The 144,179-nt window shown below is 38.7% G+C and overlaps 3 protein-coding genes and 1 pseudogene across 3 annotated transcripts in view; 1 reads left to right on the forward strand and 3 right to left on the reverse strand.

The window, feature by feature from the left end:
* The first annotated feature begins 18,636 nt into the window (after nucleotides 1-18,636).
* LOC131903394 (zinc finger protein 436-like) lies at nucleotides 18,637-37,219 on the forward strand (annotated as a pseudogene).
* A 5,686-nt stretch (nucleotides 37,220-42,905) lies between these two features.
* Nucleotides 42,906-75,823, reverse strand: LOC131894065 (oocyte zinc finger protein XlCOF6-like). The gene is given in 7 exon segments (XM_059244213.1): nucleotides 42,906-43,678; nucleotides 43,680-45,694; nucleotides 46,926-47,052; nucleotides 49,954-50,074; nucleotides 74,124-74,253; nucleotides 74,470-74,593; nucleotides 75,715-75,823. Coding segments are annotated over 4 exon segments (2,340 nt in total). The 5' UTR covers nucleotides 49,984-50,074; nucleotides 74,124-74,253; nucleotides 74,470-74,593; nucleotides 75,715-75,823; the 3' UTR covers nucleotides 42,906-43,510.
* A 26,007-nt stretch (nucleotides 75,824-101,830) lies between these two features.
* On the reverse strand, nucleotides 101,831-112,567 carry LOC131894073 (oocyte zinc finger protein XlCOF6-like). Its single transcript, XM_059244223.1, is given in 7 exon segments — nucleotides 101,831-102,868; nucleotides 102,870-104,709; nucleotides 105,120-105,176; nucleotides 105,609-105,735; nucleotides 105,947-105,990; nucleotides 108,619-108,675; nucleotides 112,304-112,567. Coding segments are annotated over 7 exon segments (2,289 nt in total). The 5' UTR covers nucleotides 112,350-112,567; the 3' UTR covers nucleotides 101,831-102,750.
* A 20,367-nt stretch (nucleotides 112,568-132,934) lies between these two features.
* Nucleotides 132,935-144,179, reverse strand: part of LOC131894087 (gastrula zinc finger protein XlCGF26.1-like) — a 22,158-nt gene continuing 10,913 nt past the window's right edge. The window contains exons 4-6 of the mRNA XM_059244247.1: nucleotides 139,928-140,046; nucleotides 137,615-137,741; nucleotides 132,935-136,348 (exon numbers count right to left, since the gene is read on the reverse strand). Coding sequence (XP_059100230.1) covers nucleotides 134,751-136,348; nucleotides 137,615-137,741; nucleotides 139,928-139,957 — 1,755 coding nt within the window. The 5' untranslated portion in view covers nucleotides 139,958-140,046 and the 3' untranslated portion in view covers nucleotides 132,935-134,750. The remainder of the gene's footprint in view (nucleotides 136,349-137,614; nucleotides 137,742-139,927; nucleotides 140,047-144,179) is intronic.

The following is a 144,179-nucleotide window of genomic DNA, read 5'->3' on the forward strand; positions in this document are numbered from 1 at the left end:
AATCCTAAGTGTGTAGAAAAAATTTAAGGATATTTGCTGTGAAGAAGATTGGTCATAATTAGGGTATGTAAGAGAAAAATCCAAATCTATCAACATACAAAAGAAAGAATATTAATGAATTGTCAAATGGTTTATTTGCCAGAAAGCTACATGATCACTATTAATGCATTTCATAAAATAGTTCCAAATGCATAAAGAAATCAATGACAGAATTGTAGGAAGCGAATAGACAGAAGCAAATGCAGGGAAGTTTCAACACCCTTCAATTAGTAATCTTGGAAATTAGACAGGACATTAATGAGTGAGAAAGATGACCATGAACAGTACGGAAAATCAACCACACCTAGGAGGCCTGCAGAGAACCATCTACACAAGAGCAGAAGTTGTCCGTACTTCTCAAACTTCAAACAGCATGCTCCAGTGTGGTCAAGTCAGAAGTCAGCCTGGCCTAGTGACATAAGCTTTTAATCCCAGCATTCAGAGGCTGGCACAGGTGGATGTCTAAGTTCAAGGCAAGCCTGGTCTACATAAATGGTTCCATAACTGACAGGGCTACACAGAGAAAGTATCTCAAAAGGACAAAGAACAATAAACAAGCAAAGAAACCAAAACCAAACCAAAAAAATTGTTTTTCTTTTAATTTAAGCCTAATTATTTATTGATTCCTTGGAAATTTCACATTATCCCACCAATCCCACTCACCTCCCGGTCCCTCCATATATACTGCTACCCCTGGAGTATGTTCCACCAAAAAATTAATTAAAAACTAAACAAAACAAACAAACCCCCATCCATCTGCTCCATCTTCTCAACACCCCTTCATTTATCCTAGTGGCAACAGGAATTGCAGTGTGTCACACAGTATACCCCTTTTGTCCAATCAGCTGCACCCACAGAATGTTCATTGCAATGAGTCATTGGCCTGGTTCAAGGCCTCTGGAACACCATCATCACCGGACCCTCATCAAAATTCCTCTCAGATAACCTGTTTTTGCCAACACATGGAGATCCTGTGGTTATTATTCTACATGACCAGTCTCTTCTTGTACTTCAGCAAATCATAGATGGGTCAGCTGTTAGGGTGGGACAATCAAAGACACAGGATATGGGTCTGGGTGGTAGTTCATATGGTTGCTCTGGGTTATTGGGATCACCCCCTAAGGTGAGGACCAGAGCCAGATCTCCTAGGCCCATAACATTGGGGCCAGCTCAGTGGTGAAGGGTATGTCCATCGCTCCTGAGTGCTGGGATCACCTCTCCCATGGTGGGGTAGCACCATCTCTCCTGCTATAGTGTCCAGCAAGGGACAGGGACAGCTATCCCAGGGCCAGTGAGGGACAGGCTGGCTTAGCATGGCCCTTGTGTAGCTCGAGTTTTCCTGCCTGGCCCACAGTCAGGACAAATCTCTCTCACCTGCCAGTCCCACAGCCTCAGACCCGACCAAGTAAACACAGAGACTTATATTGGTTACAAACTGTATGGCCGTGGCAGGCTTCTTGCTAACTGTTCTTACAGCTTAAATTAATCCATTTCCATTAATCTATACCTTGCCACATGGCTCGTGGCTTACCGGCATCTTCACATGCGGCTTGTCATGGTGGCGGCTGGCAGTGTTTCTCTGACTCAGCCTTCTACTTCCCAGCTTTATTCTCCTCCTTGTCCCGCCTACACTTCCTGCCTAGCCAATGGCCAATCAGTGTTTTATTTATTGACTAATCAGCAACACATGTGACATACAGAACATCCCACAGCACCCTTGGATTTCAACATGAATGGTTAGACCCCCTATGGTAACACCAGGCATGAAATCAGCCCAGACCCTGGCTACTGTTGCACCAGAGACCCAGACATGGCCTATGGCAGCACCCTGGGCCAGGCCCCATGTGGATTGGCATGGTCCCTGTGACAGCAAGGCCATTGGAAACCAACATGGCACCAGGTGGTGGCCCAGACTCCTGGCACCGGCATTGCCTTTGATTGTATCAGGAGCCACAGACATCAACACAGACCCTGTTTTCAGTAGGGAAACAGACCCAGACATGGCCCTCAGCATCAGCCCTATCCCAGATGACACCATGGCCCCAGTAGCAGCATGGCCCTCAGACACCAAATGGACATAGCATTCGGTCTTGACCCTAGGCATCCATTTGGCCATTGGTTGTACTGTGGGCCATAGACATCTGGGCATGGTAGGACCATGGATCCATACAAGATCGCAGGCAGCAGCCTAGGCTCAGATGTTACTATGGCCCCTGGTAGCAGCACAGGCCACACCTGATTTGTAAGGCTCCAGTGGCACTGTGGTAGTCAGACACCAACATGGCCCCAGGTATCTACATGGCCTTCAGTGGTATCTGGAGTCACTGATATCAACCAAGACCCTGGCTACAGTAGGGTCACAAACCCAGACATGACCCCTTGCAACAGCTTGCGCTGGGATGTCACCATGGCCCTGGGTGGCAGCACAGGCCAGGCCATCCAGATTAACATGGCCCTCAGAGACCAACATGGACTCAGGTGTTTGACCTGACTCCAGTCATCCATACAGGCTTCAGTGGTTACTGAAGCCATGGACATAAACACAGATCCTGGCTGCTGCAGGACCATGGACACAGACATGGCCCCTGGCAGCAGCCCAGGCCAGGATGTCAGCATGTCTCCCAGTGGCAGCACAGGCCACTCCAATCAACATGGTCCCAGTGGCAGCATGGCCCTTGGACAACAAAATGGTTACAGGTGGCAGTCCACACACCCTGGCCTTGGTGGCAACATGGGTCGTGGAAGTCAACATAGACCCTGGCTGTCACAGACCCACATATGGCCATACCCAGTGGCCCAGGTCCAAAACAATTCTTTACTCCTAGTAAATAGCTATGTTTAAAAGGTGTCTTCTCTCCAGGCAGTGGTGGTGGTGCATTCCTTTAATCCTTGCACTCAGGAGGCAGAGGCAGGCTGATCTATTCGAGTTCAAGGCCAGCATGGTCTATAGAGAGAAACCCTGCTCAACAAATGAGCAACAACAACAAAGAAATCTCCAAGGATATATGTGAATTCATTGTTAGATACTGAAGAATAATGAAGAAGTGTTGACTCCAAGATTACACAGAGAAACCCTGTTTTGAAAAACCAAAAACCCAAATGTCTTCTCCAAGAACCTGAAATGCTGAGAGCAACAGTAGACAGAAAACAGAAGAATACACGAAAGACATACGAACACTAATTCACTGCTGGCATGTTCTCATTCAAACATATGAAGAAATATAAAAGAATGTTTGTAAGATTGCAAATAACAAAATCCTACAGGCATTTTTCATGTAAATGGAGAAAATGTTCCTAAAATTTATAAAATTGTGCAAAACCATGAAAAGGTCAAGAATTTTCAGAGAAGGATCAAACCCAGAGTTAATTTTAAAATATATTAAAATTATAGCAATGCAAAAACATGGAAAATTGACATGAAGACAGAATACTTGGTTTATCGATGGGAAGATAATGCAAATGGAGTTTAATACTCTGCAAAAATATTAAGCAAATCTTATCAAAATTCTGTTGGCATTATTTTAGGAAGTGGAGAATTTAACTTTAGATTTAGAGAACATGAAGTAACTACAAAATGCTCCAAAACTCTAAGAGCAGGAAAACCCAAAGGCATCAATTGTTCTAACCAAACATTACATTAAAATTATGATGAAAACATTTAATATTGGGGCCAGGAGAGAGGGCTCAGCAGTTAAGACCATTGAATATTCATACAGAAGACCCAGGTTCATTTTCCAGCACTCACATGGTAGCTAACAACTGTCTATAACTCTAAGATCTGACACCCTCACGCATACATGCAGGCAGAAACACCAATGCATATAAATTAAATAAATTAAAAACAACATTTAATATTCATATGAAGATGCATGCCATCAGTGATGTAAATGAGAGAGGGAGAGCACACTTCATGCAAAGTCAATTAAAGTTGTATTTGTCTCTGAGTATTAATTCTTACATAGAGAATCTTCTAATTCCTACAATAGGAATATTCTGATATTATTCTCAGTGGAATTCTCTCGAAACATTTTCAATGAAATATAATTTTGCAAGACCAATTTCATGTCCTGTTTCTACTATCACTTGAACCCTACCCCCACCCCTTCCTCATTCCTGCTAACACACCTGGATCCTTTGCTACTGTCTCCTCTCTCTTCACCATCAAGGGCTCTTTGTTCTGCTTCACAGGTGAGCAGGACTCACTGAGCAATCGGAGACCGGAACATGGGAAAGAGATTCTTCAGAAAGCAGAAAATAAGTTCAAGTCATTAAAGAAAGAAATTGAAGGTTTCAGAAGATGGAAATATGTCCAATGCATGGATTGATTGGAATAATATAGGAAACATGACCATCCTAACAAAAACAAACAACAGATTCAAATCCCAAAATAATTCTTCATGTATTTCTTTTTGCTTCTGGTGTTTGAAGACAGAGTGTCTCTTTGTAGCCCTGGCTATCCTGGAACTCACTTTGTAGATCAAGCTGGCCTTGAACTCAGAGATCAGCCTGCCTTTGCTTCCAGAGTACTGGAATTATAGGCATGCACCACCACTGCCAGACATCTTAACAGATCTTAAAGGGACAATTTTCAGCTTCATATGGAAACACAAGAACCCAGGATAGCCAAAAACAAACCTGAATAATAACAGAACTGTGGGATCTTGCCCTACAAAGCTACAGCAATAAAAACAGCACAGTATTGGGAAAAACAGACACACTGATCAACTGCATAGTTATTGGGCTAAAAATCAGTTAAAGAATGAAATATTGTTGGGCTCCCTGCTCCAAGATTTTAGCCTCAAATCAGATGGTTTCATTGATATAACATACAGAGAGACAGAATGAAGTACTTTGGAGATTGTGGAAGACAGAACAGATCTGTGCTATAAAATTGTGTAAGTGACACATATTCTCCCAACTGTGCTGCATCAGTGAATGACAACTGAGCTCATGGTTGGACCCTTATGATTCAATGTCTGGGAAAAATATATTTTGCTACACAAAAATGTAATGATTTATTAGAAAAAAAACGTCACAAAAGACTGCTTTTCCTTTCACTGTATAGAATGCCTTTTCCAAAACCCCAAATCCCATGGTGCTGTAATTCAAGCTGAATCCTTGCTTTTATCAGGGAGGGCAGGTGTTCTAATCCATTCATTGCCCAGAAGTCCCATATCTCAACTTCTCAGCCTCTGCTTGCACAAATTCTGTGGTTTGGGCTCACATGTTACACACATGCAAACCAGAAAGAACTAGTAAAAGAGTGAAATTCCAGGTCTGATATAGGGTGTCCACAATCAGCTCAGGATCTTCAGGAATGGTTTCATGCAATTGAGCCCTGCTTAGGGATTATTTTGAACACAACTTAGTCTATAGAGAACTTATTATTATAAACACTCTTTAGAAGACAAAAAAGTTTATTTATCCCTAAGTTGAGAAAAACTTCATTTAGTTATTTTTTCTTTTGGTATTTTCACCTTAAAGGGACATCATGAACTTCATTAATTTTTAAAATATAGCATTTTCTATTTTCCCTTTTATTAAAAATAGATACTTTTCTCAGGCAATATTTCCTGATTACAGTTTCTCCTCCCTCTACTCCTTCCAGTTCCTCTCCACCTTTCATCCCATCCAGATCAGATTCCTTTCTGTCTCTCATTAGAAAAGAATGGGCTTATAAAAGGCAATAACAAAACTGTAGATGTAACCAACCTTCTTATTTAGTAAGAAACACAGAACCAATGCAAAGAAGAAAGCCAAGAGGTCAGAGCTAAGAGCTAAAACCTTACCCTTCCTCCTGCAGTGGTCCTACCTCTCTGAACCAGAACTACCCCTGTGTTAAAGTCTTTATATAGAGATCCTGTTCTGCCTTCTCATTGGTTGTAAACCCAACCACATGACCGCCTCATCACGGCCTGTCTGTACAGGCCTCCAGGTTTTCCATGCTTGGTATTGAGATTAAAGGCATGTGTATCCAATAATGGCTGTATCCCTGAACACACAGAGACTTACCCAGCTCTGCCTACCAAGTGCTGGGATTACAAGTGTATGCCACCACTGCCCTGCTTTCCTATGGCTTGCTAATAGCTCTGACCCCCGGGCAACTTTATTTATTAACATACAAATAACATTTTAATACAAATAAAATATCACCATATTTCCTCTTTTCTATTTTAATAAAAAGGAAAAAAAGAAAAAGCTTATAACTAACATAAGGAAAACTATATACAAAAGTATAATAACTATATACAATATATACAAGTAATAAATACCTAAATAATGTCTATTTCATTTGTATTTGACAAATTCCGAGAAAATAATTCTATTATCCATTCTATTGTATCTAATTCACTTTCTATCCCAATTAATCTTCAACTATAACTAACTAATCTTCAACTCCCTCAGAGACCCAAGAAGGAAATAATATTAGCTAACAAAAAAATAAAAACAAGAAGTATATGCAAGCAACTTACAAAAAATTGTGAGTTGACAGAAACAGCCAGCTGCCTGGACAATCATCTGAGGCTTCTCCGAAGTGTTGGGGCATCATCTTCAGCCTATAGGCTTAGCGTATTTGACAGACTCATTTGTGAAGTAGAATGTACACAAGGTCAACAGTTCAACCTCACATTGGATGAGAGCAGTCTATATACCAGAAACACCTGAATTCCACTAGTGTCATGTCATGATTCAGGATTTTAAATTCTGGAAATTGTTGATGTTTTTTTAATTCAGCTGTCCATTCTTCTTGGCTATGTGTGTATGTGGCTTCATTTCAGCATCCCATTCTTCTCCACATCCCTCTATTAAATGCCATTCTTCTGTTGAGAGATATGAGCTTAATTACTCTTCAAGAATAACTGTTTCAGCTACCTCCCCATTGCACATCAGAAGCCATTGGCCCACTGCCTGTTAAGCTGCCTTTGAAGAAAAGGGCACTGTACCTTTCCCGGATTGCAAAAGCCACTTCAGGGATGGTGCTATATTGTCCTGGCCTCAGAAGATGCCTTTTGATAAAGCCATAACCACACTTGTTTTGATAAGAATCAGTAGTCCTTTGTTTCATGTCCTGTCTGTCCTGTTTGTCAGCAGGTGATTTAAGGATACTTTGTTGTCCAGTGGCTAACTTTTGCCACAATGAAAGTTAACTCCAATTGCAGTTTTTCAGTGCCCATATTTTCTCTGAAGTAGATTGGTACTGCCAGGAGCCGACATGTCTCATAGTCATAACATAAAAGAAAAATTTTCTAAGTTATTAAAACATTTTAAATGCCATATTCTGTAGATCTCTGAAGGGTTTGAAGATAACCTGTCTATCTAAAATATATCTACTCAATCTTGAAAACATACCTAATATAACTACAAGTTCTAGTATAATGTCTAACTACTAACTTTCATTTCTTTATATCCTAATAGTTGGTAATAACAACATTCAAGGATCAGAAAATTGCATTACATTGTTAAATAAACGGTACAATTAGAAATATACATATAGCATTTTCTAACAATATCAATTTTAATATATATAATTTGTATACAATATAAAACAATCCAATCCAATGTAAAGTATTTACATTTTTCTTTTCTTTTTTTTTTTTTAAATAAGAACCTTAAATCTAATCTCCTTTGCTTAGCCCTTTTCCTATCCCTTGACAACAACTTGTAACCAACCCCCCTAATCAATGAAAATTATCCCAGACCCAAAACCCATTAAAAAGACCAAAAAAAAAAAAAAAACCACCCGCCCCACACCACCTCTTTGGGAATGTGGGCGTCGTAGTCTTGAAATTGCTTCCTGCTAGGTATGGGCGAAGGTATCTTTATCCTGAAAGAAAAATTTTAGGTTAATTGTCAAATTCTAGGAAAGGTAACTATATCCTTCGTTATCCAGTCTGTGTATAATGCCAAAGTTCAGGGTTTATCTCAAATCCTTATTCAAGTAGTCTTTGAAACTGGATCATCTCAGCTAGCTCTCGTAAAATTGCTCTGAGCACTTTGTAGTTCAAAGCTGATCTGTAGATGATGTTTGTCAGCTTAGTGATGTTATTATTGTCCACGTGGAATTGTTGTTGTTGTGGGGCCCCATCTTCTTCCTGGAGACTTCAGTTGATGTTAGGCCTGGCCGTGATTTCCTGCAAAAAACTGATAAGAGACTCGAACACAAAGACTATATATGCGGCTTTTTAGAATTAGTTAGTACTCTGTATGACCATTTATATCTTAACAAAGTTTTTAAAATGTATATATATCTATATATATTCATCTTGTAAATTTTGATATAAAATTCATACTTTAAGAAAAGTTTAAAGAATCAGAATAGAATCAAAGAGTTGAGATTAGTAATAGAATAGTCCCTTAATTAATTTGGCTTTTCTCCTGTCCCATAGCAGAAGATGGCTCTTTTCTTCTGGCATGATACAGGGAGTTTGCATTTTCCTTTTAACAACATGCTTGAGTTTAAAGAAGGAGAGAGCCATTCTCCAACTCCAAAGTCAGCTTTAAATTTTAATTGAACTGGGACTATTAGAAGTTAAATAGTGTTAAATCTTTAAAGAAAAACAGAAACAAACATTTAAGAAGACATAAAATTTTTTAGATAACATACCCATACGCCATTTCACTCTGTTCCTTAGGATAGACAATTTGTCCCTTTTCTTCAGCTGTCTCATTTGTCCAGTGTTCTTCAAATTCCTTAACCTTCATTCTCCTAAAAGACAAAAACAAAAACCTTTCCCCAAGGTTTTTTGGGGATGTTCCTTTTTGACAAGTTATTATCTGATTAAATGAAAAGGCATGTGTTACTGGTGTAAGTTAGTTTAAATTGGACGTTTATGATAGTTGATGAACTATCACCTCCTCTAATTAAGAGATCTCTCTTGTTCAAATCGAACCTTTATCAATTTTGATGGTACCCACAGCTTATCTTCTCCTGTAGAAATAAAAGCAAAAGCTCTTCCCCAATGTAACACATATCCTGGTTTCCATTCTGAGGTCAGCACATCCTTAAAGTATATAGGTTGATTTGATTCTGTAGTTTTTTCTATTATCCAATGTCTCTCTGCAGCTGTTGTTCCTTTCTCATTGGCACTGAGAAAATTCAAAGTTAATAGAGCATTATGTAGTCTATTTTGGGGTTTTTTTGTTACTCCTTTTTGTTTATTTAGCATATCCTTTAGAGTTCTGTTTGATCTTTCTATAACTGCTTGACCTGTAGGATTATGTGGTATACCTGTAATATGGTTTATATTATAATAAGCAAAAAACTGTTTCATTTTAACAGAGACATATGATGGAGCATTATCAGTTTTGATTTGTGCAGGTATACCCATAATGGCCATAACTTCTAGCAAATGAGTGATTACAGAATCAGCTATTTCAGAACTCAAAGCAGTTGCCCATTGAAATCCTGAATAAGTATTGATAGTGTGGTGTACATATTTCAGTTTTCCAAATTTTGCAAAGTGAAACAGGTCCATCTGCCAGATTTCATTCCTCTGAGTACCCTTTGGGTTACATCCTACTGGTAATGGCGTTTGATTGTAGAAGGAACAAGTAGGACATTTCTTTACTATTTCTTTGGCTTGTTGCCAGGTTATGGAAAAATCCTTTTTTAAACCTTTACTATTGACATGATGTTTTTTATGACATTCTGAGGCCTCCAGCACATTTCCTATCAATAATTTATCAATCTCATCATTGCCTTGTGCTAGAGGGCCTGACAGACCAGTATGGGATCTGATGTGAGTTATATATAAAGGATGACTCCTTTTTCTGATTGTATCTTGTAATTGAATAAATAGTGAAGTTAATTCTGAAGTATCATGGATAAATTCTGCAGTCTCAATATGTAATACTACTCTTTCAGCATACTAAGAGTCAGTTACTACATTGAGAGGTTCTGAAAAATCCATTAATACCAACAGAATAGCATACAATTCTGATTTTTGAACTGAATTATAAGGACTTTGAACCACTTTACTTAAATTTTCTGATTTGTAACCTGCCTTTCCTTGTTTGTTGGCATCTGTATAAAATGTACGAACTCCAGATATGGGTTTTTTCTTCACAATTCGAGACAAGATCCAATCAGCTCTCTTTATAAGATCAATTCTATTGCTTTTGGGATATTTGCTGTTAATTTTTCCCAAAAAATTACTACAAGCTTTTTGCCAAGCTTCATTTTCTATCCATAATTTTTCAATGTCCTCCTTAGTTAAAGGTACGACAATTTCTGCTGGGTCTATTCCTGCTAATTGATGAAGTCTCAATTTTCCTTTCCAAATCAAGTCAGAGATTTTTTTCCACATAAGTTTTTAATTTTTTATTTGGTTTATTTGGTAAAAATATCCATTCCAATATAATATCTTCCCTTTGCATTAATATTCCTATTGGAGAATGCCTAGAAGGTAAAATAACCAAAATGCAATCCAGCTTTGGATCAATACGATCTACGTGCCCTTCATGTACTTTCTTTTCTACCAAGGCCAATTCTTTCTCAGCTTCAGGTGATAATTCTCTTGGACTATTCAAGTCCTTGTCACCTTCTAAGGTTTTAAACAAATTATTTAGTTCATCATTTTTTACCCCAACAATAGTTCTTAGATGAGAAATGTCTCCAAATAATCTTTGAAAGTCATTAAGAGTCTGTAGTCGATCTCTCCTAATTTGCACCTTTTGAGGTCTAATTTTTTGAAGTTCTATTTTATATCCTAAATAATTAATAGAATCTCCTCTTTGTATCTTTTCAGGAGCAATTTGTAATCCCCAGCAAGGCAAAATTTTCTTTACTTCTTCACACATTCTTTCTAAAGTATCTGCATTTGAGTCAGCTAATAAAATATCATCCATGCTGGGCGGTGGTGGCGCACGCCTTTAATCCCAGCACTTGGGAGGCAGAGACAGGCAGATCTCTGTGAGTTCGAGGCCAGCCTGGGCTACCAAGTGAGTTCCAGGAAAAGGCGCAAAGCTACACAGAGAAACCCTGTCTCAAAAAACCAAAAAAAATTATATATATATACATATATGTATATATGTATATGTATATATCATCCATATAATGATAAATTATAGATTTAGGAAATTTTTTACATACTACTTCTAATGGCTGTTGTACAAAATATTGGCACAAAGTTGGGCTATTCAACATTCCCTGTGGGAGAACCCTCCATTGAAATCTTTTTTTTTTAAGATTTATTTATTTATTATGTTTACAGTGTTCTGTTTGCATGTATCCCTGCATGCCAGAAGAGGGAGCCAGATCTCACTACAGATGGTTGTGAGCCACCATATGGGTGCTGGGATTGAACTCAGGACCTCTGGAAGAACAGCCAGTGTTCTTAACCTCTGAGCCATCTCTCCAGCCCCCATTGAAATCTTTTAACCAGTTGAGAATTATTATAAGTAGGCACTGTGAAAGCAAATCTTTCTCTGTCTTTTTCTTGTAAAGGTATGCTGTGGGATGTTCTGTATGGCAAATATGTTGCTGATTGGTCAATAAATAAAACACTGATTGGCCATTGCCTAGGCAGGAAGTATAGGCGGGACAAGGAGGAGAATAAAGCTGGGAAGTGGAAGGCTGAGTCAGAGAGACACTGCCAGCCACCACGATGACAAACAGCATGTGAAGATGCCGGTAAGCCACAAGCTATGTGGCAAGGTATAAATTTATAGAAATGGATTAATTTAAGCTGTAAGAACAGTTAGCAAGAAGCCTGCCACGGCCATACAGTTTGTAACCAATATAAGTCTCTGTGTTTACTTGGTTGGGTCTGAGCGGCTGTGGGACTGGCAGGTGAGAGAGATTTGTCCTGACTGTGGGCCAGGAAGGAAAACTCTAGCTACAAGGGTATTGAAAAGAAACAGTCTTTTAAATCAATAACTATGAGAGGCCATCCTTTTGGTAACAGAGTAGGCAAAGGAATTCCCAATTGTAGAGAGTCCATTGGCTGAATTACTTTGTTAATTGCTCTAAGGTCTGTTACCATTCTCCATTTACCAGATTTCTTTTTAATAACAAATACAGGAGAATTCCAAGGGCTGGTTGGTTCTTCAATATGATGAGCATTTCACTGTTCTTCTACCAGCTCTTCTAAAGCCTGGAGTTTCTCTGTTGTTAAAGGCTATTGCTGAACCCATACAGGCTTGTCTGTTGACCATTTTAAAGGTAGAGCTGTTGGTGTTTTTGGAAAATTATCAGTTGTTGTGCCCTGTTCTTGTATGACATGGATGGCGGTGACCACTCATTAGAATAATATCTTTTAATATTTCTCTCAGACACATGTAATAATTTATGATTTGTTTCTGAGATTGGAGGGATATTAATCTGAGTATTCCATTGTTGTAACAAGTCTCGACCCCACAGGTTCATAGCTATGTTAGCCATATATGGTTTTAATTTTCCTTTCTGTCCTTCTGGACCTATACATTCAAGCCATCTTGCACTTTGTTTCACTTGAGATAATGTCCCAATTCCTAACAGTTGTACGTTTACCTCCTGAAGAGGCCAAGTTGGATGCCAAAATTCTGGTGCAATTATGGTAATGTCTGCACCTGTGTCTACCAGACCCGACAACAAAACACCATTTATCTTTATTGTTAGTTTTGGTCTTTGTTCATTAATAGAAGTTTGCCAAAAATTTTCTTTATGTTTTTTCCTGAATTCCCTATTTTCTCTGTTTCATCATCTCGACCAACATGATTTATTCCAATACACATTTGGTTATTTAGTTGCTTTGAGTAGGGGTTTCCTCTACAACTGCAGGAAAGGTTTGAACTGGATTTACTGTGGGGGCCTGCCTGAGGCCCCTCTGGGAGTTTCCCAAAGCTCGAGGCAGAGGATTACCCTGTCTGTCCCTTGTTGATCTACATTCGTTGGTCCAGTGTTTTCCCTTACCACACCTTCTGCATACTCCAGAAGGAAGGGGCATTCTGTTGCCAGTGTTCCTTGAAGAAACATTATTTCTAGGAATGACCTGTTTACAATCCCTTTTCAAATGTCCTTGCTTTCCACATCCAAAACATCTAACATTTCTCAAACCTTTTGAAATTGCTTTTCCTACCCACATATCATCATTGTCATAAGCCTCAACAATAACTGTGTCTCTAATCCAATCTTCCAAACGTGTAGATCTTGCCTTTAATGGCCTGATTATTGTTTTGCATGCTGCATTCGCATTCTCAAAGGCCAAAGATTCAATTATTATCTGACTAGCCTCTGAATTTGGGACAATTTTCTATACTGCTGAAGTCAATCTTTATAAGGAATCTGTGAAAGATTCTTTTGGGCCCTGTATAACCTTTGTAAATGACTCAGATTTTTTCCTGGTTCTTCAACTCTGTCCCATGCATTCAAAGCTGCCGTTCGACATAGAACTAGGGTTTGGACATCATATGAACATTGTGTTTGTACTGAAGCATATTGGCCTTCTCCAATAAGCTGATCCTGGCAGACTTGTATTCCGCTATCCCTCCATTGTTTTTCTATATTTTTAGCCTCATTATTGAACCACATTTTCCACTGGAGATTTTGTCTGGGTTCAAGAACAGCCTGTGCCAATTCCCACCAGTACTTTGGTAGAATCCAATTACAAGTTGACCAGGTGTTTAACATTTGCTTTACATATGGGGAGTGCATGCCATAAGATGCTATTGCCTCCTTAAATCTTCGTAAGTCTAACATTTTAACTGGAACCCAAGTATTTTGTTCATTCTCTTCATCAGGTAGCTGCTGTATGGCTACCGGATAAATTAAGGGTGATTGTGTGAAAACTGGCTTTCTTTCTGTAACCTTATGATCCAATTTTGAAACAACTTCACTATTTATTTCTTCTGTCTGAATTTGAATTTCTCTAGAATTCATTTTTACCGGTTTAACAGGTTTTTCTAAGACTGTTATTCTGGCACTTAAATTGACTATCTTTTTAAATAGTAAAATGAGGATAAGAAAAGTAATAAACTGAATAATTCGATCAATATTAATCTTTTCATATAGTTGTTCCATTGTCAGAGTGCCTAAAATTTCAAACAAAGCCCAATTTTCTTCCAATGTACACATAAAGCCCATTTTTTTTAATGTAGAAAAAAATTCTCTTCTAAATAGATATGTTAATTGACTTACCAAGTCTGGGTAGAATAGTAGAATCCCAGGGAATTTCAAAACAGCCACCTGGTGTTCGAGGTGTGAATCCAGAGAGAGAGAGGAGAGAGAGAGAGAGAGAGAGAGAGAGAGAGAGAGAGAGAGAGAGAGAGAAAGAGAGAAAGCATAGCCGTGTCAAGTTTTGGCTTTACAGGCATGGGCCCTGTTGGCAGGGCAGGCCTGAGTTGTTTGTAGCAGTTGCAAGTAGCTCCAGCTGCAGGTCAGTCAGGCCTGGGCCCGAGCTAGGCAGCCGGGCGGCCCAGGCCGGAAACCAGACCTGCCGCCAAGCCAAGCCAAGCCAAGCGGTTTTTAATGGATTCTTGTCACGTTGGGCGCCAAATGTAGATGTAACCAACCTTCTTATTAAATAAGAAACACAGAACCAATGCAAAGAAGAAAGCCAAGAGGTCAGAGCTAAGAGCTAAAACCTTACCCTTCCTCCTGCAGTGGTCCTACCTCTCTGAACCAGAACTACCCCTGTGTTAAAGTCTTTATATAGTGTTCCTGTTCTGCCTTCTCATTGGTTGTAAACCCAACCACATGACCGCCTCGTCACAGCCTGTCTGTATAGGCCTCCAGGTTTTCCATGCTTGGTATTGAGATTAAAGGCATGTGTATCCAATAATGGCTGTATCCCTGAACATACAGAGACTTACCCAGCTCTGCCTACCAAGTGCTGGGATTACCAGTGTATGCCACCACTGCCCTGCTTTCCTATGGCTTGCTAATAGCTCTGACCCCCAGGCAACTTCATTTATTAACATACAAATAACATTTTAATACAAATAAAATATCACCATACAAAACTTAGCAAAATAAAATATAATAAGCTAAAACAAAACCACCACTTCAAAGTTGGATGTGTTAAATAAACCACAACAACAAAATAGCCCCAAGAGAAGGCACAAGAATTTGAGAGCCACTGGTTCACACACTCAGGAGTCCCATAAAAACACTAAACTGAAAGCTACAACATATGCATAGCAGATCTGGTGAAGATCTGTGTTGGACCTCTGCTTGCTGCTTCATTCTCTGTGAGTTCATATGGCCTTTGCTCAGTTTATTTAAAGATCTTGTTTTCCTGGTGTCCTCCATCCCTTCTGTCTCTTATATTCTTTCTACCTCCTCTTCTCTGAGGTTCCCTGGGATTTGAGAGGTGGGATTTGCAGGAGACAACCCATTTAGAGTTATGAGTTCCAAGATCTCTCTTCTATGCTTAAGGTATAGCTATTAGTCTCTGTATTTGTTCCCATATGCTGCAGGAGGAAGCTTCTCAGATGATGGCTGAATACAGTACAGATCTATCAGTACAGCAACATATCATTAGGAGTTATTTTGTTGTTGTTGTTGTTGTTGTTGTTTAGACTAGAACTGTTTTGGTTTTTACCATAGGTCTCTAGCTATGTGGACTCTGCTCGTTCTTGGTCATCTGAGCAGTGTCAGGTATGGATTCAGTTGTCTGAGTTTGGGCCCTAAGTCACTTCAGACATTGGTTGGTTTCTTCTACAAGCTTTGTGCCACTGTTGCTCCAGCACAGTTAGCAGGCAGAACAGATTGCCGATCAAAGGCTTTGTGGTTGGTTCAGTGTTCATATTTCTGTTCCAGTAGCCTGTAATGTACCTTAACCATAGCAAGAACACTAGAACACAGTGGTTCAGGTTCTATGAAGGCACCTGCTTGACCTCTCCATGTTCAATGTGTTGTGTGGATCTTATCTTCAGCATTGAGTCCTTTCTTGTTTGTGGAGAGCAACCTATTCTCTTGCTAATAGCCTAGATTGTTTGGGAATTTCCGTGGGACCCCTTTAGCCAACAATTCAGTGTAGTGTATATGATAGTTGTATGTCTAGTTTGGTGAGAAATGTGTAGACTGTTTTCCAAAGTGGCCTCTCTAGTTTACACTCTCACAAGCAGTGTATAATACTGTCACATTCATCATATTCATGTCAGAATTTGTTATTTATCCTGGTGATGGCCATTCTGACTGGGGTGAGTTGGAGTCTTAAAGGAGATTTACTGTGCATCTCCCTAATAGCTGGGCATATAGAACTTTTTGCCAACATGAATTGAGAAGTACCCGGCTAACTGCAAGGCCTAATCAGTAGACGTGAGTATACAAGCGCAGCTGATGCCTACTGACTTTAAACACTGCTAGCAACTATATTGGAAACTCTAAAATAAATGGGTAAATATCCTGATTTATAACATATACCAAAATTACACCAACATGAAATACTGGATAATTAAGCAGCATCAACAGTGAAGCAGCAATTAATGCACCTCATTCAAAAAAAGGCAGAGAAATAGATTGATTCATCACAGAATTATGTCAGAATTTCAAAGAATAATTGATACTGAAGCTACTTAAAGTATCCCTTGATGTAAAAATAAGGAAAGGCTTCCAGACTCTTTTTGAAGCTAGTGTTACCTGATTCCAAACCAGATAAAGACATGAAAATGAAATTACACACTGTTGTGGTCATTTTAATTATTAAGATTATTATTGTTGTTATTTGACGTTTACCTGGAATAGTTCTTATTATACACAGTCTCATCCCCAACTCCCTATAATCCTGTTCCATAGTTCCAACTAATCTCTCTCTGTGTCTCTCCCTCATGTTCACTTCTATTCATTTTGGTTTTGACCCACCAAGATTAACCAGGACCATATGTGAAAATGTGGGTTTGGGGTTTTATGTGTCAGAAGATTCCAGAGAGGAGACACAATTAAGACAGTGATTCTCCGTTCCTAAAATCTGTCCATAGTCACAGTTGAGAGATAAAGGATGGGGTCCTGTGAGCCTCTCCCCTTCCTAAACTGATTGTGGCTATGGCTGGTCTTGAGTGAGGCCAGTGCAGATGAATACATTTGCTCTGGGTTACTGATTACTATAGTTGTGTGGAGTCTGGAGATATTGGAAGGTTATGCCCATCCCCCTCTTCCCCTATTTCCTTCCCACCTCCTCTTCCTCAGTATTCCCAGAGCCATAGATGACATGCTGTAACTGACTTGTTTAGGGCTGTGGCCATACACATTGCTTATTTTCTGCATCTTGGACAGCCAAAAAGTTTCTACGTTCACCACTGAGTTTTCAAAAGGAATTTTCTATGCTTTATATAAAAGCACCTTTAGCATGCTTTCCAGGAGACAAACTTGTTTCTGTTAGTAAATCCACAATTTCACCATTTATCAGTGAAAGCAGGATGAATTCAGCACTAGGCTGTTAATGGACTGACTGACCACTGACTTCCTGAGATATCCATTTCCTTTCAAAATCCTGGGTTCTTCAAATGTCTTTCCCCAAGTCAATATTGCTAATAGTGTAATTCTGGATATTTGACCAGCAATAGTGGAGTTCTGTGAAGGATAAAGATGGCTTTTTAGTGTCAATTCATTTGCATAGTGGTGGAAATGATTATCCAGCTTCTCAGTAAAGCTCTCCAGTGTGAGTTACTGTTTTAAAAATTTAGAATATTTCATATAAGAATAGAACATGCAGTTGGGATTTCACTTTAACCTTTATTATTTTCTTTGACTGAGCCATCCAGCTCCTCTGCCTTGTTTCAAGCCTGATATTCTGTCTCCTACCTGATTGACCTTTTTGAGTTATTACTAGGCTTATTGCATTTTTCATTTCTTGTCTCATTTCAGTTTGGGATTTTTTGTTTTGTGTACTTAACTATTTAATGAATTCATTTTTCATAACCTTCATTGTCCTCATTTCCTACAGGCATTATTAGCTAGTGTTTTCTTGCCCACGAATCATTTTGTTCCTTTCCTGTTTGAGTTGATTCCCATGCTTTATATGCTTTTACCTCCTTGAACATGACTCATCTTTTTGAGTTCTGTGTATTGGATATCGTTTAAATTGCTCTCCTTAGGGGTTACAGATACGGCTTGTTATTTGAGGCAAATGCCTTTTATCTTAGTTTTAATTTAATTTATTGAGAATGGGTTATGTTGAGAAAGGAATTTGAGAATCAGAATTTAGGGTGTTGTCTTTTGCTGTGCGTTTTTAATCCAGGGAGACTGCTATTCCAAGAAAAGCTAGGTGGGATAACTTGTATCTCATGGGGTCAGAACACAGGGTTAGAAACCGGAGTGCAGCGTCCTCCTAGATGCAGTTCTGGTCTAGGCTGGCAGCGAGCATGTGGGGAGGCTGTGCAGAGCGGGTCCAGGGCAGCCTGAAAGCGGGAGCTGTGTGGAAGGCAGCCTGAGACCGAGTGGAAGGGACAGGTCCCCAATGGGGCAGGGACACCTGTCTGATCACTGGAGTTTAGGTGGGGCGCTGGAGAGGTTGTAAATTAAGAAAAAGAGCCCCGGAAGGCGGGTTTAGAGGAAACGCATAACTGGAAGCGGGGTGTATTGGGCGGGATCAGGAGGTGCCGCTCCAAAGAACTAGGCTGAAGTGCTACGAAATTTCACCATTCCCCATTTGACTCTGGGAGTACAGAGGTCCAGAAATGCATAAGAAAGACCCGGCCGGTTATTCGGGACCTGAAACTTCCCGGAGCCGCAGTCTCCGCGCGGGGCAGCCTGGGAAAGTCACCAGTCAGCAGCGCAGTGGCGGGAACCGCAGCCCGGCGGCCCTGGAACCTCCCAGGTCAGAGGAGCTGCGGGGCTGGGACACGGGAGGGGAGGGACCGGGGTGTGCTCGCCGAGGCTGCTCAGAAGGACACTGTCAGCTCCCGCTGACTTACCAGGGGGCAGTGACGGAGGCGACGGCCAGGTGCGGTCATTTCCACTCACCGTAAGCTGGGTGCTTTCCTATGCGCCACGTGCGCCCCTCAAATGTGTTCGTCCATCACAGTTCTCTCTCTTGCTCCTTGCTTGCTCTCTTACCTGTTCTCTGTCTGTCTGTCTGTCTGCCTGCCTCTCTCATGTCCCCACTCCGAGATGGCCTTTCGCTCTTTTTCTTATCCTCCTCCCTAATAAACCTCTTGCACTAGGCCTGTTGCACGTGGCCTGCTCTCTTAGCGGCCCACCCTAGTCGGCTGCCAGAGGTACCCCGTTTTCCGCCGCTTTATTCTTACAGACACAGCTTTCCAAATCTGTTGATCTTTCAGATGTCGGTAAGTTGGAGATCCCAGGAAGTGGATCTTACAGTGATTTTTTTTTCTCTTTTTACTTATCTTACGGTCTCCAGACTGTCATAAAATAATTCTTAAAATAATCTAGTAGAGTATTTGCATCGTCTGTTGTTTGCAAACAGGGTCCTTTGCTATTGTGGCAGTTTCAAAGCTCCTGGAATAAAATTCATCCATGCTTTCTAATTCCCCATTTTTACAACTTCCTTCTTCGTGAGAATGGCCTTTGACCCTGAGACTAGGCATCCTCAGAGAGCTCTGTAGATAATAATTACATGAGGAACCTGTGCAGATATGATTAAACAGAAAATATATTTTATGGAGTGCCACACATATGATTCTAAATATTAAGCAAATGTTTTACTCCCGATTAATTTTCCATCTGAGATATATGCAGTCTAGGATATAAATACAGCATTTAGAAATGGGTCTTCATATGCTGTGTCATGTTACACCTTAGGTCCAGGCAAGCCAGTATGCATACTGTTAGAGTCTATCCATACCACACTATTTTAAAGTTAGTAAACTAACTTTAGATGAAAATAAAATTATAAAACATCTTTTGAATATTTTTGATCATTCACCTGTATCAGAAAAATGTTTCCTTGATTGAAGAAAAGAACTCTGCCCATGTACAAGTGTCCAAACTGTTGATTTTTATTTCAGGGTTTGTTGACACTCACTGCACTGACTGTGGACTTCTTATAGGAGGAGTGGGAATGCCTAGACCCTGCTCTCAGGGCAATTTGCAGAGATCTCCTGTTGTAGAACTGCAGTAGTCTGGATTCCGAGGATGAGAATAATCTTTTGCCAACTCCTTGCTCCTGCCCAGGGTTCCTGGGAAAACTACTCTGCATGTGTGTGAGCTGTGTGTGAATGAGTCTCACATCTCACAGAGTAAACAGAAACCCTTAGAGAAAGAAACATTTTTCTTGATATTTTCTCTCTCCTTCATGCTTATCTTCTTGTCAGGTGTTAGCGTATTTTCTTTTTGTTCCATGCAGAGTTCAGGGTGCTTTCTGAAGACTTTCTCCTATGCAGGCTCACATTACTCAGTCAGTCCTGCTCACCTGCACATGAGTACAAAGAGCCCTGGATGGAGAAGAGAGAGGAGACAATAGCAAAGGATCTGGGTGTGTTAGAGGAGTTTAGAAAGGGGTGAAGAGATGGGGAAGGGCTCAAGTGACAGTAGAACCAGAACATGAAGTTGGTTTTGCCACATTCTATTTCATTCTAATTGAGTCTCAAGAATTTCTCTGAGAATCATCTCAAGATTGTCATATTGTGGGCATTTGATGACTATATGTGGAAGTATTAATACTTAGAGGCAAATCCAGTTTTCTTTGACTTTTCATCAGTTATTCTGCCCCCCTTCTATTCACATTGCTGGTTGTGTTTTTATACCGATATAAAGTGGTTTCATTGCTATAATTTTAATATAGTGTTTTGTTAGAACCATTGAAGCGTCTTGGTTTGTCCTGCACACAGTTTGTGGAGCATCTCATTGTTCCTTAAGGTTCTGTGTCTTTTAGGGTTAATTTCTCTATTTTCTAAAGTAATGTCAGCAGGATTTTGATAAGATTTGCTTAATATCTTTGCCGAGTATTAAACTCTGTCTACATTGTCTTCCCTTTGATATCCTGTTGTGTGTCTTCAACACTCCACAGTTTGCATCACTACAGTTTTTATGTATTTTGAAATTACCTCTGGGTTTGAGCCTTCGCTCATATTTTTTTGAATTCTGTGGTTTCTCACAATTTTATAAATCTTAGGAAAATTATACATTTATACAAAAAAATGTCTGTCAGATCTTGGTACAAATTTTTTAGCATCTTTACAGAACATAAACATCCTTTTTTATGTCTTCACATATTTTCATGAGGACATGATATGCAAATTCGCATATCAAATGTAAAGCAAAGAGAGGCAGATCGAAAAGAGACTGCTGGTCCTTGGGTGGAACAGCCAGGTGATGAATGCTGCTACCCTCTGGTGATGCCAGGGAGTACTCACAAACTGTGTCCTTGGGGGTCTCTGTTCGTGCACCAGCTCTGAGGTATTCATTTTCCTTGTGGTCTGTTGTTTTCCAGGCTACGAGGACAAAGAGAACAGAAGCAGCTAGCAGGGTTCAGAAGGCTGTGAATATGATGGAAATAGCCTTCTGGGAGTCAGCTTCAGTGAGGCAGCTCAGCTCTATTTCAGAGTAAGCGAAATATATTTACATAAGATTGGGACAGCAGCTGGGGCATTACCTAGTTTGCATTTGGCAGTAAAGTCCTACCATATAGCTGAAGCACAATATTTATCATACGGACAGGATGGAGGAGCATTTGCAGGGAACCATGTCAAAGGTCACACTTAAGTTAGGCTTCCAGGCTCAGCAACAGCTTCCAAATAAGGTCAGGCAGAGATCAGGAAGCTTTGCTTGGGGAAGGGAGTCCTCCAGTTGGCGCCAAGCTAAGAAGCTGTCTGGACATGGTGGACTACAAACTTAAGCAGCAGAGCCCTCCAACAAGGCAGAATTTCTGGGGAGAGAGAGGAATGCTGGGAAGAAGAAAGGCAGATCTGTCAGCCAGCCATGGAGGAAGCAGGATGTACAGTATGGAGGAGAGGTAACAAGACGCATTTGAGAACATAGATTAATAGAAATGGATTCATTTAAGTTACAAGAGGTAGTGGGACAAGCCTAAGCTACGACCAAGCTTTCATAATACTCAGTCTCCATGTCATTATTTGGAGGCTGGAGATCCAACAAAAGTCTGACATGTCCTGTTACTATTGGTGCCCAACATGTGGCATGTATATCCGCATGGGGCCTGAAAAAGCTGAAAAGTGTTCCAAACGCAGAGTCAGATGTGGCTTCCTGGACACCACCATCTCTTGGGTTGGTCCAGGGCATACATATGTGTGGCTCCTTTAGGATGCCCTGCTGTGCAGCTGAGCTCTTGAATGGCTCAGTACTACTAGATTGAATGAAAGACTGGATAGAAACACCTGCTATAGCTCATGCCCAACAGCTTCCCAGAGCTGGGGCAGGTTAACGTGGCTTCCAGGCAATACCTGCTGGTGTAAGGCTCGGCTCACACTGACCCAGAGGTAGAAGAGCCAGCCACTAGTGCCATGTGCTAAGTGAAGCCGTGCCATTTAGGGTTTGGTTCACAATAAACCAGGTCCAGGCAGAGAAAACCTCTGAAATTACAGTATGCTTGCAATTGTGCTTATGTGCAGAAGGATGAAAAGAAAATGGGCAGAGCCAATCACAGGGGAAAAAAAGTAGTTTAAAAAATAATAAAGTAAAATCTTTAAAGGGAGAGTAAAGCAATATAAAAAGAATAAGCCACATAAGGATGGGAAACATTAACACAGAGTTTGGAACTTACATGGTGTTTTGTGAATTTTGAATTTATTGAATACTAATGAACAGAGAACCACAGCTGCTAAGAGAGATTGGGTTGTGGAAGGGACTGCTGAATGAAACCACTCCATATATTTTAAGGATGTCTGAACTTAAGAATGGAAGTCAGGAAATGCCTTGTGTTGGGGGAGAGGTTATACCTTTGTTTACACAGGAAACAAAAAGCTGTGGATTCCTTCAAAATTAATAAAGATCAGATTTGGCCAGGTGAGAACTCCTGAAAATCTTAGATACAAATATGAAGAAGAAAAAAAACAGGAAAAACTACAGGACAGGTGAAATGTATGGTTCTCCCTCTGCATGGGAACAGCTCTAAGACTGGATGAGACATGGTAAATTTTGTTGGCTCTAGAGTCCTGACCTTATTACATTCCATCCTTTCATATGACATGGATAGACATTTATATTACAGTTTGGTTATGCAATCCAGATGGACTTATAAAGCCTACAGACGCCTTTTACCTGCTCAAACATAGAACAGAGAATCACCTTTAGCTGATTTGTGCATACCACATATTCCATACTTATGTTAATGCAGATATGTATGTTACCTTTAAAAGTTTGGGTGTTTTCAGAACAAAATGACCAAACACCAATAAAGACAACTAGCCCAGCTGATCCAGGCTCTCAGAATGCCTGTGTTGCAGTTTCCTCAAAAATCTGCATCCAGGACAACCAACTTCAAAGAAGCTAGCAAAGATGATCTAGTCTAATAGACTGCTTCAGCCCAGCCAGGACTTCAGATATGATCTGCACTTAGCCATCACACAGGGACTGAACAGCAAATGATACAGTTAGCTCTCCCAGGAACTGGCCATTGTCTTAATTTTCTCAGAGTCTCCTAAAACTGCCATCACCCCCAGACAGCAGGAAGTAATTTTAAGAACAAGATGCCCACATTCTCAAGAGGTGGGGTAGGTAGTTTTTCGTGATTTGGTGGGTTGTGGATTTTTGGCATTGTTTAGGGTGTTTGTTTGCAAGTTGTTATTAGTCATAGTAAGGGAAGAAACTAAGCAAGAGAGGTTGGATTCAGGTATTTCTGAAAAGAAAAATGTGGGAATGATAGGATAAGATGGTAGATTATTGAATCTACTTTTAAACCAAAAAGAAACTACTAGTTTCAAATATTTTACATTGGTATGGATTTTGGTATACAAATTTAAGATTATTTTAGTTACAACATACAGTATATATGTTTCTACTCTTGTTTAAGGTATTGTACTTATGCAGCTCATTTAAAAATGTAAAGTTCTAGTCCTTGAGAGCGATTATTACAAACTGTTTAGAATAATTAAGAAATGAAGGTACGTAGTTAGTCATTGATAACAATCAAACTTGTAATCAAGTATGTTTTCAAGGTCAAATAGAGATGTATTTTAGATAGATTGTCTTCAAACACTTCAGTGACCTAGAGAATAAGACATTTAAGGTGTTTTAATAGCTTTTCACGACAGTGAGACATGTCTGCTCCTGGCAGCACCAACATACTTCAGAGAACCTCAATATAGAGTTCTCTTCCATTAGCAGCAAAGTTAGCCACTGGGCAATAAACTGCCATGCCTCAACTGCTGACAGTATGTCATCCAAATTTGGAAGCAGAGCACAAAAGAAGGCAACTACTGAATTTTGCCAAGACAAAGTAGGACAGTCCTTCACAGAAAAGTCTGTCAGATATCCTAGGCCTGTAGGCTGAAGATGGATGCCCCAAGGTTGCAGAGGAATTTTGGGTGACTATACAGGCAGCCATCTGTCTCTGCGATTTCTATAGTTTTGGAAGTTGTTTGCTCTGCACTTCCTGTTTACTCAGGTAATATTTTATTTTTCTTGGGTCTCTAATGAGGTTGAAGACTAGGTAGTTATATTGTTTGCTTTGTTACCAAATTCAGAAAAGAAACTTACAAAAGAGATATAAAGTTTATAAGGTAGAGAAACAAAAACATTAAAATGTTTTGAGTTCTAAAGGATATTTATGTTCTAAAAGGATATTTTTAGACTGTTAATACAAGTTACAATAGAAAGTATTTAGGGATAAAACTTTGGATTCATCAAGATAGGATAAATAATATTGTCTCCAAGTTTGCCAAATAGAAATGGACTGGAAATTTTTAATGTAATTCGTTCCTGGTAATTGTTATTATATATAGTTTTACTATGTTGGAGTTAAAAGTTTCCTTTTGATTTAGACAAAATGGGGGAATTGTAGGATATTTGTTTACACCACATGAATATATATGTCTATGTTTTGCCTCACCTTCCTAAGACACCTGATTTGTTTAATAAGAAGCTGAATGGCTAATAGCTTTGCAGGAGAGAATAAGTAGGATTTCTAGGGAGAGAGAGGAAAACTGGGAAGAAGAAAGAGAAATCACCGGTGAGACCGAGTTAGCAGGACATGTGGTATGGAGAAGAGGTAACGAGCCATTTGGCAGAATGTAAATTAATATAAATGGGTTAATTTAAGTTGTAAGTTCTAGTTGGTAACAAGCCTAAGCTAAAGCCAAGCTTAAGTCTCTGTCATTGTTTGGGGCCTGGCACTCCAAAGAAAGTCTGACAAGAAAGATTCAATACATGTGCCCTCTGAATTTTCATATTTGACACACTGAAAATTTTCTAAGTTCTTCTTGATCTTTGTAACCACTGATGTACTGTGTAGTATTAGTATGGAGGAAGTGGACACCCTTGTCTCTTCTGATTAGAGTAGAATGATGGCAACTCCCTTCACTTTGTGTGATGTTAGGCTTAGGGTTCTGGCTATCATCTTCATTATGCTGAAGTATGTCCCTTCTGTTCTCACATTCCTCAGAGCTTTTATAGTGGCCAATTGTGATACTTTGGCACAGGTCTTTCATGGATATATCAACATGGCTGTGCGCCTTCTCTCATTGATTGTACATCTTTTTTTGCCTTAAATTGGTTGGTTTGTGGGTGTTGAAACATTCTTCCATTCCTGACATGAAATCAACTTGTGATCTGTTTCTTTATCCATTAGAGAGAATCTATCAATATACATCCTTGTAACTGATCTGTGATTTTTTTCTTTTGCAAATATTTTTTTACCCTCATCTGCTTTTTGTATGAAGGTAAAGCCAGCTTTCTGTGATCACTGTCTAGCATTCCCTTTTCTCTCAGTTATTGGCAATATTCTCTGTGGAAGATAAGTATAGATTTGTCTAAGGTAATGAGTTCAGCACTGAAACTTTCCAGTCCTGAGGTCATGCTAGAGGAAACTCTTGACTGCATCTGTCTCAGCATTTCCTTATTGAGGGTTGCTTTGTTCACTTGTTTCTAGGAAATTATTTTCTTCTTGAATTTCTCACCTATTGCTTCATTGTAGATGACAGAGCTAAAACTGATTTTCTTTTTATCATCTGAATATTCTTGATGATATTATTAGTATCCTTATTCATTTAGTTATCCTTCTTCTGGCTTAGCTCATTGAGTACCTCTTGAAATCTTAGAATGATAAATACCCATATTTGATTCTGAGAGATTTTGGTACTTTATTTATCTAGATTCTTTGAACAGTTTTTTTTACTGTTATTTAAATTTCATGGTCACATGGAATGATAGTAGTATTAAATGACATGTGCTGTCCCATTGTCACTCTGAAGTACTTGAGCAGAGCATGGAAAGAAACTATCCATATGTCTATTGAATGTTAAGAAAGCTACTTGATGTAAGGTAACATCAATCTAATATATATAAGTTACTATGTATATACTGATGCCATGGTCACGAAAATGTTCAGTAGTAGTATCCCAACATTCAGAATGAGTCCTTAATTTTGATACATGCATGAACATATTCATGTACATATGTGTATATGCCAAGAGACCCATGTCACACATTTTTATTTTCATGTGTAACTACAAAGTTGATTACCAGAGAGGAAATCCATAGCAGCCAACACTGAGGGGTCTCACTCTAGTCATATATATTATAAACTGGGAGCCTGACAACTGCCTGGAAGGATACCAAAACACAAGCTGTATGCATGTTCAGGGAGATGTTTTCAAAGATGATAGGATTTTGAAGGATCTGACATAATCAGTGAATAATTCCAAGGGAATACCCTGAAATAATTTACCTTATCCATATGAACAATCTCTTCACTTCAGCAGCCATCAGGTGGTTTCTGCCATGCATCCTCCTTGATGATTCTGCCTTGACATTGCCTAAGACAGTGGTTCTTAGCCTGTGGGCCGAGACCCCTTTGGGAGGGTCACAGGGTCACCTAAGAACATTGGAAAATACATTTCTGATGATCTTCAAAATTGAGGCACTGTTCCTCTATCCATGTCCAGGGGGGTTCACCCATATGCATTCATATGAACTTCAAATGATCAGTATTCTCACACAAAGGTGTGCGTGCAACTTAGAAAATGAGTCTACATTGAAGGAGGAGAAAATCAGAAAGATACATTTACCTCAGTGAATAATATAAAGTTTCTTGGATGATGATGATAAGAATGTCTGTAACTAGATCTGATGATAAGTTTATCAGTTTGGAAAAAAAAACACATGATTTTGTCAGATAGATGTGTCTGTTTTCCAAGACAGTATGGCACACATGGTAATACATGTACTTTATCTGCCAGGTAGTATGAAATGAAATGTGATCAAAGAGTCAGATATTGTATTCCAGTATGGTGGATAAAGAAACTCCATTTTGTGCTAAGCATCCATTTTTCACTCACTAGCCACTTTTCTAGTTACCAATAATCCTAACCCAGTGCCATACAATCAACCAATAATGTACAGCCATGACTATCTACTTGTTATGATGTGACTCACTGCTATTTTTAAAAAAATTCTGTAACTTGCTTATGTAGATACCCAAAGGTTGTTTTGAGTTGCATTAACCACTTAAGTTGGAAAAACAAAACAGTTTCTGCTTACTTGCCTAGACATTGAAGGTCATCTTGTGGTTTTTCCCTTAAAAAGCTCTTCCTCATACCTTTCCTGCACAGCAATTTCAATTTGGGTCAGAGATTCTTCATCTTGCTAGCAGGTAATTAATAGATCTTTTAAGTATAATTTAATTGAGTCCATGCTCTTTTCCCAGGGATCATATACTCCATAACACTAGGTGTTTTGTTCTAACCTACAACTGCTGATAGCAATGTGCAATGCTGAAAAATTTTAGAGCCCCTGAAACATTTTCTCAGGAAGTGACTGATCTGGAATTGTGACTGTGTGTTCATATTGGAGACAATTTTCTATGTTTGTTAGGAGAAAATACCATCTTCCCCTGCCTTCTTATCAGTATGGAAGCCATCCTTATGCTGATCTGTGAGCTTGTGAGGATATCATTTAAAACGTCACTCTTGGATTTTGATGTCATATGAAGAACTGGTGCCAAACTGTTTGTTTATGATGCACTCCTGTTCCAAGGCTACATCATGAGATTTGGGCTCTTCCTCCTATAAACTTCATTTCATGAGGGCAACTATTTTCACCCAACTTTCATTACAAAACCATTGGCAATTCTCCAATACCCAGTATTTTCTCTATTCCTACCTCCACTGAAATATCTTGTTTGCATCCCAAGGTCTTTTATATAGATAGTTTGAACATCACATGTTGACATTAAGTAGCACTTCCCATAATGTTTATATTAGGTCATGTGTGTAGAAAGCCTAAGTATTTCACTTTCTTAGCTACAATTCATACATTCTTTATGTACTTTTCTGACCTGCATAGCTTTCAACTCCATGAAATCCCTTCATCATTTTTCCTGGTTATTTTCTGTGCTCTGGAATCTTTCAAAGTGTATTTGCTTGTTCATAAATATGTATTTATCATGTTTTCCTTTAGCACTTTTAGCATTTCAGGTTTTCCAGGAAGTTCCTTTTGATCTATCTTGTGTTTTTGTTTTTGTGTGGGGTGAGAGATATGGATTTAATATCACTTTTCTCTACATGGATAATCATTTTCCCAACTGAATTTTCAAAGTGCCCTCTTCCTGGGTTTGTTTTTCATATATTTGGCATATTTTACCTTTCTGCTTTGTGTTTTTTTCTGGGTTCTCTCTTTTGTTCTATAGTCTGCATGTTTTTATATGTAGGACCATACTATCCTTGTCCTTGTGCCTGTGCTATGATATATGATCAGGTCTTCTGATGCCCCCAGTAATACTATTTATTAAGGATAATTTTATATTTGTGGTTTTTTGTGTCTATGTGAGTACTTCCATAATCTCCTTTTGTGGAAAATATCACTATTTGCTTATGAGATTGTATCAATTGTGCTGGTTGCTATTAATAATATAACCATGTGCAGGATAGACAACTTGTCACAAGTCATTAGAGAGGAGGGAACCTCAGTTGAGAAAATGTCTTTATAAATGTGTGTGTAGTGTGTTTTCTTAATTAGATATTGATCAGGGAGTGCCCATCCTATTAGGGTTTGATGGGCTGGTGTTCCTGGATTTTATAAGAAAGTAGGCTGAGCAAGGTATGGGGAACAAGCCAGTAATCAGCACTTCTACATGACTGCTGCCAGGTTCCTGCCTTGTTTGTGTTCTTGTCCTGACTTCGTCCAATGATCAAGGTAGTATGGAAGTGTGGGCCAAAATAACTCCTCCGCAACTTGGTTTTTGGTCATGGCATTTTACCGCCACAGTCGAAACCCAAAGACAACGCATATACACCATTTCATTTGTCAGTCAGTGTTCACAGAAGTCCATTTCTTTGTGTACTATTACTTTTCTTTTTTTCCAGAGCGCCTTAAAAATGTCTTCATAGAAGTGAATTCATCATTAGTTAGCATTATTCCTAGATAATTTGGAAGCAACATGAATGTGTTAAATTTCTGAATGACTTTTCAAGTTCTCATCGTTAATAAATAATTTAGTGATTTAGTGTATTAGTTTTGTATTTTCAGTAGTACATGAAGCACTCAGCAAATTTAAGATCTTCCCATGGTGTCTCTGGTGAGTTTTTTGTGTGATCACGTCATCATTGAAAAGGAATTTGGTGCATTTCCTATCTGTTTCTCCTTAATTGTTTCTTATTCAAATTGGTCTGGCTCACTCTTATGCCTCTGGATTCTGTAAGACTGGAGAGCAATGTATCTTCCTCTCCTTTTAGTTGTCCTGATGATGCTGTTCCTTTTTTCTAGCACATGGACCCTTTACTGTGTTGAGCTGTGTTCCATTTCTTCCGGTTTCCTTTAGAAGTTTATTATAAACTGTGTTGACATTTGTCTCATGACATTTCCATTTCTGTGAGGATTTTCATACCATGGGGCTTTTATTCATTTCAGGATTTTTTTTAATGTTCTAATGGATAAAGTTAGGGGTAGTAATTTTACTTCCTTCGGGTTAGAAATGGTTTACTGGTTTAGTGTTTTGGACATAGTCTGGTACCCCCCTGGTTTCCTCTATTTATTATTTGTGTAAAGTGACTTATTTAGTGTGTAATAGTGGCTAATTTCTCTCTGGTGTTTCTATGTATACTTTGCCTCTAATTACGATCTGCAGTCATAATTAGAGTGAATAACCTTTGTTATAAAATAACAAATAAGCTTCTTCATGTACCCTTCCTTGATGAATTTTAAAAGTCCATGTTTCTGAGTGTGATGATAAGGTTCATAGTCATTTTCTTTCCCCACTTTAAATACATCCTTCCTTGCTCTCCTGTCTGTAGGAATGTTGACAAGATTTCTGGTATTATTTTGCTTTTATTCTACCTTTTTATATGGTTTGGCATTGTCCATAACAGAGTTGTATTAATTTTAGCTTTGTATTTTTGACACCTAATGAGAAATTTTAACAAGAATTCCAGTCTTTTTTCCTGAGACAGAGACACAGATAAGAGCAATAAGAAGAATGAATTCTTCTCTGATAAATGCTATATCATGTCTACATTTCTTTTAATTTTTATTGTTGAAACCATTCAAGAAATTAATTCTCTACCTCGGGCAATGTTATTGAAAGTGTTGATGTTCCATTATTTATCATTTTCTTCCTTCTATGATATTCAAGTTTAAGTCTTTAAATCTTTCAGCTACATAGCAGACACTTCTCCCATTATATGTTCATTTGATTTCATACTGTGAGGACATGAATTTCCATTGACTTAAGACTTGAAGTTCTGAAACAGAATGTATTATAAATGATGCTGAAAGAAATATATCGATGGCTATTTTCTTCATAGGATGTACTTTTATCCTCTTATTTTAGTAAGGAAGGAAGGTGTCATGTGCCACATAGATTGCATTTCTGGAATGGTCATGTTTTCAGAAACAGGCTTATGAATGTGGACATGCAAATACATGGACCTTTTCACTGACATCACTGAGCAATTTATAGAAGAGACTGTTGAAACCTAAGAATAAATATTTCAACATGTTTGGTTTGCTCTTGCTATAACATTGATGTGTCTGTGAGGAGATGAGGATAGCGATATTCTACTGTCTCTTTTTGCCATTTTATGTCACACATTGATGATAGGTGTATTACACCTGATATTTTATTTGTCTCAGAAAAAGTTCTTGTACAATGCTCAGTGGTAAGTTCTCAATAGATAGATGATTATTTTCTTTCTCTATTGCTTTATTTTTTCAGAATTGCATAAGCACTGATGTCTCCACATTTGTATTACAACATGTGGAATATAATAATAAGAATTTCCTAGAGAGTATTGACTTGATGCTGCATATAAGCCATTGGGTTTGAAGCATAAAAAAATATCCTTCTTAATGAATTTACTCTTTTCTGTTGGAGGAAGAAGGTTCCCTTCCCTATATTTTTCCTCTCCCTGAAGCTTTTTATTTCATAGGGAGAAATTCTGAAAAGTTGTAGTGGTGTTTCTATTTCTTTCTTTACAATAATATTTTATTTAAGTACACGAGTGTTCATCTGCATATTTTTGTGTACACTGGATGACACATTGTGCCCCTGGATGCTTGTGGTAGGCTTCAAACCCTTGTCATTGAAGTCAGGCACTGAAGTGAGCTGCCATGTGTAGAGAGAATTAAATTAGGTTTCTCTACAGGAAGGACAAGTTCCTTTTACCTCTGAGGCATTTCTCCAGGACCCAGGTTTATATTTCTGGTGCATACTTGTGAGAGACAGTATATAACTTGTGTATTCCAGCTTTTGAAAACTGAAGGAATAATTACAAAAGATACCCATGGAGCCTAAAATCCTGTTAGATGACTGAGCTCAAATGCTTAAAAAAAAAAAGAATTAAGCTGGTATTAGAAGTTTCAGATTTTCAGTTGAGTCAATTACATAAACAATAAGACATTCAAAATTCATGAAGAATTAGTTTGATTCTCACTCAATTTACTACATTTGTTTTGACAACAATATGTTTCTACTTTATTTGAATGCATTGTCACATATGATATTTATTTACACACATTTCTAATTATTTTGTAGTGAAACACCATATGGAATTCATGAAATTGTTATTATAATTATTGCTTGTGTTGACTTTTAGAAAAGTTTAAAAAACACTAATGTTCTCTAATTCTGCTTTTTCTATTTACTTCACAATTGTCAAAATATTCTCATGAAATTATATCATAATATATTTGATTCTGTTATTTGGAACATTAAATATAGGCAGTGAGATTACACTTCTTACCCTTTAAAGACAAAGGCTGTCTTTTAATTTACCCATGAATTCTGCATTCCATATTCTACCTCTTTGTTTTAGAAAGGGTACAGCATTTTATCTGTGTCTCATGATCAGAACTGAGCAGTTTAGAATAGAGTCAGATGAGACCCAGCTGTAGATAGGAATGATCTATTGTTCATATTTGAGCAAGCTTCATAGCTATAAGCTATAGAATTTTAAGCATAATTTTGCTCATCATAACTTTACTACCAGAGATGTGACACTGGGATCCTGTTTGATATTAACACATACTTCATAAAGGTACACTTCTAAATCTAGACCTCAAATGTGTATGTTATAGTCTCTAAAATTTTCCTGATTAGGAGCCTGTTATTACATCCTGTTTTCACAAAGAAATATGGTAAAAGCTACGACTATTTTAGAAAGTATCTTTTATTTAAATTAAATTTTATTTTAATTTTTTTATATGTCAGTATATTTTCCTAAACGTGTGTGTGTGTGTGTGTGTGTGTGTGTGTGTGTGTGTGTGTGATATGTCTCCTGCCTTTAAGGTCCAGAAGAACACATTGACTCTCATAGAACTGGGGTTAAAATCTGTTGTGTAGTGCCATGGGGGTGCTGGAAACCCAACTGTATTTTAAAGAATTTAGACATTACTGAATACAAATTGGAGACGAAAATTTCAAATTTAGTTAATTGTGGCAAATCCTCTATCTGCTGCTCAGGTATTAGAAAATGTGAGAAAATTCATGAATTTCTGTATGAATGTGAACAATGCTGTCATTATTATCTTATATTATAATAATAATAATAATATATAAATAATAAGTCATCTTATCCATTGTCTATGGAAGAGCAATAATGCTTAATTTCTGACCCATTTCAATACAAATTCTGGAAAACTTTGGCCATGCCTCATCTATATCACAAAAGTATCTCTTGTTCTTTGGGTCTCTTTTACTTGAGTAAGCATTTTGTTCACTATTACATGCTAAATTCATAATTTTCTATTACAGGGTCCATTAACATTCAGACATGTAGCTGTGGACCTGTCACATGAGGAATAGGAATGTCTAGACTATGCTCAGCACACGTTGTACATTGATGTGATGTTAGAAAATTATGGCAATCTGGTCTTTGTTGGTAAGAATGCTCTTGTTGATTTCCTGATTCATCCTTCATATTTACCGACTTTGTGCATATATAAACTCTCTGAGCAGTACAGAGAAGCCCAGAAATAAGGAGAATTCTGGTTACCAACAAAACTTTTTTCATGGTGCCTCTGTTTATATTTTTCTGTGTTCTATGGAGGAGTAAACATTGCTATATTCTCTGTGATCTCTCCAGCCATCCTATCTAATATTTAATAAAAACTTCAAAGTTCAATAAAATTAAATATAGAGAGCAAAAATACACATTTCAGTACACTTAGGAACTAGAATATTTTTATTTTACTATTGTATTAAACTATTCAGCTATCTCTGATTTTTAAGATAGAGTAAGAGCTGTTGGTTATAAAAAAAAAAGGTTGTGTTTGTTTATTTACTTTCTGACTTGTGGTCAGTATGTTTACTACTGGCACAGAATGATTTTAGATTTTGTACTTTGGAGACTCAATCAAGAATATAGGTTGAGGTCCAGGTCAACCTGGGTTACATAATGATTTCTTAACTGCACAGTACTGTGGGATGTTCTGTATGACAAATGTGTTGCTGATTGGTCAATAAATAAAACACTGATTGGCCATTGGCTAGGCAGGAAGTATAGGCAGGACAAGGAGGAGAATAAAGCTGGGAAGTGGAAGGCTGAGTCAGAGAGACACTGTCAGCCGCAGTGATGACAAACAGCATGTGAAGATGCCGGTAAGCCACGAGCCACGTGGCAAGGTATAGATTTATAGAAATGGATTAATTTAAGCTGTAAGAACAGTTAGCAAGAAGCCTGCCACGGCCATACAGTTTGTAACCAATATAAGTCTCTGTGTTTATTTGGTCGGGTCTGAGCGGCTGTGGGACAGGCAGGTGAGAGAGATTTGCCCTGACCATGGGCCAGGCAGGAAAACTCTACCTACAAATGGCGTCCAACGTGGTGGCAAGAGTTTCCACCTAAAACCTGAGAAAAGATTCTAAAATGGAGCTAAAAATAGTTCCTAATTGTCTCTCTCAAATGAGCGGCAGCTGCTGGTTTGAGCTACTGGTGGGTTCCTAGCGTGCGTGCTCGACCTGCAGTTTGACGGGAATGAGGCCTCTGCAAGTGGCACATTAAGCTGCGTGGTGGATTTAGACTTTGCTAGTACAAAAAAAAAAAAAAGAGGTTTCTGGGCTACACGCTGCTTGGATAAAAGCATAGAGACCCACGATAGCTCCCAGAGCTGGTGAACGCCATGTTGGGAAGCTGAGGTGGGCAGAGCCAGCAGCCACAGCTGCTGCAGTTTAAAGCAATAGATTTACAATAAGACAGATTCTGATGTAATAGTTTACAATGTATGTAAAATATACATAGGCTTGAAAGAGACAAAAAAGGTGATATATACAGTTATATAAACAAATACATAGTTTTAAAAAATAAAGTCTTTAAAGAGACAGTAAAATTAATATAAAAAATAAGCCACATGAAGATGAATATTACACAGAGAATCTGGATTGTGTTGTCTTTGGGATTTTTAACTGCAGAAAAACATTTGATTGTAAAAGATGTTGAGTTAAACCAATATGTATATTTTAAAGATACCTTGACTTCAAAATTTGGATCTAATGATGTGTTGCTTTGGAAAGGAGACTCTGCTTTTGTTCCCACAGAAAGTCAAAGGCTATGGATTTGTTCCAGATTAAGATACATCAGGTTTGACCAGCCAAGACCACCTGAAAGGTCTCCGATGACACCATGGCCCAGATGATCCAACATCCAGAATGGTTTCAAGGCAACTGGCTCAGACGATACAGCCTCATGGACTACTCCATGATCCTAAAATTTTCTTTGTGTCCCCATAAGATACAGCGCCCCCCTCCAGCAGGAAGTAGTAAGAGAAGCTACGCCCAAATTCCCAAATTATATGTAATTTTACTTTGTTAAGGTTAAAATCTTCCTTTTTGAAAGAAAAAGGGGGGGGGGAAGTGCTGTGGGATGTTCTGTATGACAAGTGGGACTGGCAGGTGAGAGAGATTTGCCCTGACCATGGGCAAGGCAAGAAAACTCTACCTAGAGCACAGTGTGGCTCTGTCAAAAACATAAAAAAGAAAGAGAAACATTTTTTTTTCCAGAAAAGATTTCTGTTCTGGAACTCAGTTTGTGGACCCGACTGGCCTTGAACTCACAGAGATCCACCTGCCTTTGCCTCCCCTTGTGCCACCACTGCCTGGGCAGAAACATTCTTCATATGATCCTTCAGAGAGCCCCTTTCTCAAAGTTCTTTACTGTTCTATCACCTATTTGTCCTTCCTTCTTCAGGATATATTGTTTAGATCAGAATGAGTAGGTTGTTATTGGTCCCTGTGCTTATAAGTAGATTGGAGGCACTTATAGTCATCCATTTAATGATTGTGAAACACAAAAGGACTCCATTGGGAGCTCTGTCCCAGAGAATTGCTAGTTTGCCAGTCTTAAAAAACTTAAGAAAACATCAGTTATTGACTTTCTTCCTCAAGCATTAATCCCTATTATCTCTAATGGCACTAATTTTCCAGAGAGCCATCACATATGTGGTAAATATGAGATGGTCATGGATCAAGGCACAAAGCATAAGCATGAGAATATCTAAGAGAAGGCTTATGAATGTAATGAGCTGGGCAAGATGATTCGTGAATCCTCCCAGTGTAACCCTTATGACACAACTGATACTGCAGAAAACTGCAACAAGTACAGCTTTTTTAACCACAGAGAAACCAGTGTTGAAACAGTAAACATAAAAAGACATAGAAGAAGGGACACTGGAGAAGAACCTTGCAAATACAAGGACTGTGTAAACTGTTTAAATTTGTATTCCATCATTAGCCAAAATCAAAGAATCCACACAGGAAAGAACGAATACAAAAATACAGAGTGTGATAAATCTTTTGACTCTAAACATAAAATCATGACCCAGAAAGACCATTTTAGAGCTCACCAGAAAATTCATAAAGGAATTAAACCTTTCAAATATAATGAATGTGACAAATCCTGTACTGGTGGCTCAGATCATAGAAAACATAAATTTCATATAATTGAGAAACCTTACAAATGTAGTGAATGTGACAAATCATTTACCCTGAAAAGCAGTATTAAATTCATTGGAGAATTCATACAGGAGAGAAACCTTACAAATGTAGTGAATGTGACAAATCTTTTACTAATAAATGCTATCTTATATCTCATCACAGAATTCATATGGGAGAGAAACCTTTTAAATAAAGTGAATGTGACAAGTCCTTTACCCGGAAAGGCAGTCTTATAACTCATCAGAGAATTCATATAGGAAAGAAACCTTACAAATGTGGTGAATGTGACAAATCCTTTAGAAGGGCCTCATCTCTTAGAACACATCACAGAATACATACAGGAGAGAAACCTTTCAAATGTAGTGAATGTGACAAATCTTTTACCCAGAAAGGCAGTCTTATAACTCATCAGGGAATTCATACAGGAGAGATACCTTACAAATGTAATGAATGTGAAAAATCATTTGCCAAGAAATGCCATCTTAGAAAACATCAGGGGATTCATACAGAAGAAAAACCTTACAAATGTGGTGAATGTAACACATCTTTTATGAGTGCCTCATCTCTTAGAACTCATCAAAAAATTCATACAGGAGAGAAACTTGTCCAATGTAGTGAATGTAACAAATCCTTTACTGGTGGCTCAGATCTTAGAAAACATCAGAAATGTCATACAGGTGAGAAACTTTACAAAGGTAGTGAATGTGACAAATCTTTTACCCTGAAAGGCAGTCAGTTTGTGCAAGATTTTTAGATCCCAACTTTTCTATCTTTATTCTGATGCTCTCGACCTTCCTCCTCAGGAGCCTGTCACTGAAGAATTACTTGCTGGTCCAGGCCAAAGGAATATGCTGGAAGCAACAGTGGAAAAATGGAAGAACCAGAACAAGAGAATGCACAAGAATTAACAGAAAACACTTATGGACCTGACTATGGCACTCTGATCATTTACCAATTCTCTCATGAAATTGAGACCATCAACATTTCATCATGGCTGAGAGAGGGGCCCCTGTTAAGCCTTTCCCTGGATGTCTATCGGCACTTTATAGTGGACATTAGAGCAGTGTCACATTATGACAGGTATGAAATTTAAGAGTTACACAAGATCCAGTAAGTAACCTCCTACCCCAGTAAAGGTAGTTAACTCTACTCATATTCAGAGTGTCCAACTCAAGGAAATGTCATGAAGAATTCTTTCATTTCTGCAACTTCCTTCTACATCATCCCTAAAGAAACTCTTAATTGAGTCAGGACACAGACAGCATCACAGGGTCACACCTCTCTCCTTTCTATAACAGTTTCCCTGAAGCTGCTCCATAGAGCTAACACCCTACTCATAACACCTTTTTATAACAGATGGGCAATTCTTCCACTTGCTTAATACATGTTGCTACTTTTGCTCTCTAACTACCCTGACATCATTTTTACAAGAAACAGAATGAAACTAGAGCTGCTGACCCACTATGCCTGCCACTCAGAGCTCCTGCTACATCTGGTCACTGAGCAGCACTCACCACAGTTGGCATGTATCTTGTGTTTCCCACTGATTAATCCTACAACCAATCTCCTTTATGGAAAATCATTACTTCACTCCATTAGTCATGAACAAAATTTTCAACAAATGTGCACCAAGATTCCCTCCCTGTCTAGTCATTGTCCACACTATCTGTACTCAAAAATTACAAATCCTGCAGAAAATGCAACAGAAAGAACTGAGACATACCATATCACTGGAAATTCAACTTATTGTAGTCACCATCCAACTCAGTCTGCAGCTTCTTACAAACCAAATGAGCAAAAACTTCACATAATATGCAACTATATCACACATTTGCTTCTGTATGAAAGGAATAGTAATGGTACATATTTGCATTAATGAATAATTACTCACTGACCAACATAGATATTAACAACCACAGGAAACAGAAAAATGCATGTATGACATGTGAACATTGAGAAATGGCTTGCAAGTTACCATTAAAACAGGGTACACAATCACTAAATTTTCTCTTCCTTAAAGACTGTAAACAATTTGCATCAAGAGCAATGGTCCATTTATGCAAAATGAACAAACTACTGCTAAAAAGGAATAAAAATTTGAAAAAGCTACAACAGTTCAAAAACCTTTAGAAGATAAATGAAAGATTCAAAGGAAACCATTGAGACATGTTGTGAAAACAGACAATAGGAATAGGCGATGGGACAAAAATACAGATAAGATTTATTACTTATAGAGATACTATGCAATTTTTATCAAAGCCCTGTTGGGAGTACATTAAGAAATGGGAAAATTGACAAAAAAGAAATAGAATCTAAAGGAACTACAGAAACAATCAAAACTAGGAGATTAGGAAACAAAGTGAGAGTCAGGAATATTCCTAGTTATATAGTATCCTAAAATAAAAGTAATGAAATTCTTTGATGTTATGTGAACACACAGGACAAATGTATGGTAAAATTAATAATTTAAAGTTTACAACTGTATTTTTCCTTGGTAGTATTTTTCACATACACTGTCAATAACATAAAATAGGATAATCTTGACATTATTTACAGTACAATATTCCAGAATAATTTCTAGAGAAACAATATGGCAAACCCAAATTGCACATCCCATTTGCACATTTTTTGTTTTTAAACCATTTATTAGATCATGTGTTTTAGCTTATGTGTATCAGTGCTTTGAAGCATGTATGTATGTGGGTCTGTTGTGGCTGGTGTCCGCTGAGGTCAGAAGGCATGTGATCTACTGTAATTGAAGTTAGGAATGGATATCAACAACTTTGCCAGTGATGGGGACTGCAACTATGCCCTGTTCAAGCACAGCAAGTGCTATTAGCTGCTGAGCTAACTCCTGTCCCCATTCCACTTCCAATGTCACTGGAACCTCTCACCATTCCTACTGCAATCCCTACAAAATACTTTATATATTTGTTATTGTCTATTTCCTCTCCACCTTCCAGGCCTCTTTATTCTGCTTCACAAGTCAGTCTTGCCAGTGAACCCAGACTGAGAAGATCCTCCAAAACGTCTTGGATTTCTATCACAGTTCGGTGCTCTGTAAATAAAGAGAAAACTAAATAGAGGATTTTTTTATACAAAAGATTCAACTATCATGCAAGGTCTTAGTACTGTTACTCCTTATGGAGCATTTTCAGAAACATAACATGGTTTTTACCACTCTTAATCACATATCAATCAAAACTCAAGGGTTAGAATCAATTGAATGGTTGGGATGACAATATTTTTACAATTTTGAGTTTCTCAATTAATCATTGAATAAAAATAAAAGAAACCTTACTTATGCCATAAGGAACATTATAAAGAACAAAAAAGTAACATGCAATGTTCTTTTCTCCTCCTCTGTGAGACACATTCACATAGAGCTCATAAACTCACACATAAACCGGAGGAGCAGTAGAGACTGCAAGAAAGCGATGTGAACTCACAGAAACCACAGTGAAGCAATTCTTCAAAGTCCAACATCTGTACAAAGTACAGTGAGGAGGGTCTAGGCATTTCCCTCTTCCCATAAAAAGAAATGTCATCAAATCCTGGAATTAAAGAGAGTATTTGAGCCAGCAGTGTTTATTCAGTGCTTTAATCTTAACATGAAGAAGGCTGAGAGACAGATCTCATGTAAGTCCAGGCTTGGTCAAAATGGTGACTTCTCAGGGCAATGGACTGTAATATTTACTCAATAAAACAAAGCCAAAACCAAACAACAGCAAAAAATTTAGTCATTCATCCATAGGAAACGTGCTTTTGTTGGGCCAACAAGATAAAAGACAGTAAGAGTCAATTTTTTAATACACTTGAGTCATCAAAATTACCTAAAAGCAGTCCAATTTTGTCCTAAGGTATAGTGCATTTTATAACTGTAAATATAGTACAGCCTGATATTCTCTCATGGCAAACATACTGTGCTTTTCCATACTGTAAGGTGTAACATAAAGAACCTAACATATGAGTGCAGCTTGAGAACAACCACAGGATCCTCTGGTGCTACTTGGCTTAGAGGGTGCCATTATGATAGAAAATGGGAGAGAGGGCCTGAGTTCATGTGGAGAGAAGCTATCTGAAGAGGCAAAGGTGATGATGTATGCGCTGATTTGACATCTGAGCATGGGCTTCTGCCACGGGCAATATCTGAGTTTGTGGCCATACCACAGCCAGGGCCTATGTTGATGTCTTTGGTTCCTGTTTGCACTGATGGCCATGCGGATGCCTGGGGTCTATCTGGGCTGTCACTTAGGTCCATGTTGGTGTCTTGGGCCCATCTTGCTGCTGGATCATGCTTATCTGAGTGGACTGAACTGGCACCCAGGGCAATGGTGTCTCATGGGCCCAGGTTGATGCTGAGGATCATGTCTGGGTCTTTTGTCCTACTGCAGCCAGGGCCTGTGTTGATGGCTATGGCCCGTGTTGCCACCAAAGGTCATACGAATGTCTGGGCCCTCAGTCACTACCTGTGGCCATGTTGGCATCCAAGGGCCTTGTAGCTGCTGGGGCCATTTTGATCTCAGAGGCCTATGCTGCCACCTGTGCTGTGATGTAATTAGGGCTGGAGCTGCTGCTGAGGGCAATGTCTGGCTCTTACCATGCTCTTCCACAAATCCTGTTGAATGTTCCAATTCCACAAGGGCCTCTGCTTCATTTGCAGTCATCCCTCTGATATAGTGATTGTTCCTGCATCACTGATTTGCATGTGACCCTCTCTGTCCATGTTCTTCTACACAGTTCCAGCTCTCAGGATACCTGGACCCATTTTATACAGCCTCATCACATGCTTGCTACCACCATAGACAAGAACTGTGTGTATAAATAGTTACAGAATGAAGAAATCAATAGTGAGAGATACAATGGGAGATGTCTTTTCATTGTGCACAAGTTTAAAAATTTACCATGATATTGGAAATCAGTACTGATTTAGGATAATGATTTCAAAGTCATGAGGCAGAGGGATCTCTATCCATTGAACACCTGAATTTGGAAACTCATCATCAGAGTCTGTCCAGCTGGTTGCAATCTCTAGATTGTTAAGAGACAGTCCAGAAAACTAACTTTCCACTGTCTTCGGTCTTGGGTCCAACACCCCTGATGCAGCAGTAACTGACAGAAATTATGTATGGTCATCTGAGTACAACAGTCTGAATTTATTCACTATTGTACCAACCATGAGCTCCTGTTTCAATAAACTCCAATACTGACAACACTAAAATATTCTCAAACAAAATTTCTCATGGGTTGAATATGACATTGTTTGTACTGAAATACAGTTTTAAAAAATGTGTAAATGTGTAATTATATGGATTTGTTAACTGAAATACCCTGAGTTATCTAAAGAACAAACTTTGAGTCTTCTTGGTTTTAGTATCAATATTCTAACATAATGCTTTGGAGTCAACTAGATACTTGTTCATCACTTCTCAGTATGTCAAATTGACTTTACAGCACACTTTTAGGGATAAAGTATAAATGAGCATGTGTACATTGTATTGTGTCCATAGATTATCCCATTAAAGCCTCATACTTCTTGGATGGACTTACACATATTAAGCTGAAGGTAAGTCCTTAGCAAATCTTTTTGAGTTTTGTTTCATATGAATATTCTGGGATTTCTATATTAGCATTGTGGAGAGGCTTTAAAAAATTGAAATTCATTTCTTGGGGCTTGTAGAGTGGGGTGATATGGTATAGAATGTATAGACACAAGCACACCTCAATTGTCTGTAGTATAGGCAGGCCCCTGGGTAGCACTGTTCTGAAAGTCACTGGAGTTGGCTAAATCATGGGATATTAGCATGAGTTCAAGCTATTCAGGAATACAACCCAGTTTGGATGAAGTCTGTCAGTAACAGTTTAATAGCTGTATTTTCATTTGACCTTTTACAGACTTCTCTCCCACTGCTCCTTGAATGCACGGGAGAAAGCAGCCTTCTATCTGAGACTTCCAAAGTCCCTACATTGTGTGAAGCCTTTATAACTTAACAAAGTACTGCTATGCACGCAACCCTGCAGCAGTGAGTACAAACTAACTTTCCTATTTTTGTAGACTCAAATAAGCCTTTTCTCCAATACAGTGGTTCCAACTTTCCAAATGCTGCAAGCCTTTAATACAGTTCCATTCACTTCTATATGGGTGTATCTGCAAGTGGACAGAACTGCCTAGACAATAGAAGCATCGTATCTCATTTTCTAAGACCAATGAAAATATATTTTCCTATCTCTTGGGCAACTCCTGTGAGCGGGTCTTTTAATCTCAAAAAAATCATGGCCCACAGGTTGAGAATTGCTACTGTATTATCATTTCCCTGTTTACAAAAAGTTTGGTGGAACAATTAGTGGGTTCAGCACATATTTATGAGAAACATTTCCTGGGGAGATACAACATGCATATGGATCTACTCACCCCAACTGGAAACTGAAAACAGAATCAATTCCAACTTTTTTGAATCAATGAGCTTTATTGGAATTGCTTACAGGAATATGGGGAAGCAGTTACTTACATGAGCATAAGGGAATCAAACATAGTTGCTATTATGACTTGAAACCAGAATGTGATACTGCTTATGAATAATAAACCCTACTATACACTGCACACCTGTCTGCAGGCATATCTAAAGAGCATCCTATATTGATGGCTAAAATCCTCTTCCAAGGGGCATGACTTCTCTTTTTTCAAGTTAAGATGACTGAATTCTGTCAGTTTCAGAGATTTCTTGAATCTGTTTTGAGCAGTGTATTCCCTGCTTTAATCAACTTCCCTCAGAATGTATCACTCCAGTCTCCAGGAAACTGTTAAACAGCATATACTTGAGGTTTCTGCCTTTTGTCTTCATTATGAAGTATTTGACATTGAACAGGTAAAAAGTTGACGAAAATTGTCCTACATTTTCATTTTCGCTCTGCATAAACTTATGATACCCCCATCTAAGGTTGATATTAGTAACACTCAGGTTTCATAGTGTGATCAAATATCCCAGAACATATTCTAAGAGGTAAACCAACAGAAAAGGATTTCTCACATTCACTACATTTTTAAACTTTCTCTAATGTATGTATTTTCTGATGTATTCTAAGAGATGAGCCCCAGGTAAAGAATTTGTCACATTCACTACACCTGTAAGGTTTCTCTCCTGTATGTATTCTCTGATGTATTCTAAGAGATGAGCCCCAGGTAAAGGATTTGTCACATTCACTACATTTGTAAAGTTTCTCTCCTGCGTGGATTCTCTGATGAGTTGTAAGACTGCCACTCCCTGTAAAGGATTTTTCACATTTAGTACATTTGTAAGGTTTCTCTCCTGTATGTATTCTCTGATGAGTTCTAAATGTCCCTTTTTTGGTAAATGATTTGTCACATTCAGTACATTTGTAAGGTTTCTCTCCTGTATGTATTCTCTGATGAGTTCTAAAAGTCCAATTCTGGGTAAAAGATTTGTCACATTGAGTACATTTGTAAGGTTTCTCTCCTGTATGTATTCTCTGATGAATTCTAAGACTGCTTTTTGTAGTAAAAAATTTGTCACATTCACTACATTTGTAAGGTTTTTCTCCTGTATGTGTTCTCTGATGATTTCTAAGTGCTGCTTTCTCAGTAAAGGATTTATCACATTCACTACATTTGTAAGGTTTCTCACCTTTATGTCTTTTCAGATGTATTCGAAGTTGTTGGCGACTTGCAAAGGATTTGTCACATTCACTACATTTGAAAGGTTTCTCTCCTGTGTGGATTCTCTGATGAGTTCTAAGATGGTCTTTTGTGATAAACGATTTGTGACATTCACTACATATGTAAGGTCTCTCTCCTGTGTGGATTCTCTGGTGACTTTTAAGCTGGTCTTTCGTAGTAAAAGATTTGTCACATTCACTACATTGGTAAGGTTTCTCTCCTGTGTGGATTCTCTGATGAGCTTGAAGATGGCCCTTCTCATTAAAAGATTTGTCACATTCACTACATTTGTAAGGTTTCTCTCCTGTATGTATTCTCTGATGAATTCTAAATGTCCCTTTTGTGGCAAAGGATTTGTCACATTCACTACATTTGAAAGGTTTCTCTCCTGTATGGGTTCTCTGATGAATTCTAAGACGGTCTTTTGTGGTAAAGGATTTGTCACATTCACTACATTGGTAAGGTTTCTCTCCTGTGTGTATTCTCCGATGAATTCTAAGATGGTGTTTTGTGGTAAAGGGTTTGTCACATTCACTACATTTGAAAGGTTTCTCTCCTGTGTGGATTCTCTGATGAATTGTAAATGTCACCTTCTCAGTAAAGGATTTGTCACATTGACTACATTTAAAAGGTTTCTCTCCTGTGTGGATTCTCTGATGAGTTCTAAGATTGTCTTTTGTGGTAAATGATTTGTCACATTCACTACATTTGAAAGGTTTCTCTCCTGTGTGGATTCTCTGATGAGTACTAAGATGGTCTTTTGTAGTAAAAGATTTGTCACATTCACTACATTTGAAAGGTTTCTCTCCTGTGTGGATTCTCTGGTGAGTTCTAAGATTGCCTTTTTTGGCAAAGGATTTGTCACATTCACTACATTTGAAAGGTTTCTCTCCAATATGGATCTTACAATGTCTTTTAAACTTTGATAAATGATAAAAGCACTTACCAGAGTCTGTACATTTGTAGAGTTTTTCTCTACAACGGATTTTGTAATGTACTTTGAGTTGTGAAAAATGCAGAAAGAATTTACTATAATTTGCACATTTATAGGACTTGTCTCTGGTATGGGCTCTCTGGTGTCTAATGAGGCTTGAGTGAGTCTTGAAGCATTTCCCACATTTCCTGCATTGGTGTGGTTTCTTCCTGCTATCAGTTTGTTTCAGTGTGATTTCTGTATTAGAGTCCAAAGATGCATCATACTCTGTATTTTTGTGTTCTTCCTTTACTGCATCAGTGCTTCGATTTTGGCTAATGATAGGACACAAATTTAAACAGTTTCCACAGTCTTTATATTTGCAAAGTTCTTCTCCAGCATTCCCACTTTTGTGTCTGTTGAGGTTTAAGGTTTCAACACAGGCACCTCTGTGGTTAAAAAAGCTGTACTTGTAATTTTCTGCAGTATCACTTGTGTTATAAGATCTACATTGGCAGAATTCATGAATCACTTTCCCAAACTCATTACATTTATAAGACTTCTCTTTGACATTTTCATGATCATGGATGAAGTGCTTTGTGTCTTGATGCAAGACCTTCCCATATTTACCACATATGCAATGGTTCTCTGAAAAATAGTGTATTAGGGATAACAGCAATTAATGCATGAGTAACAGATTCAATACCAGATGTTTTCTTAGGTTTACAATGATATATACACTAGTAACTTTCAGGCTCAGAGCTCTTAACAGGGGATTTTTCTGTTTCACAATGATTAAGTGGATGCTCGTAAGAATCTCCAATCTGATCTATATCAAACCACAGGGACCAATTACAGCCTACTCATTCTTTTGTTCCATTTATTATGTTTTTTCATTTATTTGATATCCCAACTGCAGTTTCCCCTCCCTCCTGTCATCCTGTCCCTCTCCCCACTTCCCCTCTGTCTCCTTATCAACTCCTCCTGTTTCTGTTCTGAAAGATGCAGGCTTCCCATGAGTGTCCACAATACATGGCATATTAAGTTGAGGTAGGACTAAGATCCTCCCTTTGTATTAATGCTGGGCGAAACAACCCACTCTGAGGAATAGCTTCCCAATAGCAACCCAAAGTGTTAGGGAAAGGCCTTGATCCCACTGCCAGGATTCCAACAAACAGACCAAACTAAACAACTGCCATACATACGTAGAGGACCTAGGCAGGTCCCAGGCATAGCCTTCTCATTCTTATTTAAACACTGCACCTCACAGTTGGTAAGACAAATAGGTGTTTGAGCAGTAAAGATCTTTGAGAGAGAAGCTCTGTGAAGGATCATATGAAGAATGTTTCCCTATTTCTTATGTTTTTAAGACAGGTGGCAGGAAACTCGCCATGTGCTCTTGCTTTAGCCCCCAATGCACAAATATTAAAATCATTCTGTGCCAATACTAAACATAGCAACCACATCTCAAAAATAAATAAACAAAAACAACATTCTCATAATGAACAGCTCTTTCTCTAAAACTTTTAGTGTTTAAAATCAGAAATAGGTGAAGAGTTCAATCCAGCAGGAAAATTAAAATATTCTAATTATTACGAGTATTGCAATATATTTCCTTTCTCTGAATATTCAATATTCTCTGAACATTGAAATAATTTTATGTTTTAGATAGGAGGACTGAAGAGATCACAGAGAATATAGCATTGGGTACTCTTTTAGAAGACACAGAAAAATGTAAATGAAACACCATTAAAAAGTTATGTTGGGAGCCAGAATTTCCCTCATTTCAAGGATTCTCTCGGATCAGAGAGTTTTCATATACACAAAGTAGGTAAACAAAAAGGATGAATAAAGAATTCTACAATAAGAGAATCCTTACCCACAAAGAGTAGATTGTTGTAATTCTCCAACATCACATCCATGTACAAAGCCTTCTGAGCACAATCTAGACATTCCCATTCCTCCTGCGAGATGTCCACAGCCACATCCCTGAATGATAACAGACCCTACAATGGAAAATTACATATTGACCATGCACTGATTGACAAATGATTTCTTTGTTAAAAGAGACCTAAAGAATTAGAGACATGTTTGTGATATATATATATATGAGGCATGGCAATTTTTAAAAGACAGGAGTTTTCTAGAAGAGCTGCATTGCTACTCCTTCAGAGACAATGTATAGCAGGACATAGTACATTGCTTACATCTGTTAAGTTTCTGTCCTCCATGAATAATCTGATGTTTCCTAAGACTTGAATAGCAGATTAAAGATTTGCCACAATCACTATATTTGAAAAATTTGTCTCCAGTTTGCAGTCTGTCATGTTGTAAAGTCCTTGAAAACATAGTTTGGTGCCCAGTACACTCATGGCACCAAAAAAAAAAAAAAAAAAAAAAAAAAAAAAAAAAACAACAGAATTTAATCTCAGATCCATGATATCCAATGCTCTCTGCTGAATCTTATAGGCAGGAGTCATATACAATACATACACATACTTTCAAGCTAATATATGGAAATATATAAAATAAAATTACAATTTAATTTTAGTAAAAGATACCTTTAAAAAAAATCCAGAGTCTTTATTTCCTATCTCTGTGAAAACAGGATGATATAATAATCTTGCAAACAGCAAACTTTTAGGGAATATAACATAGACATTTGAGGTCTAGATGCAGGAATGTACCTTTATGAAATAAATGTTGATATCAAACAGAATCTCAGTGTTACATCTCAGAGGGCAAAGTTATAATGACAAAAGTATGTTTCCAAATTATACAGCAGATGACCTTGCTTAAATATGTATACTAGCTCAATCCTGTCTGAAGCTGGGTTCACCTGACTCTATTCTAAAATTCCCAGTTGAGATCCTGAGGCCTAGGTACAATGCTGCACCCTTCCTAGAACAAAGAGGTAGAATACAGAATGCAGAATTCATGGATGAATTAAAAGTCAATATTTTCTTGAGAGTAAAGAGTGTAAAATCATTGAATATATACAATATTTTAGAAGATATTTTATGAGAAATATTTACAACCATGAAGTAAATAGAAACAGTAGAATTAGACAACATTAATGTTATCTAAATTTTTCTAAAAGTATTGATAACAATTCCATAAATTCCATATGGTGTTTCAATAAAGAATAATTAGAAATACATAAGTAAATAAATGCATATGTGACAATGCAGTCATATGAAATAAGCATTTTCTGTTATCAAAACAAATGTATTAAACAGAGTGAGAAATATTCTAACTCTTTATTAATTTTGAAGATATTATTGCTCATGCGATTGACTGAAAGAAATTTAAACCTCTTAATTTCAACTTTTTTTCTTCAGTATTTGAGCTCATTCATCTAACAGGATTTTAGTACAGATAAGTATCACTTACGATTACGCCTTCATTTTTCAAGAACTAGAATACATATGGTTATATACTGTCACAAGTGTGCACCAGAAATGTAAACCGGAAGACTGAAGGCATAGCTCAGAGGTAAAAGGCACTTGCTGTTCCTGCAGAGAAACCTAATTTACTTCTCTCTAAACACATAGCAACTAACTACAATGTCTGACTTCGGTGCCAAGGGTATGGCGTTAAACTCAGGGATCCAGGGACATAATACATCATGCAGTGTACATAAAAATATGCTGATGACATCTCATATACTTAAATATTGTGATGAAAGAAATAGAAACATTGGCACAACTCCTCAGAATTTTTCCCTGTGTAATACAAACCTTCAGGGAGAGTAAAAACAGGCTGGTGAAGACCTTCTCTCTCCAAAAGAAAAGAAGAGAGTAAAGTAATTAAGAGGGACATTTGTGTATGCTTGAAAATTGATGGCTTATATGCAGCACCAAGTCAGTACTCTCTAGAAAACTCTTACTAATATATTCCACATAATGCTATACAAAGGTCGAGACAGCAGTGCTTATGCCCCTTCTAAAAAATGAAATGAGATAAAGAAAGAATAAGAATTTTCTAAAGAGAGCTAACCAGTGTGCGCTGAGCAGAATGTCTCAGGAGACAAGTACATTTCAGGTGTCACCACACCTATCATCACTGTATGGCATAATATGATAAAAAGAGAAACCAGAATACAACAACCTTCATCTCTTCACAGACACATCAACTTTCTGGCAAAAGCAAGCCACATATAACTTCTATCATCTGTGTTCTCCAGGGTGTTAAAATATTTACTCTTACGGTCCAAGACAATGAGTTTCGTCTAATTCTACTTTTCTATAAATTTCTCAGTGATGTCAGTGAAAAGGTCCTTGTATTGGCATGTTTACATTCATAAGCCTGTTTCTGGAAAACTAACCATTCCAGAAATGCAACTATGTGGTACATGAGACCATTCTTCCTCAGTAATGTAAAAGGCTACAAGTCCATTCAAAGTAGAAAGTGGCCATCAATATATTTCTTGAGTGTCATCTACAATAGCTTGTGTCTTAGAAATTCAAGTCTTGCCATGTGATGGTGGTGCACACTTTTAATCCCAGCACTTGGGAGACAGAGGCATGCAGATCTCTGTGAGTTTGAGGTCAGCCTGGTATACAAAGTGAGTTCCAGGGCAGCCAGAGCTATTCCACCACAGAGAAAACCCTGTCTCCAAAAACCAAAAACCAAAAAAAAAAAAAAAAGAAAAAGAAATTCAACTCTTTAAGTACATGGAAATTCATGACCTCACAGTATAAAATTGAGTGAAAGTATTATGGGACAAGTCTCTGCTATATAATTGAAAGATTTTAAAAAACATAATCTTGAATATAAGAGAAGAAAAATACAGATAAATAAGGCAAAATAACACTTTCACTAACATTGCAAGCGGTAGAAATTAAATATTTAAATGGTTTCAATAATAAAAACAATTTTCAGAGAAAAATGGATATGACACTGACCTGGGGAGCATTAGCCACAGAAGCATTCATTGTTCTTGTTGTTCTTCTCTGAGTTTCTCTTGCAGAAACAAAGACTGGAATTCTTGTTGAAATTTCATATCAACTTGTCAAAAATGCAAATCTAAAAATAATACAACACTGTTATGTTCAATGCCAAGCCACATAAAAAGACCCTCCAAACCAAAATGATGCCAGAAATTTTGTCAACATTCCTCCAGACTAGAGAGCATGGAAAGATATATTTAGAGTGGTGAAAGAAAATCACTACGAACCTTATCATTGTACCCAGTAACATTGGCTCTTAAAATTCATGGAGAAGGAAGGATATTTGAAGGTCATAAAATAACAAAGGTCATCCACTCATGCTGCACCATAGATCATAATTGGAGGCAATATTTACATAAAAAAATCAGTGAGAAATTAGCAATGACAACCTAGAAAAAAAATATTAGAAAACAAAAAATAAAAAACAAGCTAAAAAAAAAAAAAAAGAAAAAGAAGAAAACAAATAGAACCAAGTCTGGTGGGCACAACTTAACTTCACCACTCTGGATAAAGAGGTAGGTGTAACTCTGTAATCTGTTGTTAGACTTGCCTACTTAGTGTGTTTCAGAGGAGCAACAGCTATTTATTAAAACCCTCATCCAAAAAATAATACACAACAAAAAATGATCTAATGGCCAAAAATGAAGATGAAGAAATGGTAATTAGAATCTTACCTTATTCTAATTTCTGGTGGCAATGAAAACAGGAGAAATCCCTTAGGAGACTTACAAAGAGGACAAATGTACTCATCATATCACCCTCGAAAGCTGAGGGATACAACCTTGTTTCAACATGTACAGATATATTGATTTAATACAGCAAATATCCAGACTCTGACAGAAGGAATATGATCATATTAATAAATCTATTAAAGGGCTATGGAGAAATTGAACATTTACTCATTGTCAATGTTTTTAAAAGTCTGGGGATAGGAGGAATATGCCTCAGCATAAAAGACAAAAAAAGCCATGAAAATAAAACTAACATTTTACTAAATGAAAAAAAAAAAAAAAAAAAGGATTCCAATCTCCTCAGGACAGGGACATAGGTGTCCACTCTGTCCACACTAACTCAGTACAGTGGATCCAATTCTACCCAGTGTAGAAGAATTTCTAAATGGTCTTATTAAATAAAAAACATGGAGACAAATATAGGGGTGAAAGCCTTAGATCAGGGAAAGCCACCAGACAACCTTACTTCACCAACTCTGCAGCTTCCAAATGCGAGTTACTTCCTGTCTATTCACATCTATATGCCTTGCTGTTCTACCATCTGATTTGCTCTCTCCGTTAAGCTACACCACTTCCTCTTCCTACACAGAAATGTCCCTTTCCTGCCTGTCTGTACAGACCTGCAGACCTCCATGGGTTAACTAGTTTTGGAATTTAAAGCATGTCCCACCACACCTGGCTCTGCTTCTGGTGTGGCCTTGAACACAGAGATCCTGCCTGCCAAGGACTACAGGCATGTAGTAACATTGCATGACTTCTGTGTTCTGGCTGGCTTTTTCCTGATCTCCAGGCAAGCTTTATTTATTAAAGGACAAATAAAATATCACCACATTTCAGCACAAATAAAATATCACCACAATCCAGAGCAAGATGGAAAGAGAAAAAAATTCTCAATTAAGAGGGTAAGTTATGGTGATATTTTATTTGTATTAAAATGTTATTTGTATGTTAATAAATAAAGTTGCCCAGGGGTCAGAGCTAATAGCAAGCCATAGGAAAGCAGGGCAGTGGTGGCATATGCTTGTAATCCCAGCACTTGGTAGGCAGAGCTGGGTAAGTCTCTGTATGTTCAGGGATACAGCCAGTATTGGATACACATGCCTTTAATCTCAGTACCAATCATGGAAAACATGGAGGCCTATACAGACAGGCCGTGACGAGGCGGTCATGTGGTTGGTTTTACAACCAATGAGAAGGCAGAACAGGAACTCTATAAAAAGACTTTAACACAGGGGTAGCTCTGGTTCGGAGAGGTAGGACCACCACAGGAGGAAGGGTAAGGTTTTAGCTCTTAGCTCTGACCTCTTGGCTTTCTTCTTTGCATTGGTTCTGTGTTTCTTATTTAATAAGAAGGTTGGTTACATCTACATTTGGCGCCCAACGTGACAAGAAATCCATTAAAAAACCGCTTGGCTTGGCTTGGCTTGGCAGCAGGTCCGGTTTCCGGCTTGGGCGGCCTGGCTCCCTAGCTCGGGCCCAGGCCTCACTGACCTGCAGCTGGAGCTTACTTGCAACTGCTACAAACAACTCAGGCCTGCCCTGCCGAACAGGGCCCATGCCTGTAAAGCCAAGGCTTGACTCGGCTCAAGCGGCTTCTCTCTCTCTCTCTCTCTCTCTCTCTCTCTCTCTCTCTCTCTCTCTCTCTCTCTCTCTCTCTCTCTCTCTCTCTCTCTCTCTCTAGATTCACATCTCGAACACCACGTGGCTGTTTTGAAATTTCCTCGGATTCTACTGTTCTACCCAGACTTGGTAAGTCAATTAACATATCTATTTAAAAGAGATTTTTTTCTACATTAAAAAAAATGGGCTTTATGTGTACATTGGAAGAAAATTGGGCTTTGTTTGAAATTTTTAGGCACTCTGACAATGGAACAACTATATGAAAAGATTAATATTGATCGAATTACTCAGTTTTCTACTTTTCTTATCCTTATTTTTACTATTTAAAAAGATAGTCAATTTAAGTGCCAGGATAACAGTCTTAGAAAAACTTGTTAAACTGGTAAAAATGAATTATAGAGAAATTCAAATTCAGACAGAAGAAATACAGTGAAGTTGTTTCAAAATTGGATCATAAGGTTACAGAAAGAAAGCCAGTTTTCACACAATCACCCTTAATTTATCCAGTAGCCATACAGCAGCTACCTGATGAAGAGAATGAACAAAATACTTGGGTTCCAGTTAAAATGTTAGACTTACGAAGATTTAAGGAGGCAATAGCATCTTATGGCATGCACTCCCCATATAAAAGAAATGAATGTTAAAACACCTGGTCAACTTGTAATAGGATTCTACCAAAGGACTCGCGGGATTTGGCACAGGCTGTTCTTGAACCCGGACAAAATCTCCAGTGGAAAATGTGGTTCAATAATGAGGCTAAAAATATAGAAAAACAATGGAGGGATAACGGAATACAAGTCTGCCAGGATCAGCTTATTGGAGAAGGCCAATATGCTTTAGTACAAACACAATGTTTATATGATGTCCAAACCCTAGTTCTATGTCAAAGGGCAGCTTTGAATGCACAGGACAGAGTTGAACAACCAGGAAAAAAAACTGAGTCATTTACAAAGGTTATACAGGGCCCAAAAGAATCTTTCACAGATTTCTTACAAAGATTGACTTCAGCAGTACAGAAAATTGTCCCAAATTCAGAGGATAGTCAGATAATAATTGAATCTTTGGCCTTTGAGAATGCAAATGCAGCATGCAAAAGAATAATCAGGCCGTTAAAGGCAAGATCTGCACCTTTGGAAGATTGGATTAGAGACACAGTTAATGTTGAGGCTTATGACAATGATGATATATGGGTAGGAAAAGCAATTTCAAAAGGTTTGAGAAATGTTAGATGTTTTGGATGTGGAAAGCAAGGACATTTGAAAATGGATTGTAAACAGGTCATTCCTAGAAATAATGTTTCTTCAAGGAACACTGGCAACAGAATGCCCCTTCCTTCTGGAGTATGCAGAAGGTGTGGTAAGGGAAAACACTGGACCAACGAATGTAGATCAACAAGGGACAGACAAGGTAATCCTCTGCCTCGAGCTTCGGGAAACTCCCAGAGGGGCCTCAGGCAGGCCCCCACAGTAAATCCAGTTCAAACCTTTCCTGCAGTTGTAGAGGAAACCCCTACTCAAAGCAACTAAATAACCAAATGTGTATTGGAATAAATCATGTTGGTTGAGATGATGAAACAGAGAAAATAGGAAATTCAGGAAAAAACATAAAGAAAATTTTTTGGCAAACTTCTATTAATGAACAAAGACCCAAACTAACAATAAAAATAAATGGTGTTTTGTTGTCTGGTCTGGTAGACACAGGTGCGGACATTACCATAATTGCATCAGAATTTTGGCATCCAACTTGGCCTCTTCAGGAGGTAAACGTACAACTGTTAGGAATTGAGACATTATCTCCAGTGAAACAAAGTGCAAGATGGCTTGAACGTATAGGTCCAGAAGGACAGAAAGGAAAATTAAAATCATATATGGCTAACATAGCTATGAACCTGTGGGGTCGAGACTTGTTACAACAATGGAATACTCAGATTAATATCCCTCCAGTCTCAAAAACAAATCATAAATTAGTACATGTTTCTGAGAGAAATATTAAAAGATATTATTCTAATGAATGGTCACCAGCCATCCATGTCACACAAGAACAGGGCACAACAACTGATAATCTTCGAAAAACACCAACAGCTCTACCTTTAAAATGGTCAACAGACAAGCCTGTATGGGTCCAGCAATGGCCTTTAACAACAGAGAAACTCCAGGCTTTAGAAGAGCTGGTAGAAGAACAGTTAAATGCTCAGCATATTGAAAAATCAACCAGCCCTTGGAATTCTCCTGTATTTGTTATTAAAAAGAAATCTGGTAAATAGAGAATGGTAACAGACCTTAGAGCAATTAACAAAGTAATTCAGGCAATGGGCTCTTTACAATCTGGAATTCCTTTGTCTACTCTGTTACCAAAAGGATGGCCTCTCATAGTTATTGATTTAAAAGACTGTTTCTTTTCAATACCCTTACAAGAAAAAGACAGAGAAAGATATGCTTTCACAGTGCCTATTTGTAATAATTCTCAACCGGTTAAAAGATTTCAATGGAGGGTCCTCCCACAGGGAATGTTGAATAGCCCAACTCTGTGCCAATATTTTGTACAACAGCCATTGGAATTGGTATGTAAAAAATTTCCTAAATCTATAATTTATCATTATATGGATGATATTTTATTAGCTGACTCAAATGCAGATACTTTAGAAAGAATGTTTTTAAGAAGTAAAGAAAATTTTGCCTTGCTGGGGATTACAAATTGCTCCTGAAAAGATACAAAGAGGAGATTCTATTAATTATTTAGGATATAAAATAGAACTTCAAAAAATTAGACCCCAAAAGGTGCAAATTAGGAGAGATCGACTACAGACTCTTAATGACTTTCAAAGATTATTTGGAGACATTTCTCATCTAAGAACTATTGTTGGGGTTAAAAATGATGAACTGAATAATTTGTTTAAAACCTTAGAAGGTGACAAGGACTTAAATAGTCCAAGAGAATTATCACCTGAAGCTGAGAAAGAATTGGCCTTGGTAGAAAAGAAAGTACATGAAGGGCACGTAGATCGTATTGATCCAAAGCTGGATTGCATTTTGGTTATTTTACCTTCTAGGCATTCTCCAATAGGAATATTAATGCAAAGGGAAGATATTATATTGGAATGGATATTTTTACCAAATAAACCAAATAAAAAATTAAAAACTTATGTGGAAAAAATCTCTGACTTGATTTGGAAAGGAAAATTGAGACTTCGTCAATTAGCAGGAATAGACCCAGCAGAAATTGTCGTACCTTTAACTAAGGAGGACATTGAAAAATTATGGATAGAAAATGAAGACTGGCAAAAAGCTTGCAGTAATTTTTTGGGAGAAATTAACAGCAAATATCCCAAAAGCAATAGAATTGATCTTATAAAGAGAGCTGATTGGATCTTACCTCGAATTGTGAAGAAAAAACCCATATCTGGAGTTCGTACATTTTATACAGATGCCAACAAACAAGGAAAGGCAGGTTACAAATCAGAAAATTTAAGTGGTTCAAAGTCCTTATAATTCAGTTCAAAAATCAGAATTGTATGCTATTCTGTTGGTATTAATGGATTTTTCAGAACCTCTCAATGTAGTAACTGACTCTCAGTATGCTGAAAGAGTAGTATCACATATTGAGACTGCAGAATTTATCCCTGATGCTTCAGAGTTAACTTCACTATTTATTCAATTACAAGATACAATCAGGAAAAGAAGTCATCCTTTATATATAACCCACATCCGATCCCATACTGGTCTGCCAGGCCCTCTAGCACAAGGCAATGATGAGATTGATAAATTATTGATAGGAAATGAGCTGGAGGCCTCAGAATTTCATAAAAAACAGCATGTCAATAGTAAAGGTTTAAAAAAGGATTTTTCCATAACCTGGCAACAAGCCAAAGAAATAGTAAAGAAATGTCCTACTTGTTCCTTCTACAATCAAACGCCATTACCAGCAGGATGTAACCCAAAGGGTACTCAGAGGAATGAAATCTGGCAGATGGACGTGTTTCACTGTGCAGAATTTGGAAAACTGTAATATGTATACCACACTATCGATACTTATTCAGGATTTCAATGGGCAACTGCTTTGAGTTCTGAAAAAGCTGATTCTGTAATCACTCATTTGCTAGAAGTTATAGCCATTATGGGTATACCTGCACAAATCAAAACTGATAATGCTCCATCATATGTCTCTGTTAAAATGAAACCGTTTTTTGCTTATTATAATATAAACCACATTATAGGTATACCACATAATCCTACAGGCCAAGCAGTTATAGAAAGATCAAACAGAACTCTAAAGGATATGCTAAATAAACAAAAAGGAGTAACAAAAACCCCCAGAAATAGACTACATAATGCTCTATTAACTTTGAATTTTCTCAGTGCCAATGAGAAAGGAACAACAGCTACAGAGAGACATTGGATAATAGAAAAAACTACAGAATTAAATCAACCTGTATACTTTAAGGATGTACTGACCTCAGAATGGAAACCAGGATATGTGTTACATTGGGGACGAGGTTTTCCTTTTATTGCTACAGGAGAAGATAAGTTGTGGGTACCATCAAAATTGATAAAGGTTCAATTTGAACAAGAGAGACCTCTTAATTAGAGGAGGTGATAGTTCATCAACTATCATAAACATCCAATTTAAACTAACTTACACCAGTAACACATGCCTTTTCATTTAATCAGATAATAACTTGTCAAAAAGGAACATCCCCAAAAAACCTTGGGGAAAGGTTTTTGTTTTTCTCTTTTAGGAGAATGAAGGTTAAGAAATTTGAAGAACACTGGACAAATGAGACAACTGAAGAAAAGGGACAAATCATCTATCCTAAGAAACAGAGTGAAATGGCATATGGGTATGTTATCTAAAAAATTTTATGTCTTCCTAAATGTTTGTTTCTGCTTTTCTTTAAAGATTTAACACTATTTAACTTCTAATAGTCCCATTTCAATTAAAATTTAAAGCTGACTTTGGAGTTGGAGAATGGCTCTCTCCTTCTTTAAACTCAAGCATGTTGTTAAAAGGAAAATGCAAACTCCCTGTATCATGCCAGAAGAAAAGAGCCATCTTCTGCTATGGGACAGGAGAAAAGCCAAATTAATTAAGGGACTATTTATTCTATTACTAATCTCAACTCTTTGATTCTATTCTGATTCTTTAAACTTTTCTTAAAGTATGAATTTTATATCAAAACTTACAAGATGAATATATATATATATATATATATATATATATATATATATATATACACACACACATTTTAAACTTTGTTAAGATATAAATGGTCATATAAAGTACTAACTAATTCTAAAAAGCCACATATATAGTCTTTGTGTTCGAGTCTCTTATCAGTTTTTTGCAGGAAATCATGGCCAGGCCTAACATCAACTGAAGTCTCCAGGAAGAAGATGGGGCCCCACAACAACAATTCCATGTGGATAATAATAATATCACTAAGCTGACTAACATCATCTACAGATCAGCTTTGAACTACAAAGTGCTCAGAGCAATTTTGAGAGAGCTAGCTGAGATAATCCAGTCTCAAAGACTACTTCAATAAGTATTTGAGATAAACCCTGAACTTTGGCATTATACACAGACTGGATAACGAAGGATATAGTTACCTAGAATTTGACAATTAACCTAAAATTTTTCTTTTCAGGATAAAGATACCTTCGCCCATATCCAGCAGGAAGCAATTTCAAGAATACGACGCCCACATTCCCAAAGAGGTGGTGTGGGGCAGGTGTTTTTTTTGGTCTTTTAATGGGTTTTGGGTCTGGGATAATTTTCATTGATTAGGGGGGTTGGTTACAAGTTGTTGTCAAGGGTGAGGAAAAGGGCTAAGCAAAGGAGATTAGATGTAAGGTTCTTATTTTTAAAAAAAAAGAGGCCGGGCGGTGGTGGCACACGCCTTTAATCCCAGCACTTGGGAGGCAGAGGCAGGCGGATCTCTGTGAGTTCGAGGCCAGCCTGGTCTACAAAGCGAGTTCTAGGAAAGGCGCAAATCTACACAGAGAAACCCTGTCTCGAAAAACCAAAAAAAAAAAAAAAAGAAAGAAAGAAAGAAAGGAAAAAAGGAAGAAAGAAAGAAAGAAAGAAAGGAAGAAAGAAAGAAAGAGAAAGAAAAGAAAAATGTAAATACTTTACATTGGATTGGATTGTTTTATATTGTATACAAATTACATATATTGAAATTGATATTGTTAGAAAATGCTATATGTATATTTCTAATTGTACCGTTCATTTAACAATGTAATGCAATTTTCTGATCCTTGAATGTTGTTATTACCAACTATTAGGATATAAAGAAATGAAAGTTAGTAGTTAGACATTATATTAGAACTTGTAGTTATATTAGGTATGTTTTTAAGATTGAGTAGATATATTTTAGATAGACAGGTTATCTTCAAACCCTTCAGAGATCTACAGAATATGGCATTTAGAATGTTTTAATAACTTAGAAAATTTTTCTTTTTTGTTATGACTATGAGACATGTCAGCTCCTGGCAGTACCAATCTACTTCAGAGAAAATATGGGCATTGAAAAAACTGCAATTGGAGTTAACTTTCATTGTGGCAAAAGTTAGCCACTGGACAACAAAGTATCCTCGAATCAACTGCTGACAAACAGGACAGACAGAACACGAAACAAAGGACTACTGATTCTTGCCAAAACAAGTGTGGTTATGGCTTTATCAAAAGGCATCTTCTGAGGCCAGGACAATATGGCACCATCCCTGAAGTGGCCTTCGCAATCTGGGAAAGGTACAAAGCTCACATCTCTCAACAGTAGAATGGCATTTAATAGAGGGATGTGGAGAAGAACGGGATGTTGAAATGAAGCCACATACACACATAGCCAAGAAGAATGGACAGCTGAATTCAAAAAACATCAACAATTTCCAGAATTTAAAATCCTGAATCATGACATGACACTAGTGGAATTCAGGTGTTTCTGGTATATAGACTGCTCTCACCCAATATGAGGTTGAACTGTTGACCTTGTGTACATCCTACTTCACAAATGAGTCTGTCAGATATGCTAAGCCTATAGGCTGAAGATGATGCCCCAACTGCAGAGAAACCTCAGATGATTGTCGAGGCCGCTGGCTGTTTCTGTCAACTCACAATTTTTTGGAAGTTGCTTGCATATACTTCCTGCTTTTATTTTTTTGTTAGCTAATATTATTTCCTTCTTGGGTCTCTGAGGGAGTTGAAGATTAGTTAGTTATAGTTGAAGATTAATTAGGATAGAAAGTGAATTAGATACAATAGAATAGATAATGGAATTATTTTCTCTGAATTTGTCAAATACAAATGAACTAGACATTGTTTAGGTATTTATTACTTGTATATATTGTATATAGTTATTGTACTTTTGTATATAGTTTTTCTTATGTTAGTTATAAGCTTTTTCTTTTTTCCTTTTTATTAAAATAGAAAAGGGGAAATATGGTGATATTTTATTTATATTAAAATGTTATTTGTATGTTAATAAATAAAGTTGCCCGGGGGTCAGAGCTATTAGCAAGCCATAGGAAAGCAGGGCAGTGGTGGCTTACGCTTGTAATCCCAGCACTTGGTAGGCAGAGCTGGGTAAGTCTCTGTATGTTCAGGGATACAGCCAGTATTGGATACACATGCCTTTAATCTCAATACCAATCATGGAAAACCTGTAGGTCTATACAGACAGGCTGTGACGAGGCGGTCATGTGGTTGGGTTTACAACCAATGAGAAGGCAGAACAGGAACTCTATATAAAGACTTTAACACAGGGGTAGCTCTGGTTAGGAGAGGTAGGACCACCACAGGAGGAAGGGTAAGGTTTTAGCTCTTAGCTCTGACCTCTTGGCTTTCTTCTTTGTATTGGTTCTGTGTTTCTTATTTAATAAGAAGGTTGGTTACATCTACAGTAAGTCACCACATGTCAGACAGCAACTTATTCCAAATTATAAGAAATATAATTCTCAAGCTGAGTGTGGTGGTGCATGCCTTTAATCCTATCACTTGGGGGTAAGGTCAGATGGATCTCTGTGAGTTTGAGGCCAGCCTGGTCTACAAAGTGAGTTCTAAGACAGGCAAAAAAAAAAAAAAGTGAAAGAAAGTAAACTTCATTCTCAACTTTGAAAATTATAAATATTCTACAAGAAAACTCAGTTCTATAATCTTTGAAATAAACCTTAAAGCTCATGCTCTAAATCAGTTGGTGTTTTACCTATCAGCGAGATGAGGGTGAGAAGACAGTTGACCACTAAGATGACCATAGTATCTAAGAAATATGAAAGATGCTCTGATTATAGCATTCCTGGAGCTAAAAGACTGTGCAAGGTAGTGGAGGAGAAGAGTCATCAATGATCTTACCCAGAAGAGGACACCAACGTCATACTGTCAAGTTGCCTGGCATGGTGTATCCATCCATGGATGTAACATGGGCCCATGAGATCTACCAGGAAAGATCAGCCACAGGCTGGTCATCATCCTTGTGGTGCCCAACTACATCTAATCTGTAACTAATGTCCTCCCCATTTAATTTCAGGGCTGTGAATGACTCCTGGTGTATTCTGTTCAGTAGGGAAATTTTTCTGTATAAATTCAGCAAACTGAATTAATCAAACTGAAGATAGCTAGTCAGAATCTATGTCAGTCTATGCTGTGGGATGTTCTGTATGGCAAATGTGTTGCTGATTAGTCAATAAATAAAACACTGATTGGCCATTGGCTAGGCAGGAAGTGTAGGTGGGACAAGGAGGAGAATAAAGCTGGGAAGTGGAAGGCTGAGTCAGAGAGACACTGCCAGCCGCCACGATGACAAACAGCATGTGAAGATGCCAGTAAGCCACAGGCCATGTGGCAAGGTATAGATTAATGGAAATGAATTAATTTAAGCTGTAAGAACAGTTAGCAAGAAGCCTGCCAAGGCCATACAGTTTGTAAGCAATATAAGTCTCGGTGTTTACTTGGTCGGGTCTGAGCGGCTGTGGGACTGACAGGTGAGAAAGATTTGCCCTGACCGTGGGCCAGGCAGGAAAACTCTAGCTACAAGTCTAGGTTGTTGAAATGTGGGTGAAGGTTTGGAGGCTCCCAGGAGGACAGAAGCATATAAAAAATTCTGTTTACTTGAACTTGAGGCTCAGACTTTATACAAGCATTGGCTGATCCTGTGTATGTCATCCTTGCACACACACAACATAAGAAAAGATGTTTCCTGGATCACAGCTGGGTGCCTGCTTCCCTTGGTTTCCTAAAACAGTGCCATAAGTGAAGACAGCTTTCTCTGTAATCAAATACTATCTGATTGAAAAAAAAAAAAACAAAAACCTGACCAACAGCCTACGACTGGGAAGATGACAGGCCATGGGAGGGAATCCACTCATGACATGACATTTTGCTTCATAGACAAATACTCAAACTGACTTTACCTGGTCCTGTTCACAATATAGTTTGTTACTGTTTTTCAGCCTATATCAGAGAACCTTTGTCTATAAGGGGCAACATTTATTTCAGGGACTCCTAACTGGACACATACAGAGAATGTATGACTTCTGACTGCACAGCCATAGAGGAAATCCATATGACCTGGTTCAAATCCCAGGGAACACAACAGAAGAGAGGACAGATTGTGTTAGCAGAATAGGGAGGTAATCTATGAAACACTCTCTACATTGAATACATGTCACAAAAAGTAGTCAGGCGAAAACCAACTTTATGTGGAAGCACAAAGAATCGAAGTATACAGAGCAGCCCCAGGTACACAGAGCAGAGTTTTAATTATCCCAGCAGTGAGTCCAGAAGACCTGCAGAGCCACACAACCACCAGAACATGGGAGTGTCAGAAGAGTAGATATACAGCTCTTTGAAAGAGAGCAGCAGATCAAGAAACAGAACAGCAGTGACCATGTGAAGGTCAACACAGTAACACAAAGATGTTGCATAATAGGCAGCCTTTTAAACTAAAGGTGTTGGGAAAAGGATCTATCCAGACACAAGATATGAATCGGGGTTGATTCTCCCCACTACCCAGTGAATCACTAACCTTCATCTATGCTGGAAGAGTAAACTGATAAAATAGATATGTGCAATTAAACATATACACAAAACATAAAATCAAAAGTATGAAGAAATAGCCTACAGAACACATAAATTTTATTAGTTAGCTTTTCATGGTATGAAAGGTTAATACCCAGAATACATCACAAATTAAAGAAATAAACAACAAAGAAATTATAGTCACTTTGTAGGGTGGAGGGTCAAAAGATCCTTGCACAGGGTTGGCTAAGACCAGAGGCAAACACATTATCTCCAATGGTGTTAGGAACTGAAACGTTGTCCCTCTGTTTGTCTCCATGTGAGTCTGAGCACATATGGATATGCCTACATACAAGCACATGGAACTGAATATAAGTGTTGCAGCATTAGGAAGGTTGGGAACCACTGCTCTGTTGGGAACCATTGCTCTAGAATCATTTCTAGAGAAACAGAATATGGCAAAAGCAATCTTATGTCTCATTTGCCTCTTCATTATTTAAAATTTTTTTTTTTAAAGATTCTGTGTCTTAGCTGATGGTTATCAGTGATCTGCAAGCATGTATGTTAGTGCTCTGTGTTTGTGGCTGGTGTAAATGGAAAAAGGCATCAGATCTCTGGAACTGAAGCTATAATACTTCCACTGGAGAAACCTTCCCCCTCAGAACTGTAAGACTTCCACTGTGAAAGTATTTCCACTCAGAGCTACATTTACACTTTTCTCCTCTGAGGATTTCACTTCCCACCATGAGATGTGAGGCTCATTCACACACAGCTCACATACTTGCAGAGTACTTTCCCCTGGAATCCTAAGGAGGAGCACTGGAGACTGGAAGAAAACTATTTTCACACACAAATATCAGACTGCTACAATTCTGACACATCCAATCTCTGTATAAAGCCAGCTGAGGGGTTCGAGCATTGCTCTCCTTCTGAGAGCAGACCACAGTCACAGCCCTGTCAACAAATCATGATATTAAAAACAAAAGGTGTGAGTGTTTGAGCCATCTGTCTTCCTGCACTGTTTTAATCCCAGCACTCAGAAGGCAGAGGCACGCAGATCCTTTGGAGTACCAGGTTGGTGTACATGGTGAGAGCCAGACATGGCAAAAGAATGATATACACATTCAACAAAATAAAGCCAAAACCAAACAACACCAGGCCAAACTGGTCATGTGATATGGGAAGAGTGCTTTTCATAAAACACGGACACAAAAAGAGAATTGGAGTCAATTTTCTCATACACCTGAGTGATAAGAATTATTTGTGAGATGCTTTCTAACTTTGTCCTAATCTACAGAGCATCTTACAACTGTAAAAGCAGTGTAGCCTATCTTCTGACAGCATGCATACATACATACTGCACTTTTCCTGACTCTTAATATACATATTAAGCACTACGTATATCAAAACACATTTCTGAATACTGTACTTACATCCTAGAATGCATAACTCTTAGGTGGAAAATTAACTGGAGAAAAGAGTTTGCTTAGTAAATATTAACCATAGCCTTAAAGCTTGCTAAAATATACTTTCTGATTCAATAAAATCTGCAGTGGCTCCTTATATAACTAATATCAAAAAAGCACTCTGGGAATGCTTAGAAGTCATAGGGAAAAGCCACTCTCTTGAATAGCCTATGGTAAAAACATGGGAGTTAGAAACAATGGATAAATTTAATTTCCAGAATAATCTACTGTAATTGACACAGTAGAAAAGAGGACCATGTTGCAGACAACACATAATGCAAATTCTCTACCAGATCATGCTTCTGTAAATATCTTGGCAATAAGATGAATTGAAAACAACAGAATAAGTTCACATGATCTAAAATTTACTGACAAGATTAAGAAACCCATAGCAGATATCAGACTCCATGTTCTGATAAGTCATATCTGCATGCAAAACACCAAGCTCAAATCCCAGCAGGGGTGTAAGGGATCATCACACCACTACCTGAGATGTTATAGGCAACTCTTGGCCTTGGCAGAGATAGAGTCAATTTTCTTCAGAGATATAGCTCATGCACATACAGCTAGGTTGCCATGGACTCAGTACTTTTTATAAAAAATGTGAATATACAGATGTGAGAAAGCATTATGAGAGTGGGTAATTAGAATTGAGGAACAGGGAGTGAATTTGATCAAACATGATATATACATGAATGAAAATCCCAAAACTCTAAAAACCAATACATATCACTGACTTGACATTCATTTCTTCCGTTTGGCCACTTCAAATACATATCCAGGCTTCACACTTACTCTCACATTAGCAGTGACACCTCCATGTTCTTTCCTGTCCTGTTATCTTGAATCCTTATATAATACCTCTAGATCATTTACTGTTTCTTTCCTAAGATTTATGCATTTTAATTTTATGTGTATGGATGTTTGCCTACAGGTAGGTCTGTGCACCTTGTGCATGAAGTGCCTGGAGCGCCATTAGAGGGCAACAGATATGTTGGGACCTAAGTTAAGTTACTATGCATCTACATGGACCTGAAAGTGGAAACTGGCAGAACAGTAAGTGCTCTTAACTGCTGAGCCACCTCTGCAGCACTTGGTTTATTATTCCTTAACTAGCTATAGTGGGAGAGCTGGCCCTGTGGTCTAAGAGTGAGAGAGCTGTCCCTGACCCCATCAGCTACAACACTAGGGAAAGCAGCTCTACACCTTGCCTGGGCAACACAATGGAGCCAATCTTTTTGGCCCAGGTGTGGGTGAGCCAGTGCCAAAGTAGTGAGAAAGGGAGAGTTGCCCCCATCACCCATCTGTCCTGTGGTGACATGGGTGGGGAAGAGTTGCCCTCCTTCCCACTCCCCCAACCCCACCTATCAATGCCTGAGCCAGGTATGAGAACTGGCCCAGAGGTCACAAGATCTGGAGAGCTATCCCTGACCCCCACCAGCTGCAATACTTGGGAGAGCAGGCTCTGCACCTCACCTGGGCAACACAATAGAGCCAATCCTGTTGTGCAGGTGTGTGTAAGCCAGCCCTGAAATTGTATGTGTGGGAAATTCGTTCCTACTCTCATATCATGTGGCAGTGCAGGTGGCTAAGAGATGCCCCCCTTACCACCTGCAGCAGACAAGAGGTGAACCTACCCTTTATTTACCAGCTGCACCACACAGGAGAAGGACTCTGCCCCTTACCTAGGCAGCACAGCAGAGCTGCCCAGTGGTTGGAAGTAAGGAAGACTCAGCCCCAATGTTATGGACAAAGGAAAACTGTCCCCATTACTAATCAGACATATGGTAGCATGGGCAGAGGAGAGATGCCCTTCTACCCATCAACGCTTGAGACCCGTGGAGGAGCTAGTCCTGGGGTCATAAGAGCAAGAAGGTTTTCCCTACCCTTCTCCAGCTGCAGGACTCAGAAGAGTGGCCCCTGTATCTCACCTGGGAAAAACAATAGAGCTGACCCAAATGTTGTAGGTATGGGAAAGTTGACTCTAAGGGGGTGAAAGCAAGAGAACCAGCCCCAAACTTGCTCACTGTTGCAAGAGATGAATTAGCCAAGGCAGTGCTGAAGAGGTTACCCTGGGGGTAAGGACAGGGGATAGCTAGGTGACCCAATCCTATAGCTGCCCAGGCCCAGAATCAAGGTTATAACTTGGCCCAACATAACATCCACCACATCAGTGATCTGCTGGAGCATGTGAAGAGACCTCATCAGACGACCCAAAGCTGCAGATCTCCACAACACAGGGCAACAACTAGATAGCCAAGAAAAATCCTAGTGAGGGCCCATCATCAATACTGTAGCAGAAACCAGAGACCTCCAACCAGATCAATGGTTCTTTGCAATGAACACTTGCAAGTAAAGATGTATGGACAAAGACATTTACTGAGTGACTCACTGTGTCACACTGCAGCTTCCATGATGACATTTTAAATTTTTCCTTCCCCCCACCCTTCTTTCTGTTAAATTTTATTATAGGAGTGCAGGGGCAGAAGGAAGATACAAAGGGACAAGGAAATGAATGGGATCAAGGTAAATAGAAAGTAAAAATAGATTTATGTATTTTAATTTCATTTGTATGGGTATTTTCCTTCAGGTACATGAAGTGCCTTGCAGTGGCCATAAGAGGGCACTAGATCCTTTGGAACCTGAGTTAAGTCACCATGCAAGTACATGGAACAGAACCTGGAAGCTGCAAGAGCAACAAGTGCTCAGAACTGCTGAGCCACCTCTGCAGGACTTGCTTTACTGTTCCTTACATAGCTATAGTGAAGACTTAAACCAATGAGCAGTGAGACAGAACTCATGGAGAACTGAGGGCACTTTCTTAGAGTGTCAGGGTGTCAGCTCATGAATAACAGTGACACAGAAGTGGGAAGACAAAGATACACTGAGAAGTTTTGTCAGCAATAGGCTCTGGTTGTAAAAGACATTTTGCTGTGGGATGTTCTGTATGGCAAATGTGTTGCTCTGACTGGTCAATAAATAAATCACTGATTGGCCATTGGCTAGGCAGGAAGTATAGGCGGGACAAGGAGGAGAATAAAGCTGGGAAGTGGATGGCTGAGTCAGAGAGACACTGCCAGCCACCACGATGACAAACAGCATGTGAAGATGCCGGTAAGCCACGAGCCATGTGGCAAGGTATAGATTGATGGAAATGGATTAATTTAAGCTGTAAGAACAGTTAGCAAGAAGCCTGCCACGGCCATACAGTTTGTAAGCAATATAAGTCTCTGTGTTTACTTGGTCGGGTCTGAGAGGCTATGGGACTGGCAGGTGAGAGAGATTTGTCCTGACTGTGGGCCAGGCAGGAAAACTCTAGCTACAAATGGCGTCCAATGTGGTGGCAAGAGTTTCCACCTAAAAACTGAGAAAAAAGATTCTAAAACGGAGCTAAAAATAGTTCCTAATTGTCTCTCTCAAATGAGCGGCAGCTGCCAGTCTGAGCTACTTGTGGGTTCCTAGCGTGCACGCTCGATCTGCTGTATGGCGGGAATGAGGCCTCTGCAAGTGGCACATTAAGCTGAGTGGTGGATTTAGACTTTGCTAGTATAAAACAAAAAAAAAGAGGTTTCTGGGCTACATGCTGCTTGGATAAAAGCATAGAGACCCACGATAGCTCCCAGAGCTGGCGGTAAACTTAACATCGCCATGTTGGGAAGCTGAGGTGGGCGGAGCCAGCAGCCACAGCTGCTGCAGTTTAAAGCAATAGATTCACAATAAGACAGATTCAGATGTAATAGTTTACAATGTGTGTAAAATATACGTAGGCTTGAAAGAGACAAAAAAGGTGATATATACAGTTATAGAAACAAATACATACTTTTAAAAAATAAAGTCTTTAAAGAGACAGTAAAATTAATATAAAAAATAAGCCACATGAAGATGAATATTACACAGAGAATCTGGATTGTGTTGTCTTTGGGATTCTTAACTGCAGAGAGATATTTGATTTTAAAGGAAGCTGAGTTAAACCAATATGCATATTTTAAAGATATCTTGACTTCAAAATTTGGATATAAGGATATGTTGCTTTGGAAAAGAGTCTCTTTTGTTCCCACAGAAAGTCAAAGGCTATGGATTTGTTCCAGATTAAGATACATCAGGTTTGACCAGCCAAGACCACCTGAAAGGTCTCCGATGACACCATGGCCCAGATGATCCAACATCCAGAATGGTTTCAAGGCAATTGGCTCAGACAATACAGCCTCATGGACTATTCCATGATCCTAAAATTTTCTTTGTGTCCCCATAAGATACAGCGCCCCCCTCCAGCAGGAAGTAGTAAGAGAAGCTACGCCCAAATTCCCAAATTATATGTAATTTTACTTTGTTAAGGTTAAAACCTTCCTTTTTGAAAAAAAAAAAAAAGGGGGAGGGAGTGCTGTGGGATGTTCTGTATAGCAAATGTACTGCTCTGACTGGTCAATAAATAAAACACTGATTGGCCATTGGCTAGGCAGGAAGTATAGGCGGGACAAGGAGGAGAATAAAGCTGGGAAGTGGAAGGCTGAGTCAGAGAGACACTGCCAGCCGCCACGATGACAAACAGCATGTGAAGATGCCGGTAAGCCACGAGCCATGTGGCAAGGTATAGATTAATGGAAATGGATTAATTTAAGCTGTAAGAACAGTTAGCAAGAAGCCTGCCACGGCCATACAGTTTGTAACCAGTATAAGTCTCTGTGTTTACTTGGTTGGGTCTGAGCAGCTGTGGGACTGGCAGGTGAGAGAGATTTATCCTGACTGTGGGCCAGGCAGGAAAACTCTAGCTACAACATTTGCCCATAATTATGTGGCTGAGAGTTTACAAGCTTAAGAACAGGTCAATCTGAAATAATATATACAAAGATACTAGAAAGGTTGTGTATTAATTAATGAAATAGAGACTAGATGACAATACAATGAGCCAATGCAACATACTTGGTTCTGTGAATTGACAAAAGTACGGATGAAGCATTTTTCACTGAATCCAAACTAAAAGTTGAATCCCCAAGTAATAGAAATAGAGTTGAAAAGAGGATATTGTAGTGTATATCAATGACAGAGTTACCTTATGAAGTACTGTGGAGGGTCACATGCAAAGAACTTGGAATTGAAGAAGAAAAGGTCAAGCACCTAGAAACAAGTGAACAATGCAACCTTCTAAGTTATAAAACTAGAAAAGGTATTAAGCAGTGTTGAGACAAAAACGGAAGAGTTTCCTCTAACAGCATTGTGAAGACTGGACAGATTCAACACAGAAGTCTCTTTTCTTTAGAAAAACCTTACAATATCAAAAGGATAATATTGTATAAAACAGGAGGCAAAAAGGAATGGTAGCTTTCCCTCAACACCTGAAGCAAGTGACCCAAAAAAATTTATGCAAAGGAAAATCACAGACAAGTTGTAAGAATGAACATGGACACTGAGATTGTCTCTAAATTACATGGAAATGATGCAAGCTGATATAATGCCAAGAATGCAAGACTGTTTCAACCCCTATGAATTAATCAATGTATGACACCAAATGTGTAAAGTGAGTAAGAGAAGAAATAGGATGATCTCAATAAATCCATGAAAAGCCTGTGGCTAAATATCATATTTATTCATTATAAAAGCTCAGAAGAATATGAGAACAAAAAGAATATACCGCCACATAATAAAGACAATGAGACAATCCTAAACCTAACAATACAAAAGGACAGCTGGAATCCTTTCACTCTAACCAGGACAGAAAAGGGTGACGTCTACACTCAAAACATTGCATCAGTGGGTGGGTACACAGTTCAAGGACACAGACAATATTAAACGTGATAATATAGGACAGTAATAAAGAAGGGGGTACTAGTAGATAAGAAATAGAATTCTGCAATTTAAAGGGAGAAATACCCATGAGAAACTGTTAAGATCTGATAGACCTCTTAAAAGTTACATAATACACATAAAACATCACTATTTTTTTTTTCAAAAAGAGGATTCTGAGAAGTCAGCAGACCACTCAGTGTATAAAAATATCTTGGACTCCCTGGTGGTAGCCTTCATAGTGTCAAAAACTGCTATGTAGGCAGGGGATGGGAGCAGGGTAATCAATGTGCATACGAAGATTTGGATACCGTGTGCTATAATCCCAATTAGCCAGGCAAGATATGCACATAGGTATCATAGTAGCAAGATTATTTTGTGGGTAACAGAAGGCCTTCTGGTTTGATCTGAAGCAGGCTCCCCAGAAAAATACACATGTATGGCACAGGCAATCTGGCCAAAACCTTGTGATGGTGAAGGTCACAGGCCCTAGGAGGTAAGCCACTGCTGACATTCTATCACATTTACAAATATTCAAACTGCCTTTCATTGACTCTAATAAGAACACAGACAGGTGCTACTTTCAGCCTAGGTCTAAGAAACTCTTTTTTCAATGAACAACGTTTTTTTCACAGACTCAACAAATACTGAACAACTGACTGCTTACTAAACAGGATAGGATGGGAATTTCATCTTTTCACATCTAAATTGCAGGGAACAGTACAGAAGAGGAGTTAAAAGATTTTAAGAGCTAGAGGATAAGGAGGTGACATATGAAAAACTCTCTTGCCATATGATATGACAATCAGAATAATCAACAAATTACGGCCTGGCTACCTGGCCTAAACCTGCCCAAAATCATGCATGAAATATGAGGACAACTGAGAAGAAAGCACATCTAGCCAGGAATGGGACAGAGGGTGACAAGGGGTAAAAATGAGTGAGTAAAACTGTGTAATTATTAAATATCAATATTTATTAATTATAAATATTGAACAGTAGAACTTAAGAGGCGATATCAATATCTATTTGAAGGTACAACTTTTCTTAACCATCATGGATACAACCAACCAATTAGAGAAGATGTACACTATCTGTTTTTGCTTCTATTTATTTAATTCAAACTGAACAGTAAACAATAAAAAAATAGTTTGTAAAAAAGGGGTAAAAACTAACCAAGCACAAGAAAGACAAATGAAATAGAAATTTGCATTCATGAAAGGATGACACTGGAAGATGGGAAAATGTGCATGCTCATGGAATAGAATGCATTATTGTGAAAATGATAGTGTTAAAAGATTCATATGATTAACTCAAAATTCATGACAATCAAGCTAACAATGATTTACTTTACAGGTACAGTCAGGAGATTCATACAAATTTACATTATTTACAAATTACAAAGACCCTAAGAGTGCAGAGCAAAACCAGACACACGGAGCAAAGCTTGAGTCATCCCAGCTGTGATTTCAGAAGACACTCAGACCCATGGGAACAACAGCACCATGGTGGTGGCAGAAGACCAGACGCCTAAAGCAATAAGAGCCACAGATCCAGAACCAATTCAACCTGCTGTGACCAACAGAATTTCACCAAAATGTCAAAAGCTTATGTTACAGAATAGAAAGTCTCGTCAACCAGTGCTGTAGGGAAAAGTAAATATCTACATATAAAGGAATAAAAATAGGTGAAAAGCAATGAATTGGTGAAATCTGACTGTGTGCAACTGAAAAATTGCATACAAAAGGAAATAGCTGAAAGAATATAGAAACTGCCTACAGAACAAAGAAATTTATTAGCAAATATTTCACAGTACAATACATAAATACAGATTTTACCAAGAAATTTAAAAAAAAAAATGCAAAGCAAATAACAGTATAATCAAGAAATAAACCAAAAAGGTGACAATGCACAAAAGCTTTAACATAGTCGAAATGTAAACAGCACATGCTCCACACGTTTACTGATGAAGAAAATGTTCTCTAATGTACATTGATATCTCTCTGCCCAGTCAGTATCCACACCCAAGGTGTTAAATAACAAATGCTGGAGACAATACAGACGGAAGGACACAGAGACAGTGTCAGTGGGAACCCAACTCACTGCAGTCACCAGAAAAGTCAATGTGCAGCTTAATGAACAACCAAGCAAGGAAAAGAGAAGATACTACTCAAAATTATAAAGGAATAAAATAAAATGCAAGCTATCAATGAAACAGAAATGCAGAAAGAGGAAAAGAAACATAATACAGAAATATAACAAAATAGTATGTGTTTATATTCCCTTCAGTGATTTCTTGAAATGTATATGTATAATACAAAGTGCTAAGAGTGAAGAAAGATTTTCTCTGAAGAGGGTTGGTCATGATTATGGTAGCTAACAGTATCTATAAAGATACAAAACAAAAAATATTAACAAATGATCGTTGGTGCTGAAGTCTCCCACTATTAGTGTGTGGGGTTTGATGTGGGACACCTTGCTCAACCTTGATGCAGGGGGGAGGGGCTTGGTCCTGCCTCACCTGAATGTACCAGGCTTTGTTGACTCCCCATGGGAGGCCTTACCCTTTATGAGGAGGTAATGGAGGGTGGGGGAGTGAGGAAAGATGAGGGGAGGAGAAAAAGGGATGAGAGGGGGATCTGTGGTTGGTACGGAAAAAGAATTTTTAAAATTTCTTAAATAGCTGGGCGGTGGTGGCATATATCTTTAATCCCAGCACTCAGGAGGCAGAGCCAGGCGATCTCTGTGAGTTTGAGGCCAGCCTGGTGTACAGAGCAAGATCCAGGACAGGCACCAAAGAGATGAGAAACCCTATCTCGAAAAACCAGAAAAAAAAATTCTTAAATGAAAAAAAGCAATAAATAAATAAATAAACCAGAAAGGTATGTGATCAACATGAATGCACTTCATAAAACGGTTTCTTAATACAGGAAGTAATCAATGACAGAATTCTAGGAAGGAAACAGACAAAGATACAGGGAAGCTTCAATGTCCACCATTAAGTAAGATGACCATGAACAACACAGAAATCCAATAATGCCCAGTCCTCCAGAGAATCATCCACTTAACATCAGAAGTCACCCAGTCTTCTCAAACTACAAGAAGCATGCTCTAGTGTGGCCCTGTCTTAAAAATAGAACAAGTCTTCAAACCTAGTAAAGATCAATGTTTAACACGAATTACTAAATGGTCTTATTAATATAAAACCAGAGCCAGATATTGGGGTGAAAACTGAAAGGGCAGAGCAATAGAAGCCACAGACAACCTCACCAACTCCTTAGATGATCCCGTTTCCTCAGACTGAAAGCCTTTGAGTCTTCACCTGAATGGATCTCAGCTGAACTGATGCTAAAAAGCTCCTAGTTCCTGGACCTCACGCCTTATATACCTTTCTGCTTCCTGCCATCACTTCCTGGAATTAAAGATGTGTGTCCTTCCCAAGCAAAGAGAGGAGATCTCAAGTGCTAGGATTAAAGGCATGCACCACCACACCTGGCTCTGTTAACCAGTGTGGCCTTGAACTCACAGAGATCCAGACAGATCACTGCATCCTCAGTGATAGGATTAAAGGCGTGTGTGCAACCCCTGTCTGGCCTCTATGTCCAATCCAGTGACTGTTCTGTTCTCTAATCCCCAGGAAAGGTTTATTAGGGTGCACAATATATCAACCACAGGTGTCTTCTCCAAGAACCTAGTATACTGACATCAATAGTAGACAGAACAGAGAATATATATAAAAAAGACATGTGAAGAGTGACTCCCTGATACCATGCTCTCATTCAAACATGTAAAGAAATATAAAACAAGCCTTATGTTCTGTAAAGATTCTAAATAATTTGTACCAAGATATTAGATACATTTTTTTCTATAAATGGAGAAAATCAGGAATTCCTAAGATATATAAAATTGTGAGTAATCAAAGACTTCAAAAATAATGAGAGGATGAAATCCAGAGATAATTTCAAAACATATAAAAACTGTAGCGATGCAAACCGTGTAGTGTTGAATACAGACAATAGGATATCAAAAGGAAGACAATGTAATTAGACTTTAATACTTGTCAGAGATATTACGTAAGTCTTATTGAAATTTTGCTGGCATTATTTTAGAAATAGAGAAATTAATCACAGAACCTTAAGGAATTAAAAGATTCCAAAACTTCTGTATACAGGACCAACCCAGAGGCTTAAATGGTTCTAACCAAACACCTTACTAAAACTATACTAATGAAACCACTTAACAGTGGTATAAAAACACAACCAAAGATGGAAATGGAAAAGGGACAGCATCACTCCTGTGCAAAGTCAAATAAAATTATATGTACCTCTGAGTATTAGTACTTTCCTACCATCTTCAAACATCTACAATAGGAAAATCTTGAGATTATTCTCAGTGGACTTCTCTAGAATCATTTCTAATGAAATAGAATGTGGGAAAACCAACTTCACGTCCTCTTTCTACTGTCACTTCAGCCCTTCCGCATCTCTTCACCCCCTCCTCAGACCCTCTAACACACCTGGATCCTTTGCTACTGTCTCCTCTCTCTTCTCCATCCAGGGCTCTTTGTTCTGATGCACAGGTGAGCAGGACTGACCGACCTTGTGAGGCTGCATAGGAGAAAGAGGTTCTTCAGAAAGCACCTGGAACTTTGCAAGGAGCAAATACAAAAGATGTTAACACCTGACAAAAGGAAAAAACCATCAAAGAAAGAGAAAATATGAGGAAAAATGTCTCTTTCTCTAAGGATTTCACTTTACTCTGTGAGGTGTGAGACTCCTTCACACACAGCTCACACACATGCAGAGTAGTTTTCTCAGAAACCCTGAGGAGAAGCAAGGGAGACTGCAGAAAACTATTCTCACCTTCAGAATCCAGACTGCTGCAATTCTCCAACAGGAGATCTCTGCAATAAGCCCAGTGAGCAGGGTCAAAGCATTCCCACTCCACCTACAAGTCCACAGTCACAGCACTGAATGTCAACAAACCCTAAAATAAAAAAAAAACAACAGTTGGGATAAGTGTGCATGAGCAGAATGCTTTTCTTCAATGAAACAGACATTTTTCTGACATGGGTGAGTGATCATAAATATTATAAAATAATACTGTTTAAAGTGTATTTGCTAACTATAAAATAGTGTGGCCCAATACACTCACAGCATGCATGTTATGTCTGGCTGAACCTAAGCTGTAACATAAGGACACAGCATACAAAGACACATTTCTGAATGCTGTATTTACATTCTAGACTGCATATATCTCAGATGGAAAACTAATGGGGAGTAAAAGGTTTGCTTAATGTTTACAACCATATCTGGGGCACTCCATAAAACCTATTTTCTGTTTAATCGTATCTCACTGGTTCCTCATGTGATACTAGCTACAAACTCTCTGGGGATGCCTAGTCTCAGGGGCAAGTGCCACTCTCTAAAATAGGCCTGTGGTAAAACAGTGGAGTTAGAAAGCATGGATGAATTTAAATTCCAGGACTATTGGAACTGTCACATAGCAAAGAGAACCCTGTTTGCAAACATCGGACAATGCAAATGCTCTCCTGGATTATTTTATGATTTATATTATGACAGAATAGTCTGGCAACATAAGATAAGTGTAAAATAATCACGATAAGACCCACTTCATGGGATCTCAAACTTACCGACAATGGAAAAAATATCGGTAACAGAATATTGAAAGCTGTGTCTGTACGGAAAAGGCGGCCGGCCAGGGTGGGCCGCTAAGAGAACACGCCACGTGCAACAGGTCTAGGGTGAGGTTTATTGGGGGAGGAGCATGAGCAAAAGAGGAAAAGGCGGTCTCGGAGTGGGGACACGAGAGGCAGACAGACAGAGAACAGGTAAGAGAGCAAGCAATGAGCAAGAGAGAGAACTGTGATGGACGAACACTTTTAAGGGGTGTTCGAGGCCCGCAGGGAGGCATCCAGCTTGTAGTGCGGGGAAACGACCGCACCTGACCGCAGGTGATGACGTAAGCTGCCGCAGGTTCCCCGACGTCCCGGGGCAGGACAGCGGGGGCTGACAGTGTCCTGAGCAGCCTCGGCGGGCACATCCGGTCCCTCCCCTCCCGTGTCCCAGCCCCGCAGCTCCTCTGACCTGGGAGGTTCCAGGGCCGCCGGGCTGCGGTTCCCGCCACTGCGCTGCTGACTGGTGACTTTCCCAGGCCGCCCGGCGCGGAGACTGCGGCTCCGGGGAGGTTTCAGGTTCTGAATACCCGGCCGGGTCTTCCTCACCCAGTTCCGGACCCCTGTATTCCCCGAGTCCAACAGGGAATGGTGGAATTTCCTGTCACTTCAGCCTCATTCCTTGGAGCCGCACCTCCTGGCCCCGCCCAATACACCCCGCTTCCGGTTACGCGTTTCCTCTAAACCCGCCTGCACCATCCCTCCTCGCTCCCCAAGCCCCCCTTTTTCTTAGTTTTCCAGTTCTCCCCTGCCCCACAGATACTTTCCCCCTACACCTCTCTGAGTTCGCTGTGTCCTGTTTGTATTGTTACAAGTCTTAACTCGGACTCTCCATCCGTCTGAAGCAGCAGCAGAGCAGGGAGATCCCGACTAGCAATGGGGCAGGGTCTTTAAAGCTAGCGGGGCTTGGGGGGGGGGGGAGGGCTCTACAGACTACATAAGACTCAGGATCGGTTTATGCGAGTGGCAATCATGTTAGTTGTGGAGGGGCCCCAAAACAGCTCGACCACACAGCTGTCATGACAGGCTTAGGAGCCCAGACACAGCTTGTGTGGCTGGCTTACTGGCAGGCAACACCCCCGGAAATAATAAATAAATAAATAAATAGATAAATAAATGAATGAATGAATAAGTTCCTTCACTCTCAGCACTTTGTATCCTTACATTTGAAGTAAATACTTTTTGGTTTTTTGAGACAGGGTTTCTCTATGTAGTTTTGGTGCCTGTGCTGGATCTCCCTCTGTAGACCAGGCTGCCCTTGAACTCACAGAGATCTGCCTGGCTATGCCACCTGAGTGCTGGGATTAAAGGTGTGTGTCACCAACGCGCCCGACGAAGTAAATACTTTTATAGAAGTATATGTTTTGATTTTAGGGTTTTCTCCTTTTCTTTTGAGGTTGTATCCTATTTTCAAGTTTGGTTTGAGGCAAATTGAACATACCCATTCCAGAAGTCACTGAAGGAAAATATAAATTTTGTTAATTTATCTGTATTATGTTTCATTTCCAGCTTTCTGCGTTTCTTCCTATTTCATTGATATTTTTCAATATATTTCATTCCTTTATAAACCCAAGTAATATCTTCTCCAGGTTTTTTCTTTTCTTTTTTTCAATAAACTGCCCACAATCTTGCCTGGTGTCTGGAGTCAGTTGAATTCCCACGATGTCTCCGTGTTCTTCCTCCTGTGTTGTCTTCAGTGTTTGTTATTGTTTAGGACCTTGAGTGTGGACACTGACTAAGCAGAGAGGTGTACATTAGATGAACACTTTCTTCATGACTAATGTGTGGAGCATTTCCTGTTAACATTTTGGTCATGCCAAAACTTTTGTACATTATCACTTTTTTGTTGATTATAATATCATTTGCTTCACATTTTTCTTAGCTTCCTGGTAAAATCTGGGCACTTATATATTGTACTATGAAATGTTTATTAATAAATTTCTCCATTCTGTAGGCTATTTCTTTATACTTTCAGTTATTACCATTTCTTTCTCTCTTTTTTAAGGTTTTTCAAGACAGGGTTTTTCTGTGTAACAGCCTTGGTTGTCCTGGAACTCGCTTTGTAGACCAGGCTGGCCTTGAACTCACAGAGATCTGCCTGCCTCTGCCTCCCAAGAGCTGGAATTAAAGGCATGCGCCAGGATGCCCAGCAGTTATTACCATTTCTATGCAGCTTTTCAATTGCACACAGTCAAATTTCACCACTTCATTGCTTTTCAACTATTTTCATTCCTTTTTATGTGGATATTTACTGTTTTGTACAATAACGGTTGACATGGCTTTCTATTGTGTAACATAAGTTTTCAGCGTTTTGGTGAAATTCATTTGGTCACAGCAGGTCGGATTGGTTCTGGATCTGCTGCTCTTACTGCTTTAGGTGTCTGCTCTTCTGCCACCACCATGGTGCTGTTGTTCCTGTGGTCTGCACTGCCATCTGAAATAGCACCTGGGATGACTCAAGCTTAAATAATGTAAATTTGTAGAAGTCTCTTTACTGCACTTGTGAAGTAAATCATGGGTAGCTTGACTGTGATCAACCTTGAGTTAATCATATAAATCTTCTAGCACTGTAATTTCACAATAATGCATTCTATGCCATGTGCATGCCTATTTTGCCCATCTTCCAATGTCATCCTCAATTCCTTCTGTGAGTTCAAGTCTATGGTGATATTTTATTTGTGCTGAAATGTGATTTTATTTGTATGTTAATAAATAGTTTGCCTGGAGATCAGAGGTCATAGTGAGCCAGGAACAACAGTCAGGTGGTGGTAGCCCACACCCTTAATCTGATCACATGGTAGTCAGAGTCTTTGTGGTCAAGGACACAGCCAAGTATGGTGAGATGAGTTTTTAATTCCAGTACCAACCATAGAAACCTGGAGGCCTGTATAGACAGGCAGTGACAAGGAAGTCATGTGGTTGGGATTAGAGCCAATGAGAAGGCAGAACAGAAAGGCAACAAAAATGCAAGTCAGGCAAGAAGAGACTCTCTCTGGGGAAGAGATGGCGGAAAGGTGGTAAGATAAGGTAGTCGTGGCTCTCTGATCTCTTTGGCTATTTACCTCTGTATTTGGCTCTGTGTTTCTTATTTACTAAGACTGTTTAGAATTTTGTCTACACAAGTCTGTATTTCATATGTCTCTCTTGTGCTTCTTTATTTTTTTCCTTTTTAAAAACTTTTTTATTGTTTGCTGTTCAGTTTTAATTAAATAAATAGAAGCAAAAACAGAGAGTATATATTGGTGAAATTATTAAGGCCACTCCACATAGTTAAAAGGAGATTTATTTAAAGGCGTAACTTATAAGTTAAGGGATAGGTAGGTTGCGGGGTCTGGGGAAGGTGTATCGCAGACCAGCGGTGTTCTCTGGAGCTCTGCTTGGCCCACCTTCACCGTCCAAGGTCCCGGAACCGAGTGAGAGCACAGCCCATCCAGATCTCAGGTCTCCAGGTGCCTCCCTTGGCCCTGCCTTGTAGGCGTGACAGTTGCCGAAGTCTCAATAAAGGTTGGAACTTCCAGATCAAAGCTGGAATGGCTACCCACTACATCTCCCCCTTTTTGTCTAAATAAGAAGGTTCTAACCTAATACAAGACTATATACAAAGGAATGGTTATCAAATATTGTCCAGGAATAATGAGGAATAATGACCTAGATAAGATGGAACTACAACCAATGCAAACAATATCAAGCAAGAAACATATACTAAAATCCAGAGAAGTATAGAGCATAGGTAAATGGCATGTTACAAAGATCATTCCAAAAGGTGTCCTATCCTAAAGAACCTGAATCTAATACTTAATATGTTCTATCTACTAAGTTGTAACTATAACTGCTAGTCTTCAATCCCATCAAAGACCTGAGAAGGAATATAATGGTACCTGAGAAATGGTAGATGGATGCAAGCAACTTTCGGGAATCTTGCAAGAGTAGACCGAGGCAGCTGGCAGCCTGGACAATCACCTAATGTTTCTCAGCATTGTTGTTGCATTCAAATTGGCTACAGGCCTAAAGTATCTGACAGACCATTTTCAGAAGTAGGAATTCTGAAAGACCATCTTACCCTGTCTTGGCAGAGTACAGTGGTCGCTTTCCTTGTATCCTGCTTGTCCAGAAAGGACAGCATTGCATTCGTACTGTCAGCCATCAAGGCAAGGGCAGTTCTTTGCCCAGTAGGCCATTTTGTGCCAAGAAGACAAACTTCCAAATGGAAATGTCTTAGAAGCCCAACATTCCCTTGGGATCAAATTGGTGCAGCCAGGAGCAATTGTGTCTCACGTCAACAGAATTCTAAGTTATTTAAATGCCATATTCTCTAGGTCTATGAAGTGTTTGAAGATTACCTGTCCATCTGATCTATGTATCTGTAAATCTGGATAACCTAACTAACATAACTATAGAGATGACAAGCATAGGTGACTATCAATCTATAAGTCTTATCTACCGAAATAACTTAAGGACTAAGGCTTCACGCAAACAAGGTAAACAGTCTATAATCAAATGTATGGTAAAGAACAATGACTTCAAAATTGTGACAATACACAAGATGTTTATAACAGAGGTAGGAGTATATAGTGCGATATGCAATATGACAATAATTTTAAATATATATCAATATTTATAACAGAGGTAAGAGTATGTAGTGCGATATGCAATATGACAAGAATATTAAATATATATCAATATACCGAATATCCTAAACAGAAGTAGAACATACATAAAGTATGCAGATATAAATTTACATTTGTATCAATATACAAATATTTCAAATAAGAGTAGAAATATATATACATTATAACAAATGTAGTTCTGTATTTGTATCAATATACAAATTATCTTAAACAGGAATATAAAAATATTTTACATTTGTATCAACATATAACATAATCCATAACAGTGCAAATTACAGTGCAAATTATCTAAGGCTGCTATTTTACTAAATTTGTTTACTAGTATATACAATAATCTACCATAATATCTTATACCTATCCATTCCATTTCTTCTTTTCCCTTTTCTCTCTCTCTCTCTCTTTTTTTAGAATACTGAGTTCAATATTTTCTTCCACCCCCAACCCTATAACCATCATCCTTAACCCTGAGAAGTATGAAACCTAAGAGAGAAGGGGCGTCATTTTCTTAGCATTGCTTCCTGCTGTTTAGGGGGTGATGTTATCTCTGTTGGGTACTGTGAGAAAGCTCAGATAGTTAAATCTCAGTTAGACTAACTGTAGGTTCTGCAGCAAGTCTTAGAGTAATGGGTAAGATTGTTTGAAATTCTGGTAAGAAGTGTAGTATGATGATGATTACCATGGCATCATTCTGGATTGGGTAGAGTTGTTGTTGGGGCCCCATCTTCCTTCTGGGGACTTCTGAGATTGCTATTAGAAAAACTTATTTGTTATCAAAATGGAAGGTTTGGATTTAAAGAGGACATAGCATGTAAGAAAGGATTCTGAGAAATCAAGAGTAAGTGTGGAGAGAATTAGAATCTAGAAGACAATGGTCCCTTTTTATTGGTTTCCTTCTGTCCCACACCAGAGGACTCTTCTGATATGGGACTGAAGAATCTCTCAAACTTTTCTTTTAACAATGTGCTTGAGTTTAGAGAAGGAGTGAGCCAATTCCATCTCCAAAGCCAGCTTGGCTTATAATTGAATTGGAACCACAACTTTTCTAGATTGATAGAGAGATAGATGTTAGACAGTGAGATTTTATCGTGTGTAGAATGGTACCAATAGATTCTTTCTTTCTGCTGTAAACATCTGGATATCCAAGGCCTTATGATTTTTGGAAGATGGGTATTTCCATTATCCTGGAAAGACAAAAACAGAACCCTACCCCAACCTTTGATTGGTAAATTTTTCTTACAACTTGTAGAGATGTCACATTGGTGGATGATCTTTTACTTCTCCTCATCAAGGGTTTTTTCCTGTTCGAATTGAATTTTTATTAATTTTGTTGGTATCCATAGCTTTTCTTCTCCTGCAGAAACAAAGGCAAAACCCCTTCCCCAAGGTAGAACATATCCAGGTTTCCATTCTGAGGTCAGCACATCCTTGAAATAAACCAGTTGGTTTAGCTCAGGAGTTTTGTCTTCGTCCAATGTCTCTCCACAGCTGTTGCTCCTTTCTCATCAGCATTGAGAAAATTCAAGGTTAATAAAGCATTATGCAATCTATTTCTAGGAGTCATTGTTACCTGTTGCTGTTTGTTTAGCATATCCTTTAAAGTTCGATTGGATCTTTCTATGACTGCTTGGCCTGTGGGATTGTGTGGTATACCTGTAACATGCTTTATATTGTAATAAGCAAAGAATTGTCTCATTTTATTGGAGACATATGCTGGGACATTGTCTGTCTTAATTTGTACAGGTATTCCCATGATGGCCATAACTTCTAATAGGTGTGTAATCACAGAATCAGCCTTTTCAGAACTCTTAGGAGTTGCCCATTGAAATCCTGAATAGGTGTCAATGGTATGATGTACAGACGTTAATCTTCCAAATTCTGCAAAATGAAACACATCCATCTGCCAAATTTCATTTCTTTGTATACCTTTTGGATTGCTCCCTGCAGGTAATGGAATTTGGTTATAGATGGAACAGGCAGGATATTTTTTCACAATATCCTTAGCCTGTTGCCAAGTGATGGAGAAATCCTTCTTCAAACCTTTGCTATTTACATGGTATTTCTTATGAAATTCTGAAGCTTCTAGCACATTACCTATTAGTAACTGATCAATCTCATCATTACCTTGCGCTAGAGGTCCTGGCAGACCTGTATGGGATCTGATATGTGTTATATATATAGGATGTTCCCTTTTTCTGATGATTTCCTGCAATTGTATGAATAATGAAGTTAATTCTGTATTATCAGGAATAAATTCAGCAGTTTCAATATGTAAAACAACTCTCTCTGCATATTGAGAGTCAGTGACTATATTGAGGGGTTCTGTGAAGTCCATCAGTACCATAAGAATAGCATACAGTTCTGCCTTTTGTACAGAGCTGTATGAACTTTGTACCACTTTACTTATGTCTCCTGATTTATATCCTGCTTTCCCTGATTTATTTGCATCAGTATAGAATGTGAGGACTCCAGAAATTGGCTTTTGTCATACAATGTGAGGAAGAATCCATTCGGTCTTCTTTATGAATTCTATTCTCTTGCTTTTGGGATAGTGGTTGTTAATCTCTCCCAAAAAGTTACTGCAAGCTCTCTGCCAGTATTCATTATCTTTCCATTGTGATGAAATTTCTTCATTAGTTAAAGGTACTACAATTTCTGCTGGGTACATTCCTGTCAACTGGCGAAGTCTTAGTTTACCTTTTTGAATCAAATCAGAGATCTTTTCTATATAAGTCTTTAATTTCTTATTTGGTTTACGTGGTAGGAATATCCATGCCAATATAATATCTTCCCTCTGCATCAAAATACCTGTTGGGGGATGTCTGGAGGGGAATATGACAAGAATGCATTTAAGTTCTGGATCCACACGATCCACATGTGCTTCTCGAATTGTCTTTTCTACTATAGCCAATTCCTTCTCAGCTTCGGTTGATAATTCTCTTGGACTATTTAATTCTTTGTCCCCTTCTAGAGTATTAGCCAAATTTTGTAGTCCATCTTTGGGTATTCCCATGATACCCAGTAAGTTGGAAATGCTTCCTAATAACTTTTGAAAATCATTAAGAGTCTTCAATCGATCTCTACTTAGTTGTACCTTTTGGGGTCTAATTTTTTGTAGCTCTATCTTATATCCTAAGTAATTAATAGAATCTCCTCTTTGTATTTTTTCAGGAGCAATTTGCAGTCCCCAGCAAGGCAAAACTTTACTTCTTCAAACATGCTTTCTAATGTATCTAATTTTGGATCAGCTAATAGGATATCGTCCATATAGTGATAAATTATAGATTGTGGAAACTTTACACGAATTATCTCCAATGGTTTCTGCACAAAGTATTGACACAAAGTAGGGCTGTTTAATATTCCCTATGGGAGGATCTTCCATTGATATCTCTTGACTGGCTGAGAATTGTTATAATTAGGTACTGTGAAGGCAAATTTTTCTCTATCATTTTCTTGTAAGGGTATGGTAAAGAAACAGTCTTTTAAGTCAATAACTATTATAGGCCATTCTTTAGGTAGCAGAGAGGGCAAGGGCATCCCAGTCTGTAGGGAGCCCATTGGCTGAATTACTTTATTAATAGCTCTCAGATCTGTCAGCATTCTCCAATTACCAGACTTTTTTTTAATAACAAATACAGGAGAATTCCAAGGGCTGGTAGATTCTTCAATGTGTTGAGCATTTAACTGCTCTTGAACCAGCTGTTCTAAAGCTTGTAGCTTCTCTTTTGTCAAAGGCCATTGTCCAACCCAGACAGGTTTATTAGTTAGCCACTTTAAAGGTAAGGCAGTTGGTACTTCTGAGAGTTCAACAGCAGTTGTGCTCTGTTTGTGAACAGCCTGAATGGTTGGTGACTGATTTTTATAGCATGTCATGATATTGTTCCTAGAAACATGCATTGGTCTGTATTCCTTTTCTGAAAGTGTAGGAATTTTAATCTGGGTATTCCTCTGTTGTAACAGATCTCGGCCCCAAAGATTTACTGCTACATTTGCTACATATGGCTTCAGGCTTCCTCTCTGTCCTTCTGGCCCTATGCATTCAACCCATCTTGAACTCTGTTTTATCTGAGATAGGGTGCCAATCCCTAAAAGTTGGACATCTACCTCTTGAAGAGGCCAATTCGCATGCCATGATTTTGGTGTAATTATAGTCACATCTGCGCCTGTGTCTACCAGGCCCTCCAGAACCAGGCCATTAATTCGAATTCTAAGCTTTGGTCTTTGTTCATTTACGGAAGTCTGCCAAAATATTTGTTTTATAGTGTTCTTTGTAAACTGTGATCCACCTATCAGAGCTGTTTTATCATCCATTGCAGTATCGGTTTTTACATTAGGCATTGGTTTATTCAGTTGTCCTGGAGAGCAATTTCTTCCACAGTGGCTGGGAATGTTCGTACTACATTTGATTTGGGGGCCTGCAAGAGGCCCCCTGAGGCATTTCCCACCAGTAAAGGGTTGCCTCGTATATCTATTTTTGATCTGCACTCACTGGTCCAATGTCGGCCTTTGCCACACTTTCTACATAATCTGGGAGGTGGTTGGGGTCTCCTGTTTAGGCTATTCCTAAAAGGAGTATTACTTCTAGGAGTACCCCACGTACAGTTTTTACTTATATGACCTGGTGTACCACATTTAAAACACTTGGTAACACGGGGCCTTCTTTCACCTCTGGGATTTGTCTCTCCTATCCAAGCCTCATTACTGTAGTTACGAGACTCAACACCATTAATATACTGAATCCATTCTTCCAAAGGAGCTGATCTGATCTTTAATGGTGTAAGTATTCTTCTGCATTCTGCATTAGCATTGTCAAACGCCAAGGACTCAATTAATACTTTTCTTAATTCTTTATCTGATACAGCTTTTGTTATAGCTGTGTTCAGCCTTTGTAAAAAATCAGTGAAGGGTTCGTGAGGTCCCTGAAATATCTTTGTGTATACCTCAGTTGGTTTTCCAGGTTCTGGAATTTTTTCCCAAGCATTTAGAGCTGCTGTATGGCATAGGGATATTGTATGCTCATCATAAGTGGCTTGTACATTCCTGTCAGTGAAACATCCCTCACCAAGTATTTGATCTTGGGAGATCACAAAACCTGATTTTACCTTGTTGTTCTAAATTTTTTGCCTCTTCTCTCAACCAGCTTTTCCACTGTAGCTGCTGGCTATATTCTAGAACAGCTGAAATTAACTGATGCCAGTCATCTGGGATGATTCTATGTGAGGTAGACCACGAATTTAACATCTGTCTTATGTATGTGGAGTGTATCCCATAAATAACTACTGCTTACTTCATATTTTTAAAGTCCCTTGTTGAAATTCGTTGTAATGTATATGTATTATATGGCTCGGGGTGTGTGTCATCTGCTGGCTTCTCATGGATGACAACAGGATAAGCCATTGTATGAGAGCCATTTGGAGATGTTACAACCTCTATGGTCTTACCCTTCTGCTTATTAGGTCCCTTGTCATGTTTACTGAGAGTTTCTTCTAAGGCTTGCAAACGAGCACCTAGGGTCTGTTCTATGGAGTGAACCTCCTCTCTGGCAAGGGACTCCAGATTTCTCATGGAATCATAGAAGTTTTTATGTTCCTCAGAAACACATAATTCCATGGACCTTATCTTATCAATTAATGATAATCTTTCTTCCTTATATAGTGTCTGGAGAGTTAGTGTTCTGTCCATTAAATATTCACATTTATTATCAATAAGATCAATTTTTGGTACAAGCCTGTTTTGTAAATCCTGATCAGCAGATTCCAGAGAAAGAATCTTTTTCTGTAAGCCTTCATTGCTCTCTTTTAAAGCAGATTCCAGAGAGAGAATCTTTTTCTGTAAGGCTTCATTGCTATCTTTGAAAGCCTGTAAATCCTGGTTAGCAGATTCCAAAGAGAGAATCTTTTTCTGTAAGATTTCATTGCTATCTTTTAAAGCCTGTAAATCCTGGTTAGCAGATTCCAGAGAAAGAATCTTTTTCTGTAAGCCTTCATTGCTATTTTTTAAATCGTGTATCAGTCCCAATAATGACTCATCTTTGTTCTTGTTATTAAACCAGTGTTTGAACACTGTGTAAATTATTACAATGAATGCCAAAATGGTACAGGCCAGATATGCCTTAGGAAGGTCGTATATTTCCAGGAAGATGTCATTCATCATACAGGCAAAAAGGTTTTCAAATTCTTGTGAGGTAATGTTGTCGGCCATATTACAAGAATTACTCAAAATTTGTTAGTCAATTTTAAGGTGTAAAATTATCAAGTACTTTTACTTGAAACAATATGCTTACCTTTCGTAGTTTTGGGGGGTGTAGTAGCACTTTTCAGCCAGCAGGTGGCACTGGTACAGCTCCAAAGCAGGGCCTGCTGGTGATCTTGGCTGACTGCAGCTCGCTGGAGTCAAGATGGCAGGAGCCAGAGCCAGCACTCAGGAAGCGGGGGAGTGCCTCTTTCGCTGGTCTCGGGGCTAAGCTAGGGAACTGAGACCGGACTAGCTGCTCCCTTTTTCGGTAATGGAACCGTGTAGGCGTTCCCTGGTTATATGGAACTTTGCAGGCAGGTTTAAGTATCCGCTAGCCGGGGAGGAGGCTGAGGGTGGGAGCCACCCAAGCCTTTGGAATTTGCCCCACATGAGCGCCAGATATTGGTGAAATTATTAAGGCCACTCCATGTAGTTAAAAGGAGATTTATTTAATGGCATAACTTACAAGTTAAGGGATAGGTAGGTCGCGGGGTCTGGGGAAGGTGTATCGCAGTCCAGCGGTGTTCTCTAGAGTTCTGCTTGGCCCACCTTCAATGTCCAAGATCCCGGAACCGAGTGAGAGTGCAGCCCATCCAGATCTCAGGTCTCCAGGCGCCTCCCTTGGCCCCGCCTTGTAGGCGTGACAGATGCCAAAGTCTCAATGGGGGTTGGAACTTCCAGATCAAAGCTGGAATGGCTACCCACTACAAGTATAAATCTTCTCTAATTGGCTTGTTTAATACATGATTAAAAACAAAAGTTCTACTTCGAAATAGACATTGATATCTCCTCTTAAGTTGTATGTGTATAAATTTTGTAATCAATAGGTATTGATATTTAATGATTTCAGAGGTTTATTCACACATCATTACCCACTTGTCCCCTTCTGTCCCATCCCTGGGTAGATATGTTTTCTTCCCAGTTGTCCTCATCATATTTCATGTATGATTTGAGCAGGATTGGGCCAGGTAGCCAGGTCTAATGTGTCCATAATTGCAACTGGCATGTCATATGGTAAGAGAGTTTTTCGTATCTCACCTCCCCACCCTCTAGGTCTTAAAATCTTTTACCTTCTCTCCTTTAATGTTCTCAGCAATTTAGATGTGAGAAGTTGGAATTCCCATTATAGCCTGTGCAGTAAGCAGTCAATTGTTCTCACTATTTGATGGGTTATGAGTCTCTGTAATAACTGTTCTCCATTGAAAATAACATTTCTTAGACCTAGGCTGAAAGCAACACCAAGGTATGGTGTGATAAGAATCAGTAAATGACAGTTTGAATATTTGTATGTGTAGCAGAATGTCAGTAGTGGAGTCCCTCCTAGGTGCTCTGACCTTCAGAGTCATTGACTTTTGGCCAGGTTGCTTGTGCCATGCATGTATTTCCTTCTGTGGAGTTGGCCTCAGATCAAACCAAAAGGCCTAGTGTTATCCACAAAATAGTCTTGCCGCCATGACACCAATGGGCATTCCTTGCCTGGCAGGTTGGGATTATAGCACAGAGGTTCCAAATCTGGATATGGCCATTGGTAACTCTGCCCCCTGCCATAGCCGCATAGCAGTTTTTGACACTGTGGATGCTACTACCAGGGACTCTAAAATATTTGTAGACACTCTGAGTGGTCTGATGTCTTCTCAGCATCTTCTTGGTATGTTTAAAAAAAAAAGTGATGTATGTGGATTATTCTGCTTATGAAGAGATCTATTATGTCTTAGCTTTCTTATAAATATTTCTACTTTTAAATTGCAGAATTCTATTTCTTATCTACTGTCCTATATTTTTACTTTTAAAATTTTCTCTGTCCTTGAACTGTGTACCCAATGATGTAGTGTTTGAGTGTGGAAGACACCCTTTTCTGTCCTGAATCAGGCAATAGGATTCCAGCTGTCAGGTTATAGGTTGTTTTCTGTCTCATTTTCTTAAATATGCTGAGCATATTCTTATTGTTCTTAAATTCTTCAGAGCTTTTAAAATGAGCAAGTGTGATATTTTGCCACCAGGCTTTCCTGTATCTGTTGGTATGATCATCTCTTCTCACTGTTCATGTATTTGGTGTTTTACATTGATCAGTTCATAGGTGTTAAAATAGTTGTACATTCTTTTAAACCAGCTTGCATTCCATGTCTATGCAATTTAGAGACAATCTGTGTCTATGTTGCTCCTGGAATCATGACTGTGCATGTATTTGTTTGGGCTGATCTGTTTGGTCTTTTATTTGGCATCACCTACTTTGGTTGTTGAGGTAAAGCTAGCTTTGTATGATGACTTCCTAGCATTCCTTTTCTTTATGTTTTATGCAATATTCTCCTTGTGGTCTTAGTATATGTTTGTCTAAAGGTAAGGAGAATTCTCTGCTGAATCTGTCCAGTCCACAGACGCTGTTAGAGAAAACTCTTCCTGCTTTACTCTCAGAACTGCTTAATGCCTTTCCTAGTTTTATAACATAGAAGGTTGAATCATTCACTTGTGTCTAGGAGGTCATCCTTTTCTTCTTAAATTCTACTTTTTTTTTCTTTTTCTATTCTTTTCTTTTTCTTTCTTTCTTTTTTTTTTTTTTTTTTTTTTTTTTTTTTTGGTTTTTCAAGACAGGGTTTCTCTGTGTAGCTTTACACCTTTCCCGGAACTCACTCTGTAGCCCAAGCTGGCCTCAAACTTACCTAGATCCACCTCCCTCTGCTTCCCAAGTGCTGGGATTAAAGGCATGCGCCACCACCGTCCGGCCAATTCTAATTTCTTTGCATGTGACCATCCACAGTATTCTATAAGGTAACTCTAATGTCATTGGGATACACTGCAATGTCCTTTTTTCAACTCCAGTTCTATTACTTGGGGATTCATTCCTTTAGATTGGATTAGGTGAAAAATGCTTCACCAGTACTTTTGTTAATTCACAAAAACAAGTCTGTTTCCTTGATTCATGGTATTATTGTCTAGTCTAGTTCATGAATTTCTATACAACCTTTATAATATCTTACTGTATACTATTTCAGATTGACTTGTTCTTATGCTTGTAAGCACCTGGCTATATTATTATGGATAAATAATCTTTTACAAGCAGCACAGTGTATCTTTGTCATCCATTTCTGTGTCATTGTTTTTCACTGGCTGACACTCTAATGTAGAAGTAACCAACCATCTTATTAAATAAGAAACACAGAACCAATGCAAAGAAGAAAGCCAAGAGGTCAGAGCTAAGAGCTAAAACCTTACCCTTCCTCCTGCGGTGGTCCTACCTCTCCGAACCAGAGCTACTTCCTGTGTTAAAGTCTTTATATAGAGTTCCTGTTCTGCCTTCTCATTGGTTGTAAAACCAACCACATGACTGCCTTGTCACGGCCTGTCTGTATAGACCTCCAGGTTTTCCATGATTGGTATTGAGATTAAAGGCATGTATATCCAATACTGGCTGTATCCCTGAACACACAGAGACTTACCTAGCTCTGCCTACCAAGTGCTGGGATTACAAGTGTATGACACCACTGCCCTGCTTTCCTATGGCTTGCTAATAGCTCTGACCCCCGGGCAACTTTATTTATTAACATATAAATAACATTTTAATACAAATAAAACATCACCATATTTCCCCTTTTCTATTTTAATAAAAAGAAAAAAGGAAAAAGCTTATAACTAACATAAGAAAAACTATATACAAAAGTACAATAACTATATACAATATATACAAGTAATAAATACCTAAACAATGTCTAGTTCATTTGTATTTGACAAATTCAAAGAAAATAATTCCATTATCTATCCTATTGTATCTAATTCACTTTCTATCCTAATTAATCGTCAACTATAACTAACTAATCTTCAACTCCCTCAGAGACCCAAGAAGGAAATAATATTAGCTAACAAAAATAAAAACAGGAAGTACATGCAAGCAACTTCCAAAAAATTGTGAGTTGACAGAAACAGCCAGCTGCCTGGACAGTCATCTGTGGTTTCTCCTCAGTGTTGGGGCATTATCTTCAGCCTATAGTCTTAGCATATATGACAGACTCATTTGTGAAGTAGGATGTACACAAGGTCAACAGTTCAACCTCACATTGGATGAGAGCAGTCTATATACCAGAAACACCTGAATTCCACTAGTGTCATGTTATGACTCAGGATTTTAAATTCTGGAAATTGTTGATGTTTTTTGAATTCAGCTGTCCATTCTTCTTGGCTATGTGTATATGTGGCTTCATCTCAGCATCCCGTTCTTCTCCACATCCCTCTATTAAATGCCATTCTACTATTTAGAGGTGTGAGCTTAATTACTCTTCAAGAATAACTGTTTCAGCTAATGTCCCATTGCACATCAGAAGCCATCGGCCCACTGCCTATTCAGCTGCCTTCGAAAAAAAGGGCACTGACCCTTTTCCGGATTGTGAAGGCCACTTCAGGGATGGTGCCATATTGTCCTGGCCTCAGAAGATGCCTTTTGATAAAGCCATAACCACACTTGTTTTGGCAAGAATCAGTAGTCCTTTGTTTCATGTCCTGTCTGTCCTGTTTGCCAGCAGTTGATTCGAGGATACTTTGTTGTCCAGTGGCTAACTTTTGCCACAATGAAAGTTAACTCCAATTGCAGTTTTTTCAATGCCCATATTTTCTCTGAAGTAGATTGGTACTGTCAGGAGCCGACATGTCTCATAGTCATAACAAAAAAGAAAAATTTTCTAAGTTATTAAAACATTCTAAATGCCATATTCTGTAGATCTCTGAAGGGTTTGAAGATAACCTGTCTATCTAAAATATATCTACTCAAACTTGAAAACATACCTAGTATGACTACAAGTTCTATTATAATGTCTAACTACTAACTTTCATTTCTTTATATCCTAATAGTTGGTAATAACAACATTCAAGGATCAGAAAATTGCATTACATTGTTAAATGAACGGTATAAGTACAATTAGAAATATACATATAGCATTTTCTAACAATATCAATTTCAATATATATAATTTGTATACAATATAAAACAATCCAATCCAATGTAAAGTGTAGCTAAAGTTTTCTTGCCTGGTCCATGGTCAGGGCAAATCTCTCTCACCTGCCAGTCCCACAGCCTCAGACCCAATCAAGTAAACACAGAGACTTATATTGCTTACAAACTGTATGGCCGTGGCAGGCTTCTTACTAACTGTTCTTACAGCTTAAATTAATCCATTTCCTTTAATCTATACTTTGCCACATGGCTTGTGGCTTACCGGCATCTTCACAAGCTGTTTCTCATCGTGGTGGCTGGCAGTGTCTCTCTCTCAGCCTTCCACTTCCCAGCTTTATTCTCCTCCTTGCCCCACCTACACTTCCTGCCTAGCCAATGGCCAATCAGTGTTTTATTTATTGATTAATTAGCAACACATTTGCCATACATCCCACAGCAGTAAAGCATTTACATTTTTCTTTTCTTTTCTTTCTTTCTTTTTTAAACAAGAACCTTAAATCTAATCTCCTTTGCTTACCCCTTTTCCTAACCCTTGACAACAACTTGTACCCTTTGGGTTACATCCTGCTGGTAATGGTGTCTGATTGTAGAAGGAACAAGTAGGACATTTCTTTACTATTTCTTTGGCTTGTTGCCAGGTTATGGAAAAATCCTTTTTTAAACCTTTACTATTGACATGATGTTTTTTATGAAATTCTGAGGCCTCCAGCACATTTCCTATCAATAATTTATCAATCTCATCATTGCCTTGTGCTAGAGGGCCTGGCAGACCAGTATGGGATCGGATGTGAGTTATATATAAAAGATGACTCCTTTTCCTGATTGTATCTTGTAATTGAATAAATAGTGAAGTTAATTCTGAAGCATCATGGATAAATTCTGCAGTCTCAATATGTGATACTACTCTTTCAGCATACTGAGAGTCAGTTACTACATTGAGAGGTTCTGAAAAATCCATTAATACCAACAGAATAGCATACAATTCTGATTTTTGAACTGAATTATAAGGACTTTGAACCACTTAAATTTTCTGATTTGTAACCTGCCTTTCCTTGTTTGTTGGCATCTGTATAAAATGTACGAACTCCAGATATGGTTTTTTTCTTCACAATTCGAGGCAAGATCCAATCAGCTCTCTTTATAAGATCAATTCTATCACTTTTGGGATAATTTCTGTTAATTTCTCCCAAAAAATTACTGCAAGCTTTTTACCAAGCTTCATTTTCTATCCATAATTTTTCAATGTCCTCCTTAGTTAAAGGTATGACAATTTCTGCGGGGTCTATTCCTGCTAATTAACAAAGTCTCAATTTTCCTTTCCAAACCAAGTCAGAGATTTTTTCCACATAAGTTTTTAACTGTTTATTTGGTTTATTTGGTAAAAATATCCATTCCAATATGATATCTTCCCTTTGCATTAATATTCCTGTTGGAGAATGCCTAGAAGGTAAAATAACCAAAATGCAATCCAGCTTTGGATCAATACAATCTACATGCCCTTCATGTACTTTCTTTTCTACCAAGGCCAATTCTTTCTCAGCTTCAGGTGATAATTCTCTTGGACTATTTAAGTCCTTGTCATCTTCTAAGGTTTTAAACAAATTATCCAGTTCATCATTTTTTTACCCCAACAATAGTTCTTAGATGAGAAAAGTCTCCAAATAATCTTTGAAAGTCATTAAGAGTCTGTAGTCGATCTCTCCTAATTTGCACCTTTTGAGGTCTAATTTTTTGTAGCTCTATTTTATATCCTAAATAATTAATAGAATCTCCTCTTTGTATCTTTTCAGGAGCAATTTGTAATCCCCAGCAAGGCAAAATTTTCTTTACTTCTTCAAACATTCTTTCTAAAGTTATCTGCATTTGAGTCAGCTAATAAAATATCATCCATATAATGATAAATTATAGATTTAGGAAATTTTTTACATACCACTTCCAATGGCTATTGTACAAAATATTGGCAGAGTTGGGCTATTCAACATTCCCTGTGGGAGGACCCTCCATTGAAATCTTTAACCGGTTGAGAATTATTATAAGTAGGCACTCTGAAAGCAAATCTTTCTCTGTCTTTTCCTTGTAAGGGTATTAAAAAGAAACAGTCTTTTAAATCAATAACTATGAGAGGCCATCCTTTTGGTAACAGAGTAGGCAAAGGAATTCCAGATTGTAGAGAGCCCATTGGCTGAATTACTTCGTTAATTGCTCTAAGGTATGTTACCATTCTCTATTTACCAGATTTCTTTTTAATAACAAATACAGGAGAATTCCAAGGGCTGGTTGATTCTTCAATATGCTGAGCATTTAACTGTTCTTCTACCAGCTCTTCTAAAGCCTGGAGTTTCTCTGTTGCTAAAGGCCATTGCTAAACCCATACAGGCTTGTCTGTTGACCATTTTAAAGGTAGAGCTGTTGGTGTTTTTGGAAGATTATCAGTTGTTATGCCCTGTTCTTGTATGACACGGATGGCTGGTGACCACTCATTAGAATAATATCTTTTAATATTTCTCTCAGAAACATGTTCTAGTTTATGATTTGTTTCTGAGATTGGAGGGATATTAATCTGATTATTCCATTGTTGTAACAAGTCTCAAACCCACAGGTTCATACCTATGTTAGCCACATATGGTTTTAATTTTCCTTTCTGTCCTTCTGGACCTATACATTCGAGCCATCTTGCACTCTGTTTCACTCGAGATAATGTCCCAATTCATAACAGTTGAACGATTACCTCCTGAAGAGGCCAAGTTGGATGCCAAAATTCTGGTGCAATTATGGTAATGTCCGCACCTGTGTCTGCCAGACCAGACAACAAAACACAATTTATTTTTATTGTTAATTTTGGTCTTTGTTCATTAATAGAAGTTTGCCAAAAAATTTTCTTTATGTTTTTTCCTGAATTTCCTATTCTCTCTGTTTCATCATCCTGACCAGCATGATTTATTCCAATAGGCATTTGGTTATTTAGTTGCTTTGAGTAGGGGTTTCCTCTACAACTGCAGGAAAGGTTTGAACTGGATTTACTGTGGGGGCCTGCCTGAGGCCCCTCTGGGAGTTTCCCGAAGCCCGCGGCAAAGGATTACCCTGTCTGTCTTTTGTTGATCTACATTCGTTGGTCCAGTGTTTTCCCTTACCACACCTTCTGCATACTCCAGAAGGAAGGGGCATTCTGTTGCCAGTGTTCCTTGAAGAAACATTATTTCTAAGAATGACCTGTTTACAGTCCCTTTTCAAATGTCCTTGCTTTCCACATCCAAAACATCTAACATTTCTCAAACCTTTTGAAATTGCTTCTCCTACCCACATATCATCATGGTCATAAGTCTCAACATTAACCATGTCTCTAATCCAATCTTCCAAAGGTGCAAATCTTGCCTTCAACGGCCTGATTATTGTTTTGCATGCTGCATTTGCGTTGTCAAAGGCCAAAGATTCAATTATTATCTGACTAGCCTCTGAATTTGGGACCATTCTCTGTACTGCTGAAGTCAATCTTTGTAAGAAATCTGTGAAAGATTCTTTTGGGCCCTGTATATCCTTTGTAAATGACTCAGTTTTTTTTTCCTGGTTCCTCAACTCTGTCCCATGCATTCAAGGCTGCCATTTGACATAGAATTAGGGTTTGGACATCATATAAACATTGTGTTTGTACTGAAGCATATTGGCCTTCTCCAATAAGCTGATCCTGGCAGACTTGTATTCCGTTATCCCTCCATTGTTTTTCTATATTTTTAGCCTCATTATTGAACCACATTTTCCACTGGAGATTTTGTCCGGGTTCAAGAACAGCCTGTGCCAAATGCCGCCAGTCCTTTGGTAGAATCCTATTACAAGTTGACCAGGTGTTTAACATTTGCTTTACATATGGGGAATGCATGCCATAAGATGCTATTGCCTCCTTAAATCTTCCTAAGTCTAACATTTCAATTGGAATCCAAGTATTTTGTTCATTCTCTTCACCAAGTAGCTGCTGTGTGGTACCAGATAAATTAAGGGTGATTATGTGAAATCAGGCTTTCTTTCTGTAACCTTATGATCCAATTTTGAAACAACTTCACTGTTAATTTCTTGTGTCTGAATTTGAATTTCTCTAGAATTCATTTTTACAGGTTTAACAAGTTTTTCTAAGACTGTTATCCTGGCACTTATATTGACTATCTTTTTAAATAGTAAAATGAGGATAAGAAAAGTAATAAACTGAATAATTCGATCAATATTAATCTCATATAGTTGTTCCATTGTCAGAATGCCTAAAATTTCAAACAAAGCCCAATTTTCTTCCAATGTACACATAAAGCCCAATTTTTTTTAATGTAGAAAAAATTCTCTTTTAAATAGATATGTTAATTGACTTACCAAGTCTGTGTAGAACAGTAGAAATCCGAGGGAATTTCAAAACAGCCACCTGGTGTTCGAGGTGTGAATCCAGAGAGAGAGAGAGAGAGAGAGAGAGAGAGAGAGAGAGAGAGAGAGCAAGAAAGCGTGGCCACTTGAGCCCAATCAAGCTTTGGCTTTACAGGCAGGGGCCCTGTTCGGCAGGGCAGGCCTGAGTTGTTTGTAGCACCAGCTTTAAGCAAGTAGCTCCAGCTGTGGGTCAGTCACACCTGGGCCCAAGCTAGGGAGTTGGGCCACCCAGGCCAGAAACCGGACCTGTCCCCCAAGCCAAGCCAAGCGGTTTTTAGTGGATTCCTGTCACGTTGGGCGCCAAATGTAGATGTAACCAACCTTCTTATTACATAAGAAACACAGAACCAATGCAAAGAAGAAAGCCAAGAGGTCAGAGCTAAGAGCTAAAACCTTACCCTTCCTCCTGCGGTGGTCCTACCTCTCTGAACCAGAGCTACTTCCTGTGTTAAAGTCCTTATATAGAATTTCTGTTCTGCCTTCTCATTGGTTGCAAACCCAACCACATGACTGCCTCATCACGGCCTGTCTGTATAGGCTTCCAGGTTTTCCATGATTGGTATTGAGATTAAAGGCATGTGTATCCAATACTGGCTGTATCCCTGAACATACAGAGACTTACCTAGCTCTGCCTACCAAGTGCTGGGATTACAAGTGTATGCCACCACTGCCCTGCTTTCCTATGGCTTGCTAATAGCTCTGAACCCCGGGCAACTTTATTAACATACAAATAACATTTTAATACAAATAAAATATCACCATACTCTAAGAAAGTGTCCTCAGTTCTCCATGAATTCTGTCTCACTGTTCATTGAATTAAGTCTCCACAATAGCAAATTAAGGAACAATTAATATCGGAGAAGTGGCTCAGCAGTTAAGAGCACTTGTTGCTCTTGCAGTTTCCAGGTTCAGTTCTATGTACATGCATAGTGACTTAACTCAGGTTCCAAAAGATATATTGCCCTCTTATGGTTGCTGCAGGCACTTCATGCACAAGGTGCACAGACCTACCAATGGGAACATACCCATGCACATAAAGTTAAAATGCATAAATCTTAAGAGAAACAATAAATGATTTAGAGGTGTTAACATAAAATTTCAAGATAACAGGACAGGAAAGAACATAGAGGTGTCACTGCTAGAGTGAGAGTAAGTGTGGAGCCTGGATATGTGATTTGAAATGGACAAACTCAAATTAATGTCAAGTCAGCAATATGTATGTTTTTATTGTTATGGGAATTTCATTCATGTGTATATTATGTGCTTGATCAAATTTACTCCCTATCTCTCAGCTTTAATTACTCAGTCCCATAATGCATCCTCGCATGTCTATATTCACATTTAAAAAACTACTGAGTCCATGGCAGCTTAGGTGGATACACATGAGCCACATCTCGGAAGAAAACTGACCCAGCATCTATAATATCTCAGGTAGTCCTCTGATAATCCCTTTCACTCCTGCTGGGATTTGAGCTGGTTTAATCTTGTGCAAGTTTTTTGCCTATAGGCACATCTCCCATGTAATCATTTCTGCAGTCATGTGACAAATATGGGAACCAGATCAGGTGTGCTTGTCCTGTAATTCAATCACAATCATTTAGTTTCATGGTTACATGAACAAACAGTTCATATCACAGCAGCAGGGATCCATGGGGCAGCCTGGGAAAGTCACCACTGAGCTGGGCAGTGGTGGGAACCACAGCAGGCATTCAGGGAACCTTGGACCTTCTCAGGTCAGAGGAGCTGCAGTGCTGGCATACAGACAGTTACAGGATCAAGCGTGTGATCAGTTCACTGCTGCTGTTAGTAAGATCATGGAATCTGATATGAGTATCTTAATTCTGTTTGTAAATTTTAGATCATGCAAATTTATGATGTTTTCATTCAGCATATGATTGGCAGGATATTTACAGAAGCATGATCTGATAGAAAATTTGTATTATATGTTGTCTGCTAATATGGTTTTCTTTGCTATTCTAGCAGTTAAAAATTTAATACTTTTATCCAGGAGAATGGTTCTGGCAGGATGTAGCTAATGACGGTAATTACAGGGAGGCTAGAAACTGGGGTTCTGGCTGTGTACTGCTATTAGTACAGAAGGTTCTCTAAATATTCCTTTAGTAGAAGGGAAATGGTGCCAAATAATTGATCAACACAATAATTGATTAGAAAAATTGATCAACACAATAATTGATTAGATACGGAATTGAATGAAAAAGCTATGATGGCACAAAAGAAATTTCACTGTGGGAAAACTGCTACTATTCAAGAGCTACTATCACCGAGACTCCTTGAGCATCGGCTTGACCTCTGGAAGGCCCTTGGCCTCTTCCAGGTATTAGCTAGTCAAATCAGCTGAAATCCTACTTCATATTATTGTGGCTTGCAGCATCTTGTCACTCAACTTTATAAGAAAAATTGGCTCCGATGGTCCATTGTCTATTAGCTGAGAAAAGCACTCTTCTCATACCACATGGCCAAATTGACTTGGTGTTGCTTGGTTTGGGCTTTGTATTGTTATTAAGTATCTATCTACTGTTGTTTCTGGCTCAGATCTCACATGTACATCAACCTGGTCCCACAAGGAATCATCCTGCTCTGCCTTCTGCAGGCTGTGATTAAGGCAATGCAGGAACACAGATGGCTCAAACACTCACTTCTTTTGTTTTTAGTTTCATGATGTGTTGGCAGTCAGTGCTGTGACCGTGGACTGCTCTCAGGAGGAGGGCAATGCTTGAACCCACTCAGCTGGCACTGTACAGAGCTTGGATGTACTGGAAGTGCAGCAGTCTGGTTTTTGTGTGTGAGAATAATTCTTCCATTCTGCATTTCTCCTACTCAGGATTCCAACTACTCTGCAAATATGAGAGCTTTGTTGAATGAGTCTCCCATCACAGTGGAAAGTGAAATTCTCATAGGAGGAAGTGTAACTGTTAGTGCTGTGAGGGGAAAGGTTTTCCTAGTGGAAGTGTTAAGTTCTCCAGTGCAAGTATTTCAACTCTATAAGGGAAAGTTTCCCCATTGGAAGTATTACAGTTGAGGAGATTTTTCCCACTGCAAGTATAACAGTTCTGCTCCCATGGGGAAGGTTTCCCCAGTGCAAGTCTTAAAGCTTAGAAGGGAAAGGTATTCTTGCAGTTGAGAAGCAAGGAATACCACAAAGTCACACTGCACAACAAACCTCACACAAGAGATTTATTGAGAGGGACAAATCCAAATGTGTGTCTGCCTCTCCTCAAGCAAGAAGCATCACAGAACTGAGCTGAATACAGGGTTTATAAAGCATTTCTTGGGCACAGAGCTGTCTGGGGTGGGGATTGGTAGTCCAGAGCTTGGGCTTTTTACTCTATAGGGCAGAGCTTAGCCGCCTGTATCTGTAGGCACTGTGTCTGCCAATTAGAGTGTTGTATGTGTGGACTCTGGTGGTTGGAGTTCCTCAGTGGTCAGGCCTGACCTATAGCATGCCTCAAGGAGCTTACTTTCCACCTTATGTTTACTATTGAAAAACAATCAGGGATCGGGAAATGTTGAGGACAATATCATTAGACTATTTCTTGCTTAATAGGTGCATTGAAGTCCTCTTAGTACCATCTGGGCCCTCACCATCAGGGTATAAGCCTCTGGCTTCATAGCTAGAGGCTGGTAGTCCTGTAATAGCTACTTATTAAAATTCTGTTTAGAGATTTTTCAGATCTGTTGTTGAAGTCTAGACAAGAAGTGTATAAGTGTATAAGGCAGGGTGTGACTAGTAGGATTAAGAAAAAGAGAAAAAAGGGGTAAGAAGTATAATATCCAATTCCATATTGGACTGTCAGTGATTCACTGGCCAGAGGCATCAAGCTGTTTCTTGGAGACCAGTCTGGAGTTTTCAGATCCTATCTTTTGCTATACCTGACTCGTCAAAGAAGCTCCATTCCTCCCTAAGAAAGAGATGAAGATGACCTGTCTCTACTGTTGGTAAATCTAGTCCTAGCCAATTTTTTAGCACTATGGCGACCAGTGAGTCTATTTTGCCTTGGAGGGTAAGGATGGTCTGAGCCACCCATTGGAGTTCCTAGATAAACTTAGATGAAAACTGATACTAAATAGCTAGGGAAGTAGTCCTGCAACTCCAGTTGCAATGTCAGTGGTTATTCCCAGGACTGTGAGAAATGGTAGGATGTGAACCACTCATTTCTCCCGCCATGCATCTGTAAACCATGTAATGGTAATCAGCAAGGATTCTTCACCAGGTACCACTCCTAATTTTGGAAAGACTAACACCAGGGTACATGTCACAGACCACCCAGGAGGTCTGCAGCAGTAAACATGATTGCTGCAGAGGATGGAGTTTTGCATAGGTATTGTACCCTTGGGAAACTCTCAGACAAGATTCACATGGAGGGCAACAAAAGGTGAATAAAGGCTAGATGCTACCACTCTGGAGCCAGGCCAGATGTAACTCAATGGGATTTCTGTCACAAGGTAGGAAAGTATAGTAGTCCAATGGGTGAGGCTACAAATGGTGGTCATGAGTTTGACCTGGGAGAGACACACAGCCAGCAGGCCTCAAAGCGGCTAGGCAGAGTGTTATTCAGAAGCCGATATGCCATTAGGGCAGTCCAGATTTGTCCCATGATATTTTCAGGACCAATATGGGTAGCTCTTCAAGTTTCTGGCTACTTTTTACCATAATCTTTCTTTTGGTCATAGGGAAAACCAGCATAGATGGTAAGCCCTAGTAAAAGAGTGTTGGACAAGAGAGCTGTAGGGGACTGAATTGATCTTTGACAGACTGATATACAGCAATTTCCTAACACCATTAGGATGGGCTGTTGATTACGTGTAGGGGTCACTTGGACATTGAACATCAATAAGTTACAGCAGGTATAGATAGGAAGGAATAGAGGAGAAGAGAAGTTTAGATAATGTCATTTGTACATTGGCAGAAGTTTTCACCATTGAAAGTCCAGCATGTCAATTTTAGCCATTGAACTCTACTGAGGCTACACTGTTTGTAGTAATAGAACAAGGCTTTAAAAATATCTGAGTCCACTGAGAAGAGAGGCAGGACTGTAAAAACAACTCCACCCAAAGGAGTTTCTATATGCTCCAAGTAGGAGCAGAGAAGCAAAAGAAAACTCCAGCAGAGCATAGATAAGCTATTAGACTTCCAAGACAGAGCAGAGAGACAGGAAGGACAAGGCCACAGAGGTTGGGAAGGGCTTAAGGAAGTTGTGTGGCTTAGCAGGCTACTCCTCGGAGAAGGCAAGGAAATGAGGTAGCTTGTTCCAATAGAGGGAGAGGAGCAAGTGTGTTAATAACTAGAGAGGTACCACTATGGGGGGGCTCCTGGGGGCATAGCAGGCTTCAGGAACAGAATGAGAACACTTACTGAGTAGGCGAAGAGAGGTGGATGGTTACATCAGGCAGAGGGAAGAGGCTCATGATGACACAGAATCTAGATTTTGGATCTATTTTTGATGGGAACAGAAAAAGATGATCCATACACCATAAGAGAGTCAAATCAGCAACTTGAGTCAGTTTGAAATGTTGAGACATGGCATGGCTAAAAGGTAAGTATGGCAACTTCTGCAATGCTACTTGAAGAGAGAACTCTGGAAGGGAGTCGGGTTTGGAGACTTTTGTAAGTTAGAAGGTTGGACAGGGAATAAGGAGAGAATACAGTAATAGGTGACCGAAGGTTAACTTCTTTGATTTGTGTAAAAGAATTTCATCTGTGGCCAGAAGTACCTTCCTGTATATGAATGCATGGAGGTGTAGCTTTACTACTATATTAAACAAGCATTGTTTTAAATCCTATCTTTGGTAAACTGAATCCAGTGACTAGAAAACCCATACCTTCTGCCTAAGGCTGCCAAAGCCTCTACATACTGTATGTGTGGAACCCTTTGTCAGTAAGCACTGAGCATTGAGCACAATCTTCCCTACTTTAGCTAACTCAAATGCCTTCGCTCTAATACAGTGACTCTAACTTTCTTAATGCTGTAATACTTTAATACAGTTTCAGGTACTTGTATGTATGTCTATCTGCATGTGGGCAGAACTGCCTGTAAATGAATAGAGAAGCAGTATCTCAGTTGCTAAGACCATTGGAAATACATTTTCCTATGGTCTTAAGGAACCCCAGTGAAAGTAGATCGACCCAGACAGGGGTCACAAACCACAGGTTTAGAACTGCTGCTTTAATATCAATATTCTGTTTACAGCATTGCAGGAAATATTAATGAGTTCAACAAATGTTTTATTAAATACTTGGCCTAGGGAGATTCAACTTATGTATCTGCCTATTCACCCCATTTGGGAACTGAAAACAGAACCAAGTCCAATTTGATGAACCAATGACCTTTATTGGAGTTACTGAAAGGAATATGGGACAAGGGACTCAAACAGTCACTATTGTGAAGCTTGAAACCTGCACTGATACAGCTTAAGAATACTGGACATCTGAAGAATATTGCAGATCTACATGTAGGAGAGCATAGCATACTATCTTGGTGGCTCAGTTTGCAAAATCCTCTTCTAAGTGGCATGATTTGTCTGACTTTCTCCGTTTGAGTTTGGGATACTGAATCCTGTCGGTTTCTGGGATTTCTTAAAGCTATTATTGTGGTGTATTTCCTTGCTAAATCAGCTTCCCTTTAGAATGGATCATTTCAGTCTCCGGGAACCTGTTAAGCAACATCACCTTCTTCAGGCATCTCCATTTTGTCTTCATTATGAAGGATTTATGGCTGAACAAGTAAAAACTTTAATGAAAAAGTTCCTACACTGTCACATTTTCAGAATTTCCTCAGCATAAACTCTTGATGTTTTCTAAGATTTGAAGAGTACGTAAATATTTCACAAGTTTCTCAAGTTCATAATGATGCTGTCATGTGGAGCCTTGAGTGTTGCTAAGAATAGAGCTTGGATGAAGCAAATGCCATATTATTTCCTATGGAAACATTTCTCCCCAATGTGAATTTTCAAATGTTTACTTAGATGTGAGAGGCAGGTAAAGGCTTTTCTCCATACTTTACATTTATAAAGCTTCTCCTTTGTATGAATCTTTGATGTCTTCCAAAACTGGTGTTATAGATAAACAATTTCTCACACTGACTCAATTTGTAAAGTTTCTCTTCTGTATAAATTCTCTGATATGTTCTAAGATATGAGCCAACAGTAAATAAATGATTTCTCACATTTGATAAATTGGTATGTTTTCACTCTTGCGTGTATTCTCTGATGTCTTCTCAGAGATGAGGATTTACATTAACAATATCTGAAAGGGTCCTCTCGTATGAATACTCTGATGTATTCTAAGATTAGCTTTCTTAGAAATGCACTTGTCATTTTGATATACATTACACTTGTAGGGCATCTCTCATATGAATTTTTTGATGTTTTCTAAGGCTGGTTTTCTGATTAAAAGATTTCTCACACTGACTACATTCATAAGGCTTTTCTCCTGAATGAATTCTCTGATGTGTTCTAAGAGATGAGGCACTCCTAAAGGATTTGTCACATTCACTACATTTGTAAGGTTTCTCTCCTGTATGGATTTTCTGATGAGTTGTAAGACTGCCTTTAAGGGTAAAGGATTTGTCACATTCGGTACATTTGTAAGGCTTCTCTCCTGAATGAATTCTCTGATGAGTTCTAAGACTGCAATTCTGGGTAAAGGATTTGTCACATTCAGTACATTTGAAAGGTTTCTCTCCTGTGTGGATTCTCTGATGAATTCTAAGACTACTTCTCTCAGTAAAAGATCTGTCACACTGACTACATGTATAAGCTTTCTCTCCTGTATGAATTCTCTGATGAGTTTTAAGATTGACTTTCTTAGAAAATAATTTGTCACATTCACTACATTTGTAAGGTTTCTCTCCTGTATGTATTCTCTGATGAGTTGTAAGATTACGTTTCAGGGCAAAGGATTTGAAACATTCACTACATTTGAAAGGCTTTTCTCCTGAATGAATTCTTTGATGATTTCTAAGTTGACATTTCTGGGTAAAGGATTTGTCACATTCATTACACTTGAAAGGTTTCTCTCCTGTATGTATTCTTTGATGAATTCTAAGAAGGACTTTCATGATAAAGGACTTGTCACATTCACTACACTTGTAAGGTTTCTCTCCTGTATGGATTCTCTGATGAGTTCTAAGATGGTCTCTCTTGGAAAAAGATTTCTCACATTCACTACATTTGTAAGGTTTCTCTCCTGTATGTGTTCTCTGATGAGTTCTAAGACTGTCTTTCTGGGTAAAGGATTTGTCACATTCACTACATGTGTAAGGCTTAACTCCTGTATGAACTACCTGATGTCTTCTAAGATTTGCACCATGGATAAAGCATTTGTCACATTCACTACATTTGTAAGGTTTCTCTCCTGTGTGTATTCTCTGATGAGTTATAAGATTGCTTTTCTGAGTAAAGGATTTCTCACATTCATTACATTGGTAAGGTTTGTTCTCTGTGTGAATTCTCTGATGCGCTTTAAGATTTGAGGAGGTAGAAAGGGTTTTGCCACATTCATTACATCTGTAAAGTTTCTCTCCAGTTTGAGTCCTGTAATGTCTTTCAAAGTCTGATGTATGATAAAAGCACTTACCACATTCTGACAATTTGTAGGAATTTTCTTCCCAGTGGATCTTGTAATGTACTTTGAGATGTAACAAATGCAGAAAGGATTTACCACATTTTGTACATTTATAGGGTTTTCCTGCAGTATGTGATCTCTGATGTCCACTGAGGCTTGAGTACATCTTGAAGTATTTTCCACATTTCTTGCATTGGTGTGGTTTCTTTCGATGGTAGATTTGTTTCAGCATGTGTTTAGAGTCAAATACTTTATCATACTTTGTACTTTTGTGTTCTTTATTTTCTGTATGGATTCTTTGATTTTGAATAACCATGGAACAGAAATTTAAACAGTTTATACAGTCTTTATATTTGCAGTATTCTTCTCCCGTCTTCCCATTTTTATGTCTGTTTTTGTTTGGTGATTCAACAGAGGCGTGACTGTGGGTAGCGAATCTGTACTTGTTGCAATTTTCTGTAGTATCATTTGTGTCATGTGGTGCACACAGGGAGAGTTCATGAACCATTTTGTCCAGATCATTACATTTATAAGCCTTCTCTTGGATATTCACATGCTCATGGACAATATGTGTTGTACCTTGATCCAAGACCTTCCCATATTTATCACATATACGATGGTACTCTGGAAAATTAGTGCAATTATGGATCATAGGGATTCATGCATAAGCAATTCAATAACTGATGTTTTCTTAGACATGTATACAAGCAATTGTCAAGGAGAGAGAGATCTCTGCAATGGTCTTTATTGTTTCAAAATCATTAAATGGATATTCATAAGAGCATCCAGTCTGATCTATATCAAAGCACAATGACCAACAAAAGCCTTCTCATGCTTATATAAACACCATACCTTGCAGAAGGTAGGGCAAATAGGTAAGTGAGCAGTAAAAAACTCTGAGAAAGAAGCTCTCTGAAGGATCATTTGAAGAATCTTTTTCTATTTTCTTGTTTATGTTTTTGATACAGAGTCACACTGTGAAGCTTTGGTCAGTTGGGAACCCATTATATACCCCAGGTTGGCATGGAACTCACCATATACTCTTGCATCAGCATCCAAAGTGCTAGGATTCAAATCATGCTGGGCCAGTACTAAACATAGAGAACATAAGTAAAAAAGAAAATAATTAAACAAAAATAACAGCCTTTTCTCCATTAAAAAACTGACTGCATTTTAATCATCACAAATAGGTAAATAGTTTAATGCAATAGTAAAATTAAAATATTCCAACTATTATGTGTACTGTAGTATATTTCCTTGCTCTGAATATTCTATTTTCTTTGAACTTTGAAATTTTCATTAAAAACTAGATAAGAGAGTGGGATACATTACATAGAATATTGCACCGAGTATGGCATTCCAGAGAACACAGAAAAACATAAAGAAAGCACCATGAAAAAGTTATATTGGTAACAAGTATTTCCCACATCTCTGGGGGTCTCTAGATAATTCAGACAGTTTACATATACACAAATTAGATAAATAAAAAGGATGAGTCATGAATTCTGCAAGAGCATTCTTACCCACAAAGACTAGATTGTTGTAATTCTCTAACATCACATCCATGTACAATGCCCTCTGAGCACAGTCTAGATATTCCCATTCCTCCTTTGAGAAGTCCACATCCACATTCCTGAATGATAACAGACCCTGTAATACAAAATTACTTATGTACAATGTGCTGCTGAACAAAATGCATTCCTAGGCAAAAGAAACTTAAAGAATAGCAGACATATTTGTGATACAAATGGGATATGGCAATTATTCAAGGACAAGAGTTTTCTAGAAGTGCTGTAGGGATGTGTCAGAAGTTGAGCATTGCTGTTCTTCCATAGACAATGTATAGAAAGACAATGCTTACATATGGTCTCTCTCCTTCGTGAATTCTCTGATGTATTCTAAGACCTGAGCAACAGACAAAGGATTTATCTCTTCAGTTTCGATTCTGTAATGTCCTTTAAAGTCCTTTAAAATGTCTTTCATTTGCTAGCATGCTCATGTAACTATACGATATATTTTCACCCCAGTTCTCTGAGAGCCAATGCTTTCTTTGGAACTCTCCAGTTAGGAGGCATACATACTACACACAAATACATTCAAGAAAATATACTGATATACATAAAATCAAATTAAAGTTTAATTTTAATAAAAGATGCTTCCAATAGTCATAATGATTACTGTGTTTTCTATCTCTGTGATATAGAATATATCACAGAGTGCTAGGATTCAAATCATGCTGGGCCAGCACTAAACATAGAGAACATAAGTGAAAAAGAAAATAATTAAACAACAGCCTTTTCTCTATTAAAAAACCTACTGCATTTTAATTATCAGAAATAGGTAAATAGTTTAATGCAATAGTATACATTGCATTAAACTGTAAAGATACTCTGTGAAAACAGGAGTAGTCACACAACCAGCAAATGTTTAGGGAATATAATATATTTGAGATACAGATGTAGGAATGTATGATTAAGAACTCTGTGTTAATATAAGGTAGAATCCCTGTGTCACATCTTAGATGGTCAACTTATGAAGAACAATATTGCTTCCAAGGTGTACAACTGTTGTCCTGGCTGAAATATGGACACTAGCTCAATCCTGTCTGCAGGTGGGTCATACATACTCAATTATAACATACTCAGTCGAGATCCTGAGGCCTAGGTACAAATGCTGCAAGTTTTCGAGAACAAAGAGGTAGAATATGGAATGCAGAATTCGTGGATGAACTAAAAGTCAGAGTTTTTTTCTTTAAAAAGTAAAGAGTATAAAATCAGTACATACATCCAACATTCCAACACCCTTAGAATCAAATACTTTATGAAGATATTTCATGAGAATATTTAACAAACAAGAAGTAAATACAAAATTCAGCCTTAGACACCTTATCTAGACATCAGACATATTAGACATCAGCAGTAGATATATTATCTACATTTTTCTAAAAGTTAATACAAGCAGCACAGATAAAAATTTCATGAATTTGATATAGTGTTTCACTACATAATAGTTACAAATGTAAGTGTAAATAAATGGCATATGACAATGCATTCAAATGTAGTAGAAAAATTTTCTGTGATCAAAACAAATAGATTGAATGGGGATTGTACTAACTCCTCATTAGTTTTGAATACATTATTGCTTATGACATTGACTCAACTGCAAATTTGAATCTTCTAATCACAACTCTATTCTTTACTTCAGTATTTAAGCTCAGTCATCTTCCAGGATTTTAGGTTGAACAGATACGTATCATTTATAATTCTTCTTTCAACATTCAAAAACTAGACAGCTCAAGGTTATATACTATCTCTGGCACAAATGTGTACCAGAAGAGTAAATCTTGGGGCTAGAGACATGGCTCAGAGGTTAAAGGAACTCGCTGTTCCTGCAGAGAATCCTAATTCAATTCTCTCTACAACATGGCAGTTCATGACATTGCCTGACTTCAGTGCCAAGGGTTTGCAGCTCACCTAAGTGATACAGGTGCATAATGCACCATCCTTTGTACATTAAAAATGCATATGAACACTCATATACTTAAATAAAATATTATTATAAAAGAAGAAATAAAAACTTCTTTAGAATTCCTCCCTATGTAATACATTGCTTCAAGGAGAGGAAAACATGGGGTAGAGGAAGCCTTCTTCCTCCAAAAGAAAAGAGAACAAATTACAAGGGATAGTCATTCATGCTTGAAAATTGATGGCTATGTGCAATAACTAGTCAATACTCTCTAGAAAATTCTTACTAATATATTCCATTTTATGTAGTACAAATGTGGACACAGCAGGGCTTATGACCCTCCTGAAAAATAAAACAAAAAGAGAGAGAAAATAATAATCTGTCTACTGAGAACATCCCACTGAGCATTAAACAGAACCTCTCCTGAGACAAAACTTTCAAATGTCAACATACTCATCATTTCTGTGTTTCAGATGTCAAAGAGAGAAACCAGTATATTACAATGTGAATTTGCTCACAGACACATCAATTTTATGGCAAGAACAAGGGACATGCTACTTCCATCATCTGTGCCTCTATGATGCATAGGAAATATTTAATATTAAGATTTCAGACTAATTTGACTTTTCTATACATTTCTCAGGGATGTCTTGAAAAATAATCTATGTATTTACATGTCCACATTCATAAGCCTGATTCTGGAAACCTGACCATTCCAAAATGCAATTTATATGGCACATAAAATCTTCTTCCCTCATGAATATCAAAGGACACATGTCCATCCTATGTAGAAACTGGTCATCAATATATTTCTATGAGCATCAATTACAATAGATCCTCTTTCAGAATTGCAGGGCTTAAGTCATTGAAATTTATGTCCTCACAGTATAAAATCAAGTGAAAGTATAAGGGGGCAAATCTAATCACTTAATTTTGATTATCAGAGGAAAAAAACACATAAATCATAGAAAATAACTTTAATAACATTACGATATATAGAGAATTGAAGTCATGAATGGTTTCAACAATAAAAATCAAATTTCAAAGAAAAGTAGACATGATACTGACCTGGGGAGCATTTATCAGAGAAGAATTCATTCTTCTTATTGCTTTTCTCTGAATTTTCTGTTTCAGATCAAGGTGTCAAAAATGCAAATCTAAAATTAATACAACTCTGTAATGGATAATGCCAGACCACATAAAAGACCCCAAACCCAAAATGATTCCAGAAAACGTGTAAACATTCCTTCAGACAGGAGATCATGGGAGGATATTTAGAATGGGGGAAGAAAATGACGGTCTATATTCATGCTAAAAATCAAGTTCAAGCCAGCTTTTCTTTTTCTGTCCCCTCTGAGTTCACCTTAAAGGGTGTTCATGCTTCTAATACCAAGTTTCCCAAGCTTCTCCTATGACAAAAAGGTGTGAGTGCCCTGGCTTTTCTATAATGTGGATTTCAGCACAGATTACAAACAATGATGTGGTGGCTTGAAAGGTGATGGTGCCCAAAGGGAGTGGCACTACTAGGAAGTGTGTCACCATGGAGGTGGACTTTGAGGTCTCCAGTGCCCAAAGTATGCTCAGTGAGAGAGTTCACTTCTTGATGCCCGTGGATCAGGATGCATTACTCTCAGCTCCTTCTCCAGCACCATGCCTGCTTGCATGCTACAATGTTTCCTGCCATAATGATTATGGACCAAAACTTCGAAACTATAAGCCAATCAATTAAATGTTTTCTTTTATAAAAGCTGCTGTGGTCATGGTGTCTTTTTACAGTAATTGAAACCCTAAGATAAATGGTAATGCTAACATGTCTAAAACTTGTGAGTCCACTGCCTTTTCAAACATGTGGATTTCAGTACAGATTACAAATGGTGGGAATGCTAACATGACTAAAACATATCTCTTTCTGTAAACTCAGATTCTTGAAAGCTGCATGAAACTGACTTGAATCTACCTTTCATGGGTCAATTGGACTACAGATAACAACTCCTGTCAATCAACAGCCTAAGTTCCCACTTTTCCTGGCATTGCGACTCCCCTCCATCAACTACCAGGACTATGGACCTAAAAGTTTCAAAAGTATACCTAAGGAAAATTTTCACTCTAAACTCCTTAGCTGTACTTTCTGCCCCTAATATATATCTATCTCTTGCAGCATGGTGCCAGGTCCAGGTGTCCTCTCAAAACCTGCATCCCTACAGCTTACAGCAGCTGCAACAGCAGCATCTTCAGAAGCTTATGTCAATATCTGCTGAGGCAAGGCACATTTCCATTGTCAGGTACAAGCCGCATACTCCCATATGTGACACGATCACCACTTAAGTGTCCATTCTTCACAGTTCTCTGTCATGCTTGTTCTGTCTCCTGATCTATCTGTTTCTCTGTCCATCTCACTGTTCCATGTCCCCACTCCAAGATGGTCTTTTACTTCTCTTCCAATAAACCTCTTGCACTAGATCTGTTGTTCATAGTGTGTTCTCTTAGCAGCACACCTTGGAAGGGCCCATCAAAGGTACCATATCACCACTGTATCCTTTCACCTTTACATTGCTACAAATGATATATGAGAATACAAACTATTTGCAGGTGAAAATATCAGAGATCAGTTGCAATGATGGACATTGACAAAAAGATCCTCTCTAATGGATGTTGAAACACAATTCAAATTAATTTCATGCCAGGGATGTAGGACTGCCCTAACACCCACAAAACCATCAATTCAAGGCACAAAATATGTAGAATCAGTGAGAGAAGTCACACAATCATGTCAATATATCCGTATTATCATATACAGTGGCAGTTGGAATTATGAATGCATGAAAGCCTGTCTACCCACCTGAAACCTGCCTCCAAACATACATGAAATACAAGGGGACTAATGTAATAAAAATGGGGATAATGAGGGATGGGAACCCAGAACGATGAGAAGGTAACTGCAAGCTCTCTGGAAAGTCCAGACACAAAATGTAAATAGTACAACAGAGGAATTAGAACCCATGGGTGAAGCTAAACTCCAAGAGCTTTGTAATAGCCACAATGGCAAAGAAAATAGATAATGCAGATATCACAGATGCCCTGATGGTGGCATTCCTACAGACGAAAGGCACTATATAAGGTAGTGGGGGAGAAAAGTCATTAATGGCCTTACCCACATGTAACATTCAGTGCCACACCACCAAGCTGCCTGGCACAGGATATCTGTCCATTGATGTAGCAGGGGCCAGGAGAGATAAAGCAACAGGCTGATCAGCATCCTCACTGTGCACTTCTATGTCTCTTCTGTAACTACTTTCCTCTCCTTTAGTCTCAGGACTGTAAGTGATTTCTGGTATATTTTGTTCATTAGGGGAAATTTTCTGCATATGAGATAATTCAGCAAATTGTTTAAGACAAACTCCAGACAGCCAGTCAGAATCTGTGTCACTCTGGATTGTAGGAATGTAGAGGAGGTTTAGAGGAATGCAGGGGGACAGAAGGATATAAAACACTGTATAAGTGAGCTTGGGACTCACACTTTATATATACACTGGCTAATCCTGTGTGTGTCAGCCTTGCATAAAAAAAGTTGTTCCCTGGATCACAGCTTAGCGGTTACTTCTCTTGATTTCCTAAAACAATGCCAAAGTGAGAAGACAGTATTCTGTGTTATGAATTGCTATCTGATTAAGTTTCTGGCTAGTTCCAGAGAAGGAAATGTGTGAAATACATTGAAAACCTGGCTAAGAGCCAATGACTGAAAGGGTGACAGTCTATAGGAGGGAATCCACTCATGACATTTTAGTACATGTACAAATATTCAAACTGCCTTTATCTGGTTGTGTTCACAAATAACCTAGTACTGCTGCAGCCTATGCAGAGAACCTTGGTATACAATGGGCAAAAGTTAGTTCAGGGATTTGTAACAGGTCTCATATACAGAATGAATGACTCATGACCGGAGAGTCATGAAGAAGAAATCCAATGACCTGGTTAAAATCCCAGGAAAGATAACAGAATTGGGGACAAATATTCTATTAGCAGAAGAATAGAAAGGTTATCATTGAAACACAAAATACATCAAATAATCTTCCCAAGAACACACAGGAGAAAACTAAGATTACATGGAAGCACAAAGAATCTGAGTGTACAGAGCAACCCCAGGTACACAGAGCAGAGCCTGAGTTGTCCTAGCTTTGATTCCAGATGACACTGCACAGTCACGTGATCACTAGAATGAGGGAGTATCAGAAGAGTTGATATACAGCCCCATGCAATAAAGTAGCAGATCCCAAAACAAAACAACAGCAATGGCCATGTGAATGTCACCAAAATAACACAGGCATGATGCACAATAGGCAGCCTCATCAATCAAAAGTACTGGGAAATGCATCTACATAGACAATAAATATGAACCTGGTTTGATTCTCTAGCGCTATAAAGTAAATTAAAGACTTTCATGTATGCTGGGAGAGTAAATTGGAAAAAAATGGGTATGTGCAATTATAAGCACACACACACAAAAATATAAAATCCAAAACAATGAAGAAATAGACTACAAAGCAGACAAATTTATGAGCTAGCTTTTCATGGTATGATAAGTTAAAACCCAGAATATATCATAAAGTAAAGAAAAAAATCACAAAATAAAGAAATAGTAATCAATTCAATGAAGAAGCAAGTGATTTGAATAGATTATGCTAAAACGCAGTTAGAAGAGCAAATAAATACACATTAAAATGCTCCACACTGTTAGGCATGAAAAAATACTCACCTAATATGCACTGAACTCCTGTCCCTACAGAGTCAAATGTCCACATTCAAGGACCTGGATAACAACAAATCCTGCAGACAATGAAAAATAAAGAAGTCAGAGACACGGTGTTAGGGGGAATCCAACTTACCTCAGCCACCATGTACTCAATGTACAGCTTCTTCAACAACCACACAAGCAAAAATTCACAGAACATTCAACTATATTGCACATGTTGTTCTGTATGAATAACTAATTACAGTACATTCTTACAAAAATGAAATACTGACAAACGTGTGTGAATCGAAAAAGCAGATGAAAAAAAAGAATGCATATATGAGAGGTGAACACTGGCACACATTTCTAATGTTCTAATTCAAACATGGGAACACAATCCAAGAGTTTATCTTAGGTAAGAATTCTAAGCAAAAAATTTGAACAGGAATGGGGAATTTTTGTAAAATAGAAAAAAATTCATGAAAAGCTGGTATGAAATTTTCAGAAAGAACAGAGTTAAAAACTCTTAAGAAGCGTAAAAAAAGATTTCACAATTTCTTAAAATTATAGCAATGAAAACCCATGAGTATTGGCTTGGAGAAAGACAACAGGTGATATCAATGGGAAGACAATAAAGACAGATCTAAATCTCTGCTGAGATACTAAGCAGGTTTTATCAATGTCCTGACAGCATCATTTTAGAAAACGGGAAATGTGACTCTCAAAAGGAATAGACTCTAAAGAAACTACCAAAAATGTCAAAGAGAGCTATCTGGAAACAAACATAGAGGCACCACTTTTCCCAATTTTACAACATACTAAAATTAAAGTACTGAAAATCATTTGTATTTATATGAAAACACAAAATATATATGAATATTATGGGATGTCATTACTGTCATGCAAAGTCAAGTAACCTTTCTCCTCTTAGGATTTCACTTTCCTCTGTGAGACTCACTCACACAAAGCTCACATACTTGCAGAATAATTTTCCTTGGAATCCTGAGGAGCAACGCAGACTGGAAGGGAACTATTCTCACACACACAAAACAGACTGCTGCAATTGTGGCACATCCAGTGTCTGTACAAAGCCAGCTGAGCAGGCTGCAAACACTGCCTCTGCTCCTGAGAGCAGTCCATGGTCACAGCACTGACTGCCAACAAATCATGAAATTAAAAACAACACAAGTGAGTGTTTGAACCATCTGTGTTCCTGCACTGCTGTGTCCCAGCACCAAGAAGGCAGAGGCAGGCAGATCCCTTGGGGGCCCAGTTTGGTGTGCATGGGGAAATGTGAGCCTGACAGGGCAAATGAGTGATATACTTACTCAACAAAACAAAGCCCAAAACCAAACAACACCAATCAAATTTGTTCATGTGTTATGGGAAAATGGTTTGTTGTTGTTGTTGTTTTTTTTTTTTTTTTTGGAAAGAGGAGAAATAAGACACAGTCGAATTTTTATGGTTGGGTGATAAAAAATATTTGACCAATGCTTTCTAATTTTCTCCTAATCTATAGTTCATCTTATCATTGTAAAAAGAGCATGGCTTGCTATCCTCTCCTAGCATGCATACATGCTGCACTCTTCCAGACTCTAAGGTATAATATTAAGAATGAAGCATATGAAAACATGTGTCTGAATGCTGTATTTACATCCTAATGTGCATGAGTCCCAGATAGAAATTAATAGCAGAAAAAAGTGTGCTTACTAAATGTTAATATTTACAACCATAGCTTTTAAAGCTTGCTAAAATATACTTCCTGATTCAATAAAATCTGCAGTGGCTCCTTATGTCATTAATACCTAAAAAGCTCTCGGGGGATGCCAAGTTGCCATTCCGAAAGGCCATTCAACTGAATAGACAACTGGTAAGAGGGGATTTAGAAAGAATGGATGAATTTGAATTCAAGGAGCTTTATAATTCCCATGATGGCCAAAACAACCATGTTTGCAGACAACAGGAAATGCAAATCCTTTACCAGGTCATGCTTCTGTAAATATCCTGAAGATCATAACATGAAGGAAAACATCAGGATAAGTCCCATTTCACATCATCTAATGCTTTCCAACAGGGTTAACACATCCACAGCAGAACTTCAGACTCTGTGTTTTCATGAGCAACTGCAGAGAACTAATCGCACCCTTGGTTCTGTTCCTGCTGGTTTCGAAACACTGCAGCTCCTGTGAGCAGGGAAGTTCCAGGACTGCCTGGATGCTTACCGTGGCTCCCATCACTGCCTTGTTGAAAGACTCTCCCAGGCCAAACACGGCCCATGCTGCTCTGATATCAACTGTTTGTTCCTGTCACCACGGCACTCAGGGCTCTGATGAAATTAGAGAACAGGCACAGCTGATCTGGTTTCCATATCTGTCACATGAATGTCACTGCAGTAGTCCTTCAGGGAAGCTGTGCCTGCATGCAAAAACCCTGTACAAGATTAACCCAGCTCAGACCCCAGGATCACTGCACCACTCCCTGAGATATTATAGGCAACTCTCAGCCTTGGAAGAGGCAGAGTCAGTTTTCTTCAAAGATATGGCTCATGCACATGAGACTAGGAAGAAGCAGACACAGTAATTTAAAAGAACTGTGAAAATGGAAATGTGAGGAAGTATCATGGGAGTGCCTAACCGGAGCTGAGGAAGATGGGGTGAGTTTGAACAAAGACATGATATATACATGAATGAAATTCCTAACACAATAAAAACCAATACATATCGCTGACTTGGCATTAATTGCTTCAGTTTGGCCATTTCAAATCACATATTAAGGCTCCACACTTACTCTCACACTAACAGTGACAACTCCATGTTCTTTCCTGTCCTGTTATCTTGACTCCTCATGAAACACCTCTACATCATTTACTGTTTCTTTTTCTTAAGGTTTATGTATTTTACGTGCATGGGTGTTCGGCTGCAGGGGCCATAAGAGGACAACAGATAATTTGGAACCTGAGTTACAGAAGGCTGTTAAGTCACCATGCATGTACAGGGAATTGATCCTGGAAACTGCAAGAACAACAAGTGCTCTTAAATGCCAAGCGACCTCTTCAGCACTTGGTTTATTGTGCCTAAATTAGGTATTGTGGAGACTTCAGTCAATGAAGAGTGAGACAGAATGAATTCATGGAGTCCTGAGGACACTTTCTTAGATTATCAGAGTGTCACTCATGAAAAATAGTGACACAGAAGTGGGGTGACAAAGACACACTGAGAAGTTTTGGCAGCAATAGGTGCTGGTTGTAAAAGTCAATCTGAAATAGGATATGGAAAGATATTTAAAGGGTTATGTAGAAATTAGGGGGCTGGAGAGATAGCTCAGAGGTTAAGAGCACTGGCTGTTCTCCCAGAGGTCCTGAGTTCAATTCCCAGCAACCACATGATGGCTCACAACCATCTTTAATGAAATCTGGTGCCCTCTTCCAGCCTGCAGTGATACAGGCTGAACACTATATGCATATTAAAGAAATACTTTTAAAAAAAAAAAGGTGTGTAGAAATTAATGAAATAGAGACTAGAAAACAATACAATGAGTCAAGGAAACAGACTTGTTTCTGTAAATTGACAAAAGTATGGATGAAGCATTTTTCACCTAATCCAAAAATAAAAGAATGAATCTCCAAGTAATAGAACTGAAGTTGAAAAAAGGACACTGCAGTGTATCCCAATGACATCAGAGTTACCTTATAGAGTATTGTAGAAAATCATACACAAAAAAATTGGAATTGAAGAAAAAATGGACAAACAACTAAAAACAAGTGAAAAACTCAACCTGCTAAAGTATAAAGTTAGAAAGGCATTAAACAGTGCTGAGACTGAGGCAAGAAGTCTCCTTAAATGTATCTGAGGACAGGACAGATTAGGAACTGAATTCTCCTTTCCTTTAGAAAAATCTTATAATTGTACCACAAGGAGAATATTGCATAAAACACACACAAAAAAAAAATGGTAAAAAGTCATCATAGAAAGCTAGCTTTACAACAACACCCAAAGCAGATGGGCCCAAACAAGTATATACAAAGAAAAATGACAGACCAGATTCCAGAATCAACACAGACATAGAGATTGTCTCTAAATTACATGGAAATGGAATGCAAGCTGATACAATGCCAAGAATGTAACACTGTTTCAACACATAAATTAATCAATGCTAGACACCAAATATGTAGACTCAGTGAGAGAAGAAAGATGATCATGTCATTAGATCCAAGAAGGGTCTGTGGCAAAGTATCATATCTGCTCATTATCAAAGCTCTGAAGAATATTACAAAAAAAGGAATATGCTTCAGCATAATAAAGACAATCAGACATAATCCTAAACCTAACAATACAGAAGGACAACTGGAATCATTTTGCCCTAATCAGGACAGAGAAGGGTGACTTCCACACTCAAAACACTGCATCATTGGGTACACAGTTCAAGGACAGAGAAAATTTTGCAGACCACTCACAGTGTCTAAAAAATATCTTAAGACTCCCCATGTCAAAAACTGCTATGCAGGCTGGGACTGTAGAGAGAGAGATCAATGGCCATACCCAGATTTGGATCCTGTGTGCTGTAATACCAACCTGCCAGGAAAGGAACACCCACTGGTGTCATTTTGGCAAGACTACTGTTGGTATCAGAAGGCCTTCTGGTTTCATCTGAAGCTGGCTCCAAAGAAATACATGGATAGTACTAGGAACCTGGCCAAAAGCCAGTGATAGTGAAGGTCAACAGGCCCTAGGAGGGACTCCACTACTGACATTCTGCCTCAGGTACAAATATTCAATCTGCCTTTTACTGGTTCTGTTCACACCATACCTTGGTGTTGCTTTCGGCCTGGGTCTAAGAATCTTTGTTCTCAATGGGCAACAGTTATTTCAGAAAGTCATAACCCATCAAATAGTGAGAACAACTGACTGCTTACTGCACAGGCTATAATGGGAATTCCATCTTCTCAAATCTAAATTGCAGAGAATATTACAGAAGACCAGGTAAAAGATTTTAAGGGCTGGAGGAGGAAAAGGTGACATGTGAAAAACTGTCTAGCCATATGCCACGCCAGTTGGAATCATGGATGCATTATGGCCTGGATACCTGGCCCAAACCTGCCTAAACCATATGAAATATGAGGGAAAAAACTGGGAAGGAAACATGCCTACCCAGAGATAGGACAGAGAGTAACAAGGGGTAATGGTGAGTGGATAAACCTATGAAATCACTAAATATCACTACTTATTATTCACAAAATTTATACAAATAGAACTTAAGAGGAGATACCAATGTCTATTTGGTGGTAGAACTTTTGTTTGATACTATCTGATTTTGTTTCTATTTATTTAAAACTGAACAGTAACAATTTTTTTTAAAAAAGTTGTAAAAGGAAAAACCTAACCAAGCACAAAAAAGACATAAAATAGAAACTTGAGTTCACTGAAGGAATGGAGGATGACACTGGAAGATGGGGAAAACAGGCATGAATGTGGAACAGAATGCATTATTGTGAAAATAACAGTGTTAAAATATATGATTAACTCAAAGTCCATGACAATCAAGCTATACCCTTGATTTACTCCTCAGGTACAGTAAAGAGACTGCTACAAATTTACACTATTTACAAATGACAAAATTACAAAGACTCTAAGAGTGCAGAGCAAAGCTTGAGTCATCCCAGCTGTGATTTCAGGTGACACTGCAGACCCACGGGAACAGCAGCACCATAGCGGTAGCAGAAGAGCAGACACCTAAAGCAGTAAGAGCAGCAGATCCAGAACCAATCCGACCTGCCGTGACCAAATGAATTTCACCAAAACGGCATTAACGTATGTTACTCAATAGAAAGCCTCGTCAACCAGTGTTGTTGGGAAAGGTAAATACCCACATATAAAAATGAAAATAGGTGAAAAGCAATGAACTGGTGAAATTTGACTGTGTTCAATTGAAAAAATTACTTAGAAATGGTAGTAACTGAAAGTATGAAGAAATAGTCTACAGAATGGAGATATGTATTATCAAACAATTCATTGAACAATACATAAATACCCAGAGTTTATCAAGGAGACAAAAAAATCAAAAGCAAATATTAATATCAAGAAATAACGCCCCCAAAAGTGACAACGTACAAAAGCTTTGACATAACCTAAATGTAAATAGCACACGTTCCACACGATTAGTCATGTAGAAAGTGTTGATCTAAAGTACACTAACATCTCTCGGCCCGGTCAGTGTCCACACTCAAGGTCCTAAACAATTACCAACACTGAAGACAACGCAGGAAGAGCACCGAGACCGGCTCACGCCACATGCTACAGGTCTAGGGAAAGAGCTTTACTGGGGGCGGAGGATGAGAAAAAGAGCGAAAGGCCGTCTCGGAGTGGGGACGTGACGGGGACGTGACAGAGACAGAGACAGAGAACAGTCAAGAGAGCAAGCTAGGAGCATGAGAGAGAACTGTGATGGACGAACACTTTTAAGGAGTGCGCCTGGAGCTTAGGGAAGCACCCAGCTTGTAGTGATGGAAATGACCGTGCTTGGCCTCAGGTGATGACGTAAACTGCGCCGCCTCCTCCACCGCCAAGGGAAAGCCAAGGGCAAGCCTCCGCGAGCACACCCCGGTCCCTCCCCTCCCGTGTCCCAGCCCCGCAGCTCCTCTGACCTGGGAGGTTCCAGGGCCGCCGGGCTGCGGTTCCCGCCACTGCGCTGCTGACTGGTAACTTTCCCAGGCCGCCCCGCGCGGGGACTGCAGCTCCGGGGAGGTTTCGGGTCCCGAATTCCTGGACGGGTCTTTCTCATGCACTTCCGGACCACACAACTCCTGAGTCCAACAGGGAATGGTGGTATTTCCTGTCACTTCTTCCTGGTTCCTTAGATAGGCGCCGCCTGGCCCCGCCCAATACACCCCAGCTTTTGGCTACGTGCTTCCTACAACGCACCAGCCCGCGGCACTTATTTAGTTTCCAAATTCCACCATGCTGTTTCCCCCCTCCCCTCCGCCGCTCCCTCCCCTGCTGTCCCCGCCTCGAACTCCTCTGATTGACAGGTGGCCCCGCCCCATCGGGGACCCGTCCCTCCTACTCGGTCTCAGGCTGCCTTCCACACAGCTCCAGCTGTCAGGCTGCCCTGGACCCGCTCTGCACAGCCTCCCCACATGCTTGCTGCCAGCCTAGGGTCTCTGAGTATCCTGGCTCTCTTGGAATTCACTATGTAGACCAGGCTGCTCTTGACTGACAGAGATTCATCTGCCTCTGACTCCAGAGTGCTGGGATTAAAGACATGCACCACCATTCGTGGATTTCACCAGACATTTTTGAAGTGTACAAATAAGGGTTAGAAATGTAATCAGAATTTATTGTCTTTTCTGTCAAAAGCTGAAATAAGGCACAATTCTATTTCAAAAAAATGTAAAGAAGCTACTTGGGAGAATTTCAAATTTCTCAAGGGTCAACAACACTTTCGAGGTCAAAATGTTAAATAACGGTTTCATTTGGTGCTCAAATTGTGTCCAGGTTGTCAACTGCGTTGTTTTATCTCAGCCATTGTCATAAGTAAGTGAGGTGAGGTCTGACCAGTCAAACACTATCCCCTTTCCAGTTAGGAACGAAGTCCTGTCGGACCCTTGCTGAATGTGTTTGCATGCTGGACTCGGCACAGCTATGCTTGCTTCCACAGAAGTAAGATTTTTTTAACTCACCATTATTTTGAGATGCTCAGACCCATTCCTAACATTAAAGAAGCTTAATTTTCTAGTCCTGTTTTAATGTTGTCCTTTGCCTGAGTGTAATGGTATACTCACCTTCTATATTGTCTCATGTTTGAATATGAACATGCTAGTAATGTACCAGTTTTCACTGGCCATTTACGTATTTTACTTTCTTTCTGTTGTTGATATTTGAATTCCAGTTGGTGCAAAAATAAAATTTTCCAGCATTGATCTCTCTAGGCTTAAAAATTTGTTCTCTTTCTCAGTCTTCCACACTGGAGAATGTTCCTTGGAGTTGGGGAAGACTGGGCATCTTCTCCTGTTGTGTGGTTGATTCTCTAGGCTGCTGGGCATTATTTGTTTTCTATGCTCTTCATAATTTTCTTTCTCACTAATATTCTGTTGGATTTCATTATCTGTCACTAAGTGTTAGACATTGAACTTTCCCAGCATTTCTGTCTGTTTTCTCCCTATCATTCTACTAGTGATTGTGTCATGTGTTTGGAAACTGTTGAGTAAAATGAACCCAAGCTGATAATATAGCCTTCTAGCAAACGCTACATTTTATCCTCGGTCAGTATTCATTTTGTTTTTTACAGAGTTTTCTGTTGGATTGTCTGTTATCTTCCATAATTGTGCCCATCCATCTTCTTTATCGCTACCCACATTCATGATGTATCTTTTAAAACCTTCCTTCACACTCAGCACTTGGTGTCCTTAAGATCTGAAGTGATAAGGGCTGAATCCTTGAGATTGAAATAATGCAGATCACCAAGATAGTGCTTATTTCTCCAGTTCTAATCCTCTCCTTGCCAGTGATCTAAACAGGCTGGTGTCTGCCTGGCTTCTTTGTTGACCACAGGCCCCATCTCAACAGACCCCACCCCACACACCTTCATTTCCCTTCTCCAGCAGGTCAGATGGGATTTCCAGACCAGTGTGTCCTCCTGGGAAATTCACACCACAGCACAGTGTATTGGTACTTGGGCTGCCACAGTTGGTACGGCTGCATCAGGGATCAGGGGCTGGCATTGATGTGGTGTTGGCAGCTTGGTTATTGGCTATGCCAGGAAACCATCTCCCAAGGATCCGCCCTTCTCCTGTTCTGTCCTGGGCTTTTCCCTGTCTGAGGCCACGGGGGTCACCTGTTTGATGGTTGCCTTACTCATCATCTTCCTCACCGAGACTCTGTGTGGTCACGCAGCTGTCCCTGGTGCTTTGACACAGTGACAGTCCCAGTGCTGAAGTGTGAAAAGTTTACTATTAAATGTAGTGTCCCTCTGAAATAAATTTCCAGAGCAAATCTTTTTGTCATTTAAAATCCTTCACTATTAGTGTGTTGTGTCAGATTTGAAGTGAATGTTACATGGGAAATATATGCTTAAACTTCATTTTCACCTTTTAGCCTTAGCTTGCTTGCAGCTCTTCATGCACAGCAGGATGGCCTCCAACACACAGAGTTCCACCTGATCCTGCCTCTCCCGTCTCATTTTTTTATTTGTTTTATTTTTCAAGAAACTCCATCATGAGTTGCACTGTGGGTGTGGTTAGTTGGATTCTTACTAATACTGTGGGTCTATGTTATTGCTCTTGATGTGTCTCCAGCATCTGTTATTAATATCAATGTAGTTTATATGTGCATTTTTGACACTTGGATTTGAAAAGGCAAGAAGAGGTCCAGTCATTCTTTCTAAAACACAATCTCAGAGTAGAGCAACAGGGAGCAATGGCTGCTTCTCCAGTAAATACATTCAAGATCAGTGTAATGTCAATTATTTTCTGGTAATGTCATAGAATGAGTGTGGAGGCCCACAAAGGTTTCCTAGTGAGATCTGAGCTTGCTTCACCCAGCAGGGCTGCATTAGAGGATTGCTTGACCGTGTACATAGTTACTAGGTAATTGGAATGGTTGGTACTTGGCTGTGCTAGGGAGAAGGTGTAGGGGAAAGGGGCTGGCTAAAGAAACCCACCCTGATCGTGGAGCTTAGAATGAGGGAAGATGGCTCAGATAAGGCCAGTGAAAGAAACACAGTTTGGCTCAAATCAGAGCCATCTCTGCCCCTGGCCAACTGACTTGTGAAACCAACCAATCACAGAGCAGAACAGGGGCCCAGAGCCAGGTAGAGAAATACAGCCTGGATTTGGGACCTGATCCATAGAAATGAACACTTTGTCCCCAAACCCAGAAGCAAGGAAACATGCCCTGACTCTGAAACCAGTACTAAAGAAACATTCTTGGTCCCTAGAATCAGAGTCAGTGAAAAAAATGTGCCCTGGCCTTAGAGGCAGTGTCAAAAAATAAGAAAGGCCAGCAAAAGAAATACAGTTTGACTCTGAAATCAGGGCCATCTCAGTCCCTAAACCACAAAACTGGCCAATCCCTGGGCAGAAAAAAACTAACCAATCACTGGTTGACTCCACCACTAAGACATCCTACATAAACAACCCTGCCTGGTCAGTTGTGGGCTATTCTATCTACCCTGGTAGAGGCAGATACTCTCCTGGACTCCTCCTTCCCAAATAAATCTCTTTCTCAAAAGAGTTTTGGGTGTGAAGATCTTCATTCACTGGCATAGAGAAGATCCTTGCTAAGATGTCCCTCAATGGACAAAGCAAGGAGGAGCTGAAAGAGCTGAAAAAATAACACTTTTCTCCAGAGCCAGAGGAGATTGCTATATTTCTGCAATTTCTTAGGCGGGAGAAGCAGAGCTCTGCTAGGAAACCCCTTTAAGTGGGGGCTGAGAAAAGCTCAGCTGTAGAAGCTTTCCAGGAGAGGAGCAGGATTGCTATATCCTGAGGGCAGACCATACCCCCACCATAGCAGGTATAGTGTGACTCTCCCAAACAATCAAGATACCCTTCCCTGCTGAAGCAGTTCCAGGCCTGAATCTCCCGAGTAGTCAGAAAAACTTCCCTTACAGGGCTGAGCTGTCTCTTTGCAGCTCCAGCCATCAGAGCTTTTCTAAGCAGCTCCAGTTGTCTGGGACACCTCCAGGGCAGAGCTGTTCTGAGCAGCTCAAGGTGTCCGGTATACCTTGCTCCCCAGGGCTGAACTGTCCTGGCAGCTCCAGCCATCAGAGCTGTCCTAAGCAGCTCAAGGTGTTTCCTGACTCCCCAAGTATTCAGGATACCTTTCCCACAGTTGCAGAACTCACATTTTCGTGCCAAAACCTGGGACAAACCCACAGAGTTGCAACAAATTTACCCACATTGTTGGTGCTGAAACCCTGGATAGACTCCCTTGGTGCCTGTGCTCTCCCCTTGTGGTCTGAGCCACACTAAGACTCTATCACTTATCTCCAGTCCATCTGCAATAGACCAAACTTCCAGCTCTCAAATGGCTCAGCATTCCATCCAGCATCAGCAATTACGTGAGTTCCCTTTTTGGTCAGAATAAATGTTTCCCTGAGTCTGAGGAAGTAATCACTGAGTGTCTGGCACCCATCTAGTACTCTTGGAAATGGAGGTTCCCCCAGCCATGGTCTTTAAGGCTACAGCTGGCCCTCTTCATCTGACCACACCTCCCCATCCTCAGAGCTGTAATCAGGCAGTTATAAGCATCCCTTCCTGTGCTCTCCCATCTTCCCACAAAAGGAGCCACAAAGGTCTCCCTTTTTCAGCCCTTCCTCTGGATGATTCCTTCCCCCCAAAGTTCGGTTTTCTCTCACCCTCTCACTTCTACAGAAGCCCTGGTATGAGGCACCCAAGTATTTCCATTGGCTTAGCCAGGCCAAGCTGGACCTCTGTTGAGTTGGGTGATGATCCTCTGAATGGCTTGGTCCCTGTGCAGTCCTCCCTGAGTCCAGGGGATGCTCGAGATTTCAGGCTGCAGTGACTATTTCCTTCACCTCTCATCCATGGGAACTCTGCACTCCATACCCTCCCATACCTCCTTGGGATGCCTCCTAGAAAATCTCAAGCCTTTACACCTGGCACCTGATTTGAAAGGCCCTAAAATTGTTTGTCTGTGCAATAAAGTTTGGCCTCATTATCCTTTAGATAATCAATTTATAAAAAGCCCTTTAGAAGAGACATAAAAAGCTAGTGGATAAGGACCCAGGCCCTCCAGAGGCTAACATGTGTTTTTATCTGTCTCTCTCCCCTCTATATTTCTATCTAAATCTCTTATCAAGAGTATCCTGGGGAAAAAGTGGGAGCTGGTCTCCCACAAATGGCACCAAGGAATAAAAGACCCAGAGACTTGGTGAAAGGAGAAAGAGGATGTTGCAAGTATAAGGCATGGCAATAAGAAATGGAAAAATAAAGGCAATGATATTTTATTCTCAGGAGTCCAGTTAGGCGGTGGAATGCCCAAGTTGGAAAGTCAGGTTGCAGCATATATTCTTTCTATCTAGGTTTCTCTCTCTCTCTCTCTCTCTCTCTCTCTCTCTCTCTCTCTCTCTCTCCCTCTTAATTTCTATCTACAGAAAAATAGTGTAAGAAGAAATTTAGAAGAGTAGAATTTCCTTAGTGTTAAAGTGGGGCATGAAAATAGTAACCAAATCTTTGAAGATTCATTTATAGAAAGATTAAAAATAGAGGAGTTAAGGTGAAATAACAACAGGTATGGAGATTTTTGGAATCTATAGAGGAATTGTGTCCTTGGTTTTTTTATTATGGGACTTCGAATGCAGAATACTGGAAGAGAATAGGGGCAAAAATGAAAACATACTATGAAGAAAATGGGCCATAAAAGACTACTGTAGAAGTCTTTGGATTGTGGGCATTAATTCAAGACAGCTTATAATCAAGTTCCAAAAATGCCGGAAGGGATTTTCTCTGAGACAGATGTGGATGAAACAAAACCCTCTGCTCCATCAGGAGATGCCATTACAACACAGTACAATCAAAATCAGTCTTCATTTGACCGTGAAAATGATTTAAGGGAACAGAAGCCTTGGAATGAGACAAGAGAGGAACTGAAGGGGTTAAAAAGTTGAGTAATTTCACTTATGCAAAAACTGGAAGCTCTTCAGATCTCTCCCTGTCAGAAAAGTACTTCATCTTTCTTCAGTGAGGGTAAGATCAGACTCACCTGGGGAGGCGTCTATTAGTATGGAAAGATTACCTGTAAGTATCCTAACACAAAAATCCCCTGGAGTGTTACAAACCCTCACTGTTAATGCTGCATCTCCTCTTCAGGCAAGCACACAGGAAGCAGCTAGTTGACGGGAAGAATTAGAAGGGTTTCAGATATTCTCTGTGATACAACAGCCAGATGCTCAGAGAAATATCACTCAAAAGCATGTTCCAATCCCCTTTAAACAGCTCAAGGAGCTAAAACCAGCATGTAATCAGTATGGCCCAATGGCTGCTTCTACAATAATATTATTAGAAAGCCTTTCATTGGAGGCTCTGCCTCCAAGTGACTGGATGCTAATGGCCAGAGCCTGCCTATCAAGTGGTGACTATCTGCTGTGGAAAAGTCATGAAGCCAGAAAGTAGGAAATATCAATGCAAAGACTATGTAGACAGAGTTTACTATTTTACAGAGATACTAAGCAATAGTTTTCAAAATTTTGCTGGCATAATTTTAAGAAATGGAGGAATTAGTCATAAAAGAAATTGAATATCAAATAATTACAAAATGCTCCAAAATTCTGACAGCAGGAGTAAAACAGAGGCATCAATTTACTAGACATTAAAATGACAATAATGAAACCATTTTGTTCTGCAATGAAGAAAGGAGCAGCAATATGATTGGAAAAGGTATATCCTTGCTGATATACAGTCAAAATGATATTTCCTTCTTGTATTAGTTTTTTTTAAAGATTTATTTGTTTATTATGTATACAGTGTTCTGCCTACATATATGCTTGCAGGTCAGAAGAGGGCACCAGATCTCATTATGGATGGTTGTGAGCTGGGAATTGAACTCAGGACCTCTGGAAGAGCAGCCAGTGCTCTTAACCGCTGAGCCATCTCTCCAGTCCCTTGTATTAGTTATTACAGAGGACATCTTCTGGGACATACAGCAGTATAACCCTGAGGAGATTTTTACCAGTGGAATTCTACAGTATGATTTCTAGTGAAATAGAATGGGATAAAGTGGATTTCATGCCCCATTTTTACTTTCACTTGCCCCTCTTGCCATCTGTTTGTCAATCTCTCCAACACAGCTATATCCTTTGCTACTGTCTCCTTTGCCTACACGTTCCAGGGTTCTTCTCCCTGGTGAGCAAGACCAGTCCAGTGGTGTGAGTCCTGCATATGGAGAAGATTTTCTTAAGAAGTACCAAGATTTCTAACACAATACTTTAACTTAGCTAGGATAAAGAGAAAATGAAACAAAGTTTTCTAAAAGTGATTCTCCAACTGTCATACAATGTCAGCATACTGAAAATATTCAGGGAGCATTTGATTTGGTATAATTTGAGTAACATTTTCAATCACAGACATCAAACTCAAGGGCATAAATAGAACACTGTTATCAGGTAACAGTATTACACACCGTTGAATTCCTGAACTTATCATGAAACAAAAATAAGAGAATGATCTAACACCTCCCAAAACAAAAAAGACAGACACTAAGTTTAGAGAACATCATAAAAATGTCCTTTTTTCCCTCATGTAATTTGCTTACTGTGTGAGATGTCAGACTCAGTTGAACAAAGCATACACACGCATGCCTAGAGGTTTGGAAAGGAATCCAGAGAATGGATAAAAATAGTAAAAGAAAAATATTTAACACACAGAAACCACAGTGCTACAGTCCTCCTACATCTGTTTTCTGTAAAAATTCCTGTCAGTAGGGTCTAGACATTGACCCTCCTACCAGATATTCACAGCCCAGTGCTGCATGTAAACAGCTTTGAAATACAAACCAAGTTTGCCCTGTGTTGATGGGAGGTTCACCAGAAATGTGAGAGGTGGCATCCTCATGAGCAGCAATCAAGAAACTGATCACAATCCTTGCCCAGTTCCTACTGCCTGTTTTCCAGCCCCAAATATCCTCTGACCTGGGAGTTCAAAGGACCTGAAGAGCAGTTATCCCTATTGCACTGGTAAGTGGTAACATTCCCAGGCTTACCAAAAAGCACTCTATAACCATGGGGAGTTTTTACATCTCTGCTAGATCCAACTGTAGTCAGAAGTTTTTCTGTGTCCTGCCCAGTCCCACAGCCACTAGGTCAAAGTAAACACACAGAGACTTAAATTACTTACATACTATATGGCCTATGAGTCAGCTTATATTAGCTAGCTCTTTCAACTTAATTTAACCCATTCCTATAATGTATATGGTGCCACATGGCTGTGATGTTACCGGCCTACTGGCACCTTGACCCTCCTTTGGCAGCAGGCTAGGTGCTGTGGGATGTATGGCAAATGTGTTGCTGATTAATCAATAAAACACTGATTGGCCGTTGGCTAGGCAGGAAGTATAGGCGGGGCAAGGAGGAGAATAAAGCTGGGAAGTGGAAGGCTGAGTCAGAGAGACACTGCCAGCCGCCACCATGACAAGCTGCATGTGAAGATCCTGGTAAGCCACGAGCCATGTGGCAAGGGATAGGTTTATGGAAATGAATTAATTTAAACTGTAAGAACAGTTAGCAAGAAGCCTGCCACGGCCATACAGTTTGTAACCAATATAAGTCTCTGTGTTTACTTGGTCGGGTCTGAGTGGCTGTGGGACTGGCAGGTGAGAGAGATTTGCCCTGACTGTGGGCCAGGCAGGAAAACTTTAGCTACAGCTAGGGTCTCCTCTCTCCAGCTCAAATGTGCTGCCTAACCTTATTGTGCCTCACCATTGGCCAATCAGAGCAACATATATTCACATATAGCATATGTAGCATATATAGCACACAGAAAGAAATTCCACAGCACTTCCACTTTTCTGTCTACTCAAAAAGGAAGGTTTTAGCTTTAATATGGTAAAATTATATATAATAAACAGTTATTAAGCAAGAATTACAGCTACAATATCTAATCTATTTGTATTTGGAAAAATTAGAAAATATTTTATCATCTATCCTATATTTCTAAGTCTAAAGTTTTATATCTAATTTATCTTTTATCATTACCAAGGAAAATTATAACTATCTAGTCTTCAACTGTATTAAAAACCACAGAAGGATATAATATTATCTAAGTAAACAGAAAGTGCTTTATATGCAACTTCCAAAGTTCTAGAAATGATAGAGACAGTTGGATGTCTGGATAGTAACCCAAAATTCCTCTGCAATGCTGGGGCATTCATCTTCAGTCTATAGGCCTAGAGTTTCTTAGTCATTTCTCCCTGTGTCCTGAAGAATATCTGGCAGTCTCTTCTGTGAACCAGGAACCTGAAGGACCAATTTGCCTTGTTTTGGCAAAATCCAGTTATCATTTTTCTATGAGTCCTGTATGTCCAGTTTATACAGCATACTGTCAAATAGTCAAGGCAAGAGCAATTTCTTGCCCAAATGGCTAATTTTGCCATAAAGAAAGCAAACTCCATATGGAGTTTCTTCAATGCCCATCAGCTTCTTTGAAGTAATTGGTGCTGCCTGGAGCAGATATGTCTCATTGTCTGGAAAAGTCTAAGTTCTCAAAAACATAATGCCATATTTTGAAGGTCTTTGAAGTGTTTGAAGTTTACCTACTATCTGAAATATACCTTTATATACCTAAAAACTTAACTAACATGACTATAAGTTTGATTATCTTAGATAACTATTAATCTGTATTTCTTAACTATGTATTACAATTTTAAATGAATTGAATAAACAATACCTTAGACAAGAGTAGAACTACACATACAGTATAACAAAATTCATTTTAAATTTGTATCAATAAACTAAAATCCATAGCAATGTAAAACATATTAAACAGGTTGTTACTTTTAAAATTAGATTCAATAATCTACCCTTTCATTCTATCATATCTATAATATCCCTTTTCTTCTTTAGGAAGATATTGCATTTATAATCAACCCCCTTCAAATTAAAATAAACATTTATAAACAATATTTTGGGAATTTGGGCATAGCTTTTCATACTACTTTCTGCTGATTGGGGTCCTGGCAATCTTATGGGGATCCTGAGAAAATTAAGAATTATAATTAAATCTTGGCTGTAATAGTCTGTGAGGCTATATTAACCTTTCAGGGGCTCTTGCTTGATTACACCATATTAGCCTGGAAGCAATCCATAGGTTCTCATCTTGGTAACAAAATCAGAACCTCTTTCCAAAGTAACATATCCTTAGATTCAAATTTTGAAGTCAAGATACCTTAAAATACATTCAGATGACTTTAAAATCAAATGTCTCTCTTCAGTTAAATTCCAAAACAACATAATCCAGAATCATTGTGTGATTTCCATCTTTACATGGCCTAATTTTTTGTACTGTAAAATACTGTTTATTAAGAATTTTTTTATTCATTTTACACACCAATCACAGTTCCCCTTCTTCTCCCTCCTCCAGCCCCCCGGCCTTTCCTCCCAATGCACCCCATTCCCTCCTCTGACAAGACAAGACCTCCCATGGGGACTCAGCAGGGCCTGGCACATTCAGTTGACACAGGTCCAAGCCACTCCCCCTGCACCAAGGTTGTGCAAGGTGTCCCCCAGTATGTAGTGGGCTCCAGAGCCAGCTAATACATCAGGAATGGATCGTGATCCCACTGCCAATGCACCCCTAAGTAGACCAAGGTACCAACTGTCTCACCCATGCAGAGGGCCTAGTCGAGACCCATGAGGGATTCACAGCTGTTGGTCTAAAGTTCATGACTTCCCATTAGCCTGGCTTGGCTGTCTTTGTAGATTTCCCAATCATGACCTCAATGTCCCTTGCACATAGAATCCCTCTTCTCATTCTTCAATGGACTCCTGGAGCTTGGCCCAGTGCCCAGCTGTGGCTTCCTGCATCTGCTTCCATTAGTCACTAGACAAAGGCTCCTTGATGACAGTCAGGGCATTCACCAATCTGATCACTGGGGTAAGCCAGTTCAGGCACCTCTTCCACCATTGCCAGTAGTCTCAGCTGGGGTCATCCTTGTGGATTCCTGTGAACCTCCTCAGCACCCAGTCTCTCCCTATCCCCATGATGTCTCCCTCTATCATGGTATCTCTTTCATTGCTCTCCCACAACTTTCATGTTCCAGCTTGATCATCCCGTTCCCTCATGTTCTCTTCCCTCATCCTCTGCCTGCTATTGCCACCCCTCATCCCAGTTTAATCATGGAGGTCTCATGTATTTCCCCTTCCCAGGGCAATTCATGCATCTCTCTTAGGGTCCTCCCTGTTAGCAAGCCCCTCTGGAGCTGTGTGTTGCAGTCTGGTTATCCTTTGCTTTATACCTAGTATCCACTTATGAGTTAGTACATACCATGTTTGTCCTTCTGAGTCTGGGTTACCTCACTCAGGATGGTATTTTCTAATTCCACCCATTTGCCTGCAAACCTCATGATGTCATTGTTTTTCTCTGCTCAGTAGTACTTCATTGTGTAAATGTGCCACATTTCCTTTATCCATTCTTCAGTTGAGGGGCATCTAGGTTGTTTCCAGGTTCTGGCTATTACAAATAATGCTGCTAGGAACATAGTTCAGCATGTGTCCTTATGGTATGATTGAACATTCCTTGGGCATATGCCCAAGAGTGGTATAGCTGGGTCTTGAGGAAGATTGATTCCCAATTTTCTGAGAAACCACCATACTGATTTCCAAAGTGGCTGTAGAAGTTTGCATTCCCACCAACAGTGTAGGAGTGTTTCCCTTGCTCCACATCTTCTCCAACATAAGCTCAACAGTTAAGAACAATGTCTAGCTCTTACCATGTTCTTCCACAAATGCTGTTGAATGCTCCAATCCCACAAGGGCCTCTGCTTCATTTGCAATCATCACTCTGATATAGTGATTGTCCCTGCACCGCTGATTTGCATAAGACCCTCTCTGTCCATGTTCTTCTACACAGTTTTAGCTGTCAGACTATCTGGACCCATTTTATACAGCCTCATCACATGCTTGCTACCACCATAGATAAGAACTATGTGTATAAATAGTTACAGAATGGAGAAATCAATAGTGTGAGAGATACCATGGGAGATGTCTTTTCATTGTATACAAGTTTAAAAATTTACCATGATATTGGAAATCTGTACTGATTTAGAATAAGGATTTCAAAGTCCTCAAGCAGAGGGATCTCTATCCATTAAAAACCTGAATTTGGAAACTCATCACCAGAGTCTGTTCAGCTGTTTGCAATCTCTAGATTGTTAAGGGACTGTAACTAGAGTTTTCCTGCCTTGCCCACAGTCAGGACAAATCTTTGTCACCCACCAGTCCCACAGCCGCTCAGACCTGACCAAGTAAACACAGAGACTTACATTGCTTACAAACTGTATGGCAGGCTTCTTGCTAACTGTTCTTATAGCTTAAATTAATCCATTTCCATTAATCTATACCTTGCCACGTGGCTCATGGCTTACCGGCATCTTCACATGCTGCTTGTCATGATGGCGGCTGACAGTGACTCCTTCCACCTTCCTGTTCTTTCTTTTCTCCTCTCTGTTAGTCCCGCCTATACTTCCTGCCTAACCACTGGCCAATCAGTGTTTTATTTATTGACCAATCAGAGCAATTTGACATACAGACCATCCCACAGCAAGGGACAGTCCAGAAAACTAATTTTCCACTGTCCAGTCTCAGATCCAACACCCCTAATGCAGCAGTAACTGATAGAAATTATCTATGGTCATTTGAATAAAACAGTCTGAATTTATTCAAGATTGTACCAACCATGAGCTCCTGTTTCCATAAACTCCAATAGTGACACCACCAAAATATTCTCAAACAATACTTTCTCATGGGTCAAATATAACATTTTTTTATACTGACATACATGGCAAAAATGTGTAATTATATGGATTTGTTAACAGAAATATTCTTGAGTTGTCTAAAGAACAAACTTTCTGAGTCTTCTTGGTTTTAGTATCAATATTCTAATATAATGCTTTGGAGTCAACTAGATGCTTTTTCATCTCTTCTCAGTATGTCAAATTGACTTTACAGCACACTTTTGGGGATTTCTAAATATAAATGAGCCTATGTACATTATATAGTGTCCATAGATTATCTCATTAAAGCCTCATAGTTCCATGATATTTCTACAGATGGACTTACACATGAAATTAAGCCAAAGATAAATCCTTAGCAAATCCTTTGGAGTTCTGTTTCATATGAATATTCTGGGATTTCTATAATATTAGCATTGTGGGGAGGCTTTAAAAAAGGAATTGAAATTCATTTCTTGGGGCTTGCAGAGTGGGAAGATATGGTATAGAATGACACAAGCACACCTCAATTGTCTGTAGTATAGGCCCCTGGGTAGCACTGTTCTGAAAGTCATTGGAGTTGGCTAAATCATGGGATAATAGCATGAGTTCAAAGCTATTCAGGAATACAACCCATTTTAGATGATGTCTGTCAATGACAGTTTAGTAGCTATATTTTCATTTGGCCTTTTGCAGACTTCTCTCCCACTGCTCCTTGAATGCATGGAAGAAAGCAGCCTTCTATCTGAGACTTCCAAAGTCCCAACATTCTATGTGTGAACCCTTTATAACTTAACAAAGTACTGCTATGAATGCAACCCTGCAGCATTAAGTACAAAAACCTTCCCTATTTTTGTAGACTCAGATAAAAGCCTTTTCTCCAATACAGTGGTTCTAACTTTCCTAATGCTGGAAGCCTTTAATACAGTCACATGCACTTCTATGTTGGTGTATCTGCATGTGGGCAGAACATGGTATCTTAGTTCCTGAGATCACTGAAAATATATTTTTCTTTATCTTAGGCAATCACTGTGAAATGGTCTTTTAATCCCAAAGAATCATGGCCCACAGGTTGAGAATTGTTACTATATTATCAATTTCCTGTTTACAACAACTGGAGGACAATTAGTGGGTTCAGCACATGTTTATGAGAAACATTTCCTGGGAAGATGCAACATGCATATGCATCTACTCACCACAACTAGAAACTGAAAACAGAATCAAGTCCAACTTTTTTAAATTAATATTTATTGGGATTGCTTACAGGAATATGGAGAAGCAGTTAGTTACTGGAGCATAAGGGAATGAAACATTATTGCTATCATGAAACTCGAAACCAGAATGTGATACAGCTTATGAATAACACATACCTGGAGCACGTTGTATACCTATAGGCATATCTAAAGAGCATCCTATATTGATGGCTAAAATCCTCCTCCATGGGGCATGACTTCTCTGAGTTTCTTCATTTGAGTTAAGATGACTGAATTCTGTCAGTTTCAGAGATTTCTTGAATCTGTTTTGAGTTGTGTATTTCCTGCCTTAATCAGATTCCCTTCAAAATGTATCACTCCAGTCTCCAGGAAACTATTACACAATAGCATATACTTGAAGTTTCTGCATTTTGTCTTCATTATGAAGTATTTGAGTTGGAACAAATAAAAAGTTGATGAAAATTGTCCTACATGTTCACTCTGCATAAACTCATGGTATTTTCTAAGGTTTGAAAATAACTTAAAGGCTTTCACAAAATTCTCATGTTCATGATGATTCTTTAGTGTGGAGTCTCAAGTATAACTAAGAACAGAGCTTGGTTTAAGCACATGCCAAATTATTTCCCAAGGAAACTTTCCTGCTGGTATGCATTTTCAGTTGTTTTCTTACACCAGAGAAGCTAGTAAAGACTTTTCTGCATACATTACATTTTTAAGTTTTCTCTCCCATATAAATACTTTGATGTCTTCTCAGGGTGATTTTTGTAGATAAAATGGTTTCTCATATTTACTATTATGGTGGTTTAAATAGGTATGGCCCCCATGGACCCAAATTTGAATGCTTGGCCCATAGGGAGTGTCACTATTAGGAGGTAGAGCCTCATTTGTGTGGGTGTGGCCTTGTTGGAAGAAGTGTGTGACCATCAAGGCAGGTACTGAGGTCTCCTATATGCTCAAGCCACACCTATTAAACAGCTCACATCCTGCTGCCCGATCAAGATATAAATGTCTAAGCTCCTTCTCTAGCACCATGTCTGCCTGCATGTCATTATGTTTTCCACCATGAGAATAATGGACTAAAACTGAAAACGGACTAAATTCTGAAACTGTAAGCCAGCCCCAATTAAATGTTTTCCTTTAAATGAATTGCCATGGTCATGGTGTCTCTTCAGAACAATAAATCCCAAACTAAGATAATTACACTTGTATGGTTTCTCTCCTGAATGAATTCTCTTATGGATTCTAAGAAATGAGCAAACAGTAAAGGATTTCTCACATTCACTCCATTTGTAAGGTTTCTCTTTATTATGTATTCTCTGATGTGTTCATGTTCTTCTGTCAGCTTAGCAGATGCACCTGACTGTGGCCCCATGGCCCTGCATTACACTGTTGCTCAGACTGTGGCTTGGTGGTTCCAATGGCACTGGTTGTGGCTTTAGCCATCATATGTAGTATTTAACTAAGTCTCTATTGTACTATTTACCAATAAAGACTTGGGAGTCAGATGGTGGGGTGAAAACCTGCTAGTTCAGAGGCTAAGAAACAACTAAATGGCCTTTTTGGCCAGAGACCCAGCAAGGATGTACCTCTCCAACCATCTCAAACCAGAGGACCACAAAACTGCAAGTCACTCCTTACTCCTTCTTGTCTTCCATACCGCTCCATGTTCTCTATGGCTAATTCCCGCCAATTAGTTCTGGGTCCTGTCCCAATTCAAGGTTGATATTATTAACACTTGGGTTTCACAGTGTGATCAAGTATCCTAGAACATATTCTAAGAGCTAAATAAACAGAAGAGGATTTCTCACATTCACTACATTTCTAAAGTTTCTCTAATGAATGTATTCTCTGATGAGTTCTAAGACTGCTTTTTGTAGTAAAGAATTTGTCACATTCACTACATTTGTAAGGTTTCTCTCCTGTATGTGTTCTCTGGTGTATTCTAAGAGATGGGCCCCAGGTAAAGGATTTGTCACATTCACTACATTTGTAAGGTTTCTCTCCTGTGTGGATTCTCTGGTGACTTCTAAGATTGTCTTTTGTGGTAAAGGACTTGTCACATTCACTACATTTGTAAGGTTTCTCTCCTGTGTGGATTCTCAGATGAGTTCTAAGACTGCCTCGCCCAGTAAATGATTTTTCACATTTGGTACATTTATAAGGTTTCTCTCCTGTATGTATTCTCTGATGAGTTCTAAACGTCCATTTCTTAGTAAAAGATTTGTCACATTCAGTACATTTGTAAGGTTTCTCTCCTGTATGTACTCTCTGATGAATTCTAAACGTCCCTTTTGCACTAAAGGATTTCTCACATTCACTACATTTGTAAGGTTTCTCTCCTGTATGTATTCTCTGATGAGTTCTTAGTGTCGCTTTCTCAGTAAAAGATTTGTCACACTCACTACATTTGAAAGGTTTTTCACCTCTATGTCTTTTCAGATGTATTCTAAGATGTGAGCGACTTGTAAAGGATTTGTCACATTCACTACATTTGAAAGGTTTTTCTCCTGTGTGGATTCTCTGATGAGTTCTAAGATGGTCTTTTGTGATAAACGATTTGTGACATTCATTACATATGTAAGGTTTCTCTCCTGTATGGATTCTCTGATGACTTCTAAGATTGTCTTTTGTGGTAAAGGATTTGCCACATTCACTACATTTGTAAGGTTTCTCTCCTGTGTGGATTCTCTGGTGAGTTCTAAGATGGCCTTTCTCATTAAAAGATTTGTGACATTCACTACATTTGTAAGGTTTCTCTCCAACGTGGATCCTGTAATGTCTTTTAAACTTTGATAAATGATAAAAGCACTTACCACATTCTGTACATTTGTAGGGGTTTTCTCTACAACGGATTTTGTAATGTACTTTGAGTTGTGAAAAATGCAGAAAAGATTTACTATATTTTAAACATTTATAGGACTTGTCTCTGGTATGGGCTCTCTGATGTCTAATGAGGCTTGAGTGAGTCTTGAAGCATTTCCCACATTTCCTGCACTGATGTGCTTTCTTCCTGCTATCAGTTTGTTTCAATGTGATTTCTGTATTAGAGTCAAAAGATGTATCATACTCTGTATTTTTGTGTTCTTTCTTTCCTGTACGAGTTCTTTCATTTTGGCTAATGATGGAACACAAATTTAAACAGTCTTTATATTTGCAAAGTTCTTCTCCAGCATTCCTACTTTTGTGTCTGTTGAGGTTTAAGGTTTCAACACAGGCATCTCTGTGGTTACCAACTCTATACTTGTAATTTTCTGCAGTATCACTTGTGTCATAAGATCTACATTGGCAGAATTCATGAATCACTTTGTCAAACTCATTACATTTACAAGACTTCTCTTTGACATTTTCATGATCATGGATGAAACGCTTTGTGTCTTGATGCAAGACCTTCTCATATTTACCACATATGCAATGGTTCTCTGAAAAATAGTGTAATTAGGGATAACAGCAATTAATGCATGAGTAACAGATTCAATAACCGATGTTTTCTTAGGTTTACAATGACATACACACTAGTAACTTTCAGGGACAGAGCTCTTAACAGAGGACTTTTCTGTTTCACAATGATTAAGTGGATGCTCGTAAGAATCTCCAATCTGATCTATATCAAATCACAGGGACCAATTACAGCTTATTCATTCTTTAGTTCCATTTATTAATTTTTTTCATTTATTTGACATCCCAACTGCAGTTGCCCCTCACTCCTGTCTTCCTGCCCCTCTCTCCACCTGTCCTCTCTCCCTTTATCAACTCCTCCTGTTTCTGTTCTGAAAGATGCAGGCTTCCCATGAGTGTCCACAATGCATGGCATATTAAGTTAAGGTAGGACTAAGATCCTCCCTTTGTATTAATGCTGGGCGAAACAACCCACTCTGAGGAATAGCTTCCCAATAGCAACCCAAAGTGTTAGGGAAAGGCCTTGATCTCACTGCCAGGATTCCAACAAACAGACCAAACTAAACAATGTCATACATATGTAGAGGACCTAGGTCAGTCCCAGGCATAACCTCCTCATTCTTATTTAAACACTGCACCTCACAGTTGGTAAGACAAATAGGTGTTTGAGCAGTAAAGGTCTTTGAAAGAGAAGCTCTGTGAAGGATCATATGAAGAATGTTTCCCTATTTCTTATGTTTTTAAGACAGAGTCACACAGTACAGCTTTGGTCAGCTAGGAACTCATAAACCAGATTGGCAGGGAACTCAACATGTGCTCTTGCTTCAGCCTCCAATGTGCAAATATTAAAATCATTCTGTGCCAATACTAAACATGGCAACCACATCTCAGAAATAAACAAAAACATTCTCATAACCAACAGCTCTTTCTCTAAAACTTTCTGAGTTGTTTAAAATCAGAAATACATGAAGAGTTCAATTAAATTAACATAGTCTAATTATTATGAGTACTGCAATATATTTCCTTACTCTGAATATTCAATATTCTTTGAACTTTGAAATAATTTTCTTTATGTATTAGATAGGAGGACTGAAGAGATTACAGGGAATATATCATTGGTTACTCTTTTAGACAACACAGAAAATTGTAAATGAAACACCTTTAAAAAGTTATGTTGGTAACAAGAATTTCCCTCATTTCTGGGATTCTCTAGGATCAGAGTTTACATATACACAAAGTACGTAAATAAAAAGGATGAATCAGGAATTCTACAAGAAGAGAATTCTTACCCACAAAGAGTAGATTGTTGTAATTCTCCAACATCACATCCATGTACAAAGCCTTCTGAGCACAATCTAGACATTCCCATTCTTCCTGCGAGATGTCCACAGCCACATCCCTGAATGATAACAGACCCTACAATGGAAAATTACATATTGACCATGCACTGATTTGACAAATAATTTTTTTGGGTAAAAGAATTAAAGACATGTTTGTGATATAGATAGGGCTGGCAATTTTTAAAAGACAAGAGTTTTCTGGAAATGCTGCATTGCTACTCTTTCTGAGACAATATATAGGACATAGTTCATTGCTTACATCCATTAGGTCTCTGTCCACCATGAATAATCTGAAGTTTCCTAAGGCTTAAATAGCAGATGAAAGATTTGCCACAACCACTATATTTGAAAAATTTGTCTCCAGTTTGCAGTCTGTCATGTCATAAAGTCCTTGAAAATGTAATTTGGTGACCAGCACACTTACGGCACTAAAAAAACAGAATTTACTCTCATATCTATGAGATCTAATGCTCTCTGCTAAACCTTATAGGCAGGAGTCATACACAATACATACACATACTTTCAGGCAAATATATGGAAATATATAAAATAAAATTACAATTTAATTTTAATAAAAGATACTTTCTTTAAAAAATCCAGAGTCTTTATTTCCTATCTCTGTGAAAACAGAATGACATAATAGTCTTGCAAAAAGCAAACTTTTAGGGAATATAACATACATATTTGAGGTCTAGATGCAGGAATGTACCTTTATGAAATATGTATTGATATCAAACAGAATCTCAGTGTTACATCTCAGAAGGCAAAGTTATAATGAGCAAAAGCATGCTTCCAAATTATACAGCAGATGACCTTACTTAAATATGTACACTAGCTCAATCCTGTCTGAAGCTGGGTTCACCTGACTCTATTCTAAAATGTTCAGTTGGGGATCCTGAGGCCCCGATACAATGCTGCACCCTTTCTAAAACAAAAGGTAGAATACAGAATGCAGAATTCATGGATGAATTAAAAGTCAGTATTTTCTTGAGAGTAAGGAGTATAAAATCATTGAATACATCCAATGTTTTTGAAAATTTTTTATGAGAAATATTTACAACCATGAAGTTAATGGAAACAGTAGAATTAGACAACATTAATGTTATCTACACTTTTCTAAAAGTTGACATAAACAATATTGATAACAATTCCATAAATTCCATATTGTGTGTCAATAAAGAATAATTAGAAATACATAAGTAAGTAAATGGCATATATGACAATGCAGTCATATGAAGTAAAAAAAACATTTTGTTATCAAACAAATGTATTAAATAGAGTGAGAAATATTCTAACTCTTCATTAATTTTGAATACATTATTGCTTATGCGATTAACTCAAATAAATTTAAACCTCTTAATTTCAACTTTTTTCTTCAGTATTTGAGCCATTCACCTATGGCTTATATGCAGCAACAATTCAGTACTCTCTAGAAAATTCTTACTAATATATTCCACATAATACTATACAAAGGTCGAGACAGCAGTGCTTATGCCCCTTCTGAAAAATGAAATGAGATAAAGAGAGAATTAGAATATTCTAAAGAGAGCTAACCAGTAAATGTTGAGTAGAATGTCTCAGGAGACAAGTACATTTCAGATGTCACCACACCCATCATCACTGTATGGCATAATGTGACAAAAAGAGAAACCAGAATACTACAACCTTCACCTCTTCACAGACACATCAACTTTCTGGCAAAAGCAAGCCACATATAACTTTTATTACCTATGTTCTCCAGGGTGTTAAAATATTTACTCTTACGGTCCAAGACAATGAGTTTCTTCTAATTCTACTTTTCTATAAATTTCTCAGTGATGTCAGTGTAAAGGTCCTTGTATTGGCATGTCCACATTCATAAGCCTGTTTCTGGAAAACTAACAATTCCAGAAATGCAACTATGTGGCACATGAGACCATCTTTCCTCACTAATGTAAAAGGCCACAAGTCCATTCAAAGAAAATGGCCATCAATATATTTCTTGAGCATAATTTACAATAGCTTGTGTTTTAGAAATTCAAGTCTTTAAGTCCATGGAAATTCATGGCCTCACAGTACAAAATCAAGTGAAAATATAATGCGACAAGCCTCTGCTATTTAGTTGAAAGATTTAAAAAACATAATCTTGAATATAAGAGAAGGAAAAAAGATAAATAAGGCAAAATAAACACTTACACTAACATTGCAAGAGGTAGAAATTAAATATTTAAATGGTTTCAATAATAAAAACAATTTTCAGAGAAAAGTGGATATGACACTGACCTGGGGAGCATTAGCCACAGAAGCATTCATTGTTCTTGTTGCTCTCTCTGAGTTTATCTCGTAGAAACAAAGACCGGAATTCTTGTTGAAATTTCATATCAACTTTTCAAAATACAAATCTAAAAATAATACAACATTGTCATGGTCAATGCCAAATCCCCCAAAAAGACCCCATAACCAAAATGATACCAGAAATTTTGTCAACATTCCTCCAGACTAGAGAGCATGGAAGGATATATTGAGAGTGGTGAAAGAAAATCAGTATGAACCTTATCATTGCACCTAGTAACAAGTGCTCTTAAATTTCATGGAGAAGGAAGGACATACGAAGGTCATAAAATAACAAAGGTCATCCACTCATGCTGCACCATAGGTCATAATTAGAGACAAAATTTACATAGAAAAATCAGAGAAATTAGCAATGACAACCCAGGAAATAAGGCATTTTACAAAAGGAATAGATGAACAGAAGAGCTAGGGAGTACCAGATTATTTCCAACACACACAACCAGCAAACCACCACTTTTAATTAGAAGGAAGAAAATTATTACACCCAATTTTACTCACAAAAATATTTTTAAAAAATTCATGAAAAAAAGAACCATAATACATAAACACCAGTAGAAACAGGTATGTCATAAGACAAACTTCAAGAGATTTTATGATAAACCCCTAAAGGAAACAGGAAGAAATGGAATACAGCTGAGCACAGTAAAGGGAAGGTATGTTACACTGAGGCCCACAGAACAGTGCAGAGGAAAATGAATAGCATTAGCAAGAAACCAAAAGGAGAGTGAGACAAGATGCGCTCTCCAGTCTTAGTGAATCTAGAGGCATAAGAGTGAGCCACAAAAAAACTGAATAAGAAAAAAGAATTATGAAGTAACTGGTAGGAAAGGCACCAAATTCCTTTTTAATGATGACATTATCATGCATAACACTTTCCAGAGTCAACACAGGAAAATCGTAGACTTGCTAAGTGCTTCACATTTTAGTAAAAAGTACAAAACTAACACACAAAATTACTTTCTCTATTTATTAATAATGACAATTTGAAAAATGATTTAGTAATTTAAGGCATTCAAGTTGTTTCCAAAAGATCTAGCAATAACACTAAGGAATCATGAATTCACTTCTAAATAGAAAATCCTAAGGCACTCAGAAAAAAAAACTGAAAAGTAATGATACTCAGATTCCTCCCAGAGTTTCTCTCTCTATCTAGAAATCCCACTTATCCTCTCCTGCCTAGCTACTGGCTGTTCAGCTTTTTATTAAACCAAAGCAACACATCTCTACATAGGGTACAAATGAACAGCAACAGGAAGGTTTATGCAGAGGGAAACCACAAGAAGACCTTCAATGTCTATGGAAGCAAGCAGAAACTGTTCTGTTCTGCCAACTTTATGGTTAAGGCAACTCAAAACAAACTCTGGGTATCTGCTTTGCGTTACAGAATTTTTTTAAAAAAAGCAGATAGTCATATCATAACATGCAGATAGTCATGTCTGTACATTTTAAGGGTAAGTGGGGGTGACTGAGTCAGGGTTCCTGGGAACTTATCTTCCAGACTGGAGTCAGAGACAAATGGCTAGTGGGTACCATGATGGATGCCTAAAATGGAAGTTTCTTTAGCTCTCACACTAAAATACAACATCTGACCATTTGGTCACATTTTTTTCATTCTACCTGGTAGGTACAGTACATATATTTATCATGTGTGTCATACACATTGATCTGCCAAGTTTTTTCTCAAGTTGATAATAAACTTGTTATCAGATCTAGTTACAGTCATTCTTACCATCTAAGAAGTTTTATATGGTTCAGTTAGGTAAAATTTATCTTACCAATTTACTCCTCCTTTAAATGTGGACCTCTTTTCTAAGTTGCATGCATAATTGCGTGAGAATACTGATACCTTGAAATCCACATGAATGCACTGATTGGTAGATCAGTACAATTCAGGCCATACATCTATAAATGGAATGTCTGTGCTAAATGTTTTAAGTGTTTCTCAACTTTCCTAAAGTTGTGAGCCTTTAAAGCAGTTCTGCGTATTCATATGTGGATATGTCTGCATGTGAGCAGACCTGCCTGGAGATGGATAGAGGGGAGGTGCCTCGCTTCATGAGATCATCAGAAATGTTTTCCAATAGTCCTAAGTGACCCCCAAGGGGTCTTGACCCACAGGTTGAGAACTATTGTTAGACAACATCAAGACAGAATCATCAAGGAGGACGTATGGCAGAAACTACCTGATGGCTGCCAGAGAGAAGAGACTGTTTATAGGGATAAAGTGAACCATTTCAGGGTATGCCCTGGAATTAATCACTGATTATGCCGGGTCCTTCAAAATCCTATCACCTATCTTCCTGAACATGAATAGAGCTGTGTCTTGGTATTCTTCCAGGCAGTTTTTAGGTTCCCAATTAGTAATATATGACTACGGTGACACCTCTCAGTTCCTGGATGTTATAGATTTCCTCTCTGGCAATCAACTGTAGTTCTATGTGTAGGTAAAAATGTGTGACATGGGTCTACTGCCATATATACATGTAAATACACATACGTGCATACAGATACATACATACATAGGTTAAAGCATATATCAAACTTAAGAACTCATTCTGAATGTCATGATAATGTCAGAATAAACATAGCACTTTATTATACTGACATTACATGTATCTCATATTCAATAGTTTTCTTGATATTTAATGGAGTACTGGACGGTTTCTTTCCTTGCTACTGCTCAAGCACTTTAGAATAACAATGAGAGAGAAGATGTCATTTAATACTATTATCATTCTACCTGATCATGCTGGTCATTGTATGAACTGATGCTATGTTTACCTTTCACGATTTGGGGAAATTGCTCTAACTCTTTTACATCACATTGAAAGAACAAACAGCTCCAAATTTCTTATGATAATATTTAAACAACTGTCACAGAAACTGTTCAAAAGACCTGAATAAATGAAATACTAAAATCTCTCAAATAAATAATGGATATTTATCACACTAAGAAATCAAAATGTACTCAATGAGCTAAGCGAGAATGACAACTAAATGAATAAGGATACTAATAAGATCATCAAGAATATTAAGACAATAAAAAGAAAACTAGGTGTAGCTCTGACATCAACAATATGAGTCAATAGTTGAGAAATTATCAATTTTGATGAAGGAAACAGATATAATTCACCTGTTTCACTGAACCTATGCAGCAGAAATCAGAGGACACAGGAATGGAGAATTCATTGTTTTAAAACTAACAAAAGGAGAAAGAAATTAGGAGCAGCAATAGAATAAGGATGTGTCCATTCTGAAACTGGTTCCATGAAAAATCAGTGGAATTCACAGCAGCAACATGTGACTTAAGGAAAAATTAACTCTCAGCCTTCAAGTCACTTATTTCCTGACCATATGCTGAATCCTGTTGGGCTATTAGTACTCATTTAGAGAAGAAATCTGACCCTTCTGATTAGTGTGGAGGTTTTGGAGAGTTGGGTACCCAGGGTAGAAATTAATGATATAGAGATTCAAAGAAGGATACAAGGGGTCAATGCACAGACTTCTTGCACTGACAAACCGTTCTTCACTAATCCAAATAAGACAGTAAACTTTCAAAGTCATAGAATTAAATCTGAAAAGGGGACACTGCAATTTATGTCAATGACCTCAATGTTACCTTACAGAGTATTGTGGAAAGTGATACAAAATGAATGAGAATTCAAGAAGAAAAGGATGATTTCCTAGAAACAAGTGAACAATTCAAACTCCTATGTCATAAAACCAGGCCAAGCAATAAGCAAGTGCTGAGACTGATACGGTCAGAGTTTCCTCTAACAGTCCCTGAGGACTGGACAGACTCAGCACTGAATTCTTTCCACTGGAACATGTGGTTCTGGTGGGCTTTTCCTTTCTCTTCCATTTCTTCTGCCTTGTTAAAAAAAAAAAAAAAAAAAAATCATTAGATTACATCCCCAAAGATAGTCACCAAGGTCTATTCCCTTATTTGACTAATTTATCCTCCTGAGCTTTTCTCCCAAGGTCCAGGTATGGAAGTATTGAAGTCCAGCAATCAGAAGCCCCTTTGGGTTTCTGATTAACACGCCCAATTAATATTAATCACCTCATACCAACATGGGGTTTCCTCCTTTACCTTTATAAACTGCCATTTGCCTATGTGCCACCTTTGTTCTCCTCTATCCAGCGGAGTGTTCTACTCCTCCAGGACAAATATACTTGCCCC

Source organism: Peromyscus eremicus, chromosome 1 (genome assembly GCF_949786415.1).
Source record: "Peromyscus eremicus chromosome 1, PerEre_H2_v1, whole genome shotgun sequence".
NCBI classification, from domain to species: domain Eukaryota; kingdom Metazoa; phylum Chordata; class Mammalia; order Rodentia; family Cricetidae; genus Peromyscus; species Peromyscus eremicus.